A 144179-nucleotide genomic window follows, 5' to 3' on the forward strand; every position below is an offset into this window, starting at 1 on the left:
CTATACTATAATAAATAATGTGTTCCCTTACTGTAAAATAAAAAAAGCATATTGGAAGTCACCAGTTATGTGGCCAATATAAAAAACCCTCGGCCATCAGCCTTGTGCTTTTAAATGTCAAAGAAACTCCCTTGTGACATTTAACAGCTTTATATTTTGCATTAGGGGGTACATTATTAATAATTATCTTTGGTATCTACTATTATCACCAGTCAAAGATAATAATATCTATCACTATGTTGGCCATGTTAGGACATTCCCCTACCGCTTTTCTTCCATGCCAGAGAGTGACATAGGTAATATGTCTCTGAACAAGACTTACAGGTTCTCTCCTTCATGCCGTCTTTCTCCTGTAAATACCTTAGTCAGTCATTACAATGATATAACAAATATACCAGGCATCATCACAGACCTGGCCCCAGGTCCTCCCCTCATAGATAGAGTCTCACAACAAGACCTTTATCTCATAAAACAATAATAATGAAAAAAAAAACTGACAGTTCTATGCACTAATGTACATAAAACCATTGCTCCTTTTTGGATATGTAATATTTAAGTACCAGACGGCTGCCTTCGGTGGCACTTACTTGGCTGGGAGTAACAATCTGCTAAACAAATTATGCCATTAGCTAAATCTGTATTTAGTATGTGATATTTTGTATTTTTAAGCAATTTGTATAACTGTTGACTTGATGAATAATATCACCATGTATCCTAGTGTTTCTATATTCTGTTTTCTACTTTGTATCTAGCCTAATATAAAGCACTTTAAGGGGTCTACATACTAAGCCTTGGAGATTGGTTGGTACTTTACCTATCAGCTCCTGTCACTTTATAGGCTTTGTTTGAAAAATGAGTTAGGAGCCGATTGGTTGGTACTTTATATTCATCCACTTTCTCTCTCTTCAAGGCTTAGTACATAGACCCCTAAGTCTTTTTGGAAATAAGTTCCATTTAAAAAAAGGATTATTAATATTATATTACTTATAATAATATAAAATTATATTAAAAATTATGCTTAAAAATGGGGCAGAGCTGACCTTTGCCACATGCAAGGTCATGGTGTATTTTAGTGCATTGAGGATGGGAGGGAGTGTCCCAATAGTCTGCATTGTAATAATCACTACCCTTTCTCTGCTCCAATTCCTCCTCTTGCCATTCACACTGTCTGTAGGCAAATATTGGCAAGAGTAAATAAGACATATTTTCACAGTAGGGGTTGCATTTCCCCATATAACATGTACATTTTACTAGTACACACTTAAGTAATGACATCATAATTCACCATTTATAGAGATATTATTTACATGAGTTAATATACACATTAGCCTCACTTTTAACAACTACTTTTGAACTTTACCTAGTTTAACTCATGAAACTTCAGTTTTGTATTGTGCAACATTCAGCGGGTCCGCTCCCTGACTGAATGTTGGCTAGTAAGTTTGTATTCATCAAGGTTCAACAAAACAAATACAATGTCCTGAATCTCTAAAAGAAGCTAGTAAACTATAAATCTGTAAATTAGTAGGAAAAAAAATGGATAATAGTAATTATTTTTAATGAGTAAAATGCATGTCAAAATCGATGAGCAGTTATATTCGGTTAATAAAGAAAAAAAAATCTCAATAATATTACAGTACATTATAAATATTTATCTTATTATTTATTATATAAAATATATATTAAATAATATATTATAAAAAATAAAATAAAAAATATAAATATATAAGCTTTCTAATATTAATAAAATCTATCACAATTTATTACTCGTATAAGAAAAAAAAAGCAAATCAACATTAAGCATTAAAAATCCTATTGTGTTCTTCCTTTAAAATGTACAGCAACCATACATACAAATGCTGCAACCAATACTTTGATTATTTGATGTTAGTATATATCTATAGGTTAGTTGTGAAATTACGAAACTGATATGTTACTTGTATTCTATGGAAATGGAAATGATGCAATGTAACCATGAATGAATGAAGTTGATTTGTGATGTCTCAATAAAGAATTAAAAGAAAAAAATCCTACAGTTTACAGAAATTGGTGTGTATCCAAAAATTGTAACTTCGGTTTTGGATTTAAAAAAAAAAAAATCTATACATTTCTATCAAACAGTTAAAATAGATGAATTAGGGGGAGCACCAACTGCTACAGTTACCAATAAATAGTCTAACAAGCAAAAATTAAGAGCTTTGGAGGAAAATACACAAATATGCATATATGTTTTTTCCAAAGATATACAATCAGGTGCATAAATATTGGGACATTGACAGAATTTTCATATTTTGGCCTCTATTCACCACCACAATGGCTTTGAAATGAAACAAACAAGATGTGCTTTAACTGCAGACTTTCAGATTTAATTTGAGGGTAATTACATCCAAATCAGGTGAACAGTGTAGGAATTACAACGGTTTCTATATGTACCTCCCACTTTTTAAGGGGCCAAAAGTAATGGGACTATCAACTCAAAAGCTATTTCATGGACAGGTGTGGGCTATTCCCTCATTATTTCATTATCAATTAAGCAGGTAAAAGGTCTGGAGTTGATTCTAGGTGTGACATTTGCATTTGGAATCAGTTGCTGTCGACTCTCAATATGAGATCCAAAGAGCTGTCACTATCAGTGAAGCAAGCCATCATTAGGCTGAAAAATTAAAACAAACCCATCAGTGAGATAGCAAAAACATTAGGTGTGGCCAAATCAACTGTTTGGAACATTCTTAAAAAGAAAGAACGCACCGGAGAGCTCAGCAACACCAAAAGACCCGGAAGACCACGGAAAACAACTGTGGTGGATGACAGAAGAATTATTTCCCTGGTGAAGAAAAACCCCTTCACAACAGTTGGCCAAATCAAGAACACTCTCCAGGAGGTAGGTGTATATGTGTCAAAGTCAACAATCAAGAGAAGACTTCAAAAGAGTGCATATAGAGGGTTCACCACAAGATGTAAACCATTGGTGAGCCACAAAAACAGGAAGACCAGATTAGAGTTTGTCAAACAACATTTAAAAAAGCCATTACAGTTCTGGAACAAAATCCTATGGATAGATGAGACAAAGATCGACTTGTACCAGAGTGATGGGAAGAGAAGAGTATGTAGAAGGAAAGGAACTGCTCATGATCCAAAACATACCACCTCATCAGTGAAGCATGGTGGTGGTAGTGTCATGGTTGGGCATGTATGGCTGCCAATGGAACTGGTTCCCTTGTATTTATTGATGATGTGACTGCTGACAAAAGCAGCAGAATTAATTCTGAAGTGTTTCGGGCAATATATGCTCATATTCAGTCAAAAGCTTCAGAACTCATTGGACGGCGCTTCACAGTGCAGATGGACAATGACCCGAAGCATTCTGCAGAAGCAACCAAAGAGTTTTTTAAGGCTAAAAAGTGGAATGTTATCCAATGGCCAAGTCAATCCCCTGACCTGAATTCGATTGAGCATGCATTTCACTTGATGAAGACAAAACTGAAGGGAAAATGCCCCAAGAACAAGCAGGAACTGAAGACATTTGCAGTAGAGGCCTGGCAGAGCATCACCAGGGATGAAACCCAGCGTCTGGTGATGTCTATGCGTTCCAGACTTCAGGCTGTAATTGCCTGCAAAGGATTTGCAACAAAGTATTAAAAAGCGAAAGTTAGATTTAAGTTTGTTTAGTTTGTCCCATTTTGGCCCCTTAAAAAGTGGGAGGCACATATAGAAACCGTTGTAATTCCTACACCGTTCACCTGATTTGGATGTAATTACCCTCAAATTAAATCTGAAAGTCTGCAGTTAAAGCACATCTTGTTTATTTCATTTCAAAGCCATTGTGGTGGTGAATAGAGGCCAAAATATGAAAATTCTGTCAATGTCCCAATATTTATGCACCTGACTGTAAATAATTTATTTAAAATTTTTTTTTTTATTGAAACACTGCACATATTCACAATCAAAGATTTAAAAAACAACAGTACATTGTGTATGATAGCATTCGGTACATAATACATTTCTGTGATACTGGCAATGTGATCATATATAGTCAATATGTAGTATTAACTAAAAAGAATAAAAAGAACAAATTAAAAAAATATATATATATAATAAATAAATGAAAAACTTTCTCTCGCCCCTCCCCCCCACCCTCCGCCCAGAAGAAACAAGGCTCTTCTCGCTTTCAATTTTTTCAGGGACCAATAGAAGTGATATCCATTGGAGGGTTGTTTTCAATGGTCCGAAGTGTATACCATGTGGTATCCTTCACACTATTATAAATTTGGTGTCGCATATCTAGAGATAATGTAGATATAAATGACTCCCACATATTGAAAAATGTTTCTATTTTGGTTTCTTTTTCTAATACTACCTCTACCCAGTCCATTCGAAAAATGTTAAATAATTTTGCCTTAAATAACGCAAAAGATGGGGAAGTAGTCGAGATCCATTCCTGCAGTATTGTCTTACGTGCTGCCGCGCTGCTTGCTAAAAGCAGTCTTTTACTTCCCTTACTAGCCCTCGTGTCTGTAGGGATAATGCCATAAATTGCCCATTCTGCTATGAAAGGGAGATAGTTAAGTAGAGAAGATTCCGCATATCTCTTTACTTGTAGCCAAAATCCTCTAACTATTGGACACAACTAGAAACAATGGTATAAATCAGCACGGTTTTCTCCACACCTATAGCAGGAGTGAGAAGTTGTACTTCCCATCAGTAAGCTTCGGTGTGGTGATATATAAGCTCTGTGGAAAATGTTTAAAAACATCTCCACATAAATTGTTGATGTTAGAGATCTACAGGAGTAGTTAAGGGCCTTCAGTAGATCTTCTAACGTGTATGTAGGAAATTTCTGAACCCACTGTGAAAGTCCCCTAGTATTGGTTGCATGATCCATATTTGTTTTAAAATGCTGATAATAGTTAGAGATGGCTTTCCTCAAAATTGGCGGTTTAGAAAGAAAAATATCTATTGAATTATTCCAATCTTCCTCTGTAAATACCTGAATAACAGAATTAACGTAATGTTTTGGCTGCAGAAAGCCATGGGGTATCCCGACAAAGTATATTATAATAGTATAAATATTTTTCTATGGCTTCACTAAATGTCAGTGCTCTATGTGCCTCTCTGTCTACTAAACATCCTATTCTCTGAATACCTCCTACTTGCCACAGTGTAAATGGGTATGTCGCCTGTCCCGCTTGAAAATTAGAATTTCTTACAAACGAAAGAAATAATGTTTTATGTGAATTCAGGCCTGCTTCATGTCTCATTTGATGCCATAGTCGTTTTGTATTCCACAATAGTGGATTATCCTTTATAGAGGTAGAGAGTTCTTGATCATGCAGATGGAGAAATGTAATCAAATCCTTTTGTTCAAGAAACTCCTGCTCAAGTGACGTGTTGGCATACTTACCTGTTCAATCGGACAGATAACGAAACATGACTGTTTTATTATATAATTTTACATCTGGAAAGCTTATTCCCCCATTTAATTTAGATTGCTGTAATTTCAAGAGACTTATTTTAGGTCGTTTGCCATTCCAGATAAAAGATCTAAAATTCTTATTCAAGAGCTGCAGATCTTTTGTTGTAATGAACAGAGGGCCTGTTTCGAGCGGGTCGATGGTGGCCCAGTGCGCACGCGCGAGCCCCGAAGCGAGCGCAAAAAGCGCTCGCTCCGGGACTCACTACAAAAGGGGCGGCTGTCGATGTTGATCGACAGCTCGCCCCGTTTTGTAGGCATGGCCGGGGGGTGGCTTCACAAATGGAGGCGTTCCCAAGCGAATGCCTCCGTTTGTGGGCGGCCCCACTGACATCACCAGTGATGTCAGTGAGAGAGCTTCCGGGTCTATTAGAGCCAGAAGCTCTCTGGGGCTTGCGGCCACAAGACCCTACCACAAGGGTCTCGTCTTGACCATCGCGACCATCATCATGGCCGCTCACTATAGCTGTGGGTGGTCACCCACAGCTATGCGAGCGGCCAGAAGGCTGCTCCTAAAAAAATCAGCGCCCGCCCTGATTCAAAGTGAGCGCTCGTTTTTTGCGAGCGCCTCTGAATCAGGCCCAGAGGCAGGACTTGAAGCAAGTACATCAACCTTGGGAACGATATAATTTTAATTAGACTAGGACGCCCCATATATGATAAACATACATTTTTCCATCCCTCCAGCTCGTCTGAGATTTTTTTTATGATAGGTGTGTAGTTTAAGGAGTATATATAATACCCAAATATGTGATCCTGTCTCTAGCCCACTTAAGCGATATGTCTTCCGGTAAATGAGGTATTGAAGTACGTGGACCCAGATAAAGTGCCTCCGATTTGCTTATGTTCACTGCAAATCCCGAAATTTTTTCAACATTTTTTAGTAAATCAAATATATGAATCATACTTTCACGAGGATTGGCAATATAGAGCATTACGTCGTAAGCAAATGCTGTTAGTTTTATTGTTCTAGAACCTATTGTAATCCCTTTAAAAAGAGGATCTTTTTCTAGCTTTCTTATTAATGGATCTATGGCTAGATCAAATAAGAGGGGTGAAAGGGGGCATCCCTGCCGTGTACCTCTGAACATCTCTATTGGATTGCTATTACATCCATTACATCTTAATAAGAGCTTGATAAAGCTTCGTCATAGGAGATAAATATAAATATTTGATTAAGTCGATGAATGGAGAACCAAACCCACGAAGTTGTAATACTTTAAAATGGGTGAGGCCATAGCACCGTGTCAAATGCCCCTGAAGTATCCAGACTTATCAAAGTGTTAGTGGAGCTTGAGGATATTCCTGATGATACCGCAACTGCAGCTATCGCCGCTCTAACCACACAAACCGAATGGCGTCCTCTTACAAATCCCAGTTGATGAGGAGTTAATAGCTCGGATTAAAATAATCGATTTGCCATAATTTTGGCTAATAATGTGACATCTGTGTTTAACAGACTGACAGGTCTGTATGATTCTAATATTTGTGCATCTCTTTGGGGTTTGGGAATCAGCACTGTGGTAGTATTTCTAAAATAATTAAATGGGGATTTGTTGTCTATCATATCATTAAATAAGTGCTTTAGGATCGGAGCTACCTGTTGTTGCAATAATTTGTAGTATTCATTAGAGAATCCTTCTGGACCAGACGACTTCCCTAGCTTTAATTGTGTTATGACAGACAACACTTCCGTTAATGAGATATCAATTATTTATCAGATACGTTATCTGTGTTGCTAATGCTGAATAATGACACCATGTTGTACCAAAAGACAACATTAAACTTACATGATTTGGGGACATATCTATATAGAGTATTTGCTGGATATGCCCTGAATACGCCCATTTTCCTGGGAAGTACCTGAATGTATCAAGGAGGGACCTCAGCAGATACCTTCAATAACCGCCACAGTCCCTCCAATACTGACCGCAAAAGCAGCACATGGCCCCGGTCACAATTGCATTTGCCCATAGTAGCCTATGGGCTACTCTAAGTTTTTGTTTTGGAGAAGGATCCCTCTTAGACTGCTCACACTGATGCATACGCAGGCTCAACCTGCGTATGCATCAGTGTGAGCAGTCTAAGAGGGATCTGAACCAGGAAGCTGGGTGATATCATAACCTATAACTTTGCTTCCAGCTCTTCGCCAGGGTGGGCTCTTTATGGAGACCGTGTCCCGGCAAAATATATTTTTTTTGCTAAATTTGCATGAAAATGTTAATTTTCACTTTGGCATATTCAGTCGAGAATATAATATCCACATCACATTTAAAATGCGATATATGATAAATGAGTCCCCTTAGAGACAACAAGTATTGAACTATAATTTCTACTGGAACTAGTCAAGATAACCAGGTGCATAGAATGGATAATCCCATACATTATACGTCACATAGGGGCCCATTTATCATTGCATATTTGCAGCTTAATCCACAAAAACACCCATTTTCGGGGGTTTAACCTCAAATATTACGTTTCCCCCAAATGTATGATCTCTCCGTTCCCGCAGGCAGCCGCATCCCTCATAGGTTTCTATGGGGGATGCGATGCTGCCAGATTTACCAACATCTGGAATGCAATACATTCCGGATATTGGCCCCCGCAGCTAACGCCATACGAAGATGTCGTTAGCGTTCCATAGGAACCCTCTCCCGGCAATAGTTGCTGCGCATGTGCAGTCAGCAGGGCTACGCATGCCCAGTAGCCCTGACAGCTCTCTAGGCACATCGCAGGGATGGGCACCTTTTGGAGCCCCTGTCCCTGTGTGTGCCGGATGATACATCCCGGGGCTATGATCACATCTTGCAGCGCGATCATGGGCGGTAATGTCATGCCCAGATCGCATTGCAAATGTGATTATTCATAAATGGGCCCCTATAGCAGGGCCGTAAATTGGGTAGTGCGACCAGTGCCATGGCACAGGGCACCGCAGGGCAGGGGGCGCTGTTTGGGCCTGTCAATTTTCCTTTTTATTATCATTCTTACTCATAGCTTCCTCTTTTATCCCCAGCCTCTCCTGGCCTCCCCTATCTCTTCCCTGGCCCTTCCCCATGAGGCCATGGCCCTTTTTCAGGTGCACTATCTTATGTCCCTATTTAAAAAATGGGGGGAGGGGGCACCAATGCTCTCTCTGGCAAAGGGCAACAAAAACTCTAGTTACAGCTGTGCCCTATAGAGAGAAGACATATGAGAGACCCATGGCTTATTCAATACAGACTGAGAGCCTCCAGTATACCAGTATCACTTTTAGGGGTCTATTCATGATGTTAATTATCAGGGTCCGAACAGACCCCAATAATTAACATTCTAATTTGCCGCGGTCACCGGAGCAATTCAGCATTGCTCCGGCGCGGTGGCAGCTAATGTGAAATCAGCTGCCCCTTTTCAGTGACAGCGGTGCGCATGCGCGACCTACAGGTCACGCATGCGCACAAGGACCCCGACGTCCTCCGAAAGGATCCCTTCTCGCAACCCAGACCTACTTACCATAGGGAAGCGCGGGTTGCGGACCCCAAGCGGGGCTATTCACCATCTGAAGATTGCGAATGCCCCCGCAGTCAAGCTCCGAAAAAATTATATTTTCAGAGCTTGATGAATTCTGTCCCCATACTAGTGTATGGGGACAGCGGGCCATTCCGCAAACAGAAGGTGGGTAGGAGATATCTGTGATATCTCCTGCTTCACCTTCTTAATGAATGGCCCGAATACTTAATTGTCACAATTGCAGGTGAAAATGTGCTTTTTCATCTGCTTTTGTGACAATTAAGTGATGATGAATAGGTCCCTTAAAGTCACTGTCCCTTTAAACCTCCATATCTTTCTATTGCACAATATACAAAGACCACTGCTTGCTGCGTACACAGCTACTCTAAGTGAGGCAATGTACACGGCCAGGAAAGGGACAGAAAAGTCTATATATATTAGCTAAACTATTGCTAAAGCTCAAAAGGAACAAACATCAGGCAATGTAATTATAGCTTTCAATTTGATTGATTATGGAAATAGCCTTCTCTTGTGTAGACCACAAACTTCCCTCTACCTTGAAAACTTTAAATACAGTTATAGTTATTACAGTATCAAAGAGATCAATGTTCAACTCAAACACGTATTACCAACAAGTGTGCATGGATATTTGCCCCCACAGAATTGTGCCACCCAGCTGTCCTGTATTACCCAAAATAGGGGATTCATTTAAACTAAAGCGACCCAGAAACCTGTGTTGCATGCCATGAAGGACGGCTATGTGATGATGCCGTTTTTGCAAACTTCCTGTGTTCTTTGTTAATCCTAATGTTATAATAATATATAAAAATATACATTATTATGCAATAACTGTGCATAATTGATATAAAATAGCGTCATTTCTTAAAAACAATATATTTTATAAGTATAACAAAAAAGTAATTAGAAATACATTAGTCAAGACAAGAACTGATCTTATTAGTTGTGACGCAATTCATAGATATATTATAGGTCCTTCATGGAAAAAGAAAAAAAAAAAGGCTTAAAATAGATCAGGGGTAGGCAACCTATGGCACTATAGCTTCTGTGAAACTACATATCCCAGCATGCCCCGACAGTTTTAGCATGCCTTGAGACCAAAACTGTAGCCGGGCATGCTGGGAGGTGTAGTTCCACGGCAGTTGGAGTGCCACAGGTTGCATACCCCTGATTTATATAATTACGGAGAATCCACTTATACATTTTGGCTAATATCTTCAGTTTATCACTTTGTGAACTTTCATGCCCACTACCTTATCCTAATGACCCAACTGATTTAAAATACTGCGGGCCTCACTAGCCATCACAACCACCGCTGACAGCCAAAGGATCCGGGACAAGGCAGGGAATTGAGCGGACTCCTAATTAGACAGTTACAACGCTCTAGCAATCAAAAGCCTGCCTGCCTTTCTAGACCACTTTCAGAACCCAAACTTCTTTGGCACTCACAAACAGGTACTATGCTGACCTGAGGAGGCCGCTGTAATATGTAAGCACTCACTTCTATATTGAGTAAAACATCAGGATAAAGTTGTGGGGACTCACATCAAAGTACTACTAAGGAGAGTCATAAGAAATTCATATGGGAAACTCCCTTTAAAGAAATTCCATTTCTGCGAATGATTCCTTAGAGGAACGTATTCACTACCGACTCGCACAATAGTATTATCTTAAATCACAACACAGAGAAGCATAAGCGGGGAAGGGATGAGGGACGGGGATGGTGATGGGGGTATCACAGGTGCCTTTGTCCACCCAGTTTTACAGGTTCAAATATTAAGAGAAATACCGTTGACGCCATTTGTGTATCTCGTTTCCGCACAACAGTACGGTTTGTAGGCTCTTTCAGGTAGAGCAGAACATGCTATACATAACGTTAGCTATATGTGATGTATCTAATTAAAGTGACCCAAATCCTTGAACACGCCTCCCCCCTGCGCCAAATCATGCATTTGCCCCAGTACGTCATTTAGTAAAACACAAAAAAATTCTGCACGACTCCAAAAATACCCTGACAAATCCTTTACCATAGCGTCACAGCCTACAGAGCACGAGAAGTTGGCTCTTCCTTCCAATAGCCAACACCGCAGCCATGGAAAGACAATTGCCAACCTCTTGTACTGTTCTGGTGATGAACTGGAGTTTCAATACAATCCAAGACAGCATTCTTACCATTGTGGCCCAGAGCTATTGGTAGCAAGGAAGCCAGGAAAACTCCCCATAAGATCTGATTTCTGTGCGGCATGGTGGGGCTGGGGGGAAATGAGCTTTTGCAATGCAGCCCCACAGTTGTAACTCAATGACCAGAGATTTGGAACATCAGTCAGTGTCAGGAAAATAGAGACCTCCTATGTCCTTTCCCCCACCCACGTCTATCGGCCACTGGGGTCAGCAACAGTTACACATTGACCAGCAAACACAGAGGCCTCTTCCTTAACATAGTGTTACATGGCTTGTTTACATGCACAAAGTACCAGTCAACCCCTCTTGTAAAACTTACACCTACTACAATATCTTGTCAAAAGCAAGCACTGCTGCAGCCTGGGGTGGCATTGGCACTTTCTATCTTGCTAGCTAAACCCACCAACATAAGTATAATAGGTAAATAAACCTCATCACTTCCCTTATCTGTAATCTTTATTACCAACAGACAAACCACTTATTCACAGAACAACAGAAAAATAATTCACCTGTTTGAATGACTTCCCTATACATGGCTCCAAAGTTATAATCAAGACTGAGGATGCCATGAAAACCAAAAATGTTGGTGAACTCTAAAATTGGCGCACAAATAATGCAGTCTTTAAGGATGGCGTATGCAACAACAATTAGAGGACAGTGATTCCTAGATCTATTAATGCTGTGAACATAGAGGCAAAATAAATGTAAATACTAACAAAAAGAATGTAAGTTACAGCCACCTGCGCCCAAGGACTGCTGCTTAGTCTGCACTCAGGAGCACCAATCCTCTACAAATACACACAAATTATGAGTGGTCCAAAAATACTGTCTACACAAAATACTGCCTACAAACTACTACCTACACAAACTACTACCTATACAAACTACTACCTACACAAACTACTGCCTACTGTACAGAAAATGCTGTCTACACAAACTACTACCAACAAAAGACTGCCTACGCAAACTACTGCCTACAAAAACTGCCTACAAAAACGACTGTCTACACAAACTACTACCTACACAAAAGACTGTCTACACAATCTACTACCTACACAAACTACCACCTATACAAAAGACTGTCTACACAAACTACTGCCTACACAAAAGACGGTCTACACAAACTACTGCCTACACAAAAGACGGTCTACACAAACTACTACCTACACAAACTACTGCCTACACAAACTACTGCCTACACAAACTACTGCCTACACAAAAGACGGTCTACACAAACTACTACCTACACAAACTACTGCCTACACAAACTACTGCCTACACAAACTACTGCCTACACAAAAAAACTGTCTACACAAACTACTGCCTACTGTACAGAAAATACTGTCTACACAAACTACTGCACACAAACTACTGCCTACACAAACTACTACCTACACAAAAGACGGTCTACACAAACTACTACCTACACAAACTACTGCCTACACAAACTACTGCCTACACAAACTACTGCCTACACAAAAAAACTGTCTACACAAACTACTGCCTACACAAAAAAACTGTCTACACAAACTACTGCCTACTGTACAGAAAATACTGTCTACACAAACTACTGCACACAAACTACTGCCTACACAAACTACTGCCTACACAAACTACTACCTACACAAACTACTGCCTACACAAAAAAACTGTCTACACAAACTACTGCCTACTGTACAGAAAATACTGTCTACACAAACTACTGCACACAAACTACTGCCTACACAAACTACTACCTACACAAAAGACGGTCTACACAAACTACTGCCTACACAAACTACTGCCTACACAAACTACTACCTACACAAACTACTGCCTACACAAACTACTACCTACACAAAAGACGGTCTACACAAACTACTACCTACACAAACTACTGCCTACACAAACTACTGCCTACACAAACTACTGCCTACACAAAAAAACTGTCTACACAAACTACTGCCTACTGTACAGAAAATACTGTCTACACAAACTACTGCACACAAACTACTACCTACACAAACTACTACCTACACAAACTACTGCCTACACAAAAAAACTGTCTACACAAACTACTGCCTACTGTACAGAAAATACTGTCTACACAAACTACTGCACACAAACTACTGCCTACACAAACTACTGCACACAAACTACTACCTACACAAACTACTACCTACACAAAAGACGGTCTACACAAACTACTGCCTACACAAAAAAACTGTCTACACAAACTACTGCCTACAGAAAATACTGTCTACACAAACTACTGCCTACACAAACTACTACCTACACAAACTACTGCCTACACAAACTACTACCTACACAAAAGACGGTCTACACAAACTACTACCTACACAAACTACTGCCTACACAAACTACTGCCTACACAAACTACTGCCTACACAAAAAAACTGTCTACACAAACTACTGCCTACACAAAAAAACTGTCTACACAAACACAAACTACTGCCTACTGTACAGAAAATACTGTCTACACAAACTACTGCACACAAACTACTGCCTACACAAACTACTGCACACAAACTACTACCTACACAAACTACTACCTACACAAAAGACGGTCTACACAAACTACTGCCTACAGAAAATACTGTCTACACAAACTACTGCCTACTGTACAGAAAATACTGTCTACACAAACTACTGCCTACAGAAAATACTGTCTACACATACTGCCTACACAAACTACTACCTACACAAAAGACCTTTGAGCAGTAGCAGATTTTATCCTGGGGGCTGCAGGGCTACAGCCCCCTAGTAAAATCTGCCACCTCTAGTGAGGCAGAGGACCTGATTCAGAGATGTATGATAATACGATAGTTATGCACATCTTCGATGTTTTGGGGTCTGTGTATGCGCAAGACTCGTTTTGCGCATGTGCAGATTGGTGCCTGTGATCTCGCTTGCAGATCTCCTATGATTGACATGCTGTGGCGTTTGCGGGGCAGAACGGGGGCGTGGCAGGCCATTGTTACCGGAAACGATGTCAGTGTCTGCATTGGTGGACGCAGATTTCCTGGCCTCGCAAGCGACCAGGAACCGGCCAGGCTGCAGCAAAACTTCAGCTTCCACAGCCTGGCCAGAGGAGCAACCATCGCAACCAGTTGCAATGGTGATCCCAAGCTGCGACCTCGGTTGCAGCGCTGGGTTCGCAGAATAAGCAAGGAGGTGTCCATTTCTTACAAACACCTCCTGCTGCATTAGCATTTTAGATGGACAGAATTGCACATCTGCTTGTGTGCAACTCTGCCATTCCATCCATCTCTGAATAAGGCCCAGAGAGTCTTCTGGCAGTGGCTTCTTATTAGAAGCGCGATCTGCTAACAACAGCCAGTCGGGCTTCTTCCCCTGGGACTGCCAGGCCAGCCCACAATTAGCAGAGAGAGCGATTCCAATGGGAAGCTGCCCCCTATCTTCCCTTGAGTCCTATCCAGCTTCTAAGGGCAGCAGCTGATTCAGGGGGTCATTCAGACCCGCTCGCGAGCGGCAGTACGCTCGTAAGTGGGTCGATGTTCCCCACTGTGCATGCGCACAACGGAGGGAGCTCCGTCGTGTGCATGCGCGAGACCCGGGGAGCGACGGGCTTTCCATCGCTCCGGGTCTCGCACCAAAGGGGGCATGCTGTCGATGTTGATTGACAGCACGCCCCCTTTGGTGGGCGTGCCTGCCAGACGGAGGCGTTCCCATGGGAACGCCTACCGTCTGAAGCCGGCTCCACTGACATCACTAGTGATGTCAGTGGGAGTGATTTTGGCTCTGATAGAGCCAAAATCACTCCAGGGCTTGTGGCAGGGAGACCCTACTGCAGGGTCTCCGTCGCAAGTCCGATGGTCGCGATGGTCAAGACCATCGCGACAATCTTTTTGGCCGCTCGCATATGCTGTGGGTGGTCACCCACAGCTATGCGAGTGGCCAGGAGGCCGCTCCATTTTCATGGAGGAGGGCACTGATTCAGAGCGAGCGCTCTGGTCAGAGCGTCCGGCTCTGAATCAGGCTCTCGGTCCCTAGAAGTTGGTGTTTGTGTGCATGTGCCAGCCGCAGGCCCAGCTAGATGAATTGCACATTCACCTGGCAGGCACAGATAGAACAGGGGCCGGACCACTGCTTGGACTGCTAAGGTAGGACTGAAAGGTAGGAGCCGCCACTATCTGCGAGTCTCACATGAATAGTAGGGAAATAAATGGAATCGCCAGAGAGGGAACACTGCTGTGCATAATGCAGCTGATAAATTCTGGATCCCAGGCCCCTGAGATCACAGCTCTGCTGACACCCCCACGGCACGTGCCTCCACATCTCCACCTAGCTGCGCCCCTGGGATTGATACTCCATAAGTGATAAATCTAGCATATAAAGATTTAGAAATAATAGAGACATGGACAAAAATGTGTAATATTCTTATAGTAAATAAAAGTGAAATATAACGCATGTATACAGAGGAGGTTTAAGAGAGAACGGGGTCCATGTGCAGCCTCCGTGAGGGCCCTTCTCCTCTCTGGCAGCGCTGTAGACTCTGGTTTTGTGACAAAGGGGTCTATGTACTAAGCAGTGATAAGAGACAGAGTGAAAAGTGATAAGTAAGTGATAAGGTGCCAACCAATCAGCTCCCAACTGTCATTTTTCAAACACAGCCTGTGAGATGACAGTTGGGAGCTGATTGGCTGGCACCTTATCACTTTTCACTCTGTCTCTTATCACTACTTAGTACATAGACCCCAAAGTCTACTGCACAAACGCAGGTCTCCAGGAACATGGCGCCTGTGCCACATTCCTGGGGACATCTCTGTTGCGAATGTACAGATGCGCCATTTTCCCTGTGACTTTTGCTGTTCTGCAGTGTTGGCAGTATAATTATGGGTGCAGGGTATGCGGTGTGGGCCGCCCTGGTCCCTGGGGTACTGCACACCCTGCACCCATTATAGATATACGCCAATGCATGTAGGACATACTTACTGTCCTGGAAGGTGCGAAAAAAAAACAAATCACAATTTTTCAGGTATTACCCTAATCCCGCTCACTTCCTTGTGAAGTGGGCAGGATGGGGAGATAATACAGTGAACTGCGGTCCGTATGGAGGGTGGGGCTAAAATTATGTGAGAGCCCAACCCCGCCCCCTGAAGTAACCATCTCCATCTCCTCTCCTGGCACATATGCTGTCTTGGTCGGATCTGTCTCTCCAATCCTCACTGATGCTGGGAGGAGGCATGAGCCTGCTGAGACATCCCTGGGCCATTGCCACGCCTCCCAGCATCAAAGAGGAGAGACAGAGCCGGCCAGGATAGCAGACTGCACGCTGCATAGAAAGGAATCGTCGTCCATGGGGCTCAGGAGATGAGCGTCTGTCCTGCATTGAGTAACAGACTGTAGTGTGGTGAACTCTCTGCGCCTACTGTAGCTACGCCCTTGGATAGAAACTTTATAAACATTGTTGTACATGCAGCCATAATCCACACAAAACAGTGCAGAGAAACAGAGACACCTGGAGACACGAGTGTGGAGAGAGGCAGATCTGAGTGCCATCAGCATAGAGATATCGGAGGCCAAAACAGCTGATGAGCTGACCTAGGGAGGAAGAATAAAGGAAGAATTGAAGGGCACCAAGAACAGAATCTTGGGGGACACCAACGGGTAGCACACGAGGGAGAGAAGTGGAGTAATGAGAGGAAACAAAGAAAGAGTGGACGGAGGTAGGAGGACAGCCAGGAGAGGGTCTCGTGCCATGTAGACTAATGGAGTGAAGGATTTTCAGGTTGAGTCGGTGATCCAGAGTGTCAAAAATGGAGAGTCAGTGGCCCCTGGATTTGGCAATAAGAAGTTTATTCAGTGAGGGCCGTTTCAGTAGACTTGGTTGTATAGGAAGAACCAGGGCTTTTTTTCTGACATTAAGCAAACGTTACCCAGTACCAGTACCTCTTGCGGAGCGCTTAATCCTCACTCTACCATCGGCGCTGGTATTTTTTAACAATCCTGCCCCTAACATGTATCACCATGTTCCCTATGATGCAGGCCTGCAACTAAGGTGTTTAGTTAGCTCCAGGACTGCTCCTTTCCCCAGGAAACTGCTTATCAGACCTCTCCAATCCAGCTACTTTATATAACGGGGAAGACACAGACCTAGCCACTGGACCTTAAGCAAGCTGGAGAGTGTAAGTGAGAACAGGTACCTTTTTATAGAAGAAAAGCACTGGGAAGAGAAAATAGAACAGGGAAGAGGGAGGCTATAGTGGCACTTTATAAGTAACTGATAGAACATCACCTTGAGTACATTGTACGGTTCTGTAGGCTGCATCTCCCACAATAAATGAATAAAATAGAAATAACTTGATAATGGATGCAGGAGGCTAGAAAGATATTAAAATTAAGAAATATCCAGTGAATATTTCCATTTGTGTGTGTGCATATGTACAGTATGTATGTATGTGTGCATGGGGGGTGGGGGCTCTCATATAATTGCAGAATGAACAGGCGGAACATATTCTATTGCTACTACATAGTCTGTACGTATAAAGCACAGAAAAGCAAAACAAAAATGTCCCCTATATGACCCCAGAGAAGATTTGCATCGGCTCTCATAGAACGGAAAGCCCAGCATAATGGGGTTTCTCATTATGATCTATCAAATGTGTCCAAAATATATTTCAAAACCAGGGCCAGAGTTACAGTATATACCCCAAAGCCAGTGGTTCCAAATCTTTCATCAATGATGACGTCCTACATTTTTCATGGCACCCTTGGGAGAAAATTCTCTGCAGAAAAAAAATATTGGACTAAGTAAATTGTGCTTAACTGTCATCCTTAGGTTCAGTTAAGTGGAGTTTGTCCACATATTTTAGTATTGCCAGCTGCCAGCACTGGTTTTGTCTATCACAGACAAGAAGTAATTTGATTCAGCCCTGGACCACCAGCCCGTGGCACCCAATTTGGGAACAATTGCAAACTACTTTTGTGCGAACATCATCTGGCCCTACAGGCCTTGCCACAGTGCAGAATATAGTGACACAATGCCATCGTCATGTCACGCCTGAGGGTTAGTTTGGGTAGGAACAGGCATGGGAGGCTGAAGGAGAGATAGAGATACGGCAGTGGATGATGGGCCCGAATTTGAGGACAGAAATGGAATGTCTTTATTTAACAGCAAGTTGGAATGAGAACTGGAGGTGATAATACTGAATGAATGAGCAGAATCGGATTGGGACCAATGATGCTAAATTGAGAGCTGGATCGGTTTGAGACCGATGTTGACGATTTGAAGAACTTAATGGATCTGAACCTGATGTTGAAGAATTGATGAACTTGATCGGTTTAAGACTGATGTTGAAGAATTGGAAAACTTAATTGATATGAATCCGATGTTGAAGAATTGATTAACTTGATCGGTTTGAGACTGATGTTGAAGAATTGAAGAACTTAATTGATATGAGTCCAATGTTGATGAATTGATGAACTTGATCGGTAGGGACCGATGTTGATGGAATTGAATAACTTAATATGAGGTATCGGCTGGAACCGATGGTGGCTGTAAAAACAAGTCTCCGTGGTAAAAAGTAAAAACCACACTGGTGTGCAAGATGGTAAAGGAGACTTGTATTCCAGATATAGGATCTGGATATGACGGACTGGGACCGTTCAGATATAGAGTACCTGGGAACTCAGCACTGAGCTGTAACTTCAGCTAGAAGCGACGTTGTACTGGCAACAGAGGCCAGTCAGGAAATGGAATTTATAGGGGAGGATCCACAGGAATTGTATGCTGCGATCAGCTGGTCTGGGAGCAGCGCTCTGAGTGGAGGAAGAGCATCAGGTGACAGAGTACAACATGGCTGCGCCCATACTGTTGTTTAGGAGGGAACTCTGGTGTGCAGCCTGTGTGCCATCATGCTGGGAAGACACGCAGTGAGCAAGGAGCTGCGGAGAGCCATCTCCATGCTCAGTAACAGGCCTCAGTACCAGCTGGGAGCGATGTGCAGGATGAGCAAACCTCTGTGCTATCCCGGACAGGCATCCGAGAGGTAAGAAAGCGGTTTTAGTAGTCTGGAATGTGACACCTCAGATAAACTCACAAGATGATTTTTCTTATTTGCCTGCTGGCAAATAAATCTACAAGCATCACTGTTCACGAAAGCGTCTCCCTAGACACTGGCCTACATTGACCAATGCTAAATTGTGACCCCTTTTAGTATAACCGTTACAGCATTTCATGCGTATAACTGCTATACTGTGGCACTGTAAATCTGCAAAATGCACGATGGTGAAACCCTTTGGAAGTGCCATTTCAATGTGACATCACACTTTTACAATGTACAATCCCATGTTGGAGACCCAGTGATTTGCAGCCGCAATGTACAGCTGCGCGCATCACTGTATACAACGGTAGCCAAACACTGATCATCGTACTACGCACCGTTATGTGGTGCGAGGTGTTACAGTTCCCGAAGCGCCTTTACTCAACCATGGCCGGAGACACCTGGTCATCACCACACCAAAGTGACTCCCCCTCAATGTGTTATAAATAGAAATCTGGGATATTCATATACATGAAGTTTATCAAATTATAATACACAAATGGCGCTAATATATGTATAAACTCCTGTAAGGATCTGTATAAACAGTGAGTCATGATGTCATCATTTATTTAGTGTTTATTAGGAAAACTTGTGTATAATGAGGATTCAAGTGCCCCCTATTATAAATTGTTAAGGATTTTACAAGTAACCCCAATATTGGCGATCTATATAAAATACTCTTTCTGCAGCCTTGTACATTTTACATTATCACGGGATGACTGGGTGACTTATAGCATCTTTAGGGCCATATTCAATTAGGAGCGAAAAAAACCCGTTATCGTCGATGACGTAATTTTCGGTATTCTCACTTATCCCCGTATTCAATTTGGATGACTTTTCGCAGGTGCGGACAGTCAGAGGTTCGAACCAAGTTAAAAAGTATCCCCATTGGATAGGTGGCGAGAACAAGTGCAGAATTGGGGTTTCGGGGTGCAGACTTCTAAAAACCACCGTGCACCCCTTGGACAGGCCCCTAATGTTATTCTGTGTCAAATTTTTTTCTTTTAAAGTACCACAGGACATCCCAAAAAAAGGTATTTTCATTTTGGGGGCAAAAAAAGTTGGGGGACAAACTTTTAAACTAGCGAAATAGACTCCAGGGAGGTCCCCAAGTATGCCCCAGGTGTTTTTTTGGATTGCAGGTGCTTGCGGAAGGTGGATTTTTCACGATTTTTACAAGTTCACTTTAGCCACTGAAAAATATGCTTACACCCATTTTCAGGTACCCCAAATTTGATGGGACTAGTTATTTTTCCCACAAAAAGTTGCAAAATGCTATTCTTCACCACTGTCCCAAAGACGCTAAATAGCAGCTATTGAGACCATTTAAAAAACCCAAATACCTTCAGCAGGGCTATTCGGGGGTACCCATAGTGATCCCCCATGTCAGACCATCTTTTGTGGGGTGTCAGGCTGATTTCAGGACAGGACCTTTCGCAGATTAACTTTTTGCCGGGTCCCGTTTTCGCGGATTCCAAATTGAATACGGGGATACGCGGGGACATGTGCGCTAACTTTTCACTTGCAAAACCTCCGATGACAGTGAAAAGTCCGGCAACAGACTCTTCGCCTCAAATTGAGTTAGGCATCTGTATATTTGTTTGGGCTAATCTTGAGTACCACTGGATGGATTTTGATACAGTTTTCATGGGATGCGGTCATAATACTGACCGCGCAGATCCCGGCGCCGGCATTCTGAGTGCCGGAATCCCTGCGGTCAGGATGCCGGCACCTGTAAGAATCCCTTCTCCGGCATCCTGAAGGTAAGTAGCGGGGTTAGGGCGACAGTTGCCGTTAGGGTCAAGGTTTAGGGTGCGGGGAGCTGGAGGTTAGGTATAGGCACCCGGGAGTGAGGGGTAGAGAGAGGGGGAGAGTTAGGATACTGACCCTGTCGGGATGTCGGCCTCACGTACGCAACCCTTACGCTGCCTAAACCATTAAAGATATATCACAATGATGGACTTTATTTTATACCATGTAGAGATTGATACGTATTATCCGATTTCTCCTGAAAAATTAATGTAAGCCCTGTTTTTTATTTTTTCCCTTTTTTTTAACGTTCCTATGTCAGTTATGTAAAAAACGATTGTTTAATTTCAAATGAGTTTAATTCCCAGTAAGACCCTGCTTTGGCGTGACAGTAAATAAACAAAGCACAGGGACAGTAACATGGCTGGAGTTGACCTAATTGGAAGACTCTTTTGCTCATGGCCCTTTTGCGTGTCACCCCAAAACTAAATCTTGATGTCCGGAAAAAAATTACTAATGACGATCGTCTACAAGGGAATCTTATAAGACCTTGGTTAAAAAAAGACTATCACCGTAAATTAAAAATTCCTCCCGTGTGAAGCCGGGTGGGTAGTTTGTTTAAAATAAAGTATACTTTATTCCATATACAAATGTCACCATGCCGCCACTAGCTTCCATCCCTCAAACGCAGGCAGCTTTGCAATGCGATCTTTGCAATCATGCAAATGCAGCAGGAAGTGTGTGACACCCCCCCTGCTGCATTTGCGATCCCAGCACTGTGACCTCCGTGGTTCGCAAAGGTGGACGGCGCCTGGCGGCCGTCTAGATGAGTAAGCCTCAGCTTACTCAGGCTGGCCGGCTTGCAAGCATATTTCCACGTAGTCTCTGGGCTGGCCACTCCCAGAAAACGGGGCGGACACGCCCCCAGTTTCTGGGAACGCCGGCCGCCCCCGCACCATCAGGCAGAGGCATTCGTGCGGGTTAAGGCCCCCATACATCAGCAATTGATTGCACCAATCGTGCAATTTGCAATCGATAGTGTATAAAAATCTTTCCCTTTTTCAATCGATTGCAGATTGCAGAGATGCCACAATCGATTGAAAAAGGGGAAGATTTTTATACACAATCGATTGCAAATTGCACGATTGCTGCAATCAATTGCTGATGTATGGGGGCCTTTAGCAGGACCCATTCTGCACACTCTCAGAATGGGTCCTGCGCATACGCAGATTCCCGATAATCGGGAATCTGCGTTCTGCAATGCACTTGCGTGCGCTGCTGTATTAGCCTCTGATTCCCCGTAAGAAAAATTTGGAGTACAAACAACCCTTAGTACAAGGTGGCATCCATTGGAGTGTCATTGAAATGTTTAGCGAGCTTTCAATATTTTCTGGTAGGGACTCTCATCACCTGTTATCAAAGTAACTTTTCCACATCTTTGTACCGTGGATCTGGACTTCAGAAGCTCCGTAACGCATCATTACACCCTGATATGTGATTGTGAAGTGCTACAAAATGACCACAAGGTAACAGACTCCTGAAGTCGTAAAATATAGAGATTTTGGTCTCCTGAAAATGATTTAGATCCTCTGCTCTGCCAGGTCTGGCAGAATAAATATTTGTTTTAGGACAAGAGGGGACTGACAGATGGGACAGGGGTCCAAAGAGCAGGGTCAGACTAAGCCAGTGCGGAGAGCAGTGCTGGGAGGAGGGGGCGCACAAGGCCCCATTTTGCAGGAATATGCACATACTGAAGCATTGCAGGGCACTGCGCAATGTGTAAACAGGGAGGTCACCATAGGTCTTGCTTGTAATAAATACCTGTTGGATATAGAGAGATTGGACCTCAGTCGGTCGAAGCGGCCGCACGGTCGTACGGGAAAAGGGTCCGGATATGCAAATGATTCCCTCGCAAGTTGCGTCCCTAAGTTCGGATCGGCTGCTGGCCGACCAAGGGGAGGAAGCGGCCGGAAGACAAAAAATACGCCCCCTTCTCGTACGCATTACACGTCATCTCCGGGAATATAAGGATAAATCGAGACCATCGGGAACCATCGGAGCTGGTCATAGAGCTTAAGGTTGACCATACCCTCTCTTAAGCACTATGATCATGTCAGTGTAAAAACCTCCCATGTCACATGTGCCATGACGCTACTTTGTTAATTATGCACTCCCATAAACCGTATGCACTCCCATAAAACGCCGTTCGCATAATTAGGCACGCCTGCGTTCGGATCTCCACTCCCCCGTTTTCAAGCATCTTCCCCTGTTACCACCCACAAACGCCTCATCCTGTCACTCAAACTACCGACCTGGCTGTGTTCAAGGAGAGAGAAATTTCTGATTGTAGCGGCTAGTTTGCGCACTCGCATTGCGAACTTTACGCATGCGCAGTATAGCGAACATCGGTGGCGTACGACCGTGCGGCCGCTTCGACCGACTCTGAATGAGGTCCATTGTTTGTTCTAACTACAGTTTAACTGGAAGGCAGCCACAGGGCCTGTTTTTCATACACTTTACAAAGCATCTGAACAAGTTCTGCAGTTAGGCATCATGGACTGCTATAGCGACATTGGGACTGAGTGAGGTAAATGCTAACGCCACAGCTGCGAGGCGAAAATATGGAAATATTGCAGCCCCTGGGAGAGGTAATGAGACTGCGGCTTTGCAAATCCTAGAATCTGCGTACAGTGACTGCCGCCATTCCCCATTACCTCCCCAAACACTCCCTGATGGTCAATCACACTGCGAATAAATGGTGACTGCGAGCGACTATGGATAATGTACCGTGAGACATGCGCAGCTTACTGATTATCGCGCAACTGCTAAAACATCGGTATAGCATGCAACTCTGAATCATACCAATTATTAATAAAATCATAAGATGGGTATATGTGAGATAAATATGTCACAATTTAAGTAATTTGTCTATGAAATTGGGCTGCAAAAAAATTGATTCACTATATAAACTGAGAGTAGTTGTTTGTATTTGCCAATGCAGCGAATATCCTTATTTAATAATGGGCTCAAAATTAAAATTGAACATACATACATATACATATATATATATATATATATATATATACACACACATACATACACTCCCTCCTTAAGTGGCAGAGTGAGGAATGAGGTGGCCCTTCATTGACGGCCTTCTTGGAGAGAAATCACAGTTTTATCTATACATGTGTTATTCAGAAAGGCTGTTTATTATTGCTTGCCCTTGGATATGACACAGTACTGCTGTATGGCTACAAGTTTGACTAATGCACTGAGCAGAACTGATCTATGTTGTATGCAAGGGTATGTAAAATAAACTGTTCTAACTTGAAGATACAAAGGGCCTCATTCAGAGTCGGTCGAAGCGGCCGCACGGTCATACGGGAAAAGGGGCCGGATATGCAAATGATTCCCTCGCAAGTTGCGTCCCTAAGTTAGGTAGCTGGCCGACCAAGGGGAGGAAGCGGCCGGAGGACCAAAAAATACGCCCCCATCTCGTACGCATTACACGTCATCTCCGGGCATATAAGGATTAATCGAGACCATCGAGAACCATCGGAACTGGTCGTAGAGCTCAAGGTTGACCATACCCTCTCTTAAGCTCTACGATCATGTCAGTGTAAAAACCTCCCATGTCACATGTGCCATAAACTTTGTTAATTATGCACTCCCATAAACCGTATGCACTCCCATAAAACGCTGTTCGCATAATTAGGCACGCCTGCGTTCGGGTCTCCACTCCCCCGTTTTCAAGCACCTTCCCCTGTTACCACCCACAAACGCCTCCATCTGTCACTCAAACTACCGACCTGGCTGTGTTCAAGGAGAGAGAAATTTCTGATTGTAGCGGCTAGTTTGCGCACGCGCATTGCGACCTTTACGCATGCGCAGTATAGCGAACATCGGTGGCGTACGACCGTGCGGCCGCTTCGACCGACTCTGAATGAGGTCCAAAGTCCTTTAAGGATAACACCGAGAAATCTGGATAAAGTAATGCAAACGGTGTACAGAACAATAAATTAAGAGGAATTTGGACTTCCATTAAAACCTTTTCTTTAAGTAGTGGCACTGTAAATCTTTAGACCTCGTCCATGCTCCTCCTCCCCTAAACCTCATGCCTGTTTTTTTTTAGATTTATTTAACTAAGAGTCTGAATCAGAGATGGAAGCTAATGCAATCGCAGCTGCGATTTTGCACGGAATGCAACTGCGAATATATGCAAAAGCTTCCAAAGCTTACCCGAACATAGGGACGCCCACTGCTGCCTTCCCATATCCGTACTTCACCACGCACCAGAGTAAACATCGGTAGCATCAGCGCAGATCAGGCAGCCATGTGGCAAGTCTGACCTGTCTCAAACACAGCGGCTCTCCCAACACGCAAAGAGCTCTCATGCTGCAAAGGAAATTGCGATAGCTAATAATTTAAGCACGCCCTTAAAACGGCATTTTAACGTTCAGACACGACTGCGATTGCCTAGCCCCCTCAGATGCTGGCTACCTATCAATTACTTTGGGAATTAATCCTCTGTGTGATCATAATTTCAAAACAATCGCATGCGCAATAGCAGACCATCGTTCATTTGCATAAATGTCATGATTGCGTACATCTCTGAATTAGGCCCTGAGCCCACAGGTGAGGTCACAGTGGAAGTAATAAGCAGGTGGAAGGAACAACATCCTCCTAAATCATAAAGAAACCCCAAAAACATAACAATGAAAAAGAGCATAAAAGTATGTGCACAGGGCCTAATTCAGACCCGCTCGCAAGCGGGTCGATGTTGGCCCAGAGCGCACGAGGGAGCCGGCTCCGTCATGCGCATGCGCGAGACCCGCATAGCGACGGCCAAGCCGTCGCTATGGGTCTCGCTACAAAGGGGGCGTGCTGTCGATGGTGAGTGACAGCACGCCCCCTTTGGTGGGCGTGCCGGGGGCGTGGCTGCCCAGACAGAGGCATTCCCATGGGAACGCCTACTGTCTTGGGCCGGCCCCACTGATATCACAAGTGATGTCAGTGGGAGTGCTCTCGGCTCTGATAGAGCCGAAAGCACTCCAGGGCTTGCGGCAACGAGACCCTACCACAAGGGTCTCGTCGCAAGCCCGATGGTTGCGATGGTCTTGACCATCGTGACCATCTTTTTGGCCGCTCGCTATAGCTGTGGGTGGTAACCCACAGCTATGCGAGCGGCCAAAAGGCTGCACTATTAAAAAAAACGCCCTGATTCAGTGCGGGCGCTCGTTCACAGCGTCCGGCTCTGAATCAGGCCCACAGAGCGCTCCTGCTAATGTGCAGATCATTAAATACGTGCATACCTTATGTTCTATTACACATGAGCCCAGCTATTCTATGCTGCATCATCTAGGGATGACTTGTACACATTGTGGTTAATATGTAAATAAGTGAAGAGGGATTGTGTGATGTGGGAGGAAATTACAGCAAAAGTTAAAAATCTTTTACAAGAGTCAATTATATTTTGCTATATGTATTATATGTTTGTATATATATATATATATATATATAACTAACGATATACAAGAGTAAACTATTAAATTGGTCACGTGTGCCCCCCCCAAGTGCTTTACTCCTTTTTAAAACATAGATTAATAATAAGACACTTTACTAAAGTGTGAACCAGATTATATGAAGCGTTAGCATGTTTCTGACCGTTAAACCTTAAACATTCCTGCTAACATTCCGAGTGGCAGATGCGGGTGGTGTGGCGTTGTAAATGACATAATCATGGCCCCGTCCCTCACTGCCGCGATTGTACCATTGAGCAACAGAGGGCATCGTCAAAATGACGCAATTCAACCTAAATCATGTATTGAAGCCACGTAGTGCCCACTTCACTGGGCTTCAGGAGGCTCGTACTACTCGTCCGGGAGCCCAGGAGAGCACTGCAAAATGCCTTTCGCCTTCCAGGCGCTCCGGGATAGTAGGCAATTATGGCCTTATAGGAAAAGGAGTGTCCATATAATTTATTTTGCATGATTTAGTGCAAGGCCTCATCCGCAGTCAGTGCCTGCTTTGTGGTTGTAAATAGCACAAGTGGATTTGTCATGGTTGAGGGTGAGAGCTACCACGCTCTGACCAATCAGTGAGCTGCCATTAGTGTCAGGGCCTCATAAGAGGCAGCTGCGTCGTCCCATGTGGTTTCCTATTTTTCGCCTACTTTGCAACACAGAGGACCTTTCACTGTGGATCTGGGGAAGTAATCAAGTGATGAATGAGGGATGTGTGGAGAGTTGTATTTTAATAAATGTGGATGCCCGGTCTTTATTGTAATATATATATATATATATATATATATATCAGGGGTGTATCTACCCATTGGCCAGGATGGCACTCGCCAGGGGCGCTGACCAAAGGGGGGGCGCCGCCCGGCAGTGCCACCAGTAGCCAAAGGGTGGACAAGTCCCCGGCCCCACTGCGCCGTCCGTGGAGGGAGCCGGCTGGAGCTCACTAATGAGCTCCGTGTGCCGGCTCCCCCCACAGCATGTGATGGGAGAGACATCATACGTCATGACGTCTCTCCCATGCAGGAGAAGAGTGGCCAGGGCTCAGAGCAGACAGCGGCGGTCGCGTCAGGAGCGGGGATCAGGTAAGTTCAATTTTTTTTGTTCTTTGTGTGTGTGTTTGTATGTGTAAGCCTGGCACTACAGGGGGGGGGGCACTGAAATAGGGGGTGGCCGCTACTGGGGGGCACTGTATAGGAGTGTCACTACTGGGGGCAATTTATGGGTATGGCCACTACTGGGAACACTGTATGGGGGTGGCCACTACTGTGGGCAATTTAGGGGGTGGGTGGCCACTACTGGGGGCACTGTATCGGGGTGGCCAATACTGGGGACAATTTAGGAGGGGTGGCCACTACTGGGGGCACTGTATAGGGAGGGACTACTACTGGGGTCTACTACTGGGGGGCACTGTATGGTGGGACTACTACTGGGGGCACTGTATAGGGGGGCTACTACTGTGGGGCACTGTATAGGGGTGGCCAATACTGGGGGCAATTTATGGGGACCGCCACTACTGGGAGCACTGTATAGGGGTGGCCACTGTGGACAATTTAGGGGGTTGGTGGCCACTACTGGGGGCACTGTATAGGGGGGACTACTACTGGGGGCACTGTATTGGGAGGGACTACTACTGGGGTCTACTACTGGGGGGCACTGTATGGGGGGACTACTACTTCGGGCACTGTATAGGGGGGACTACTACTGGGGTCTACTACTGGGGGGCACTGTATGGTGGGACTACTACTGGGGGCAATGTATAGGGGGGCTACTACTGGGGGCACTGTATAGGGGGGGCTACTACTGGGGGCAATGCAGCATAGGGGGGATTACTATTGGGGGCACTGCATAGGGGGGCGCCAATACCAGCCGATAGGTGGCATGGTATGCTGGGGCTTGTAGCCTGCCCCAACAGCATTTAAATTAGGCATGACAGGGCTAGCTGGGACCTGTAGTGCACCAGGGGAAAAAAAAGAATGCTTTCTTTTATATATATATATATATATATATATATATATATATATATTGCATTTTTGGGTGGGTCCCACTTCCCTAGGGATACCCTCACTGTGCTGACCTGCCTAGTGCTCTAGTATTCCTAGACAATCACCTGTCTACATTACAAGATCTATAATTTATATCGGCATATACAGTGGGAAGCAGTCGGGAAGCTGACAGACGAAATCCCGACCGCCGGCTTCCCGACTGTCTAATCCCGGCAAGGGTTAAATGACAGGCGTCAAGATCCTGACGCCTGTCATTTTACCTATTCCGGAAGCCCGACACTCGGCTTACCAATCGAAGGTAAGCCGGGCATGGACAGCCGCAGGGGAGGGTTAGGTTAGGGGCTCCCAGGGGGGACTTAGGGTTAGGCACCCTCCGGGAGGGTTAGGTATAGGCTAGGGGAAGGGGAGGTTAGGGTTAGGCACCCCCGAGTAGAGGTTATGGTTAGGCACCCCCCAGGAGACTTGGGGTTAGGCAGCGGGGAAGGGGGGTGCAGATCAGGATTGCGATTGTTATAGGAGTTCCTGGGCAGTGAAGGGGGTGTGGCTGGTGTCTGTGGGTGTGTCGGGACATGCTACATACACCAGTGGCCAATTTCCCTTCTGAGTAACCATGGGGTTGCCCAGAGGACCAATGATGCGACTTTTTGCGCACCACGGCAGATTAGAGACGCAGCCTGTGGGCTGCTGCATTAGCATACATTTGCAGTACCTATTGCATATCCATAAACCCTATATACCTAACCACATGGCTACACTAGGGTCCATTCTTTTGTCAGCCAATTACCATACACACTCTACACAGATAGTGCCTTAGTCAAGAATTAAATTCAAGAGCGGTGGGGACCGCAGGCATCAGGGGAGGGGGATTGGGAAGCGACGTCACTTTTGCGTAAAATAAAAAAAGGTATGGAAAAAGGTGGGTGGCACTTTAAGTACCTATCCCCCCCCCCTACCCCCACCCTGGCACCTACAATAATGGAGGGACCCTCGTTTTAAGGAGCGGGGTCCCTTCTTTCAAACTAGGTGCCCCTATAGAAATGATTGCATGGTGATCAATGTGGGTAATAGGCAATATGAAACCCGTTAATCGTTAGTCACTTTGTGGGACTGCGCATAACTTGGAAACTGTGGACGATAGATGCACGCTATTCCTAATCAGCAACCTGTGCATTCACTTACAAGCCAGTTGAGGACCCAGTGGGCACCAACTTGCAAAGGATCATTTATTAAAGCCTGCACAGAGGTTCCCTTCTCTTCTGGTAATCCAACTCCCCACCTATTGCTGAACTAATGGATGGTAACATTAATAATTATTATATAAGTGAGCATAATAGGATTGTCCATTCATCTCCCACTGTCCATTGTAGGATGCCATCATTCTAAACGGCAAACTGGATAAGGATTGAACTTTATCATATTCTGAATATATAAATAGTCCCTTTTGCCATGTTGTGTGGGTTTTCTATCTGTTCAATTTTACATACAAACAGGCTACGGCCTCCCCAACACTGCCACCGGTGCAGCATTGCGGCAAATAGCGCACTGCGGCTCTGGCGCTGTATAAAAAACATATCGGACAGCTGCGACCGAATTGGCACAGCGTCCGAGGTTGAATCAGGCCTTGGGATCCCCTATATTCTACTCTCCTTGTCTTCCATCACCCTTTATCCAATCATCCTCATCCCATTTACTGTACACTTCTGCAGAGATAATTCATTATTTTTTAAATTCAAGAGATTGATTAGATCCATTGAAATAGTTGCATTAGTTTGTTAGCTCTGGTCCTATGACATTGTCTCACTTTTGGTGGAGGGGAAACCAGAGACACTTTAGGGCAGGCCTGGCCAACCTGTGGCTTCCCAGTTGTTGTAAAACTCCCAGCATGATTTACCAGCTGATAGGTGGGATGGTATGCTGGGACTTGTAGTTTCACACAGCTGGAGAGCCACGGGTTGGCCAGGCCTGCTTTAGGACTAATGTAGAGTTGAATGTAAGTCAGATTTGCAGTCAGCTTTCTTACTTTTGCTCTGCACAGGTTTCAGAGCCAGGCGCACACAACTACAGAGTCATACGGAGCTTCTGTGGCTGAAGGGGGTAACTAAGTAATAAAGCTGGTGTTCACACTAAGGACATGATTCAGAGCCGCTCGCTAGATGCATACTTTCGCATGATGTGTATGCAAATTGCACAGCAATGCATTAGCACGCCCAGTATATCTTAGAGAGCGATCACATAGTGTATGCAGACACCCACCAGCCTGTTTTAAGACGCCCACTTGTGCACGTCACGTCCAGGAAGTGTATGCAACCATCGGTACATCGGGTAACATCGGATGCTATCGCAGCGCTTGAGGTTGACCATACCCTGCCACAAGCACTGTGAGCACTTCAGTGCAAAAACAAGCCAGGTGACGCGTACTATGATGCTGTCTTATAATTATGCACACCTCTAAAGCGCCGGTGAGATGCTCAGGCACGCCTGCGTTTGCATCTCCGCTCCCCCGTTTATATTGGCCAGCCCCTGTTACCACCTACAAACGGCTTCTCCTGTCACTCACTCTGCTGGGCTGTCTATGTGCAGCGAGCGAATGCATTGTGGACTTTCGCTAAGGTATACACATGCGCACAATGCATACACACTGCATACCATCGGCAGCAGCGAGAGTATGCATCTTAGCGAGCGGGTCTGAATGAGGCACTAGATTTATGAATCCAAGCCTGGGATAGGGTTGATGCTGTCACCGGGATAAGTAAAACTCTGCATACGGACTATTATTATAAATATTAAGGAGTGAGACACTGCAGACACGACCATGAAGTTTGGACAAATTTAAGGATTTTGGAAAACAAAAACAAACAAAAATTGCGATACTTTACTTTTAAGATGATTGATAAACGGTCCTAAAGAGCACTGTCCTTGTGAAAAGATTGAAAACGATTCCACAGGTAAGTGTGCAGAACAGGCGTTTCCCATAGTAACACATTTGCTCTCATTTTCTAAACTGTACTTGACAAGTAACCGCTACACTACACACCTGTTTTACACTGTTACCTGAAGAACAGGCTACCTAAGCAACACCTAGGGGTAAATTTACTAAGATGGTTCTATTTAAGAAGTGATGTTGCCCATAGCAACCAATCACATTCCAGGTATTATCTTCTAGAAGGTGCTAGATAAATGAGTAGAATCTGATTGGTTGCTATGGGCAACATCAATTCTTAAATAGAACTCCCATCTTAGTAAATTTACCCCTCAGTCTATATAATTGAGAAGGCATTTAAAGGATAATAAAACATAACTTTCATTTTAAAACAGTGAGTAGCTATGTATACGACTGGATGAATATGGAGTGGAATAAACTAACCATAATAATCAACTTACATTACACAAACATCCAGTTAATAACATTCACCAGTGTATATATTTCAGGATCACTCCTAGACAAGGAAGAACAGTAATTGGGATATGAAGGAACCAATGGAAATTCCCAAATGTATCTGCTAGATTTAAAGTAGCAATACTTTAAATGGCAAAAACCAACCTGGTTTTGCCTTTTAAATGACTGTCGCTTTAAGTCTAACAGCTGAACTGCAGAAATTGCGTCAGTGCCTGCAACTCGCACTCGCAGGCTATTACATTTGGGTCACAGGCCCTCATTCAGAGGCGCTCGCAAGAAGCGAGTGCTCGTTCTGAATGAGGGCGGCCGCTTCTATTTTTAAGTGCGGCCTCCTGGTCGCTAGCTAAGCTGTGGGTTACCACCCACAGCTTTAGCGACCGACCAGGTTGATGGTCGTGATGGTCAAGACCCTTCGCGACCATCGGGGCTTGCGACGAGACCCTAAGGTTGGGTCTCGGCAGCTGCAAGCCCCAGGTAGCTTCCTGCTCTGATCGAGCAGGAAGCTCCCCACTGACATCACTGCTGATGTCAGTGCAGCTGCCCACAAAACGGCAAGCGTTCCGTCAAGAACGCCTCCATTTGTGTAGCCACCCCCCCGCCCCGCCTACAAAACGGGGCGAGTTGTTGATCAACATCGACAGCCGCCCCTTTTGTAGTGAGGTCCGGAGCGAGAGAGTTTCTCTCTCGCTCCGGGGCTTGCGCGTGCGCAGGGACTTAACATCGACCCGGTTGCGAGCGCTCAGTGCTCGCGACCGGGTCTGAATGAGACCCACAGTTTGAAGTCTCTGTAAAAGGGAAGTTTACATATATTCTTTTGCATGTTACAAAATGCATTTTCACTTTGGATTAATTCCTATTTAGATCATTTGTATATGAATTAGAATATTCAACAAATGTGAAATGATATATTGATTCAGTTGTGTTAGACAGATACTGACACAGTTAAGCAGAATTGAAAAATGTTTTTTTTTTTTCTTTAATGGAGACGATTACATTCCAGATTCCACTTCTATCACCTCAGCTACTGTGCTAAACCCAAGGGACTGGGGGACTAATAATAACCTGGGGCCATGTTCTTTCTGCAGGATGATCCCATTCTCGTGTTCATGTCCTGCTGGGACCGATAATGTCTCAGAGTCCAAGGGGAGCAGTAGGGTTGGGGGGCTCTGGGATCCACACAATTCTGAGCTCCCGGTGAAGTCGGCAAACACTATCCTCTCTGAGCCCTCTGCACCGTCGCTTGTATCCATCAACTGCACCAATACAAGTGTGTGCTCGGGTTCAGCGTCCGTCACCGGTCCCGCAGCGGGACCATCAGCCGCAGGTTCCTGCCCCTTGTGTCTGTGGCTGCGCAGATGGCGTTTCAGACTATGCTGCAGAGTGTAGCCCATCCCGCAAACATGGCAGCGGAACGGCTTCTCTTCCAGGTGGGATTTTAGGTGGCGCCGGAGCTTGGTGGCGACTGGGTAGGATTTCCCGCAGTACTGGCACAGGAACGGGCGTTCGCCGGTATGCAGCCGCTCATGGGCGCGCAGTGTATGAGGGTCCTTTAATGATTTTCCGCAGACCGTGCACAAATGCATTTCCCCCGTGTGCGCGATTAGGTGGCGCTTTAGCTCCGGCTGCTGTGGGAAGGCCTCGCCGCAGTACTGGCATTTATACGGCTTCTCGCCAGTGTGAAGACGCTGGTGGATGCGTAAATTCCCCTTGTGGCGGAAAGCGCTGCCGCAGTGCGAGCATGTGTACGGCTTCTCTCCCGTGTGCACCAGCATGTGGTTGCGCAGAGAACAACTGTTGGCCAGTTGCTTATTGCACACGCTGCAGTGGAGAGGAGTTCTTAATTCGCTAGTACCCGGAGTGCAGTAATTCTTGCGGTGAATGCGCAGGGTTGGCCGGCGAGCGAAGCTCTTGCCGCAGTCCTCACAGGCGTAGGGGCGTAGTCCTGTGTGCAGCACAGAGTGCTCTTTCAGGTCGCGCTGCGTGCCGTACGCCTTATCACAAAGCGAACATTTAAAGGGACGCAGGCCTTGGTGACCTAGCAGGTGGGCTTTGAAGCTCTCCTCCGAGCAATAGGCCTTCCCGCACTCCGTGCAAAGGAACGGCTTCAGCCCGCTATGGATAAAGCTGTGTCTCTTTAGGTGGCCCAGCTGGAAAAAGCTTTTGTTGCAATCTGGACAACTGAATCTGCGTTCCGATTGTCCTTTCAGCTTTGTTCCTTTATTCTCGGCCTCCTCCTTCACAGTTTTGTGGATATAATTTGGTTCCCCGATCTCCAGCCTGGAAACCTTAGCCTGGTTATCACCCTCTTTCCTAGGTGTGAGAGAGCGCCTCCTCTTGGCAGCTTTCTTTTGGCTTGTCCTCCTTTCATGGCCAGTTGATGTGTTTGTAACTACAGTACTGGTATTACTCTTCCCTCCCGGTAAATTATCGGTTCTCTCCTGATGTCCTGATTTCTGGGTTTTATCATTTATTCGAGAACCTCCACTGGGTCCATTTACGGGAACATTGGAGTCCTGACATTTCACCTGTAGCTTTTGGATACATTTTCCAGGAGAAGTATTTTGGGAGCTCTCAGTGGTTACCTCCTCGGTTACAGTGTTCTCATCGGTATCATCCGCAGACTCTACGAGAAATAACAGAGTAAAGGATTAGTTGTCATTATCGCTGCCACTCTGGGTTAATTCTTGCGCTCTGGCTGGCAGAGGATTTTGGGTATATAGCTCAACCACAGCTAAACTACAGATTGTCCATCTGAAACGAATCAATTATATTCTACTTCCACTTATTTGTATTTATAAAGTATCATTATTTGTAAATATTTGTATTTATAAAAGTATAATTAATCTTCCCTGCCCTACACAGGCACACTTTGAGTTCATTTTGTCTGTGACTTTTAATTGACCATTTTGATGCAGGATGTAAAGTCCATTTTCCAGATTTATACAGCAAAACAGAAGCTCTGTGCCCTTAAGCCGAGTACACACTGGAGCGATGTCGGGCCGATTTGTAATGGCAAATCGTCTACATCGCTCAGTGTGTACCGGCGATTGCGTGCTCCTGTGGTCGCTATTGACGGTTGCTAGGTTTAATGAGCTGCAAATCAAACCTAGTGATATCACTAGTGACCTGTAGTAAGTTAATGAAGGATGGAACAGTGGAGCTCATTCAAACCCGCTCGCTAGATGCTTTCGCTCGCTCCCAGCATATGCAAATCAAGCGCACGCCCAGCAGGGCAGGCGATTGCACGGCAAGGCATTAACACGCTCACTATGTATTGGCGTGCGATCACTTTGTGTATGCAGACGCCCACCAGCCATTCATATGACACCCACTTGCGCACGTCATCTCCTGGAAGTGCATGAAAACATTGGTACATCGGGTACCATCGGATGTGCTTGCAGCGCTTGAGGTTGACTATACCTTTCCGCAAGCACTGCGATCACTTCAGTGTGAAATACAACCAGGTGACGTGTACTATGACGCTGCCTGTTAATTATGCACGCCTGCTGAAACGGCGTTGAAATACTCAGGCACGCCTGCGTTCGTACCTTCACTCCCCCGTTTTTAGTGGCCTACCCCTGTTACCACCCACAGACGGCCTCTCCTGTCACTCATTCAACTGGGCTGTCTACGCTGGGAGAGCGAGCGATTCCCGATCTTTCACAGTGGTTCGCACACGCGCATTGCGATACATACGAATGCGCAGATTGCAAATATCGGCCAGCTACGAGCGATCTCATCCTAACAAGCGGGACTCAATCAGCTCCAGTGATCATTCCGTCGTTCATTAACTCGTTCCAGTGTGTACGGGCAATCTCAGTTCAAGGGCATTCATTCCGATGTCTGAACAAATGCCCATTGCTCAAGTGTGTACGCAGCCTACTTCTCCGCCCGTGGTGGTAGGTGTACCCCATGGGGTACATCATATATATTCAAGTGGAAACTGCACTCAGTTAAGTGTAACATTACTTATTTATTAATACACAAAAGAGGATCAGGTTTATTCTGGAAGAACTGAATGTTTTACATATATTTATTCATGATGTACTAGCACGATCAATGGCTTGGACTTTTAAACCATAAAATGATCTATGAATCATGTAATATTGTAAGAAATATAACAGAAAATTATATAATTAAGATGAACTAATAAATGGCAAAAGGGGCTTTCCCATGCACTGTAAGTCATTAATTTATTTGTGTCTATTTTTATTTGATTTATGAATCCTCTCTCTCTATAAATATTATTTTTCCAAATAGTGTCAAGCAATAAAAATAGTGTTTTAGGTTAGAGAAACCTTCTCTTATTATTTTAAATTACATATTATGATGAGAACCTTAATAATATAAATCTATACTAATACTATAAGACCGCTGTGTCTGTCTGTTTGTTTGTTCCAACTTTGCACAAAAAGTGGAAACTCCTAGAAATAACCTGCATTTTGTTTCATCTCCATCACTCACGTTAAAGCTGAGCAATAACAAAAACAACATTTATTGACATCATCAATGCAAGAGATAGGTGTGGCACCATGCACGCAGCTGGTAAGGGGTGGGGGGAGAGGTGATTTGTGCCCGCGGTCACTTGAACAGGATAGGCTACATAGCAGTCTGTGCACAGGGCACACAGTGACATTGGTGTGAGAGGTGGGTGAATAGAATAGGCTACATAGCAGTCTGTGCACAGGGCACACAGTGACATTGGTGTGAGAGGTGGGTGAATAGAATAGGCTACATAGCAGTCTGTGCACAGGGCACACAGTGACATTGGTGTGAGTGGTGGGTGAATAGGATAGGCTACATAGCAGTCTGTGTACAGGGCACACAGTGACATTGGTGTGAGTGGTGGGTGAGTAGGATAGGCTACATAGCAGTCTGTGCACAGGGCACACAGTGACATTGGTGTGAGTGGTGGGTGAGTAGGATAGGCTACATAGCAGTCTGTGCACAGGGCACACAGTGACATTGGTGTGACTGGTGGGTGAGTAGGATAGGTTACATAGCAGTCTGTGCACAGGGCACACAGTGACATTGGTGTGAGTGGTGGGTGAGTAGGATAGGTTACATAGCAGTCTGTGCACAGGGCACACAGTGACATTGGTGTGAGTGGTGGGTGAATAGGATAGGTTACATAGCAGTCTGTGCACAGGGCACACAGTGACATTGGTGTGAGTGGTGGGTGAATAGGATAGGCTACATAGCAGTCTGTGCACAGGGCACACAGTGACATTGGTGTGAGTGGTGGGTGAATAGGATAGGCTACATAGCAGCCTGTGCACAGGGCACACAGTGACATTGGTGTGAGAGGTGGGTGAATAGGATAGGCTACATAGCAGTCTGTGCACAGGGCACACAGTGACATTGGTGGGTGAATAGGATAGGCTACATAGCGGTCTGTGCACAGGGCACACAGTGACATTGGTGTGAGAGGTGGGTGAATAGGATAGGTTACATAGCAGTCTGTGCACAGGGCACACAGTGACATTGGTGTGAGTGGTGGGTGAATAGGAGAGGCTACATAGCAGTCTGTACACAGGGCACACAGTGACATTGGTATGAGTGGTGGGTGAATAGGATAGGCTACATAGCAGTCTGTACACAGGGCACACAGTGACATTGGTGGGGGAATAGGATAGGCTACATAGTAGTCTGTGCACAGGACACACATTGGTGTGAGAGGTGGGGGAATAGGATAGCTGCGTGCAACAGCTAGTAATAACATAAAAACTATCAAATAGAAAACACTGGCTGGGGCTTACTATGTCTAACATTTTCCAGTACATTTACGTTTCCTGTTCGTTACAAAGATGATCCATGATACAGGAAAAGCACAGGGTGACAAATAAACCTTATACAGTTCATATATCCCTCAATAACATATGCCAAGAAAACGACGCTTCCTAATTGAGTTATAATTGTCACAAAATAATTTTATACAAAGCCGGAAGTCTTGGAAACGGACCTGTAGCCTGGACTGTAATGGCAGGAATCCGGGTGGAGCTGGTCTGCTCTGTAGGTGTTTTTGGTGGGGCATTTTCTGAAAGATTAATGGAGAACTTTGCTCCCTCTGGTTCTGGAGAGAGCGGTGACACCTCTTCCTCTTGTTCTGCCGTCACTGCTGACACGGTCATCTCTAATTCAGGTGTCCCTGTAGCAGAAAGCACCTTCGGTTGTGGAGTCACAACTGATACTTCAGGCTGCCAGGATATATAAGGTGACTCTTTATCCCCTAAAATCTCTTTCGCGTGCTGCGGCTGTTGGTCATCGTTCGCCTCTGCTACGAACTGCAGTGGGGGTTTGGAAGTGGAGTCACTCACTGAATCCTGAACGGATGGAGCTGCTCCGTTCTGAGGCTTCTCTCCAGTATCCTCTGAGCCGGTTCTTTGTTCCTCTAGCGCAAACCGCAGTTCAGAACCGGGCTGGATAGGGGCGATGACCTGGAGTCTGAGACATTCACCCAGCCGGCATAATTTCACGTTCATCTGCTTTGCACTTCTTCTGATGAACCTGCAAAGCAGCACAGGGAGGGGTGAGACACCACACACCAGCGTGTCAGGAACAGGAACGATATCAGTATGAGGCGCTTGTTAACGTTTTATGCTTTTGAGTGTAAAAATTTTACCAATGTTTCAACAGTAAAATCTATGCAACAATTTTAGGTTGTCATTTTCTCAGTTCTAGAAGTAGAATCATGGCGTTTGCAAGTCCATTAGGTTTCCACAAGGGCAGCTTGGTCTCACTTCATGATAGGCAGCATAGCTGTGCAGTGGTTAGCATTACTGACTCACATCACTGAGGTCTTGGGTTCAATTCCCACCAAGGCCCTAGATGTGTGGAGTTTTATGTTCTAACCGTGTTTGCGTGGGATTTCTCCAACAATAGGAAAACATACTGTTAGTTTAACTGGCTTCTGATATAAAATAAAGTAACCCTAGTGTATATCTTGTGTGTCCAAGTGATAGGGAATATAGATTGTAAGCTCCACCGACTGGTGAGAATGAATTAAATAGTCTCTGTAAAATTGTTTATATATATATATATATATATATATATATATATACACACATACATACATATATATATATATATACACACACACACATACATACAGTATTTGTAATCAGGTGCAAAAAAAATTTTTTTTTTAATATAGATCTTAAAAAATATGTATATATAAATATATCTATAAATACTCTGATGATCACCCTACAAATAACATTAATAATAACTAATGCAACTCCCAATCGACAATTCTGTAATGTCGATATATACAATACAAATTACTTTTTTGATAAGAACAACATCAACGAGAGAGTGCGTAAAATTATTATGACAGTTTAATAAATTAACACGTAACCATAAAAGGATTGTTTGTTAAAAATGCGCATAATCAGGTAAATTGGGACTCACTCCAACGGCAGGCTTATACATTCAAATGCATTGTATCAGAATATTTCTGCTAAATAATAACTTCTCCAGACAAGTCTTTTGTCCTTAGTATAAATCACAGGAACAGCGGATATCAATTTAGCCTGTATATGTTAAAGTTCCACCGGAACAAGTACCCAGACTCCCTGTGATTATTAACTTGGTCAGCCGACCAATATTGGGCAATATAAATCCTGGAAATTGACAGTCTGCGCTAGTGATAAGGATCACCATATAACTCTCTCACCCATATTGGCTCCTGAGAATTGGCCTAATAATGCAGAGCCCCCACCGGGGGTCGGCAGTCAGATCGGAGCCTCCTGATATGACAACGGGGAGTCGGAGCACTGTAGCAATAGTCTGGCAGCCTGTTGCTACCCACTCAGGGACCGGCAACAACAAGCGGTGCTCCCTGATGCAGATAGAAGGGAGAAGTGTCGCTGCTCCGTAAAAGGCAATAGAAACTCTCTGTACAGCTGACTAGGGGAGTCCCGGGAGTATTAGGAGTGTCCAGCAATGTGCCCTAGGGTCGAGGCAGCCATCTTCGATGCATTACAAAGGTTACAGTGAGTGAGATAAGCCAAACAAGAATCTAAGAGGGGTATTCAATATGGGAGCGAAAAGTCCGTGCTGGACTTTTCGCTCCACATCGGAGATTTTTCTTGGATAAAGTATCGGGGGCGCGCGCCCGCTTTATACCCGTATTCAATATAAAATAAACAAAAACGGGACCTGGCCAAGTGGGATTTGCGATGAACTACGAATTTTTCCTGAAAAAAATTGTAGGACCCCCCTAAAGCTGTAAAAACATGGGGGATCACTATGGGTACCCCCATATTAGCCTGCAAATGAAAGTCGGGGATTTAAATAGCTGCGGCAGGTGCTTTTTTCCCGACATTGAAGAAGTGATGCAGAAGAGCACTTAGGTTATTTTTTTCGTTTTTTTAAGTGGTCCCATCAAATTTGGGGTACAGGAAAATGGGTACTAGCATATTTTGATGTCCCTAAAGTATTTTTTTTTTTAAATTCTGAAATTGTGCACCTGCCGCTATTAATCTATTCTAGAATACACCTGCCGAATACTTGCAGAATAGCCCTGAACCTATTTCCCTAGTTTTAAACAATTTTTTCCCAGTTTTTTTTTTTTCACCCCAACTTTTAAATTAATTTTTTGGGGTGTCCCTATTTTTTTTTTTTTACTTTTTTTGACACAGTTATTTTTTAAATGTCATTCCCAGGGGTGCAGGCTATTTTTTTTAAGCCTGCACCCCTAAACCCCAATTCTGCACTTTTTTTGACACCTATTCAATGGTGAAAAGTTATCCCCGTTTTTAATCAAAGACTTTTCGAACCTGCGAAAAGTCTTTGAAATTGAATACGGTGTAAAACTAAAACCTGCGATAATGACGTCATAGGTGCGAAATTAATGCAAAAACTGAGTTTTCGCTCCATATTGAATTCCCCTATATGACATATACAAATGATTGAAACGTGTGCAATACGATACGCACTGAATGAATAGTCACGCTGTTTATCCTGACCAACTTAACATGGATTGCTAACTGAATAACAAAAAGCTGCGGCCGTGGGTATTTAACCTGCCTTAAGCAATTTTCAGCCAAGTCACAGCTAATTGAATCGGCCTGTCTGCCAGCTGAGCATTAATTACTAAAAATGCTACACCAGAGGGCGCTGTCTTCATTATTTTCTCAGGCATCCTATTTCGGAAGCATGAATTGGGCATTACAGAAGACTGCTGCCACCCTTATACGAATAAGGGAGTGTTCCCACAGATTTGTACCAAACTAATACTTTAATGGCCTATCTTCTAGGACAAGTTTTTAGTTCATAGCGCTTTTACATCAGGTAAGCTCCGCAGACAGGCGTGCGCTCAACTTCAGCCCCATACTGTGCAATAAGATTCGGAGGGAATAAAAGAGCAGTAGGAGCAGAGGTAGCATTAATTTAGTCATACATACCTCAACCACCAAAGTTCAGTCTCCGGGGACAATAAGCTGAGACCTTGCTGTAAAGACATGAAGACAGAATGAACACAGAGGACTGATGAGCAGAAACTAACTAGTGTTCCACAAACAGCTTACCTCACTGATGGACAGTCCATCGTCACATCCAGGGCTGTAGGGTGGAAGGAATGAACCGCTGGGTAAATGCTCCCCAACACACCACAAGCCCAGACCCTCCTCCTGTGACAGAGAGGGACCCAAAGCCAGACCACGAGGGAGGCTGTGCAAAGCCAGACAGGCAGCATCCTGTGTGTCTTCCACAGGCTGGGGGGAGATTGGTGAATTCATACAACCTATAGAGAGACAAGGGTCTGTGAGGACACATAGTGAGACACATTTTACCTAACACTCAAAGTCTATAGCAAACATAAAACTTGACCCACTAAGAAAAAGCATAATGTAACATCCCCATACAATAAAAGTTTCCCAAACCATGACAGGAGTTAGATTACATGCAGCGTCAACATATCCTGACAGTGTGAGCTATCATCCTCTGTTATCAGCCATTTTAGGCAATGGAAGGCTACTTATGGACATTCGCATAGCTATCAGGGACTCGGTGGAACATTGGAGTTAGGCTCCCTAAAACCTGTAATTATGGTTCTACCGAAAAGCAAAATCAGTTTGAGGTGATATAACCATATAAAGGGCAGTAACTATTTACCATGTAAAGAGCTGTAGATAATGTCACAGGATATCACAAGATATGCAGTCAGGAAGCCGACGGTCAAAACACCAACCGCCGGCTTCCCGACTGTCAAATCCCGGCAAGGCACTAATGACAGGCGTCGAAATCCCGACGCCTGTCATTAGACCTAAGCCGGGAGCACGACGCCAAACATACCGAACGAAGGTAAGCCGGGCACTGGGCACGGACAGCCGCGCGGAGGGGGGTTAGGTTTTAGGGCCCCCGGGGGGGCTTAGGGTTAGGCACCCCCCCCGGAAGGGTTATGTTTAGGCTGCGGGAAAGGGGGGGATTAGGTTTAGGCACTTAGAGGGGGTTAGAGTTAGGCATTAGGGGGGGAGGTTAGGGCTAGGCACCCCTAAAGCAGGGTTAGGGTAGGGGGTAGGGTTAGGGGTACTTACCTAAATTAGCGATCGGGCTCTTTACCCCTGCCGGGCTTCCGCTGTTGGGATTAGAACCGCTGGCTATGCGGCCAGCGGTATTACATACTGATTCCATTATATGGTACCATAAAATAGTCAATAGTGGTAAAATACATGCTGACCCTGTATATGTTTTGGACAGTTCAGGGTATTGTGATTAGAAGCCCTAGGGGGTATATTTACTAAAGTGCAGGTTTTTTTTAGATGCATATTTTGCCCATAGCAACCAATCAGCATCTACCTATTATCTTCTAGAAGGTGCTAGATAAATGTTAAGTAGAATCTGATTGGTTGCTATGGGCAACATCTCCACTTGTTAAAACCCGCACCTTAGTAAATTTAATTTGCAGGAACGCTTGAAACATAGATGTATATTTTATGGGATGTAGTTGGGATACCTACAGCCGGAATGCCGGCTCTCGAAATCCCAGCCCCGGAATCCCCACTTCCAGCCAGAAGACCGGCGCCAGAATCCCGACAGTAGTGGAGATGATGATGCCACCGAAATCCTGACAACCGGCATCACGATCGTAAGTATAGCGGGGCAGGTAAGGTGTCAGCTGGGGGAAAGGTTAGGTCTAGGCACCACCTTGGGTGTTAGGGTTAGGCTACGGACAGGGGGGTTAGGTTTAGGCACTAAAGGGGAGGGTTAGGGTGCACTATAGGAGGGTTAGGGTTAGAGGGTTAGGAAACTTACCTAACCCGTCGGGATACCGAGCATCGGAATGCCGCTGTTGGTATTATGACAGCTGGCATCCCGAACTGCCGGTATTTCATACCCAACCCATATTTTATCTGTGACCAATATCGCTAAATAGGTCAGAATGTTCCACAGAATATCAAAGGCTAATTTCCTAAAGTTTGATACTGCTGAAACATCTACACACAAGCGCAGTCAGCCAGCAGCATTACACCAGTGTCCCCAACCTGCAGCCTCCAACATCATAGCTGCCTTATGTACAGTGTTTTTTTTTTGAGCTTTCAGTAGGGAGGGAGACATTATGGCGTGTGGCCTCCTTGCAGCTTAATACTCAGAGGCGCGCCCATTATGAAGACTCATTATGTTTTATATAAATATTATATCGGATTATATGAATGTAAGAAGTTGTTCATCTATGTAGGAAGGAGGTCAGCTGTATCTACACTAACGTGGGGGATTTACATGTACACATAAACAACATGAGCACAATACATGAGGCAGCTTTATATATATATATATATATATATATATACATACACACATGATGAATTATTCCTCATCACTGGATGTCTGCGGAGCTTGTGATCAGATGGACACTAACTACATGTGCTGTGGTTATGAGAGGTGTGATAAGAACATAGGGGAGCTCAACTGTTTTCACTGGGGAGTGGCCTAAGTTTTAGTTTAGGGGGGGAGGCTCAGCTGTATACATAGAAGGGAGCTCAGGTGTATGTATAATACAGGGGGGAGGCTCAGCTGTATACATAGAAGGGAGCTCAGGTGTATGTATAATACAGGGGGGGAGGCTCAGCTGTATACATAGAAGGGAGCTCAGGTGTACGTATAATACAGGGGGGGAGGCTCAGCTGTATACATCGGGGAGGAGGCTCAGCTGTATACATAGAAGGAAGCTCAGGTGTATGTATAATACATGGGGGTTGGCTCAGGTGTATACATAGAAGGGAGCTCAGGTGTATGCATAGAAGGGAGCTCAGGTGTATGCATAGAAGGGAGCTCAGGTGTATGCATAGAAGGGAGCTCAGGTGTATGCATAGAAGGGAGCTCAGGTGTATACATAGAAGGGAGCTCAGGTGTATGTATAATACAGGGGGGGAGGCTCAGCTGTATACATAGAAGGGAGCTCAGGTGTATGTATAATACAGGGGGGGAGGCTCAGCTGTATACATAGAAGGGAGCTCAGGTGTACGTATAATACAGGGGGGGAGGCTCAGCTGTATACATAGAAGGAAGCTCAGGTGTATGTATAATACATGGGGGTTGGCTCAGGTGTATACATAGAAGGGAGCTCAGGTGTATGCATAGAAGGGAGCTCAGGTGTATGCATAGAAGGGAGCTCAGGTGTATACATAGAAGGGAGCTCAGGTGTATGCATAGAAGGGAGCTCAGGTGTATGCATAGAAGGGAGCTCAGGTGTATGCATAGAAGGGAGCTCAGGTGTATGCATAGAAGGGAGCTCAGGTGTATGCATAGAAGGGAGCTCAGGTGTATGCATAGAAGGGAGCTCAGGTGTATACATAGAATGGAGCTCAGGTATATACAAAGAAGGGAGCTCAGGTGTATGTACAATACATGGGGGAACCCAGTTGCTTAGGGGGTGAAGGATCTATATACATAGGTTGTCACTCTCAGCTGTATATTATACACAGAACAGGCGCTCAAGCACTTTCCGAATCCCGAGCTGATGTGGGACTACATGTCCCAGCATGCCGTGCCGCGCAGATGATGTTAAGGACACGCTGCTCTATTTGAACCCATCCCCTCTGACAACACACCTGCCGCTCCCGGGTCCCGCACCTGCCCGCAGCCTCACACAGCAGGAAGTAAACATCCGGCTCCAGCAGTCACTCAGCGCCGGAAACGGTCCCCACATAAACTATGTCCCCCTACAGGAAACATGTGCAGGACAAGTTCGTTCCGCACAGAAACTCCCTGGATAACACGATAGTAGGGAACACGCCGGGCGGTGACACGCTGCTGAGGAGCGGCCGCCACCTGTAACTTGCTACGCCTGGTCTGTCCTCCCGGTGCTGCTAACTACAGAAAGTACTGTCGCTGGGGGAAACTACACTTCCCAGAAGACACTGTGTCCAGGCATGACGTCAGCAGGCCCCACCTCGGGTGGAGGCGGTGTCAGGGCGGGGTCCTGACAGTGGGGGGGGGCTGTGGTTGCTATGGCGACCTGATTTCCCTTTCCGCCCGAGACCCGGATGCCTGTCTGCTGCCAGTGAGGAGGAGACGGGAGAGAGGAGAGGGGGAGCGCTGCCACAGACACACTCCCGGGAACTGCGGCTGGAGGTGAGCTGACGTCACCGGTCACATGACAGTGGCTCCGCTGAGGGGCCCCCCATATACTTGTCCTGACAGCGGCTCCTCAGGTGTAGTCCCGCACTCTGTGATCACCTGGAGGACCCTTTGAGGCTGCCACATGAAGGGCAGGTCCCTGAGGGAGTGACAGCTGTGCCTCCTATCGGGGACTGTAGTTGGGGTGGGCTCTGACATCCTGTCCCTATTGCTGGCTGCTGAGCTGTTATCCTCCATATAGGAGGCAGGTACCAGAGCCCTCCCTGTGTACCTCAGGTGTGTGTGTCTGTACCTCAAGTGTGTGTGTACCTCCATGTGTACCTCAGGTGTGTGTATTATTATTATCATTTATTTATATGGCGCCACAAATGTTCCGCAGCGCCTTACAGCACATAAACAAGTTATAGACAAGCGACTTACAGAACAATACAATACAGGACCAGGACATGGATAATAAATATTGCTACATTAGTGACCATAACACCCAGATAAGCAACAGAGCATAAGTAACCAAGTGTTAGGTGCCCTAGTGGTGAGTAAGAAGTAGATGAAACTAAAGTAGGGAGAAGTACAAGAGGGTAGAGGGCCCTGCTCATAAGAGCTTACATTCTAAAAGGGGAGGGGAAGACAAACGGGTGACACAGATGGGGAGGAAGGTGTATGTATCAGGGAGTTAGAATGATAGCTGGAAGGCTTTGATGAAATAATGGGTCTTGAGAGCCCGTTTGAAGGATTGCAAAGAGGTGGAGAGTCTGATGGGGAGTGGGAGAGAGTTCCAGAGGTGGGGAACAGTGTGGGCAAAATCTTGGTGGCGGGAGTGGGAGGAAGTAATCAGCTGGCATGAAAGGTGGCGTGCTTTAGTTGAACGAAGAGAGCGGAGAGGAGAGTGAAGGGTGATGAGATCAGAGATGTAAATGGGGGAAGATTGGGTGAGGGCTTTGTAAGCGAGCGTGAGAACCTTAAATTGGGTTCTAAAAGGGAAGGGGAGCCAGTGGAGGGCTTGTAGGAGAGGGGAGGCAAATGTAGAGCGTTTGGAGAGGAAGATAAGCCGTGCAGCAGCATTAAGGATAGACTGGAGAGGAGAGAGATGGGATTTTGGGAGGCCAGATAGGAGGAGGTTACAGTAGTCCAATCTGGAGATGACCAGTGAGTGTATGAGGGTTTTTGTAGAATCCTGGGTGAGATAGGGTCTGATCTTAGAAATATTTTTGAGATGTTTTGTACCTCTGTGTGTGTACCTCCCTGTGTGTGCACCTCAGGGGTGTGTGTGTACCTCCCTGTGTGTGCACCTCAGGGGTGTGTCTGTACCTCCCTGTGTGTGCACCTCAGGGGTGTGTCTGTGCCTCCCTGTGCACCTCAGGGGTGTGTCTGTGCCTCCCTGTGCACCTCAGGGGTGTGTCTGTGCCTCCCTGTGCACCTCAGGGGTGTGTCTGTGCCTCCCTGTGCACCTCAGGGGTGTGTCTGTGCCTCCCTGTGCACCTCAGGGGTGTGTCTGTGCCTCCCTGTGCACCTCAGGGGTGTGTCTGTGCCTCCCTGTGCACCTCAGGGGTGTGTCTGTGCCTCCCTGTGCACCTCAGGGGTGTGTCTGTGCCTCCCTGTGCACCTCAGGGGTGTGTCTGTGCCTCCCTGTGCACCTCAGGGGTGTGTCTGTGCCTCCCTGTGCACCTCAGGAGTGTGTCTGTGCCTCCCTGTGCACCTCAGGGGTGTGTCTCTGTGGCTCCCTGTGCACCTCAGGGGTGTGTCTCTGTGGCTCCCTGTGCGCCTCCAGGGGTGTGTCTCTGTACCTCCAGAGATGTGTGTCTGTACCTCCCTGTGTACCTCAGGTGTGTGTACCTCCATGTGTGTGTGTGTGTCTCTGTACCTCCAGGTGTGTGTGTGTGCCTGTACCTCCCTGTGTACCTCAGTTGTGTGTACCTCCCTGTGTACCTCAGGTGTGTGTACCTCCATGTGTGTGTGTGTGTCTCTGTACCTCCAGGTGTGTGTGTGTGCCTGTACCTCCCTGTGTACCTCAGGTGTGTGTGTGTGACTGTACCCCCCTGTGTACCTCAGGTGTGTGTGTGTGAGACTGTACCCCCCTGTGTACCTCAGGTGTGTGTGTGTGAGACTGTACCCCCCTGTTTACCTCAGGTGTGTGTGTGTGTGTGTGTGAGTGAGACTGTACCCCCCTGTGTACCTCAGGTGTGTGTGTGTGTGAGAGAGACTGTACCCTCCTGTTTACCTCAGGTGTGTGTGTGTGACTGTACCCCCCTGTGTACCTCAGGTGTGTGTGTGTGTGTGTGTGTGTGTGACTGTACCCCCCTGTGTACCTCAGGTGTGTGTGTGTGTGTGTGTGTGACTGTACCTCCCTGTGTACCTCAGGTGTGTGTGTGTGTGACTGTACCTCCCTGTGTACCTCAGGTGTGTGTGACTGTACCTCCCTGTGTACCTCAGGTGTGTGTGTGTGACTGTACCCCCCTGTGTACCTCAGGTGTGTATCTCTGTACCTCCCTGTGTACCTCCAGGTGTGTGTCTCTGTACCTCAGGTGTGTCTCTACCTCCCTGTGTACTTCAGGTGTGTGTCTGTACCTCCCTGTGTACCTCAGGTGTGTGTGTGTCTGTACCTCCCTGTGTACCTCAGGTGTGTGTGTCTGTACCTCAGGTGTGTGTTTGTCTGTACCTCAGGTGTGTGTGTGTGTGTGTCTGTACCTCCCTGTGTACCTCAGGTGTGTGTGTGTGTACCTCCCTTTCTATCTCAGGGAGGGACTTCTATGCTACTGCAGACACCTGGAAGTGGTGTCGGCGGCTCAGCTTATGTGCGCATGCGTGAAGCTCAGACTGCTTCTGCGCACATGGTAACCACTGACTCAGACTAGGGAGGAGCGACATAATTGGAGTGGCCTTATACACTGCACAATGTGTGGCAGCGACATCCATCCAGAGAGTGGAATTGGCAGAACGACGGTTATGCCGGGTATACACTAGACGATATGTTGTCCGATCCGGCCGGTTCGGACGACATGTCGGCAACATCATCTAGTGTGTACCCTCTGTCACTGATGATGCACGCTTCCGTGCATCGTCAGCGACCTCACCCGTCGGACTTGCATGCGGGCAACATCATCAGCAAGGGCCATGCTGCCTCGCTGTCGCTCCCGACATCGGGTCACGTCGCACTATAGGTCGTTAACTGTGTACCCAGCTTTAGTAGGGTCAGACAGGTTTGATAGCCAGGTGATTCCGACCACTTCTCGGCCACATTCAGGTTGTGAACGATCATCGCTCAGGTCCATACGCTGAATGATAATCGCCCAGTACAGATCTGAGCGATTATCTCTCGGTGTGTGTGTGTGTGCAGCTTTAAGCTGGGTACATAATTGTAAGCTTTTGCCCAGCGGTGCACACGACTAGATCGATTCAGACTGACCAAAATCATCCCAAAAACGGCCGATATACACTGACCTATAATCGTTTAGTTCCAAACGATCCTTACAATTCCAAATTGTCTCATCTCCTTCGGAAAATGCTAAATAATTAGCAGATATCGGACCAAGGTCCATACACATTGCAGATTCTGAATGATACCAAAACGGCGGGACATAGTGTGTGCAGCACACGCTATATATCTGGAGCCGTTCCGTTGGGTTTTAGACCGACCGTCTGACCTTGGGGTAGCGTACACACTATACAACTATCGGCCCTATCGGAGAGATATATCCATGTCTGGTTGAGAATGGCATATTGTGTACCCAGATTTAGTCTTGTATTAACTTTGTAGCTTTACATACACCTGTATCTAAATTTAGGCAAGTCCCGGTATATATTTTTTGTGTGGATACAGTTACTTTCTTTTTTCCAATAGAAAAAATTGCACTATATATACGACCCGATATGAAAAAAAAAAAAAAATAAAATAAAATCTAAAAGTGGTTTGACAGTCTTTTATTGTATTTTTACAATGTATGGTATATTGGAACTTTTGCTCCTTATGGTATGCTCAATTTGTTATTGAAATTGTTGCATGTAGGTTTTCCACATTCATTAATAAAGACCTAACAAAATAAAGAAAAAATAGCACTATAAATGGCGAATAGCTGTGAGGTTCCGTTGAAATCTGAGGGCTAATAGCACAGGATTTCCGGCCAGGGAAATCTTGCTAGGCTTAGCATGCTCCCCATAGAGGTGCAAAAGAAAAACCCGCTGGGGGTTCTGTACTGTAATAGCTGGGGATTCTGGGGATCCCGTACTGTAATAGCTGGGGATTCTGGGGATTCTGTACTGTAATAGCTGGGGATTCTGGGGATTCTGTACTGTAATAGCTGGGGATTCTGTACTGTAATAGCTGGAAATCTGCACATGATTTGAAGGAACCTTACGCTAAATTGAATCTCCCCTGTAATCGGTGAGTTCTGTCATTATAGCTACATTGTTCAAGAAAAAGCTTGTGTGTATTATAAGGAATAGTGCAGCCAACCTCCTACTGTAAATTGTCGTGTGTGTGTGTATATATATATATATATATATATATATATAGCCATGGATTTCAGTAGCCTCTGAGATGTACAAAGGTACTGCATGGTATTTTAGTGATCTAACCAAGGTGAGTTTTTTGTTGGTGCTGATGGGCTTATATGCACCAGCCTAGAAGAAAACTGTTGCTGGATAGTTTTATTGAAATTTTGGAAGATTTTCATGATACCCCTTTTAGACAGAAATCCAAATTACCTAGTTAAACATTTCAACCTGGTATTTTGGTGATTTACACGGGATCTTTTTCTGTCTGAAAGGGTCCTCTCGGGTCTAAATTCCCGGGATTTCGACCCAGGAATTTACCAGGGTCGGAGACACAGGTATTTAGTCCCGGGTTGACCCTTTCAGACAGAAGATATACCTGTGTAAATCAGCAAATTACCGGGTTGAAAAGTTTGACCCGGTAGTTTGCTCTTCTGTCTGAAGGGGGGTACAGACAGAGACTGGCACAACAACCCGGTACGCAAAAGTCTGGGAAAAATCCGGGTTTCTTGCTATTTTCTCTCTGAAAGTGGTATGATTAAACTTTTTTTTTTTTTTACCCAGTGTAATGCTGTGTTATCACTGATCATCATTAGAAGACTGCTTTCTGTTGCTTAATACTGTATAATTATTTATCCTTTTATATAGTGCCAACTTATTATGTAGCTCTTTTGCAATTAATTTTTTTTTTTTTTTAATCATTCATGACAGTCTCTGCTGAGATGGGAAAGGGGTGGGTTAGGATATTGACACTTGTTGGTAGGTATCCTAACCCTCCCCCTCTCCTTACCCTAACCTTCCCTTCTCGGTGCCTGAATCTACCCCCCCTCCAGTGCCTAAACCTAACCCTAACCCTCCCTCTAGTGCCTAACCGCTAACGTTAACCATCCCCCTAACCCTGCTACTTACTTTCGGGGTTACCGACGGCCGGGATGCTAGCGTCAGGATTCTGACAAGTGTCGGGATTCCATCGCTGGCATTCTGACCGCTGGAGTCCTCGCGGTCGAGATATTTACCACATCTCCTACCTGCCCTAGTGCAGCTTTACACACTAACCTTAACACACCTGCGTTTTTTTTTTTCTGTCTGTGGATGAAAATAAACCCACGCACACTCAGCACAGACGGGCACAAATGTTGTGGCATGCGAGCTGCAGGCAGCGGCAGGATTTTAGTGATGTAGTCTTAAGTTGGAATGTTTGCGAAAACAAACAAAAATAACCTGGTTTTGCCTGTAAAACAAGTTGTTGCTTTAAACTTCTAAGCTACATTGCCGAAATCTCACTGTTGCAGGCTTTTACGTTTGGGCCAGGTTTGTAATCGAGCCTATGATCCTAGCACTGTGAGTCAGCAATGCTATCCATTGTACATGCTGTGCCGTTCTGTGTCTTTCATACATCGGTCTCCCTGGAATCGTAAGACTGCCTTTACTTGTGTAATACTGTGCTGTCTCTTTCTTAGATCAGTGTCCCTCTTATTAAGAGATTCTTTATCTGTTTATTACATAGAGAAGTATCATGGTCTAACTTTTCCTTGTAACACTCTGTTGAGTTGTCTTTCATAGATATGCCATCCTCTCATTACAGGATAATTCTGCTGTCTTTTAAAGTTATAGTTCTCTCCTAAAACATTCATTGGGGTGTTGGTTCCATTTATTTGTAAATTATAATATATGAGTAAAGCATAAAATGTTCTAATGTACTATAATTGCTATTAGTACAATTTCAGATTATTCATAAACTAATTCTTTTGAATAGGTGACTTTAGTTAACTATTACAAACTGGTGCTTATTTTGTATCAAACAGGAAGTATTGTGTGGTCACTAGTAAGTAAATGGATCTGGCTTCTCCGTACCCTCCCTGTCCTCTTACTTACACCATTCCTGGTCCTCTTCTGTCCTATTGCAGGGTGCAAACTGCTTGCCCATGCTCCCACTGAGCACATTAGTTGGTGTTGGGTCATCAGGTTAGCAAATCTGAGGACCTTTTTATTTTTAATCAGTTTCTAGTTTTCTAATGGATTCTGTGTAGTACTCTGAAATCAGTTTTACACACCTCCTCCTTCCATAGCAAAATTGAATGAGTGTATGTGACAGTGATGTGGGCGTATAGATTGGTGAAAGGATTAAGACACAAAGGGGGCGATTCAATTCAGCGCAATGCTGAATAGCCCCGGGAAGGAGTTCCCAGAGCTAATTCAATTGACCGAGCTGTTAAGTGCAACTACAGAATTTCTGTTTGCACCTCCTTAAGTGCGAGCAGAAATCCGACTTAAGTGCCGGCCACAATGCTGTTTTCCGCTATAATCAGACCATATTTCCTGCAACTTTATTTATTTTATTTTTATTATTAAGCTTACCACATGCTTGTTGGCATAGGGCCTGATTCAGACCCACTCGCGAGCGGCTGTCCGCTCGCAAGTGGGTCGATGTTCTGCACTGAGCATGCGCACGATGGAGGGAGCTCCGTCGTGCGCATGCGCGAGACGCGACGAGCGAAGGACTTTCCTTCGCTTGTTGTGTCTGATCAAAGGGGGCGTGCTGTCGATGTTGATTGACAGCACGCCCCCTTTGGTAGGCGTGCCGGGGGCGTGCCTCCCTGACGGGGGCTTTCCCACGGGAACGCCTCCCGTCAGAAGCCGGCCCACTGACATCACTAGTGATGTCAGTGGGAGTGATTTTGGCTCTGATAGAGCCAAAATCACTCCGGAGCTTGTGGTTGAAAACCTCAACCGCAGGCTCCGGCTCGCAGTTTCGATGGTCGCGATGGTCACGACCATCGCGGCCATCAAACTGCACGCTCGTATAGCCTGTGGGTGGTGACCCACAGCTATACGAGCGTCCAGGAGGACGCTCCATTTTCATGGAGGGCGGCCCTCATTCAGAGCGTGCGCTCTGCTCAGAGCGTACGGCTCTGAATGAGGGCCATAGTCTGTCTCATTCAGAGATGTTTTCATACATCTGCGATGGTGGCGGTCCTGCGTCATTGCACTCTTGGGAATGTTTCTGAGCGGGATAGGGGCGGTACCGACCTCCACTACGCCCCAATTTTCTGGGGGTGCTGAGGCCAAGGTCTGCGTCTTTTCGATGTGGACTTAATGGCCTCTGCTACGTAGCTGTGAGGGACGATCTGAGTAACCTCGGGGTTACTCAGATGGCCGATTGGTCTCGCATATAGGGCCTGATTCAGACCCGCTCGCTAAGATGCATACTCTCCCTGCTGCCGATGGTATGCAGTGTGTATGCATTGTGCGCATGTGTATACCTTAGCGAAAGATCACAATGCATTCGCTCGCTGCGCATAGACAGCCCAGCAGAGTGAGTGACAGGGGAAGCCGTTTGTAGGTGGTAACAGGGGCTGGTCATTAAAAACGCAGGCGTGCCTGAGCATCTCAACTGAGTTTTAGAGGTGTGCAAAATTATAAGACAGCATCATAGTACAGATCACATGGCTTGTTTTACACTGAAGTGCTGCGATAGCATCCGATGTACCGATGGTTGCATACACTTCCTGGACATGACGTGCACAAGTAGGCATCTTAAAACAGCCTGGTGGGTGTCTGCATACACTATGTGAGCGCTCTCTAAGAAATACTGGGCATGCTAATGCATTGCTGTGTGATAGTACTGCCTACGCAATTTGCATACACATCGTGCGAGCAGCTCTGAATCAGGCCCATAGTCCGATGCTGCCTCTTAGTATGCACCTACTCACAGGAGCATGGCAAAGCACCCAGCATCTGGGACTAAAGTAGTCACTACTGTATAAGGATGGCGGGACAGCCCCATAATAACTGCATTTTTATCTGGATGTATTTAGATGCTAAAATGTAACACTTTAATTATTGTGTTACAACTTCATTTTATACATCTCTCATGTACATAACACATAATCAAAATCTATTTTTTGACATAGAGATAGATGTATGAAGGACTTAATTTTGACATAACACCAGGTCATCTTATACACACACATTCCGCAGCACATATCCTAACCCACTGCTCCATGCTCCTTCCTCACTATCTACCCCATCTGTGTCACGCCTGTCTATCTACCCCTCCCCTTTAGAATGTAAGCTCTCACGAGCAGGGCCCTCGTCCCTCATGTGCTTCTCCTCCCCCTACTTATAGTATCATTTACTCCTAACTCCCCACAACGGCACCTAACACTTGGTTGCTTATGTCCTGCTGCTTGTGTTATGCAGCTATGTCTATAAACCATGTCCTTGTCCTGCATTGTATTGTACGGCTAATAACTGTTTTACTTGTGTGCTCATTTATGTACTGTGTAAGGCGCTGCGGAACCTTTGTGGCGCCATATAAATAAAGGATAATAATAATAGTAGTATGTGGCACTTTGTAACTGCGATGCTGTCAGGCGGCGTCCTCTCTCCTCAGACGCCTCCTGCGGCATTAGCCTATTTACAAAGACGCAGCAGCGGTATGAACTGCATCCATCACTGAATCGGGCCCGGTGTGTAGCCAGCTTTAATCTGTTAGGTTATGAGACTTTCTGCTGTAGGCTTAGTGAATAGCACTGCAATGAGAGTAATGGTTATGGAAATGTGTGTTATATCTTAATTTGAACTGTGAACTGGTGACGGAACTAAATCCAAATCTGCTGTAAATAAGAATCTCTTAATAGGATAGTTTATTTGCTCAGCCTAAGTCATTAACGTTATATGAGGGGCAGAAATATGCCACAGCCAATGATTTCCTGAGTAATCGGCTCCTGGCCAAGGCATCGTAATGATCTTTCTACTACAGCATATCTGAGCTATTTTGCTCTAGCTTTCTAAGTAGGAGTTCATATGTACTGTGGTGTTTGTCTCTTAGCCATCTTGTCGTCGTAGGTAATGTGAAATATACTCCAAGTATCTGTAGTTTAGTTGTTGTTGTGCAGGTTACACCGCAAGCCCAAATAAATGATTTCTATAAAACTCATCTGAATTTCGATATTATCTCCTGCGTGTGCTTAATAAATGAGGTCACCATAAAGTGACTACTAGGGAAAACATAGCGCCATATTCAATTAGGCTGCGAAAAGCGGTTATCGGCAATACTTTATCGTCGATGACGTCATTTTCGCATTTCTCACTTAACCCCGTATACAATTTTCTCGACTTTTCGCCGGTGCGGAAAGTCAGTTGTTTGAACCCAGCGATAAAGTATCACCTTTGAATAGGTGTTGAAAAAAAGTGCAGCATTGGGGTTTTGGGGTACAAACTTCCAAAAACCACCCTGCACCCCTTGGACAGTTCCCCAAAGGTAATCTGTGTCAAAATTTTTTTTTAAAGAGTTTTACAGGACACCCCAAAAACAGTACTTTCGTTTTGGGGGCGACAAAAAAAGTTGGGGGACAAACTTTAAAACTAGCGAAATAGACTCGGATGGTCCCCAAGTATGGCCCAGGTGTGTGTTTTTTTTTTTTGTTTGCAGGTGCTTGCGGAAGGTGGATTTTTGACTTTTTTTTAAATCTTCACATTAGCAAGTTTAAAATATGTTTGGTACCCATTTTCATGTACCCCCAAACTAGATGGGGCTACTTACTTTTCCATAAAAAGTTGCTAAATGCTATTCTTCACCACTTTCCCAAAGACGCTAAATAGCACCTATTGAGACAATTTAAAGTCCCCAAATACCTTTTGCAGGGCTGTTCGGGGGTACCCATAGTGAACCCCCATGTCAGAGCATCTTTTGGGGGGTGTCAGGCTGAATTCCCCAAAGATGACAGCACTTTTCGCTGATTACCTTTTCGTCAGGTCCATTTTTCGCCGATTTGCAGTTGAATGCGGGGATGAGCGCGATACTTTATTGCAGCCAAACCTCCGATGACGGCGAAAAGTCCGGGAACGGACTTTCTGCTTCTAATTGAATATGCCCCTTAGTCTGTTTGTGGATGTTCATCATTATATCTCCTCCCTTTTATCCTTTTCCCTTTTTGATTCTTCATTGACTCAGATGATTACAATCAGTTTATTTCTACTGCTGTGGATGTTAGGGCTACTGACAGATATAATGGGGTCTCTAGATTTGAATAGAAAATTAGGTGGAGACCTGATTTAGGATCCTCAAAAATGTAGGAGATTGCAAATGTGGGCCTGATTCAGCAGAGGAAGCTAATGCGATCGCAGCTGCGATTTTTGCACGGGACACAGCGGCGAAAATATGCTAATAGTTGAAAAGCTTACCAGGGCATAGAGACGCCCACTGCTGCCTTCTCGTCTGCATCCTACATCGTGTACCAGCGTAAACATCGGTAATACAGATGCAGATCGGATAGCCGCGCGGCCATTGCAGCAAGTGACCTGTCTCAAATACTGCAGCTCTCCTTGCACGCAGAGAGGTCTCGTGCTTCCAAACCAATCGCAATGGCTAATTTATGCAAGCCCACGGAACAACGTTTAAACGGACAGACACTCCTGCGTTCACCTTCCCAAAACACTGACCACCTGTTACCTTGCGAATGATTCTTATGTGCGTGCGTAATCGCAAAATTATCGTGACGCCTGCCCAGTGCGACTTGCACGCATGAGCAATGGCAAGTAATCACCCGATCTGCGTAAATTCCAGAATTGCATCCGCTGCTGATCAGGCCCTGTGACCGGTCCTCCCATATTACGTAATGGCTATTCAAGGCCTTTATTGTCATTCATAAAAGTCCTCCGTGAGATGGACATCTAGGTTGTAGTATGCTAGTTACATACAGATCAGCGTCTGCACTTCCTACTGGGCTAATTCATTGTTGTGGAGCAGGGGTTGGAAGTGACATTGGGGCAGATGTACAGTATGAAGCTCTGGTAAGTGATAAAGTGCGGAGGGATAAACGACCAGCCACTCAGCTCCCAACTGTCATGTTTCAGGCTGTTTGAAAAATGACAGTTGGGAGCTGATTGGTTGGTCGTTTATCACTCTGCACTTTATCACTTCCCAGAGCTTCATACATCTGCCCCAAAGATGTGCATGCTGGTCGGACTGTTTAGCATACTATCTGGGTTGATTAGCATGCCAATTAGGCTGTTCAGCATGGTGATTTGCCTGGGACATGGTGTCTCTGCTTTGTAAGAGAATGGGGTGGGAGGGATTTGCGTCAGCCTTTGAACTGCCGAGTCCTGACCACAAAGGCCGTCATCCGTGTCAGAATGAAACTTTCAGTTCCTGGTATTCGATCTATCAAAAGCATTCCATATATTTTTATAGCAGCTGTCTATGAGAAAACAGCAGGAAGGTTCTGCTTTTGTTCTCGTGCCCATTTCCAGTCTCTATGGAAACTGATGTGCGTTTTTTTAGTTTTTTTTATTATCCGTTGCTCTGTTCTCTCTTTTTGTGAAGCATAAAACATCCCTTGTTATGAAATGACTGGACGAGGACTGTTACCTTGTTCTTCTAACACATGATGCATTTTAAAGCTTGCCTTATCAGTTGAGGGTTGACTAATCCACCACCTCCTTTGTACACACGCCATCCCTGGGCATTGTGCCAATGCTCTTTTTAAAGGTACCTTGGCACTCCTGATGCGTGTGTGCTTGTCGTGTGTGTGTGGGTGGCAAAATACAAGTCTGGTTCATGTCCATATCACAGAGAGAGAGGAGTTGCAAATGATTAGTGTATTTATTGTCTGACTACGTGACAAGCACCTCTCTAAATTGCAGCATCAACCCCCCCGCCCTTCCACCCCACCCATCATAAGGGTTTTAGTGATTATTTGTGCAAACTGTAGATTTTCCATTTTCCATTAGGACGGTTTCTAAAGATTCACATTAACAGTGGCTTATGATTGCTAGACCGGAAAACGTTATCGCTTTTCAGATTTGTTCTGGTGGTGGAGAATGGGCCGGCGGTAGTCATGACAACTATTATTGTTTGATTTCATAGTACTGCATTCCCGCTGGCCATTTCCAGAATCTCCCTCTGCTGAAGATCTATGAGGATCTTACTTCTCTGCCTGTTTTCCCATTAAGGAACGCTACCTCTCCCTTGTACTTTTTTATATTTTTACACTGACTATACCCAATTCCGGATCTCAAAGTCCCATAAAGGGTATGCAGGTCTAGTGGGAAATGCAATTGTTCTCGCCGCCTGCAGCGTTATTCTGTGCCCGACAGCAGCCATTCAATTGTTCCTGCCAACGGGTGCGATAGCATGATTTCTGCCCGCACCCTCATAAGATGGGGAGCTGAAATCGATGAAACGTCTGGGCTTTGGGCGCCCCAAAAACTGCTGTTTGGGTGCACTAGCCAGGATCTTAGATGGATTTGGCCACTGCACATTGGTTTTAGACAATCTATGTGGTCGCGACATGCTTCGGGGCATAAGGCGCGATCGAATGCGCAAAAATAATTGAATCCACCCCCCCCTTAATGTCAACATCTGGAAAATGTTGACATGGTTAAAATGTTGACATCAGGGTGAGGCATTCCTGAAAACTGGATTATCAACATTTCATTAGTGTTGACATTCTTATGTCGACATCATCAATTTCGACATGGTTAATGTCGACCTAATATACCAATCCCATTGCAAGGTGTATACATACATAGATACGTGGAAATTAGAACATCGCCCGTCTTAAGGCTCCCATACACGATGCGATATAGCAGCCGATCCGACTGATTGGAACGATATCCCTGCAATATCGTTCCATGTGTGGCTATGATATCGGCCAGTGCGTTCTTCTCCAAATCTTACATGCCACACAAGAGATCTGATGATGCGATGTACCATTCCATGCAGCACTATGCGCGGGGGAGGGGGGTGTGCCGGCATATCGGGCAGCGGATTGCTCAGTGTGTGGGGAACGCCCGATATCTCGGCCATCGGATCGCAAGGTGCATATCGCGCCGTGTATGGGGCCCATTACACTGCTATTGCATCGCGCGAACAAGGGAACTTTACCCCTACTCTGATACTTTCTCTAACAGTTCTTTGTTACAGGACTTTTTTTTTGGGGGGGGGGGGGGCATACTCCCAATCTGGAGCACCCTTTCTTGTACAACAAGACTTGGCTGTAGCTACCAAACTTTCAGAAATTCACTGAAAATTCCCATGTTTAAATAAGCTTTAATTCCCAAAACTTCTCTCCTAACCACCCTGGGCTATTCTAATGGATTGCCGCCCAACTACACAGTTTATGTAAAACTTAAATGTATTATTTTTCTATACTAAAACAACCTAATGACCCCCCCCAACCATTGCTACGTCACTTAACCCCACTCTGCACGTTTTCCCATTGCAGTCTGAATGACGGATATACAGCACGTGGCACTTCATGTATCACACTCCTATTCTCCTATAGATTGTAAGCTTTTGAACACGGCCCTCATACCTCTATTAATGCTAGGGTGGATTCCGATTATTTACTCACGCCAGCTGCTCCCGTCTAAAGTGACAGGCGATATTCAATTGTTTTGTGCCGCTCGGCGCCCATTATTTCTGCTCGCAGCTTCCTGAGGTGGCGAGCAGAAATCTGCGGCAGAGTTTGGGCTTTTGGGCACACAGACTGCCGTTTGGGCAGTGCGACCAAGAATTTGCACAAGTTTAGCCGCTTGATGCTGCTAATCTCGGTGCATTTGGTAAGTAATGGACGCCCAGCAGCACAAACAATTGAATAGCGCCTGCCAATTCAGATGATAACTGCGGGCGTGAGTAAACAGTTGTGTTCCCCCAAAGTCTTGTTTTATTACTGTGTTTGTTATTAATTTAAAAGTACTGCTGATGACAATTCTGTTTTAATGGCCCATTTCTCATATTGTTATTTACGTGTATGTTATTGCTTTCTCTTACAAAAACTTTAAGAAAATCATATTACACAAAAAAAATAAAAATAAATAAATACTGAGAAGTATGCTGGCTTTATCTAAATTCCTTATATTTAAAAAAGATGCTAGAAAGTGTCTCTCTTTTGTGGAGCAATCTGAGATTCTCCGCAAAAAGCATGTGGGAGAAGGGCTTTGGTCCTGCACTTCTTTCAGAGGTCAAAATCAGGAGGGCCGTGATTCCAATGGTCCTGATTTTGCTAGAAGTGACAATCAGGGGACTCTTCCCTCAACCACTGTTTGATAGTCTGGTTGGGTTTTCATCCCAGTTTAATTCCAAAATCTTTTTCAAAGGAATGATCCAAATATTACCCTCATCCTAGCAGATGACCCCCTTTTCATAAAATAACTTCAAAGAAGCCCAATATTATAGGAAGGAATATTAATGTTACATAACTGGGTCCCCAAATATTATCCATTGCTAGGTTGTTTATCTTATAGTCAGGTGCATAAATATTGGGACATTGACAGAATTTTCTTATTTTGGCCTCTATTCACCACCACAATGGCTTTGAAATGAAACAAACAAGATGTGATTTAACTGCAGACTTTCAGATTTAATTTGAGGATAATTACTTCCAAATCAGGTGAACGGTGTAGGAATTACAACGGTTTCTATATGTGCCTCCCACTTTTTAAGGGGCCAAAAGTAATGGGACTATCAACTCAAAAGCTATTTCATGGACAGGTGTGTGCTATTCCCTCGTTATTTCATTATCAATTAAGCAGGTAAAAGGTCTGGAGTTGATTCTAGGTGTGACATTTGCATTTGGAATCAGTTACTGTCGACTCTTAATATGAGATCCAAAGAGCTGTCACTATCAGTGAAGCAAACCATCATTAGGCTGAAAAATCAAAACAAACCCATCAGCGAGATAGCAAAAACATTAGGTGTGGCCAAATTAACTGTTTGGAACATTTTTAAAAAGAAAGAAAGCATCGGAGAGCTCAGCAACACCGGAAGACCACGGAAAACAACTGTGGTGGATGACAGAAGAATTATTTCCCTGGTGAAGAAAAACCCCTTCACAACAGTTGGCCAAATCAAGAACACTCTCCAGGAGGTAGGTGTATATGTGTCAGAGTCAACAATCAAGAGAAGACTTCACAAGAGTGAATATAGAGGGTTCACCACAAGATGTAAACCATTGGTGAGCCACAAAAACAGGAAGACCAGATTACAGTTTGCCAAACAACATCTAAAAAAGCCATTACAGTTATGGAACAACATCCTATGGACAGATGAGACAAAGATCAACTTGTACCAGAGTGATGGGAAGAGAAGAGTATGGAGAAGGAAAGGAACTGCTCATGATCCAAAACATACCACCTCATCAGTGAAGCATGGTGGTGGTAGTGTCATGGCGTGGGCATGTATGACTGCCAATGGAACTGGTTCCCTTGTATTTATTGATGATGTGACTGCTGACAAAAGCAGCAGAATGAATTCTGAAGTGTTTTGGGCAATATTATATGCTCATATTCAGTCAAATGCTTCAGAACTCATTGGACAGCGCTTCACAGTGCAGATGGACAATGACCCGAAGCATACTGCAAAAGCAACCAAAGAGTTTTTTAAGGCTAAAAAGTGGAATGTTATGCAATGGCCAAGTCAATCCCCTGACCTGAATCCGATTGAGCATGCATTTCACTTGATGAAGACAAAACTGAAGGGAAAATGCACCAAGAACAAGCAGGAACTGAAGACATTTGCAGTAGAGGCCTGGCAGAGCATCACCAGGGATGAACCTCAGCGTCTGGTGATGTCTGTGCGTTCCAGACTTCAGGCTGTAATTGCCTGCAAAGGATTTGCAACAAAGTATTAAAAAGTGTAATCTAGATTTAGGATTGTTTAGTTTGTCCCATTACTTTTGACCCCTTAAAACGTGGGAGGCACATATAGAAACCGTTGTAATTCCTACACCGTTCACCTGATTTGGATGTAATTACCCTCAAATTAAATCTGAAAGTCTGCAGTTAAAGCACATCTTGTTTGTTTCATTTCAAAGCCATTGTGGTGGTGAATAGAGGCCAGAATATGAAACTTCTGTCAATGTCCCAATATTTATGCACCTGACTGTATTTATTTAGTATCTATTTATGTTCAGTTTTGTTCCTTTTTGTTGTACAGTAATTCAAAGCAGCTCCTTTTATATATTATTTTATTAAACCAGAGGTTCCCAAACTCTGTCCTCAAGGCACCCTAACAGTCCAGGATATCCATGGTTGAGCCCGGATGGTTAAATGTAAAGGCTGAGGTACTAATTAAGTCACCTGTGCCCAAGCATTGTTATCCTTAAAACTTGGACCGTTAGGCTGCCTTGAGGACAGAGGTTGGGAATCTCCTGTATTAAATTATCTTCCTTTTTCATCCATCTGGGAAATGCCATTACCTCTGGATTATGTATAGTGAGCTGTTTAGTCAGCACTAACTAATTAAGACTGGCTTTTACCCCCTATATAACCCCTTCCACTAGAACCTTAGTCTTGTTTTTAGTGCCTTGGAGTAAGGCACTGGATAGGTCCCAGCTTTTTTTTAGGTAGGTTTAATTTCTTTATTTTCCTTTTTTGGTTAGGGTGCTTAGTCCCTGGCAACAGGTGATGAGCACTAACAGTGGGAGTTAGATAGAAATAGGTTTTTTGTGAACCCGACCCGGTATCCCACTCTAAAGATGTTCTCAGGGAGAGTTACAAACTACATAGTCCCTGGGACTCTCTCTATACTAGATACACATCTGAGGGGGTTCGGTATGATTTACTGCCATGGCCGGCGGTTCAAACCCCGACAGTGGCTGCCCGGCAGGGGTGAAACTCCCATTCGTCCAAGGTAAGTATTTCCTAACCCTATCCTACACCCTTAACCCTCCCTTTGGGGTGCCTAACGCAACCCCCCCTCCCTTCCCCGCCGCCTAAACCTAAGTCCTCTGGGGGCGGGTGTCTAACCCTAACCTCCCCCTGGGGATGCCTAGCCCTAACACCCCCTAGCCTAACCCTAAGCCCCCCCCCCCCCCCGGAGCCCTAAACCTACCCCTCCCCACCCACCCACGTGGCTGTTCATGCCCAGCTTACCTTCGATCGGTAAGACGGGTGTCGTGCTCCCGGCATAGGTAGAATGACAGGCGTCTGGGTCTTGACGCCTGTCATTTAACCCTTGCCGGGATTAGACAGTCGGGAAGCCGGCAGTCTTCTTCTCGACTGCTTCCCATCTGAGGGCACCGCTGGCAAAAAGGTAAGCGGTCAGGCATGTTACTACTCACATGGCAGCAGCTGTAGGTGTTACAGAACAGAGCATGCTGCCGGCTTTTTGGAGAGGGCGGTTCGTTGGCCACGCTCCCATAACTCAGCGCTGTTGCACGTGCAGGCGTGTCACTGATGACGTACATTAGGCAAAGCCTGTGGGTCCCCAGAGTTGCCAAAAGGTTTTACGATCCCTGGGTCGCTCTGTGCTAGTTGTTCACAGGGAGATTCATTATCGGGAAGTTTGGCTGAACAGTCGGTGATGCCTGATTGAGCCAGGTCTATGGCTGAGGCCATAGGTGGACTACGTCACTCTCAGGCAAATTATAGGTTACCCTGTAGTCAAACTCCTAGTTTGTCTGATCCCTCAGTAGAGCCCAGATGGGCCCAGGATATGTGATGATGTCTCGCTGTGATGGCAATGTCCCTAAATAAAATAGTAACATCCACAGGGGCCACAGCTACTAGGTGATGTTCAGACCAGTCCAGGATTTTCCTGGAGATGAGGCTTCAGCCACCTCTTCCCAGGAAGACGGGGAATTGGATTATGACTGGGAAGACACCTCAAACTGGGAGGATGACTCCCATTATGCAGGGTTGTCTACGCTGGTAAATACGGTCCAGGAGACCCTACATCTACAGTAAAACAGCTATTCTGCTGACTAGTTCAGTTTCTTTCTTTAAACGTAATAAGAAAGGTGTATCTGTTTTCCCAGAATTTTCACATTTAACAAGAATTTCATATTCCGAAGAAATGTAAATATCTTTATCCTTTTTCGGAAGAGGATACCAAGCTTTGTAAAATTCCACTCACGGTTGGTTAGGGATACTGTTATCCCCCACAACACAGTCTGTAACACCTAAGGATCCTATGAATAGGAAGAATGAGGCTGCTCTATATTCACTTTGACAGAAGTCTCACTGCGGTCTGTTCTGGCCAGCGCCTGGGTGAGAGAGGCTATCCATTCCTGGATGGCCCAGATGATTGCTGGATTTTAATCAGAGGGTTTGTCTGAAGCTATTCCTTCAGCTGATCACATTTCAGAGGCTCTGACCTATATAGGTGATGCTTTAATAGACACTATTCACGTACAGTCTAATATTTCTGCTTCGGCCATTTCCGCCAGACGTTCTATATGGCTTAGAACATGGAAGGCAGACAAAGGGCGGAATTAAATTGTTTCCGCCCCCTTCGTGCCTGACGGAGCTATTCAATTGTTGCTCCTGTCGGGTGCGATCAGCTGCCAGCGCTCCATTTCAGCTCGCAGCCCCAGGGGGGTGCAAGCTGAAATGGGTGAAAAGTGACCTGCGGCACTTTGGCCGATTTACGCGGCTAAACCCGACCACTTTGGGCGCGATCAGCGCGAAACTCTGCAACAATTGAATAGCGCCACGTGATCTCCCGTCACCTTAGACGGGAGATCCGGACTGCGAAAACAATTGAATACCGCCCATAGAGTCCAAGCATGCTTTAGAGGCACTGCCTTTTGCAGAAGGTTTTCTTTTTGGTCCAGAATTAATTAAAATGATTTCTTAGGTCACAGAAGGTAAAAGTCCTTACCTTCCTGTATCAACACCAAAACCAAAATCTCCAAGGTTTCGGACCCTAGGCAGGGGACGCTGTCAGGCATTCCGGGGTCCCCATAGATGTGCCTTCAGGATGCGTGGTGTCCCCGGCACTAAATCGGCAGGTCACGGGACTGGGATCCGGCCTCTGGTGGGAGGCCGCTTACTCAGATTCCTGGAAACTTTGATTCAATCCAGCCCGGATTTTTCGATAAGTGGACTGGTAACCAGAGGACACATTTTGGATTTGGAGGGTCCTGTTCCAGAAAAAAATTTTCCACTCCTCTCCCTGTGGATGGTTGCAGAAGGGCGGCTCTCCTAAAGGCAATTTCTGCGTACTCCGATTCCGGAGTAATTATTCCGGTTCCGGTACTGCAGAAGGCTTGGGGTTTTACTTCAGTCTTTTCTTAGTAGACAAACCAGACATGTCGTTTTGTCCCATTCTCGACCTCAAGGGGTTAAATCCTTATCTCCACTTAATGTCAAGATGGAGTCGGTAAGGTCAGTCATTTGTTCCATGGAGGAAGGGGAATTTCTGGCCTCCATAGATATAATGGATGCCTACCTCCATATTCCTATATGGAGGGGTCATCAACATCTTCTGGGGTTTGCAGTGGGGCACCGGCATTTTCAGTTCCAGGCGCTGCCATTCAGTTTGTCCACCGCTCCCAGAGTCTTTACATTACTTTACGGCACACATTCTCACTACTCAGTGCGGGGGGGTCAATGTGTTGGCTTATCTGGACAATTTGTTACTAATGGCACCTTCAATAGACCTATTGCAACAACATCTTCCGATTACCATAGGCATGCTCCAGAAATTCGGCTGGATCATCAATTTTCCCAAGTCAAATTTAATTCCATCTCAGAGGATGGTATTTTTAGGTCTTCTCTTTGACACCCAGTGTCACAGAGTTTCTTCCGCAGGCAAAGATTCAGGATATTCAATCCAAAATAAAGATAATTTTACAGATGCCTCATATCTCAGTCCCCAGGGCTATGTTACTGGAAAAAAAATGACGGCTTCATTCGAAGCCGTTCCTTTCGCCAGTTTCCATGGCCGACCACTGCAAAACCAATTATCGATGGGTAAAGTCAGACCATTGATTAAGGAGGCAGGTCCTCCTACGGTGGCTGCAGGATACAAATCTGAACAGGGGCTGTCCGTAATGAATTGGATCATTGTCATCACAAATGCCAGCTTAACAGGTTGGGGGGTGGTGGTCCTAGACATGCACCTAAAGGGTCTTTGGTCCGTTCAGGAAGCTTCTCTTTCCAGCAATCTACTGGAATTAAGGGCGGTTTGGCATGCATTGGTTCAGGCTCAATCCCTTTTAAGGAGCCTACCAGTGCAAATCCAATCAGACATTACCACGACCGTTGCATATATATGAACAACCATGCCGTCACCCCGATTTTGCCTCGTTTGGCTTTGACGGCATGGTTCTTGAATCCAACATCTTGAGGGCCGAAGGGTTTTCAGAATCTGTTAGAAAAACCATGATACAGGCTCGCAAACCAGTCACTTCCCAGATTTATCATCGGGTATGGAAGATATATATTTTTCTTGGTGTGAACGACGCAAGTTTAAACCTGAAAGGTTCTGAGTGTGTCATCTTTTCTGCAGGATGGTTTGGTTAAGGGACTTAGGTTGTCCTCCCTTAAGGGATAAATTTCGGCCGAAAATTGGCCAACATTCCTAAAGTTCAAACCTTCTTGCAGGGGGTTCTTCGCATACAGCCTCCTTATGTTTTGCCGGTTCCTCCTTGTTACTTGAATTTAGGAGCTGATTCAGACTCTTACGCTATGATGCGAATGCTCGTAGCTGGCCGATAGTCGCTTTCTGCGCATGCATACGCTTTGCAATGCACGTGCGCGAACCAGTGCGAGAGATCGGGATGCGTTTGCTCACTGCACATAGACTGCCCAGCAGAGTGAGTGACAGGAGAGGCCGTTTGTAGGTGTTGACAGGGGTTGACGTGCGCAAGTGGGCGTCTTAAGAATGGCTGGGGGGCATGTGCATACACTTAGCGAATGCACGACAAGACATAGTGGGCGTGCTAATGCCTTGCCGTGCGATCGCCTGTCTTGCTGGGTGTGCACTGGATTTGCATACGCAGGGAGCGAGCGAATGCATCTAGCGAGCGGGTCTGAATGAGCTCCTTAGTTTTGTAGGCACTTCAAAAGGCACCTTTTGAGCCATTGGAATCTGTATAATTCAGTTACCTCACTTTGAAGGTTGTTTTTCTTTTGGTCATTGCCTCGGCCAGAAGAATAACTGAGTTAGCGGCTCTTTCTTGTAAAGCTCCGCTTCTCATTTTTCTTGAGGATAGGTGGGTGTTACGCACTAAACCTTCTTTTCTCCCAAAACTGGTATCGACTTTCCACATTAACCAGGATATCGTCCTTCCAGCCTTTTCGCCAGGCTTCAGTGACTAGTGAAGGATCTTCCTCAGCACTGTAAGATGTGGTACGTGCGTTACGCATTTACTTGGTACTCTGTTTACACTGCGTCTTTGAGGCGTACGGATTCTTTGATGGTGTTGATTGATGCACCAAAAAAAGGCTGGCCAGCGTCGAAAGGATCCACCAATAGATGGGTCATATCTGCCATCCGGCAGGCATATTTGTCTTCATATGTGACGGTTCCGGCTTCAATTTGGGCTCATTCGACTCGTGTTTTCGGGGGTACTTGGGCTGCGCGGCATGGTGCCTCAGTAGAGCAATTGTGCAGAGCAGCTACCTGGTCATCCGTACACACTTTTACAAAATGTTACCACTTTCATACATTTGGAGCAAGAGACGCCAGTGTTCCGAAGCTCCGCCCCTTAAATTGGCTTGCTTTGGTAGATCCCAGAGGTAATGGCATCCCCCATATGGATGATAAAGGAAATACGAAATTTACTCACTGTAAAATCTCTTCCTTGGAGTCCATTTGGGGGATACCGGGATCCCTCCCTTGTTTGGTTTCTTACTAGATACCTGTTGGTTCTCTGTTATTTTGTGGGTCTTTCTCCGACTTTGTTAAACATAGACTGAGGTTCTAGTGGAAGAGGAGGGACCACATAAGGGGTGAGAGACAGTTTTAATTAGTTTGTGCCCGACTCCACACCTCCCTATGCATAACCCAGAGGTAACAGCATCCCCCAGATGGACTCCAAGGAAGAGATTTTTTTACGGTGACTAAAACTATTTTTTTTTTTTTTTCAGCAATTGTTTTCAGCTTTAAAGCAAAAGTGCATGGCAAATGAACCATCCAGCACAGTGGTAATATGGGTGAGTCTCATAATACATTATAGAGCCATCTTAACTGGCTGGAAATAATTATATATTTCAGTTAATGTTTTAACTAATAATTCCAGGCTTGTAAATGTGTATAAATGCTACAAAGAATATACTTGAACTTTATGGTACGGGGAGTGGGTGACTGAGGGACACCAAGGATGAATGGGGGATGTGACTACAAAGAGCCTGCGGTTGGGGCTCGGATGGCGTTAGTAATAAAGTGCTGTTTATAGGAGAATAATCTGTATGAGAATACCTGGGACTACACCATGTTCCCCTGTTAGTGTTAAAACAAAACTCCAGAAAGTTCTTGGGTTAAATAATTCTGGGTCATTATACTAAATATCTTCATGCATAACCTCATATTCTCTATTTCCAAGAAGTTGTGCCAATATAAAACGGTTGTTGTGTTTTTTGTTTTTTGTGAGCCATAGTAAAAAGTCTAAAGGGAAAAAAAAAATATTAAACTTTTGCACATGGCATATTCTCTTATATTAGTAATTGTAGATTTAAAATGTCATTTTAAAGTTTGAACCCTGGAGAGGTTATATTGGCTTCTTCACACTCGAGGGCAGTTTCAATAAGCTGCGAGTTTGCCGAAATTGGTTAACACGCAGACAGGGTTTTGCTATTCAATTAGAAATCTGCATTAACATTGGTCTCAATGGGAATTAAAGCGCATTTTAGCTCTAACTCCAGCGTAGGTGAAAAGTAGGGTGAAGTCCCTAATTTAAGGGAATGTATAATGTATTAAGTGGTTTATAAATATGGGCTATTAAAGGCTTGTCATTTTTTCTAAAAAGCAGAAAGATGTGTTTTAATTATGTGGGATGTATGTAGAGGTGTAAATGATGTGGGGCATGTATGTTGGGTGTTATATTGATAGGAAAGGGGGGTTTTGAGCTTCCAGATGGGAGTTGCAAGTTTTTCAACTTTTTACAAACTTGTGTGCACACACTTAAATATCACTACAGACTTTAATGTACCCCAAAATACTCCATAGACTTGTCCATAATTGCATCTGCCCCTTACAATCGGTGTAGCATGCAGTCTGAGCAAACTTTTGCATACAATTATGTATTCTAAATAATATCATCCTCTATTTGTATAGCATTGGTCTATTTCCCACCACTGTATTATGGTTATGTTGGATGTCTGGAGAGGATGTAGTTTACCGGCGCCAGCATCCCAACGGTAAGGATAGGGAGAGGGTTAGGTTTAGGTTCCGAGGAGGAAGGTTTATGGGTAGGGTTAGGATACTTACCAACAGGTGATCCTAACGGGATGCCGGCATCCGTATTTTGTCCGCCAGGATTCCGAGTGCCAGCATCCCGTACCCAACCTGTCTGGAGGTATGTAAATCAGAAATAACCTAGAGATCACAGCAGGTTATTTTGTAGAGTTGTACCTGTAAGTAGGTATACACAACATATGTGATCTACATAAAGCTAGACAATGCGATAAACCGTACGATGGTCTGAGTGATGTCAATGATTCATGAAGTGACTCCCTTCATTGAGCAAATTCTCGTCATGATTTAAACAATTTTACAAGACCAGCGATCCGTAGTGAGAAATTGTTTTTTCTTCCTACATTTCGTGAAATGTGACATTTCATCTTCATCATTAAACTATCGGGTAGAAATGCCCACAAACCATCGGTAATTACCACACACTGGTCTGAGTTAAAGATGGTGATTGTTTTTGGCGTGTTTTGAGCGTTTGTCAGTTATTGTTCATGTGTGATGTGTAAATTGTCCAGATTATGTTTCATTGTATGGTCAGTTTTAATACTGCTGAATAATGTAACAAGGAGACGAACACTAGGGGCAATGTGTGTTTTAGCAGATTGTAGACATTGGGCTCCGGGTCACTTGGAAAACACCCTATCCAGAAAAGTCCAGAATCTCATAGCCGTGTGTATGTGTAATATCATGGATGTATTAAAAACTCTTCTAAACTTGCTGATTTTGCCCATTTCTTGCAGAAAACAAAATGAATTCCGAAGCATTATCGGACCTGCAGGATGACCTGGAAAAGGATAATACCACACAATCCCTGGAGCAGCTGAAACTGGCCTCTCTAGACGACCGGAACTGGCCCTCAGATGATGTACAGGACTACTCCCCGTCAGGTGATAGTGGGGACTAGTGATTTGCCATGTCAGAATCTAAGTGGTTGAGCGCTACCTTGATGCAATCGGGGGGAAAGCTGCATAACTGGCAGCCTTATCTAATATTTAAATGAATCCTGTTTTGCCTAGAATTTATACAACTCTCTCCCAGAAACACTATGGGAGGGGGGGAGATGCAATTCTAAGCCATGGCCACGAAGTGATTGCCAGAACAGTCAGGTGAAGTCACTTCGTGGCCAGTAACATCAACTTTTTTCCTGCACCTTTTGTACTTGTGCATGATAGTTACTGATTCTGTATTCTTTCATGGTGTGCACAGCCGAACATCCGGCAACACATCCCGGGAGAATTGTGTGTGTGTGTGTGTTTTTTATATTTTTTATATAAAGATGTATTTTACACTAGCTGAATACCTGCGATGCCCCTGGGTTTAAATCTTAGTAAAGTTTTTTTTATTATGGGATGTCGTCCAAATTCATCCAGTGGAAGACACAGTACAGGTTCCCTGGGTCAAAGTATTGCCTGACACACTCCGCCGTGTGGTCCGAACGGGACCCCAACTACTCCATTAAGCATCCCAGACCAGTGCCACCCCTCTGAAGTTTTCATCCAAATCCATCCAATGGAAGGCCCAGGACAGGCTCCCTGGATCAAAGTTCTGGCCAGCGTAAACCATTGGGAGATCCAATCAGAACCTCAACCCCCTAGTATGTCTTCTGGGATCCAATGTTACCACTCTGAAGTTTTCGTCCAAATTATGATGTCGTCCAAATCCATCCAGTGGAAGCCCCTGAACAAGCTACCTGGGTCAAAGTTGTGCCCAGCGTACAGCAACGGGAGGTCTGACAATGACCTCAACCCCTTAGTATGTCTTCAGGGATCCAATGTTACCACCCTGAAGTTTTCGTCCAAATCCATCCAGTGGAAGGCTCAGAACAGACTCTTTGGGTCAAAGTTCTGCCGAGCCTACACCAACGATAGGTCCCTAACCCCCCTAAAACCTGGCCATGATCCAACTGGACCACCTCGCATTGGTTTCATTCCAAACGGTGCAGGGGTGTCCGGCTGCTTGACCGGACAGACAACAAACAAGTAAACAAACAGACCAACTTCTGTTTACCCAGATATTTACACTACATTGACCATAAATTATTTGATTTGGTGCTGAAACACCAACCTGAGGCACCCCTGCAAGTGTCCCCAGGTGTCCCAGGGTGTCACGGCACACAGTCTGCGAACCACTGGTTTATACTATTTATGGAGCTCTAATAGTCCTTAAAGCGGCAATCTTCCATTATTTTCTTTTTCCTGTAAGGTGAGTTAAGTACCTTTTGTAAGCATGTATCTGATGCCAGTCAATTATATAACCGTCCTCCTGCAAATCCATCTCCTTTCATCACCCCTGGATTGCTACCACAGGGTCAAAACTCTCAGCATGTCAGGTGGGGGAAGTGGGAGGATGTCATTAGGAAAGCAAAACTCAGAGCGGAATTACAAAGTCTCTCTGCTCAGTACATCACCACATCTGCCATGTGACTGACTGCCATGATAGTCGCTTAATATTGTGAAAACGGCAGCATTATAAATAATTAAAAGCAGTCTGAAGAAACAAACCAAAGAGAAGTGGAAACTGTCAGCCTCGTGTCGTGCTCTCCTGCAAATATTACATTACATGGGATCAAGTCAAGATGCCAGCAGATGGCATGCCAGACGTCAGGATAACGATGCCGGAATCCCGACACCTGTCAGGATGCCGACGACTGCTTCCCGAAGGGATCAAGATACAGGGTTCAGGGTCAGCCTGTATTTTCATTGGAGCGCCTTTGCACTCTCGGGGTGCACTTTCAATGTGCTGTGCATGTTCAATAAGTTACCGGCAGCGTCTTTAACATCACCTGGGGTTGCAGGCACCCAGCTGTCAAGCAATGCCTGTCTAGATCCACAGTCTCTTGTTAATCATTGACTGCACTGCTGAGGTTCTATTGTGCAGATGACAGATACTTTGTAAATCAGTAAGTGCCTTATGGACATGGCTAGTTCCTTCACATTCTGCCTTTTTGCTTTTATTTAGTGGGAGGGGTCTCTGCCCTCCAGCCTGACGTCACCCTGCACTATGATGCAACCAAAAGTTGAGCTGCACCAACGTCACAGTGCCATCTTCCATCCCCTTTATTCGGCGTCCATACTGTGCGTTGGTAATAGTAGCTGGCAACAAGGACGCTTTGGTGAGGGTCCCGCTGGGTGAGTGAGAATGCCGGGCGGCAGGTGATGCATTATTGAGAGTGCCGTGTGACAGGGAGGCTCTTTCCGGGCGGAAAACAAAACAGCCTGGGGAGAACACTGCATTTAATATATAACATACATGGAAATACTCATGGAGGAAGAGAAAAAGAGAAAAAAAAAGGAATATAAATTTTTTGTGTGTATATGTGTGTGTATATATATATATATATATATATATATATATATATATATATATATATATCTATCTCTATCTCTCTGTATGGCCCCAAAAAATATTTCCATATGCCTCTGATATAACTTGTAAGTGAGATATTGGGAGGCTATCTGTATAATGCCTGTATTATGTTTTCCATGCAGCTGATGACTCAAAGGCCTCTCCTGACCCCGCCACTCACCTGCGCTGGAATGACCCTTACTACGACATTGCCCGGCATCAGATTGTGGAAGTTGCTGGTAAGACTTTACACATGTTCTAATACGCCATTGTACCCCAGGCTGGGACTGATACCTCATTACTCTAAGCATTCTTTCACAGAGGCCTCAGAGGTGGTGCAGAGTTTCCTCTGGAATAGGGCTGCTAGGTTTCCTTTTAGAAGTTATAACATTTGGCTCAAGATATTGATGACGACTTTTCCCTCAACAGCTTTGGGTGCTGAGAACTTTGCCCAATTTATCATTGTGCTCTGTTTATAGCAGGGCAAGTTTGAAGTAGTTCTGTTATCTGTACATTACAGTATATCACAATGGCTCTTTTATGGCCTTTTCTATGTCACAGACCCTTTTAAAATGTAAGGATTTAAAGGCCCCCACAGAATGTTGTATTCAGTATATTGTACTGACAAATGTTTCCCTTTACAAACACACATGCCTCTCTCATGGGTGCCCATGGCTCCTAAATTTGAAGCTTATGAAGAAATGAAAGAACACGAGGACCATCCAAGCCCATTGGGATCATACTCGTACTCTGTATGAAGTTGCAGCAGCAACGTTGTGCTTTTCTGGGACCATAGTCTGCATTTTCTCTCCTGTGTTTATTAAGAATTATTTACATTGCAAATAGCTAAAAGGAAGGCTTGCAGCTTATGTTTGCAGAAGCACGCTATTCCTGTTAGATGTGTTCTGTTTCGGCGTTCCGTGTTTACGTATCCTAGCTGGCCGTAGCAGATGATCTCTGTAATACTTCTTGGGAAACTTTAAATACAGCTAGGCTTTAAAAGGTCACTTTGTTTTGTTTCGTCATAGCAAAATTTTTATAGGCAGAATGGGCATATTCTTACATTCCTAACTGAAACCTTTGTAGGGATCTTACTGTGACAACTGAGATTGTTTTGTACATTGCATTTGCATGACAGGACACCTATATTTGATAGGAGTAATACACAGACCTCTTTGGACCTAGTGTTAGCAGAAAGGACAGGCAGCATTTGCAGAAGTAATAACCTTGAGTTTAGCGAGGATATTACTGTATCAGTAACTGTCTTCACCATAATCCTGAAACCCATCACTCTGCATTTCCACTCTGTTCAGTGCATCTCTGGGGGCCCGAGGGCTTGTTACAACATGTTTTCCTGAGCAGCCCATTGGAATGTCAACTTTTTTTGGTATCTTGAAGCTTCTGGGGGAGCCTTTGTCTAACCAGCCCCTTACTCGGGCATGAGCTGACTCTTCGTGTTGGCCTGCAGCGCTAGATAAGACATTTCTGACGTGCCTTGCATAGCATGCCATGGTTGTTGTGCTCAGCCTATCTGTGTCTACAAGTACTCCTTTATAAGAGGCCTGATAAAAGGATACTGCAGTGCTTCGCTTCCTAGTTCTGCATTTTCCTAGGCTTGCGGTGGACAAAGTATTGCAAAGTGTCTTCCACCATGTGCAATACATTTAAAGGCGTCTTTGCAACTGTTGTTTACCAACAAGTGTTTGACTTTTGGCTTTGTTTCCTGTTTAATTCATAGACAGAGGGGGGTATTCAATTAGGCTGCGAAAAGTCGAAATCGGCGATAAATTATCACCGATGACGTCATTTTCGCATGTTTCAATTATCCCCGTATTCAATTTCAAAGACTTTTCGCCGGGTCGAAAAGTCTTTGAAAAAAACGGGGATAAGTTTTCACCATGTTTTACATGGCGAAAAAAAGTGCAGAATTGGGGTTTAGGGGTGTAGGCTTAAAAAAAAAATAGCCTGCACCCTTGGGAATGTCATTTAAAAATAAATTGTGTAAAAAATAAAAAAAAAACGGGACAGCCCATATATTTTTTATTTTTTTGGGAAGTGGAAAAAAAACAACCCGAAAAACCACTTCTAAAATAGACAAATTAAATCCGCAGGTGTTTTTCTTCATTGCGCAGAGTAGCGGCAGGTACATTTTGCATCATTTAAAAAAATAACTTTAGGGACTTAAAAATATGCTTACCCCCATTTTCATGTACCCCAAATTTGATGGATTTTTTTTTTTTTTTTTAAATAACTATTCTTCAGCCCTTCTTCATAGCCGCAAGTATGCACCTGCCGCGGCTATTACAAACCCTGACTTCCATCAGCAGGCAAAAATGGGGGTACCCATAGTGATCCCCTATGTCTGGACATCTTTTAGGGGGGTCCCAGGCATATTTCCCGATGATTCCCGTTTTTTTCGTAGATGGTGTGAAAAGTCAATTTTAAAAAACGGGGATAATTTTTCACTTGCCTTTAGCAGGTGAAAAAAAGTGCAGAATTGGGGTTTAGGGGTGCAGGCTTAAAAAATTGCCTGCACCCTTGGGAATGGCTCCTTAAAACGACATGTGGGAAAAAAAAAATTAAATCTGGACACCCCAAAAAAAAACATTTTTTAAATTTTGGGGTGAAAAAAATAAAAAATAGGGGAACAGTGTTTAAATATAGCGATATAGGTACAGGGGTATTCTGTAAGTATGCGGCAGGTGTTTTCTAGAATAGGCTATTAGTGACCGGTGTTTTTTTGCAGAATTAAAAAAATTTACTTTAGGGACTTAAAAAATATGCTAGTACCCATTTTCATGTACCCAAAATTTGATGGGACCACTTTTAAAAACGAAAAAAAAAATCACTACTTCAATGTCTGGAAAAAAACACCTGCCGCGGCTATATAAAAATTCGACTTTCTTTTGCAGGTAAAAACGGGGGTACCCATAGTGATCCCCCAGGTTTGGATATCTTTAGAGGGGTCCTACAATTATTTCCCGAAAATTCCCGTATTTTTTTCGCTGATCAAAGTTTCGCCTGTTCCCGATTTTGCCTACTTTGGAATTGAATACGGGGAATAGCGGGCACGCGCACGATACTTTTCCGCCTGGAAAACAGGCGAATGAGGCGAAAAGTCCAGCATTCGAAAAGTCTGTACTTTTCGCCTTAAATGGAATACGGGCCTATGAGTAGTGCATAGAAGCATACAGATGTGTCCTCATCTAGCCTCAATGCGCCACGCGGCGCGAGACACCTGGCATGAGTGAGCCGCCAAATACTGTGCGTCTCTGCTTGCGCTGAGTGTCTTTTCACTTGAAAAGCAATTTGGACGCAATGTGATGTGACCATTCACTTCACTGATTAATTTGACTTGTGACACTTTTGTGTGTGTCACATATCAAATTAATCGGTGAAGCAGTTTGTCGCATCCATTTGCTACTAAGATTCATTTTTTTCTGCCGAAAAAGTTGCTCTGCGTAAACTGAGTCAGACAGGACCTGGCGTGACGAGAAGGGCTGTTTGGCCCGACTGCAGCAATAGTGTATGAAGGCACCTCTGTATGTATGTGTAGGGTGGTTAAGTATATAAGGTAACAAGTCCTCTCGCGTGTGTAATGTTCTCCATTTCATTCTAATTTCCCGCCAGGCCAGAGCAGGTAGCCCACTGCTGCCCCTCATGGCCATTACACTGCGCCTCATATCGGTCATACTGTCCCAACATCAGTTGTAAGCTGGCGCGGCTGGAGGAAACCTGATCAGACATTGGGGTGTGATGTGTGATCAGATGTCTGCATCTAAAAGGCACATCAGCAGCTGAAATTCATCACCCACTTGTTGAGGTTTACAGTGAGAACGTGATGTCACAGAAACAGGCTTGGGTTTGGCGCACTGAATTTGATAACAGCAGGACAGACGTCCAAGATGAGCAGCGATCCGGCCGGCTAAGCACGTCCACCACGGTTGACTATTAGTGCCGCACTGAAAGTCTGATTCTGGAGGACAAATGCATTTGAGTTAGTGGATATTGCTGACTGACTGCTAACTGAACATATCAGTGGATACTGTGCACAATATCATTCATGAGCAACTGGGGTATAGGGAAAAGTGTTCATGCTGGGTACCGATGCAACTCACATACGTTCACAAAAACCAAACTGCTGATGCACAAATCTGATCACCCTACGCACCTCAATGTCTGACCATGTTACCGCCATCCTACAGCTGATGTTGGGGACAGTGTGACTGATATGAAGCGCAGTCTAATAGACATGAGGGGCAGCAGTGGGCTACCTGGCCTGACGGGAAATTAGAATGAAATAGAGAACATTACCCCCGTGAGAGGTCTTGTTACCTTACTTACTGAACCAACCTCATATAAATAGGCCTGGTATTCATGGTGTAGGACAGTACATTTCCCTCCCCTTTTCATGTTGGCTCTGACGTATCTGTGTGCCAATTGGGAGAGGAGAACGATTCTGCTGCACTAAAATGTTGTACAGTCCATCGGTCATTAATTACAGGACCACTAGATTTAAATGATCCTATACATGTGTACTATTATTTACCTTTATCCTTCCATCCCGTCCTGTTGTGCAGAGTTTGCATTGGAGTGCAGTCTCATGTAGCACTACCATGTGACCCATAGCATTATGGAGACCACCTTCCGTCAGCTGAGTGTGTGAATAGCTGACCAGATTTTAATGCCATACCTATTTTCAAATCAGACGAGGAGTGGGAGGGCTGGCACCCACGGGAACCTGCAATGGTGCTGCCGGTTGCAGAAGCCAAACTGAATTGCACTGCATCATTCTGATATCTTTCCATTGATTGCTGGCACAAGCTGCTGTCATCTGCACATTCTAAGGGTACACACCTAGCAGATATATCTGCAGAATAAAGTGCTTTGCAAAAGTATTCACCTTCTTTGCAGTTTTCATGTTTTGTTGCCTCACAACCTGGAATTAAAATGGATTGTGCGAAGGTGTGCATCATTTCATTCACAGAACATGCCTACAACCGTGAAGTTGTGTTTTTTTTTTTTTAATATATATATAAATATATATATATATAGTGAATCAAACAACATTTAGGACAACATAACAGAAAACTTCAGCGTGCATAACTATTCACCCCCCTAAAGTCAGTACTGTGTCGAGCCACCCTTTGCGGCAATTACAGCTGCAAGTCGCATTGGATAAGTCTCTATGAGCTTGCCACATCTTGCCCATGGGATTTTTGCCCATTCCTCAAGGCAAAACTGCTCCAGCTCCTTCATGTTGGAAGGTTTCCGCTTGTGAATAGCAATCTTCAAGTCTGACCACAGTTCTCAATTGAATTGAGATCTGGGCTTTGACTAGGCCATTCCAACACATTTAAATGTTTCCCCTTAAACCACTGGAGTGTTGCTTTAGCAGTATGCATCGGGTTATTGTCCTGCTGGAAGGTGAACCTCAATCCCAGTCTCAAAACACAGGCAGGCTGAAACAGGTTTTGCTCAAGAATATCCCTGTATTTTGCACCATCCATCTTTCCCTCGACTCTAATCAGTTTCCCAGTCCCTGCTGCTGAAAAACATCCCCACAGCATGATGCTGCCACCACCATGTCTCACTGTGGGGATGGTGTTCTTGAGGTGATGGGATGTGTTGGGTTTGCGCCAGACATGGCGTTTTCCTTGGTGGCCGAAAAGTTAAATTTTAGTCTCATCTGACCAGAGCACCTTCCTGCATACATTTGGGGAGTCGTCCAAATGCCTTTGGGCAAACTCAAATCATGTCGTCTTATTTTTATCACTAAGTAATGGCTTTTTTCTGGCCAATCTTCCATAAAGCCCAGCTCTATGGAGTGTACAGCTTATTGTGGTCACATGCACAGATACACCAGTCTCTGCTGTGGAACTCTGCAGCTACTTCAGGGCTACCTTTGGTCTCTGTGCTGCCTCTCTGATGCCCTCCTTGCCGGTCTGTGAGTTTTGGAGGGCGGCCTTCTCTTGGCAGGTCTGTTGTGGTACCATGTTCTTTCCATTTGATGATGATGGATTTGATGGTGCTCCGGGGGATCATCAAAGATTTGGATATTTTTTTTATATCCCAACCCAGAATTGTACTTCTCAACAACTTTGTCCCTGACTTGTTTGGAGAGCTCCTTGGTCTTCATGGTGTGATGCCTCTTGCTTAGTGGTGTAGCAGCCTCTGGGGCCTTTCAGAAAAGGTGCGTTTATACTGACAGATCAAGTGACACTTAGATGTCACACAGGTGGACTTCATTTCACTAATTATGTGACTTCTGAAGGTAATTGGTTGCACCAGAACTTTTGAGGGGCTTCATAGCAAAGGTGGTGAATAGCTGGACATGTGCACATGCCAATTTTCTGAATTTTATTTTCCATTTTCAGTTAAGTTTTTTTTTTAAGTTTGGGAGAGCTATATTTCTATCCTCCCTTCTCAGACTCAACAATTACTGGTTCAATGTTTTTCATTGACTTCATGGTATTTAATGAGGTTAATTGATTATGATCCCCCTATTGTTTGAAAGAGTTTATTTTGCTCGCACGATGTGTCCTCTATTCTTTTATACAAATTTACTGTAATTATATTTGTTTGCAGTATATTTAATTGAGTGACTTATTGTATTTTACGTCCAACCTGTATTTTATTGTATATTTGTGTATTGTTTCAAATATGCTGCAGATCCATCACATGAAATTCAGATAAAATAAATAAATTACAGGTTGTAATGTAACAAAAAAGGTAAAAAGCCAAGGGGGGTGAATACTTTTGAAAGGCACTGTATATCTGTAGATGGTCGTTCATATACGCTGAACGACCATCATCTTCTGCCGCTGCAGACCGCCCATGCTCACTTGCCGATGGACAGATATGTCAGCAGATATATCTGTCCGTTGGCTGTGCGGCACAGCCGATGCGATATGTATGTGAAAATTGATCGGCCAGTATATGTCAGTGTGTATCCAAACTCTCTATAATCGCAGCCCCAGCAATATGAGCACCGCAATCAAATCATTCCAAAAACCATAAATGGCTGTCTCTCTATTTAAATGCACTGCAAAGTCCAATCATGTGATAGATGTAAACAAGAATTTGCAGCCTTCTAAAAGGAAACCTAGAAGAAGAATATGATATACAGTGCATCTGGAAAGTATTCACTTTTTCCGCATTTTGTTATGTTACAGCCTTACTCCAAATGGAATAAATTCATTTTTGTCCTCAAATTTTACACTCAATACCCCATAATGACAACTTGTAAAAAGTTTTTTTTGAGATTTTTGCAAATTTAATTTAAAAAAATAAACCTAAGAATTCACATGTACCATCCATTCACAGCCTTTGCTCAATACTTTGTTGAGGCTGTAATTGCTGCCAAAGGTGCATCAAGTCTTTTTGTATATGATGCCACAAGCTTGGCACACCTATCTTTGGGCAGTTTCGCCCATTCCTCTTTGCAGCACCTCTCAAGCTCCATCAGGTTGGATGGGAAGCGTCGGTGCACAGCCATTTTCAGATATCTCCAAAGATGTTCAATCAGCTTCAAGTCCGGGCCACTTAAGGACATTCAGAGTTGCCCTGAAGCCACTCCTTTGATATCTTGGCTGTGTGCTTAGGGTCGTTGTCCTGCTGAAAGATGAACAGTCGCCCCAGTCTGAGGTCAAGAGCGCTCTGGAGCAGGTTTTCATCCAGGATGTCTCTGTACATTGCTGCATTCATCTTTCCCTCTATCCTGACTAGTCTCCCAGTTCCTGCCGCTGAAAAACATCCCCACAACATGATGTTGCCACCACCATGCTTCACTGTAGGTGTGGTATTGGCCTGGTGATGAGCGTGTTTCCTCCAAACATAACGCCTGGCATTGACGCCAAAGAGTTCAATCATTGTCTCATCAGAGAATTTTGTTTCTCATGGTCTGAGAGTCCTTCAGGTGCATTTTGGCAAACTCCAAGCGGGCTGCAATGTGCTTTTTCTAAGGAGTGGCTTCCGTCTGGCCACTCTACCATACAAGCCTGATTGGTGGATTGCTGCAGAGATGGTTGTCCTTCTGGAAGGTTCTCCTCTCTCCACAGAGGAGAGTGACGATCGGGTTCTTGGTCACCTCCCCTGACTAGGACCCTTCTCCCCCGATCGCTCAGTTTAGACGTCCGGCCCATTCTAGGAAGTCCTGGTGGTTCCGAACTTCTTTCATTTACAGGTGATGGAGGCCACTGTGCTCATTGAGACCTTCAAACAGCAGATATTTTTCTGTACCCTTCCCCAGATTTGTGCCTCGAGAGAATCCTGTCTCGGAGGTCTACAGACAATTCCTTGGACTTCATGTTTGGTTTGTGCTCTGACGTGCACTATCAAGTGTGGGACCTTTATATAGACAGGTGTTTGCCTTTCAAAATCATGTCCAAACAACTGAATTTACCACAGGTAGACTCCAATTAAGCTGTAGAAACATCTCAAGGATGATCAGTGGAAACAGGATGCACCTGAGCTCAATTTTGAGCTTCATGGCATAGGCTGTGAATACTTATGTACATGAAATTTCTTAGGGGGTTTTTTTTTTTAATAAAGATTTTTCTTTATTGACAGACATTCAAAAACTTACATATTACAAAGTTCTTTTTGTACATTATAAGGTTGTTTCATCATTTTTGTGTTAAAGAAACATAAGACACTGTGATATAGTATAATTAAATCCACCTATCAACTGGAGTAAGAGTGTTATTTGACAATTCTAACTAACCATCTAGGTTTTTTATTTAATTAAATTTGCAAAAATCTAAAAAAAAAAAAAATAACTTTTTACACAATGTCATTATGGGGTATTGTGTGTAGAATTTTGAGGACAAAATTAATTTATTCCATTTTGGAATAAGGCTGTAACATAACATAAAATGTGGAAAAAGTGAAGCTCTGTGAATACTTTCCGGATGCACTGTAGATTGGAACTGTCTGTGCGCTTGTTTATGACTCTTCTGGTGAAATTGTCAGCAGAATGTGCTGTGATGTTAGCGGTAATGATGGGTGGTAGACAGAAGAAGGCTTTCCCTGCTTCTCCCTTGTTATAAATAGCTGCCTGTTTTCTTTTTCTAGCTCTCCAGGGAGCACAGATAAGAGTCTGCAGATAGGACTCCAGCCTTCCCTATAAGGGAAGTATAGACCCGTCCTTATGAAGTGTTTCCTTTAGTTGCTGTATCGTTCATTAGTGCTGGCGTCAGTGATTGCTAAACAGAAATACTGTCACTAGCTGGGGCCGCATTGGGAAACTCCCGCTGCTAGTAACTAAGAGATTTATGATGGAATATATAGTTTGGCGGCTTCTGTATTGTTAACGGCTGTGCAATTCCGTCTATCTAAAATGTTAATGTAGCGGGAGATCTCTGTAGGAAACTAACACCTCCTTGCTGCATGTGCGATCCCATCGCTGGGTCCGGCCTGGGATCCCCATCGCAACCATTAGCCTGACCTGGGCCTCGTCCGTCCTTGAAAGCGACACGCCCCCATTTCCCGGGGACAGTGGCCAGCCACACCCTCGCTCCACCCCACAGATGCCCGCTGCGGCTTAGGGTGGCGGGGCTTGTGAGCGAGATCACAGGACCCAAAACATCGGAGAGGTGCTCTAACCATCGGGTTAGCGTACATCTCTGAATCAGGCCTTATGTTCCCTGTGTTTTTTTAAGTAAGTGGAACAGGGATTCATGTCCCAGTTTCTTTCAGTTCTGAATGTATTGCTTGCTAATGCTTGGTTTGTTATTCCTCATGCTATTTTATTGGAAGCTATTCATATTACTTTTACCAGCAGCTGGTAATATGTGCACATAAGGGGAGGTTCTCTGTGTTGCATGCCATGGTTGTCTGTAACTTCACATTCTCCAGCGGTTCTGTCTAGCTGCTGGCCAATGTACCAGACCGGGCCCTCTGACTTTTTCTTTGGCCCCCGGATCACCTTATCGAAGCATTTCATATTAATGTAAACTAGGTCAGCTAGAGCACAGGCTTTATTATAATCTTGGGAAGTGTAGTTGGTGCAGTGGTTAGCATGTCTGACTCACTGTCTATTTGTGTGGAGTTTGTATGTTCTCACCATGTTTAAGTTGGTTTCCCTGGGGTGCTCTATTTTCCTCCCACACTCCAAAAATCATACAGGTGTGTGTGTGTATGTGTGTGTGTGTATTGTAAACTCCACTGGGGCAGGGGCTGTTGTGAATGACTGATATATTCTCTGTAAAGTGCTGCAGAATGTGTGCGCACTATATAAATAACTTAATAATTATCATTTTGGGTTGTTGCAGGCTATATGTAAGTACATATTCATGCTGTTTCAATTTAAAGATACAATTGTCACACAGGTGGTTTGTCCAATTTGTATGGAAATCCAAACCTCCCCGTCTCAGTTTTCTCTATCTCCTTCTCCCTACTACCAATGGCGACAAATGACTACTCTACCCATCTAATTGTGCGTACACACGGTACGACGGCGGGGCGATGGGATAACGAACGTTATCTGATCGTCCTGCATGTGTTGGATGATCGGAATTGATCATCCAACACATGCTGCAAGCCCCTTACAACGACCCGTGATTAACGATCACGGGTCCCTATAGTAAACAGGCTAACCTGGTCGATATCGGCCAGGTATGCTTGCTTGCACGGACTACCGATGATGGTCAATGGCAATTATAAGTGGCTGCGCATCTATAGGATCATTATTGTACAAATCTGACCGTGTGTACGCTAATTCGTGCGATATCCCCTTTATCTCCTCTATTGTAGGAATGGTTGCACCTGATAGGCCTCCGTCTGCTCGCTCACACCCAGTTATTTCCTTTACATGCTCCCGCTTGGGATCACTGTAACTCTCACTACAACATTACCTCCTATTCATCCCCCATTACTCCTATGTGGTTTAATCCAGAGTTTTCCCCGGGTTTCAATCTCATTCGCTTTTCTTCATGGATCAAGGGTGGTGTCTGATCTCCTCAATACGGGTGTGTGCGCCTCTCTGGGTTCCTTACGGAATAAATTCGACATGACTCCTATCAATACTTTTGCTTACATTGAAGACTGACACTTCATTAACTCCCTCCCCCTTAACTCAATCGATAGATCTCTAACCTCATATGAGTCTTTGTGTCTCCACAATCCTCTCATGAAAGGTATATCCTACTGTTATTTTTAACCTTTTTGCTCTATGTTAATCTACCGGACACACCAGGTCATGAACTCCAGTGGGAAAAAGATCTAGAGAGTCCACCTGTGTCGTGCATGAGAGGGTATCTAAATCCTCTATTTCCTCCTTAATAAAGGAGAATGCCCATAAGGTTTCCTATTTATACGGTACCTGGTAACTGCCCGTTTGCACAGAATGTATCATTCAGCATCTGACCGGTGTTGGAGAGGTTGTGGCAAGATGGGTGCTTACCTACATATATGGTGGTCATGCCCTAAAATAGCACAATTCTGGGATGGGCTTGCTAGTCTCATATCAGAAATTCTTAAAGTACCACTGACTAAGGCCCTCATTCAGAGCCGTACGCTCTGAATGAGGGCCGCCCTCCATAATTATGGAGCGTCCTCCTGGACGCTTGTATAGCTGTGGGTCACCACCCACAGCCTATACGAGCGTGCAGTTTGATGGCCACGATGGTCTTGACCATCGCGACCATCGCCACTGCGAGCCGGAGCCTGCGGTTGAGTTTTTCAACCGCAAGGCCCGGAGTGATTTTGGCTCTATCAGAGCCAAAATCACTCCCTCTGACATCACTAGTGATGTCAGTGGGCCGGCTTCTGACGGTAGGCGTTCCCTTGGGAACGCCCCCGTCAGGGAGGCACGCCCCCGGCACGCCCACCAAAGGGGGCGTGCTGTCAATCAACATCGACAGCACGCCCCCTTTGATCAGACACAACGAGCGAAGGAAAGTCCTTCGCTCGTCGCGTCTGGCGCATGCGCACGACGGAGCTCCCGCCGTCGTGCGCATGCTCAGTGCACAACATCGACCCACTTGCGAGCGGACAGCCGCTTGCGAGTGGGTCTGAATCAGGCCCTAAGTCTCTCCCTGGTTTTTCCTCCTTGGCTGTCCACTCGCGGGCCTTAATAAACATGCTGATAAGTTCTCTTCACATATTTTAAATGCAGCTCGATGTCTAATTGCTTGACAATGGAAGGTTACTGACCCACCTTCTCGCCAACAATTTTATAAATAAAATTTGGCACGTGGCGGTCATGGAGAAGAAATCCGCTTATGTCCACAATACCTCTCATAGGTTTCTCGTGGTTTGGTGTGACTGGTTCTTATATAATAGCATCGCTGCACATGGGACCCTGCCCTCAGGCTTTTCGGATCTCCTACTCTAACGATTGCAATTCATTTATATTATTTTATTTATTGTCTCCATTATGCCATGGCGATTTTTGTTCAGGTTTCCTCAACGTATAACATAGACCCGGATTAGGCCTCCCCCCTACTTACCCAACTCCCCCTCTTCTTCTCTTCCTTTTCTTCTTCCTCTCTCTCTATTTTCTCCTCTCTTTTCCATGCTCTTACGATTCCCATTGACCTCTTCTTATGCTTTGCACTGTTATTTACAGTCTATTTCAATGTGTTTTGATATCTAGCCGTTCTCATTACTCTACATATTTTTTTTGTTTCAGATCAATATATTTCTATATCTGCCTATACGTTACACAATTGCATATTATCATTTTGTTTACCCCCTGATATCTTTTTTGCCTATGCACATATTGTTGTACTATATTATTTTTTGTACAATACAAATAAATTTGTTAAAAAAATGAATAAAAATAAATAAAATTGTCGTTCAGGGAAATTGATTTAACAGTGGTTAGTAAAAAAAAAAAATATATATATATATGCCGCAGATGCCACAGGCTCTGTGTAAATCCGAGATTCACAAGTAATGCACCGCACTGAAGAATTCACAGGTGCATAAATGTTTCAAACCAGCAGTAGGTCTCTATAGCTATGAAACCGCAGCTCCTCTCTTCATATAAACTCTCTATCCCACGAGTGGAAAAATCTGTCCGCAAGAAGATAAGTGGCGCCACATAGTGCATAAACACTATTAAGATACAGTGGTGTGCATAATCAGATAGTGCCCATACCTAAAATAAAAACTCTGTGCCGTCACCTGCTGGAGACAGGCCACGCCTCTGTGACGCTCCGGACGGCGTTTGTCTACAATAAAATGCCTACACACGATTTATTTTTTAGGGTAATGCTGTGGTTAGAGTTTAAGGATCCATACCTCATCAGTGCAAAGCCACACGGTCGACATTGAATATGGACATCCTGAATGTCGACATTTTGTATCACACCCATTTTAGATTGGGGAATAAAGTAACAAAAATAAAGCAAAATAATATTTTACGGGAGCTTTTAAATAAATGAGATTGTTTTGACCGATGCACGACCCACATCTACTCGACACTAATGGTGCTTGTGTGTGACTGTAAAGGGGCCTATCCATTAGCAGATAAATTTGAACGATGAACGATATATAATTCAGTCGTTCAATTTATCCGTCATGGATAGGCCCTGAGCGATGACAGATGCGCACTCCCGCGGCCGACAAATTGTTTTTCGTCTCTCCAACATGTTGGTCAATTATCGCTTATCCCTGACAGATATTAGAAATATCTGTCCGTTTATAAGCGGTGAATGATGAACGATATTTTTAATGAAAATTAATAGAAACATAAAAAAAATCCACTCCCTGAATGATGTCATGCAATATCTTTCGCCGTTAGCAAAAATCTGTCGTGTACATGATGGATATCTGAATTTTCAAGGGATAAATCGTTTTTCATCTTTTGAAAAAGATCTGCTAATGGATAGGCCCCTTTACTCTGTGTTTTAATGTCTGTTTTCTGTATGCAGCTTGTAATGCTGCCTCTGTGAATGTTGGTTCGATATAACCATTGTGTACAGTAAATTTTAAGAATGCTAAATGTCACTGGAGAGCTCGGTGATCGTATTATAGGGACATGGCCGCAGGCTAGCGCTTCTCATACATTACACTGTTGTCTAAGGGGCTGCTATCCTCACAGGGGAGTATAACACCACAACAGTATTTACAGCGTCACTTAATGGACTGTATACTAACACGTGTGGTAGGTAATATTGTTTATAACGTTCTCTGTTTTCATTTTTGTTAATGTTCAAGTAGCAAGTTCTTCTTTTGAAGCCTTTGAATTGTGAAGCTTTACAGAAGCCAGTTATGAGATCTCTGTGTAGTGCTGCACAATAATGTAAAGATCGGTCCCCTCCAGTATGGAGTGCTTCTCTAGGAGGGTTGTAGTCCTAGTCCCGGCTGTTGGGATGCTGGCACCGTAATCTCTGCACCAGTCAGAATCCAGGCACGGCGGCGTCCTTATGGTTAGCGGGGTTAGGGTTATGTACTAGGGGGTGGGTTAGGGTTAGGCACTTAGGTTTAGGCAGCGGGGAGGGTTAGGGGCAGGGAGAGGGGGAGGTCTAGGATAGTTAACAGGTGTCTGTATCCTAACCTTTTCGGGATGCCGGCGTCTGGATTCTGACCAACATCCGGTACCAAACCCGTCTAGGATATATCCCCCTGTCCCAGCAATTTGTAATTTTCACTGGAAGTTGCCTGAACCTTTAGACTGAAATTCCATGATTATCGCTAAAGCTGCATGCATACACACAAACAAACGATGTTAGTTACCAACGATTAAAGTGAACGATTTTCGTTCAGATTTTCTCTTTGAAAATCGTTCACTAAAAAATCGTTGGTTACTAAATTACTGAACGGTTTTCATGAACGATTTTTTAAATCATGGATACAGTGAATGGAAATCGTTCATTGTTCATTCTGTACAACATGAATGATTTTCTGAACGAAAATTGTTTGTTGGACAGTCAGAATGGACGATGAACTACAAACGTGAACGATTATCGTTCATCTTAAAAAGATGAACGATTTTACAAACGATTTAACGATGTTGTTATAGTTAAATCGTTCAAAAAATCGTTGTGTGTACACACCGTAACATAATATGTATTGCAGACGGGTAAGTTTAGTTATTGTAATAAAGCTTCTGTATCCCCTGGAACCTAAGAAAGAACAATTGGTAACTGTTCTATAATTTGAATGTTTGTCTTCCAGTAATGTTGAAATGTGAGTTTGGATCTATATAATTATTTAGAAGAAATGTCACAAAGCCTTCGTGCAGTTCCTGATGAGCGTCTTGTAATACAGATGTCCTCTTGTTGGTTTCCTGATCCTGTGTGATGCAATAGCTGAAATACTGCTTACTATTATATTCTGTACTGTTCAGTGTTAGCTTAGTTGCAGAGTTTAAAGAAAATTGGGCGCATGAAGACAAAGCTTAATATAAACAGAGTTGTACACGAATCTCGGGCCGATACCATCTGAGTCATCTTCAGCTGGCAACTGCGCCTTTTACTATACTAGGTGTAAAAGATATAGCACGTTGGCTCCAGCTCTGCAGAGCCCGATTTGTGAGAACACGCTGCACTCCCTGAATTCTGCCTACGTGAAAATGCCCCATTATAACCCGGTTCCGCCTCTCTAGTTGTAACCGTAGATACCGTCAAACTGCGTATGTATGTCTCTGCATTCGTTCGTCTATTTCCAGAGCAGGTACAGTGCGAATTCACAAAAAATAACTGTGGGCCTGATTCAGACTCGCTCGCAAGCGGGTCGATGGTGTGCTCTGCGCATATGCAGCGGCCGCACTGCGCGTGCGCAAGCCCCGGAGCAAGAGAGATTCTCTTGCTCCGTGGCTCACTACAAAAGGGGCGGCTGTAAATGTTGATCGACAGCTCACCCCATTTTGTAGGCGTGGCGGGGGTGGTGGCTTCACAAACGGAGGCGTTCTCATGCGAACGCCTGCTGTTTGTGGGCGGCCCCACTGACATCACCAGTGATGTCAGTGGGAGAGCTTCCGGCTCTATTAGAGCCAGAAGCTCTCTGGGGCTTGCGGCCACGAGACCCTACCACAAGGGTCTCATCGCAAGCGCGATGGTCTTGACCATCGCGACCATTATCCTGGCCGCTCGCAATAGCTGTGGGTGGTCACCCACAGCTATGCGAGTGGCCAGAAGGCCTCACAAAAAACGCCCTGATTAAGAGTGAGCGCTCGTTCTGAGCGTCCGTCTCTGAATCAGGCCCTGTGTACGTTACAAATAGCCCCTAAATGTTGTGCTGAGGCATTGGAAATGAGGGGATATCTTATTGTTGTGTTTTTGTTTAAAGTCTTCCCTGGGTTCCATTCATTAATATTCATGAGCAGGCAGCCAATCCATTCTTTTTTTTTTTTTTCAAATATGTTTTTATTTGGGTTTTCAAACATTTTAGTTATACATGTTATAACATTGGAACATTGATACAATAACATATTTATTGATATGAAAAATACATCATTTATTACGTATATGAGACATATTACATATTTATATTATTTATTGTTGATCAAAAATAATAAAGTTAAATAATATAGAAAATTGAACAAAAAAAAAAAAAAAGGGGGGGGGGGAAGGGGAGGGGGAAAGATCGTCTGCAGTCCTCATCCACAATTCGCAATCAAGTATTTCAATTAAGTTGAATAGGAGGTTCTAACTGAAACACTCTAGTTTCATACCATAAAGTTCTTCGGAAGCATTTATGAATTTGTTGTTTGATCGTTATACTCAGATTGTCAATAAAGGATTCCCAAATCTCAAAGAATTTTTCTATTCTTTGTTCTTTGTGTAATGATGTTTCCATCCAATCCATTTTAAAAGTGTTAAGTTTTTCTTTGAACATTTGTATGGTTGGGGGGGGAAGAATGTATCCTTTGCTGGAGTATGCATTTCCTCGCCACGGCCGAGAGAATCAAGAGTAGTTTTCGACATCCCGATGTAATTCTAGAATCTGTTGTTAATATTCCAAAAATAGCCCATTCAGGGGTCAATGGTAGATAATTTATTAACTCTGAGATTGCAAATTGTTTTATTTGGTACCAGAATCTTTTAATAGAAATACAATCCCATAGACAGTGATAGAGAGAAGTTTCAGTGCTAGTGCATTTTGCGCAGTTGGAGGAAGAAGAGAGACCAATTAAATGGCTACGAGATGGAGATACATAACCCCTGTAAAATAATTTGAAAAACATCTCTTGTTTTTGTGATTGCATTAAGAATTCTGTTAGAATATAGAAGTGCCTTTAGAATTTTTGATTCACTAAGATCCGGGAAGTGTTTCTGCCAGCGAGTTATACCGGTTTCATAATAACCGCAGTAATAAGGAGTTTTCAGTATTTTATAGAATAAGGATATGGCTCCTTTAGAAATTTCTGGGGTTTGAAGAGCCGTGTCTAACCGATTTGTCCGCCAATCCATTCTTAAGGAATTGGTGACATCACTTAGGTACAGAATTGTTGCCTCCATGTAAGCTATGGTTCCATTTAAACTAAACACACTTTTTTTTTTTTTGTTTGTTTGTATAAGATTATAATGTAGTATCTTGAATTCCTTTACAGGCGATGACAAATATGGACGTAAAATCGTCGTGTTCAGCGCCTGCCGCCTGCCTCCCTGTCACCAGCTCGATCACGTTAAGCTCCTGGAGTAAGTAGCTCTAGCAATCCCAGCGCATTGTGTGGCCAGCATGCCTGCCGTGTTACCAGCTAGCGTTGTTAATCAGTCTCCGGTTATTACACTTGACAGCATACAAAGACAGCTGGGTAACGCAGTCAGATGTTTTCCTCCCTGTGGTAAGAGCTCACACCATATTTGGTGCTGGACCCTGCATTCCATGTAGTTTTATTGCTATTTCTGACTGTTAACCCCCCCCCCCCTTATGTGTTCCAGCCTAATCCAAATTGTAGCTTCGTATGACCGCTAATAGCTTCTTTTCTTTTTGATCATGAGGCTTTTGCTCTCCCTGCCCCCCACGACATTTCACACATAAAAGCCATTAAGTGCACAAGACTGTATAACTTACATACACTCCAGCGTTTCTCTGCTGTCCATATAAACCTACTCTAACCCATATACAGTACATGAGACCTGTTTGTATGTAGTCTGTGTTAACAACAGAGAGTTAAACAAAGGAGCAGAGTAGGTTGAATGTCCAAGTGTAGGAAGGGTTAAAGCATGTGCAGTTAATGCCAACATGTGGGCAATACGAGAACCTGAACATTCGCAGCAGCACAGTAGGAGGCTCCTGTCAGACTTGTGCGGGGAGATTTTGACACCCTAAACAACGTTCAATACATCCAAATTCTGGGGAGAGGGAGGGGGTTTGTTTACTTTTTTTTTTTTATGATAAAAACTTATTTGGTCATAATCCAATAATAAGAATGAACTGTTAATCTAAAGCGGCACGGTCAGTGGAGACAGCAGTTGTCTTGTGGCCATCCCTGTATATAACTGGGTATGGAATGACAGACTCCAGCTCTCTTCCTGTCCTGTGAGCGAGGCTTCCCTGCTTGTGCGCCCTGGGGTGAGCAGAGAGGAAATAGGAAATTGCAGGTCAGAAAGCCACTCGCTAAGGACTCTTCCATTGCACATACTGAGCACGGGTTGGAGGTAACTTGTCAGGATAAACTTGTCATTCAGCAAAACACATGTGCTAATCATTCCCTTTTTTTAAAAATAAAAAAAATAAAAAATCAAAACCAAATATACTGAATGTGTCCTACATATTACATGGCATACCAAACATTTCTGCTCAGCTGCATGGCAATGCCATGCCTCCTCCGGCTCTGCACTTCTGGGCCACAAGATTACGATTATTACTACTTACATTCCTCACTTAACGACCAAGTTCCGTTCCTACGACTCAGTCGTTAAGTGAGGACATATAGTAACCGGGAAGCAGCAGGACCCAGGCTGGGAGTGACACATATCTGTGTGTACGCCCCGCCTCCTCCAAGAGCGCGGCGTATCCCCCGTCTGTGCTTTCCCTCATGGGAGACCATTTCTCCTGTGTGTCCCGCGCTACAGCCATGGGCCCCTCTCTGACAGAGTTGTGTGTTTTTGTTTTTTAATCAGTGCAAGCCACAGTTAGCTGGTCGGAGCGCCGGACGTAAGTCCGAACAGACGCTAAACAGGCAGGTCGTTAAGTGAGGAATGTCTGTATTGTGATTTATTTATATGGTGCCACAAGTGTTCTGCAGCGCCTTGCAAAGTACAGCACATAAACAAGTGAACAAGAAAACAGTGACTTACAGGACAAGAACATGGTTTACACACATTGCTGCATAAGCGATCAGAACACTCAAATTAAGCAGCTGGGCGTACGTAACAAAGTGTTAGGAGCCTTTAAGGGGAGTAATGAGTAGATGAAAGTATAAGAAAGGAGAAGCACATGAGGGTAGAGGACCCTGCTTGTGAGAGCTTACATTGTAAAGGGGAGGAGCAGACTAACAGGCGTAACACAGGTGGGGAAGGCAGGGAGGAAGGAGCAAGTAGCAGTAGGTTAGGATGAGGGCTGGATGGCTTTGATGAAGTAGTGGGTCTTGAGAACCCGTTTAAAGATTTGTAGAGAGGTGAGAGATTGTTAGGAAGAGGGGGAGAGTTCCAGAGGAAGGGAGCAACACGGACAAAATCTTGGACTGGAGTAGGAGGATGTAGTCAGTGGGCTGGAGAGGCGACGTGCTTTTGTTGAGCAAAGAAGGTGGACGGGAGTGTGAAGGGAGATGAGATCACAGATGTAAATGGGAGAGGAATGGGTGAGAGCTTTGTAAGTGAGTGTAAGAACCTTGAATTGCGCTCTGAAGGGGAGCCAGTGTAGGGCTTGTAGGAGAGGGGAGGCAGATGTAGAACGTTTGGAGAGGAAGATGAGCTGAACAGCAGCATTGAGAACAGATTGGAGTGGAGAGAGGTGGAAGTCAGGGAGGCCAGATAGGAAGAGGTTACAGTAGTCCAGTCAGGAGATGACCAGTGTGTGGATAAGGGTATTAGTAGCATTCTGGGTGTGAGAGGGTCTGATCCTGGAAATATTTTTGAGATGGAATTGTCAGGACTGCGAGAGGTGCTGAATGTGACGTTTATGGAGTCAGGAGAGCCTTACTCTGTATTGGGGCGGTTACAGGACCCCCATGGTTTCAAATGTGTGGGTGGCTGAGGTGGGCCATCCCCTAAACCTGGCACTTCTTGTTAGTGCCATCTTTTAAATTCACTTTAGATTGTCCATTCTACCACTACAGATGCAGAGCACAGGCCTGCTGTACATTCTACCACTACAGATGCAGAGCACAGGCCTGCTGTACATTTTACTGCTACAAGATGCAGAGCACAGGCCTGCTGTACATTCTACCACTACAGATGCAGAGCACAGGCCTGCTGTACATTCTACCACTACAGATGCAGAGCACAGGCCTGCTGTACATTCTACTGCTACAGATGCAGAGCACAGGCCTGCTGTACATTTTACTGCTACAAGATGTAGAGCACAGGCCTGCTGTACATTCTACTGCTACAAGATGCAGAGCACAGGCCTGCTGTACATTCTACTGCTACAAGATGCAGAGCACAGGCCTGCTGTACATTCTACTGCTACAAGATGCAGAGCACAGGCCTGCTGTACATTCTACTGCTACAAGATGCAGAGCACAGGCCTGCTGTACATTCTACTGCTGCAAGATTTCCCTTTCATGCTGCTCCGTGGCTCTGCTTTCCCCGACATCAGTAGGAGTATTTTAGGACAAAAAAATAGCATTAATATCTTAACCGGGTTAATGCCCAAGATTGAAAATGAGATTTTTTTTTGGGATGGACATTCCCACCTCTACAGCATCATACACAAACACCAGCTACTGTATATGCTTAGCCGTCTTCCTAAGCCATTATATTGGCAGTATGCTGTGTTGTAGAGTGACTAGTTCAAGGAGACTGTTTCCCCCGGACTATACAAAATCACAACATTAATGTAGGTGCAATTGTGCACATGAAGGCCACAGTTAAAAAATATTATTATAAGCATTTGTCAGTGATGCGTCTAAATTCTGCACACGTCTGGCCACCACTGGAATGCGAACTATTAGCTTGGAGTAAATGATGTACAGAGTAGAAAAGAAAGTCCTGCATTGCGGAATAAATGTTTGATTCAGCGTCTGAGCATTTGTAGTGCAACCCTGATGAGACACGCGTGGCTGCTCTGTGGCGTGACCTCTGCTTTTTTTTCCCCCGCAGGTACCTGAAGCACACATTGGACCAGTACGTCGAGAGCGATTACACATTGGTGTACCTGCACCATGGCCTGACCAGTGATAACAAGCCGTCTTTGGGCTGGCTTAGAGATGCCTATCGAGAGTTTGACCGCAAGTAAGACTATGAGCTATATCTTTAACGTAAGGTCACAGGATGTATCTGTACACTGTCCTCCTATCAATGCTCTGACTTACTGTCACATGTTCTATGGCACCGGAAGCCATAGTGTGCCTATCTTTATGCCAAATTGAAAGTATATAAAGTACATTACAGATTACAATAGTTGTATTCTAAAGTGCACAGAACTCCTGTTTGAGTAGTTGTACAGTGAGATCACAGACAGCTGACAAAATCCGGGTATTTACCATTTTGTGTTTGTTTTTTTTTTTTATATATATGACTTATGCTGGGCATACACTGCCAGATAAAATGTCTGTCAGACCGACAGACATTTTATCTGGCTGGCTGCCAGCCGCAGATGTCCGCGGCATACACTGTGAGAGAAATCTCACAGTGTATAGCCCGACATCCGCGCTCCGCCCCCAGGGGAGGAGACATTTCCCTGTTCCTTGGAACACAGGAAATGTCTGTCTGTCGGCCGCGCTGGGCATACACTGCCCGATGCGGCCGACAGTTTCCCGGGTAAATATCGCATCGGACGGGCATGCTGGACAATCCAGCATGCCCGACCGAGCAATATTTAACCCTTGGTCGCCCGCATACACGCTGCAATTATCGCGGCGATCCGCCGATATCGGGCGGATCGTCCCGATAATTGCAGAGTGTATGGCCAGCATAAGTGCACCGTGACTGTTCATTTGTAATGTTTGTTTGCTCTTATGCTTTCACTAAAGAAAGAGATAACAGTATCTATGGGGGAGATGTACTAAGCTCTGCAAAGTGATACATGGCAGAGTGATGAACTAAAGGCCACTCAGCTCTTAACTGTCATGTTACAGGCTGCGTTTAATAAATGACAGTTAGGAGCTGATTGGTTGGCAGTTTGTCAGTCTCCAAATTATCACTTTCCAAAGCTTAGTACATCTGCCCCTATATCTGCTAAAACCAGGCCTTTATTTCAAATACAGTTTTTAATAGTTTTAAGAATTACATGTTAAAATTGAAAAGCCATTTTAGGCCACATACAAAACTTGAAGTGTTTTTAAATATATTAAAACATTGTAGAATTAATAAGATTTAAGAGTAATAATAATAAAATATTTGTTAATAATAAAATTTGTGCACTGTGTGAAAGGCGCTGTAACCTAGCATCTGACCGGTCATTATATCTGTAACTTTCCAAAAGTGACTTGAAGATAAGACCACAGCACAATCCACCTTGTTATTCAATGTGTCCCGTAATGTGTAAAGCAATGATCATTGTGCTCCCATAAGCTTGGCACAGAACTTCTCTCTGCGGAGAGGACACAGAATTATTATCTTAAGTGTGAAGCAGACAACATCTTACGTGGTGTTTAGCCCTCAGCTTAAGCAGGAAACACATTTACAAGTGGCATTCCCCTGAGTGATCCGGATATGCCACTTGTCAGCAGGGAGAATGTAGCAGTGTTTGATCTGGGCAGTATGGATCTGAGAGGCAGCCCCGCTGGTATCCGGGATCTATTCTCTGTGCCCATGCATAAGGTGTCATAGCCTGGGAAACAATACTACTCAACACCAGGCTGGGTTATATGCCGGGGACATCTGGAGAAGGGAAACCATATCAGGGGGGGCCTGGAGTGTTTTGGTTCTCAACACCCCTCATCACAGCTCTGTTCTTGTGAAACTGCTGGCCGAGTTAGGAACTTTGACCAAATTGTTCCTTTTATTAGATTTAACAGAAATTGCTGGACATTTTGTTTTAATTGTAAAAGAGAAACTCCGCCCCCCCAAAAATTCCCTGGTTGTCTAATCCACAGGTTCTCAAAATCTGTCCTCAGGACGCCAAACAGTGCATGATTTCAAGATCTCCTCACAGAATCACAAGAGAAATAATTAGCTCCACCTGTGGATCTCTTAAAATGTGTCAGTGAGTAATTAATACACCTGTGGACCTGTCAGGAGACCTAGAAAAAGTGAACTGTGTGGGGTCCTGAGGACCGAGTTTGAGAACCACTGGTCTAATCCAAGCGGTGCCTAATATATACAGGACTGCAGTAATATAGTATGATCCCAACCAGACTTTGCTATTCACCTGGCAACTATTACATTGTTTAAGAAAGTGATCCGTACCCTCACACTGGGAAAACTGTATATATGAATATACCAATTGGTAGTGTCCGCTGCCTTTTAAAGGGAATAGCAGGATCCAGAACCACTTCATGAGGTTTCGCAGGTTCTACAAATTGAAAAGTCAGTAACATTTCTTTTGAAATAGGCTTTTTGAAAATGAATGGTAAATGGCGATGTATAGATCCAATTTCAGAAACAATGTACAGGAAACCACCAATTAATCTGTGGTACCTAAGGCATTCACATAAACTTGTAATGTGTTTCACGGGTAGGCTGCCCACTCCCTGTATAAGCTAGTATTTTATTTTTAGATGAATAATTGAATCTTTTTGCTGCGACCAATATGCGGTACCTTACAGTCAGGGTGTCGGCGTTGCGTCCTCCTGCTTTGCAGATTAAAGGCAAAAATCGTAGTGCTTTGTTCTCTCTATGGGGGAAATGTTTTATACCTTCTAAAGCAGGGGTATTCAGCATGCGGCTGTCTAGCTGCTGTGGAACTACACTTCCCAGCACGCCCAGCCAGTTTTGCTATTCGGGCATGCTAATACTGTGGCAGGGCATGCTGGGATGTGTAGTTCCACAGCAGCTGGAGGACGGCATGTTGAATACCTCTGCTCTAAAGAGCAGAGAAGAAATCAAGTGGAGACGCTGCCATTCTATAAAATGATAGGTAGAAGTTGGTTGCTATGGGCAACTTCGCCGCGCTTTAGAAGTTTTGATAAATTTCCCTCAATGGCTCATATGGTGCTTGAGAACTGGTTGTGTGAAGATTCTGCTGGGTATAGGCAAAATGGGGCAAAGACGAGCCCCCAACTATCTACAGCCTGGGAGGGGGATTATTCTCCCTAGTTTATTGTTTTTTCCCCTAATAATAATATGAGGGATTACACACCCTACTATGGATTGCTTATTTGTTAGGGTTAGCATTTCTGTTTTACCCTATGCGTTGTGGTTGGACTTATTCTTGAATAACTGTTTGCTGACAATTATTTATTTGATGATGTATTGACCCTACATCTCTCCCCTTGCTCCTTTTTTAGGTACAAAAAGAACATCAAGGCTTTGTACATTGTCCACCCTACGATGTTTATAAAGACATTGCTGATCTTGTTTAAACCTATTATCAGGTACAGTCCTCTAGTGGGCAGTGTGTGGCATTACACGTGTTTTGTGTGGAGGGTTTCCTAGTTTCATTCTGTTTCCTCCCTACTTGTAATCTGCATTATTGTATGTGTATTTATTGCCAATATTCATGATAATGCAACCTTCCGATTCCCCCAAAGCCAGTTGTTTTAGTGAGACATGGCATGAATCAGTCTTATGCTACAGAAATACTCTGGTTGTCATTGTCTGTGTAAGATATGACAGGCAGGTGTTATTATTATTATAATTATACTTTATATGGTGCCACAAGTGTTCCGTAGCGCCTTACAAAGTACATAAACAAATTATGTGAAAAAGAAACAAGTGACTTACAGTACAATACATAAGGACATGGTTTATATACATTGTTGCATTAGCGATCATAACACTCAAAATAAGCAGCAGTCAAGTGTTAGATGCCTTTGTGGGGAGTAAGGAGTAGAAGAAAGTAAAAGAAGAGGGCCCTGCTCGTGAGAACTTACATTCTAAAGCGTCTCATCTTTTGTAGCTTCAAGTTTGGCCGGAAGATTTTCTACGCAAATTACCTGAGCGAATTGGAGGAAATTGTGAAGCTGGACCAACTGGGGATCCCAAAACCAGTACTCAAGTAATAAATATGGAGATTTCCTGTCTGGCGGGTGTTCTTCTTTTCTCTTTATCTCCTGTGCCACCAGTAACAGTCACTAGAGAGTACACGCTGAAAGTGACACCTGATTAGATGGGTTACTCTTTCAGTGCACAATTACAGCTGACAGCCAGTGGCATTTCTTTCATCCACCTTGGGTGACACACTCACCGTGGTGTATAGAGGGCGCTGGTGAGTAGACGTTAATGTCAAACCTAAAACTTGTTTGTACTGTAATGTTCCTAAACTACACCCCTGCATCGGGATGTAGTCCGCATCCCGGGAAATGGGATGCCGACGGTCTTAATACCGGCGCCAGAATCCTGACAGGTCGGGTTCCCGGCACCAGTATCCCCAAGGTAAGTATTGGGGTGCTACGGGGAGGGAAGCGTTAGGCACTAGGGAGAGGGTTAGGGTTAGGCACTGGGGAGGGAGGGTTCGGGTGTGGGGAGGGTGAGCTTAAGTTTAGGCATTAGGGGAGAGGTTATGTTTAGGCAGAGGGGAGGGGATGTTAGGTTTAGGGTGTGGGGAGGTGGAGGTTAGCTTTAGGCACTAGAGTGGGGGAGGTTAGGGTTAGGCACTGCTGAGGGTGGGTTAGGATAGGGGTTAGAAAAGTACTTACCATAGCGTCCTATCGGTGTCTTTTATTACGACCAGCGGCATCACAACAGCTGGGATATCATACCCACCCCCCCTGCATCATAGCAGCTTAGTTTCTTTGTTAGTGTCCCAAATACTCTCTACTGCCAACAAGCTTCTTCCTCATAATCCCCTTTGCTCACCAGCTCTTCCTATAAATGCCACCCTTGCCCATTAACATTGCTTTCACATCCCACCTTCTGCCCAATAGATTTTCTCCCATCTGTCAACCAGCTATTTCCCGAGGTGCCCCTCTGTCTGCCAGTTTATTCCCACATTAGCCCTTCTACTTACCTGACTCTCAATCACCATGGCTGGTTGCACAGGAGGACCGTGCATCTGTCCTCTTCACTGTAGCTGTCAGCCCAGGCTAGAATTAGGTCTGTAGGTGCTGACCCGATCAATTCACTCTAGGCACCCAGCATGATTTTCAGGGTTGGGGGAAGGGGGAGGGGGTGTAGATGTACTGTGGCACTCCCCAGGTCAGTGTATAGGTGGCGGCATCAAGTATTAAGCTATTAGCTGACGTGGCCACGGCATCTTTAACTACTCGATACAGTGTTTATCCGACAGGACTTCTGAAGGTTATGGGAGCCCTGAAGGACTAAAACTGTTGTAGCCAATGATGCGGCCACATAAGGTGGCCCGTGGTTGCATCTAGGAGTGATACTAGCTAACTAGGGAGGACAGCCCAAAACGTTACTAGTGTTCGGTCCCCTGATCTTGGCCCACTCTATTAGATAGAAGAGTTCCTCTTGAGCGGGACATTGTGCCTCAGTCGACAAGTTGTTGTTCCTCCATGTAGACTCACCCACACTTTTCATCTCTTGGACGGCAAACTGTTTATGTAACGCACTGTCTGAGCGTACCCTCCCCTAGGAGAATTTTGGGAACGTCCTCAGGGTTAGCAGTGTTCACCAAAGTGCACGAACTTGCTGTTCTATCCATCTATGGGAATCCGATTTGGGATACAGAAGTAACCAAACTCAAACCTAAAGCAAAAGCAGTGGTAGCAACAGTTATCTCCTATGGGCTTGGTGATTTATGAAGCTGAGCAGCTATGGTGGAGGAGTGTAGAGTACAAACAAGTGTTAGATTGACATTTAGTGGGTTCAAGTATAAAAGTCCTCTTTACTCTGTGGCCCCACAGATCTATCCTTGCACTGATCAGATTATGTTGCCTGTTCAATGGGCCTTTGTAATAATAAGGTATAGACCTGGGGGAGATGGACTAAAGGTGCGTATCCACTACCCGATTACACAGAGCAATTGAACAATAACAACATAGTTATCGGTCATTCGGGCAGCAAAATGTCGGCAACATCCAGCGATGCACGTTCACGCTGGTCGTTGCTGGCATCGCTCATTGCCCGAACATGCTGGTCAACGTGACGATGTTCGGGAATGAGGGAGGGTGCCTACACTGAACGATATATCGTTCACTGTGGGCACTGTGCAGTGTAGTTAACGATATCGTTATCGTTCAGTCTTTTCACTGTCGGGTAGTGGATACCCGCCTTAAGCCTTGAACAGTGATAAAGTACCAACCAATCAGCTCCCAACTGTCACTTTACAGGCGGTGTTTGAAAAATAGCAGTTAGGTGCTGATTGATACTTTCACTCTCCACTTTATCAGTTTTCAAGGCTCAGTACATCTTTCCCAGGGAAATCACTCTCTCGCTAGAGGTCTAGCCAGGGGAGGCCGGGCATCTTCAGTTACCAAGTCCTTAATATTCCTTAATAATATTCCAGACACTAAGCAATAGAGTCCCAATAGTGTAATCCTGATCTCTATTCTGTAGATATGACGAGGTTATCCGCTCTTCATTGAAGCCCACACCGGCCAGCCAGAAGCCCACTCCACCGCGGCCGCCCCTGCCCAATCAGCAGTTCGGGATCTCTCTGCAGCAGTGAGTGTCTGGTACCACGTTCAGTATTTGTTATATTGTCCCTGCTCCTATTCCCCTGTCATTCTTTCCTATTCTCTCTGCAGGCTTAAAGACAAGCGCTCAGGCAATGAGAAGATCCCCCAAGTTGTGCAGGAGACAGTGTCTTACCTGCAGCAGAATGGTGAGTAGTACAGCTTCTTGGATCACAGATGTAATCCATTCCCACTTTTCCTATATATATGGGAGTGTCTCCCTTTTTTGCTCCGATTCTGTGGGATCTTTGCACCCCACATAGAAGAATCATTGTTGCATATATATATTTATTTTATTGTTTTAAAAAATATATTTTTTTATTAAAATGTTCAATAATAGGTAATGGCAGTATATTCATCGTATAATTGGACTTTCCAAGGTAGAGTGGCTTTGGTGAAAAAGGTTGTAATTTATTGTGTGCAGTTTCAAAAAGAAAACTATCTTTGGCCATTGTATATGTCAAGCAAGTGTATTGAACTTGTTTGATTAATTAAGCCTTTCAGTAAATGGCCATTGGGGACAGCCTGGTGATTCCTGGAAGGAAGAACAGCAAAGTGTGTATTGGGTGCATCGTACGTCGTACTAGGGGCCTGGTTCAGAGCCGGAAGCTCTGACCAGAGCGCTCGCTCTGAATCAGTGCCCTCCTACCTTAAAATGGAGTGGCCTCCTGGCCGCTCGCATAGCTGTGGGTGACCACCCACAGCTATAGCGAGCGTCCATGATGATGGTCGCGATGGTCAAGTACATCGCGACCATCGGGCTTGCGACGAGACCCTGCGGTAGGGTTCCCATGGCAACGCCTCCGTCTGGCAACCACGCCCACTAAAGGGGGCGTGCTGTCACTCACCATCGACAGCACGCCCCTTTAGTGCGAGACCCATAACAACGGCTTGGCCGTCGTTATTTGGGTCTCGCGCATGCGCACGATGGAGCTCCCTCCGTCGTGCGCATTGGGGGAACATCGACCCGCTTGCGAGCGTCCTGCGCTCGCGAGCGGGTCTGAATGACCCCCTAGGTTCCCTGGCACTACAGTGTGTAACAGCTGTGTGTAATCACTGCATCTGCAACAGGAACCATGTCAGAGAACAATTCCCAAATATATCATTACTCCTATTAGCAGCAGATAAAGGGGGCTGTTCAGATGTCTTAAAAAATTACTGTTCTGCCCAATATAGAACTGAGTGGTTAATTGATAGTTTGGTGATCAACATAAACAATAACTACATACGTTCTAACTGGGTTTGAGCAAGGTTGCATTCACCGGTGAGTTAACTCCGTGAGTGCTGTGTATGGTAGAAGTGCACTAGCAGAGAGCAGAGCTATATTTTCAGTCTGCTATCCGTTCATGAATAAGCTAGATCGATGACTGCCCTCATAATGCACTTTGTATGGGAGTCATTTCTATACAACTCTAGCACATTAGGGGCCTGATTCAGAGCCGAACGCTCTGACCAGAGCGCTCGCTCTGAATCAGGGCCCTCCTCCATGAAAATGGAGCGGCCTCCTGGCCGCTCGCATAGCTGTGGGTGACCACCCACAGCATATGCGAGCGTCCATGATGATGGTCGCGATGGTCTTGACCATCGCGACCATCGGGCTTGCGACGGAGACCCTGCGGTAGGGTCTCGCTGCCGCAAGCCCTGGAGTGATTTTGGCTCTGTCAGTGGGGCCGGCTTCAGACGGTAGGCGTTCCCATGGGGGCGTGCTGTCAATCAACATCGACAGCACGCCCCCTATGGTGCGAGACCCGGAGCGATGGAGAGCCCGTCGCTCGCCGGGTCTCGCGCATGCGCACGACGGAGCTCCCTCCGTCGTGCGCATGCGCAGTGGGGGAACATCGACCCGCTCGCGAGTGTCCTGCACTCGCGAGTGGGTCTGAATGACCCCCTAGGTTTTTCTTTAGCAACGGTGGCTCCTTATTTGTATAATTTAGGGAATTCTGCTACAGACGGGGGGGGGAATCACTTATGCTCAGCAATTAGTCCATGAGATGAACAAAGATTGAATCTCATGGGATGAATCCATCATCCTAATGCTGGGTAACACACCAGACAATCTATTGTTTAATCGAGCGATGAACGATATTATCGATGGTGCATCGGGGGATCGGTACACCCAATGGCATCGGCCCTGCGGCACAGCCACTGACTATATATCTAGCAGATATTGTTACATCTGGATGGTTGTAAGGTCTACCGCCTGATATGTCGCCCGCAGAATCCATTGAATATAACGTCACAAGTGGGCAGACGTATTAAATTGGCTCTGCTGGCAGACATATCGGGCAGGCGATTGGTAAGTGTATATGCACTTACCAATCGTTGGATAGATTGGCGACCAGGTGTGTACAGTGGTTATTATCAAGCAAGAGCAATATTGTTGCAAAAACAGAGAATGTGTCATTATAACAGATACAGCTGTGAGATACCAGAAACCTTATATTGGGGTAGATGTAGGAAGCCGTGAAGAGTGGTGAAGTGGCCCAGTGGAGATATTGCCCGTAGCAACCAATCGGCTTTGTGGGGAGCATTTATCAAGTACATTCTATAAAATGATAGATTCTCATTGGTTGCTATGAGTAACTTTTCTACTGGTCCACTTCTCAAATCTTTTCACTGCTTAATACATCAGCCCCTTAATGTTTCCAATTACTTGATGAATTAAACATTATAAGACCAGTGCATATAGCCAATTAAAAGACATTAACTACCAGGACCTTTATACCCCTTTTCCACTGCTGCAATAACCCGGGTTATTGCTGGGTCTACCCGGGTCGCGGCTGAGTGGAGAAGGGTCCCTGATAAAATAACCCAGGTAGCTACCAGGGTCAGGCCTAGGATGGACCCGGGTAATGGTGCAGCGTAAACTGTGCAACCCGGGTTATCTGACCTGGGTCATGCCTAAAATTAGCTGATTGGTGGTTGTGGAGCAGTCACCTTTCCACTTTTAATGACCTCACAAGTTTAGCAGGGCAGACCCGGGAGCTGGCCTGGGAATAACTCAGATTGACGGTGCAGTGTAGACTGGGTCTGACCCGCGTTGGAATCATGTCCGAAAACCCAGGTAAGAACTGGGTTTTTGGTGGAAAAGGGTTATTAGAGGGACAGCCCTGCAATCAGGAATGTGACTGAAGGAACAGATTCCAAAGTTAGGGCCTGATTCAGACCCGCTTGCAAGCGGGTCGATGGTGCCCTAGTGCGCATGCGCACGACGGAAGGAGACCCGTCGTGCGCATGCGCAAGACCCGAATAGCGACGGCCAAGCCGTCGCTATGGGTCTCGCACCAAAGGGGGCGTGCTGTCGATGGTGAGTGACAGCACGCCCCCTTTGGTGGGCGTGCCGGGGACGTTGCTGCCCAGACGGAGGCGTTCCCATGGGAACGCCTACCGTCTGGGGCCGGCCCCACTGACATCACTAGTGATGTCAGTGGGAGTGCTTTTGGCTCTGATAGCCAAAAGCACTTCTGGGCTTGCGGCAGCGAGACCCTACCGCAGGGTCTTGTCGCAAGCCCGATGGTCTTGACCATCGCAACCATCTTTTTGGCCACTCGCATAAGCTGTGGGTGGTCACCCACAGCTATGCGAGTGGCCAGGAGGCCGCTCCAATAATAGGTAGGAGGGCACTGATTCAGAGCGAGCGCTCTTGTCAGAGCGTCCGGCTCTGAATCAGGGCCTTAGTGCAATGTGCATGATAGTTACTAAAGCTTCCAGGGTAGATGGTTACTAAAGCTTCCAGGGTGGAAAGGGAGGAGCCTGAACTTTTATAGGGAAGCTCTATATAGCGGCACTCTTTACCCAGCGTATTACCCAGCATACACCACTGTCCCCCGTTGGGTATGTATTGCTCTGCTTAGTTGACAGTGGCTAGATGATGCACTAGTAAGGACCATCATAAACTGGGGATTACATGGGCCCACCTCCCCTGAAGGCAGAGAAGCTGCAAGTACTGGATACCCCAACCGGTATTGTATTTGGTAAACCGTTCTATCTGGGACAGTGGTTATAGTTGCAAAATAGACTTTCTGGATCTGTTTTGCACATTAAACTGTGAAAATAAATAAAAATAAAAAGACCGCATTCAAGTTGTCTCTCCCCATTAAGTGTTAGTCTACAGACTCTTGATGCAAGTGATCTTTTCATTTGCTGTTTGATCTGCATTGTTCTGTTTCTTTTTTCCTGTGTTGTGAAGTGTTGGAGGATATGTGCCCTTATCCTCCCGCAGATTGCCAGCGTGCGATTTCCTAAGAAATAAAGGATGAGCAATGCAGGACACACACGTAAACTGTGGCTTCCGTAATAATAATCTGCAAGCAGTAGATTTTATTTAATGCCGTTCCTAACGTACTCTCAGAACACAGAGCAGGCTAAGCCTCAACCTGTTGTGTAAATGATATGTAGGAATAGCTTTATTGAGGCCGTTCTAGGAATTATTCTCATTGTTCAGTGAGATGGGTTAGGAAAAGACAAAGAACTGTCCACTACTAATGATGTACTATGAGCCTTCTTATAACAGAAGAATCCTGTCTAGTTTATAAAACCCTGTATTATCCCACCGAGACAAAGATTACCTCAAGCATGGGATTCTGGGTAGAGAGGTGTAAATAGCTCCTTAGGCTGTCCAAGCCCAAAATCTGCCATGCCTTTTGCTTTGACTGTATCGGTACTAAAATGGCGTTAATATAAAGACTTTGGTTGTCCAGTAGAGGAGAATTAGGATTGTTCTCTCCTTAATTCTTATGGGTGAATTCCTATGAAGGGGCTGATTATACTGCTAGCATGTTCCCCATGTCACAGCTGCTGCTGCATCTGACAATGTAAGGTGTGTGTGATAAGACATAGGTGCTAACGTGTTCCCCATGTCACAGCTGCTGCTACATCTAACCATGTAAGGTGTGTGTGTGTGTGTTAGGACATAGGTGCTAACAAGTTCCCAGTGGGACAGCTGCTGCTACATCTGACCATGTAAGCCCTCTATGTATGATAGGACATAGATGCTAACATGTTCCCGATGTCACAGCTTCTGCTACATCTAACCATGTAAGGTGTATGTGTGTAAGAGGACAGAGCAAATGGTATGTTCACACATCTTGACCCTTGCTCTCCATGACCTTGCAGCTCTAAGCACAGAGGGGATATTTCGGAGGTCGGCCAGCACTCAGGTGGTTCGGGAAGTGCAACAGAAATACAACATGGGTGAGTTTAAGTGTGATCAGTATGTATGTCCTAATGCACATAATCCAAAACTTTATAACCTGTCAAGGAAGAATGCCACAATCTATGTTGAGCACGATATGTGACTAATGCTGGTACACACCTATACAATTCGCGGCCCGATTACCCGATATTAGGTGATCGGGCCGATGATTGTATAGGTGTGTATGCGGTACCGTCGTAGGATCATTAGCCAATTAAAGGCTTCTAACACAACAGTTGGGATCGGGAGGTGACATCTTATGTGCGGTTTAATATTTGTCTGCACAGTGTTTACGAGGCTCACAGGCAGATGACAGGGTGGGGACACAGCACTCGGCTGATCGGAGAGTTTAACCCGATCAGTCGCTGATGGAAAAGGTGTGTATCCAGCTTATAAAATCTGACACCAGCAACTACCTCATCGGAATTCTAATACTTGGCAATTTCTTCTTCAGGGTCCATGGGGATCCACAGGTATACTATGGGGTTAATGTAGTTGGAGAGATTCAAGCACCAAACAGTTAAAGCTTTCAGCTCCCAAGATACCTCGGGTCCGCCTCAATATATACCCCAGCCACAGGCAGTTGTTCGTTTGGTGCGGCAGGATCAAGACGCATCTTTGTAACGAGACTGCTTAGGCTGTCCAAAGCTTTTATTTTATGTTTTATTTTTATATTTTTGGGTTGGCAGTACTAAGTGTCTCAATTAAGATGCATATACTGCGACTCTCATCTATCTCCGCCTGGCCGCAACACCAGTAACAGGGCTGGTGATTCTGGTGGGTCTTTGAGCATGCTAGCAGCGATGCACGGATATGTCAGGTAAGGCAATTCCTCGCTTACGCAGCAGTCCTTGCTTCCGGCGCTGGAGACGCACCGGAAGCCACTGCAGTCATGGCTCAGGAGCGTCCGCGTCCTTACTAGACCGCCGGGGCCATATCGTCCGACGTCAGGCATCGGCAACAGACGCATCTGCTGCCTTGAGGCCAGCGTACCTGGCTGGTTAATGCTGCTTAGGGGAGGTAGGCGCTCCCATGGCAGCTCCTCCCCCGGCGCAGAACCGTCAAAGGTTTTCGCGCTTCTGGGTTGCTCCGCCTACCCTCCACGTTGTTGGTCTCGGGAGGGTTTGGGTCAGTCTCCCTGTATACCTCTCCCTTGGTTAAGGTATATACAGCTATGGCCAAAAGTTTTGAGAATGACACAAGTATTTGTTTTCACAAAGTTTGCTGCTTCAGTGTTTAGACCTTTTTGTCAGATGTTACTATGGTATACTGAAGTAAAATTACAAGCATTTCATAAGTGTCGAAGGCTTTTATTGACTATTACATTAAGTGCTGAGGGCAGTTAAATCAATCCTAGATATTCAGGATGATGAACCATCTCATAGTAAGAAGGCTCCAGTGTTTAAACACCACCAGGAGGTGGCCAAAACTGAGTTTCCTATATCTCAACAGCTCACTGAGCTTATGGAAGAGGCATGGGGTGACCCAGACAAACGGTTTTATGTGAATAAAAGAATAACATCGTTGTGTCCTTCCCCAGCTTCTGTGTGTACTAGGTGGGAGGTACCTCCTTCTGTGGATGGTCATGTGACTCATTTAATCAGAAATGCTACATTCCCTGTTCGGTCAGCATCCTCTCTGAAGGATTCCACAGATAGAATAATTGAAGCATGTCAAATGATATAATATTTTCATCATCTGGAGCTATTACTCGTCCAGCTATGGCTGGAGTCCTGGGTAGCCAAAGCTGGTGAAGAATGGATGGAGGTATTGGAAAATTCTCTACCAGATGCTACCAGAGTACAGATGATGTATATCTCCCATATACAGGAAGCTGCTTCCTATCTGGGAGGAGCTGCAGTAGATGCTGGAATATTTACTTCTAAGGCATCAGCAGCTTCAATAGTGGCACGTAGGGCCCTTTGGTTAAGATCCTGGAAAGCTGATACAGGTTCTAATGGGGGGCATCCACTAGACGATTTTATCCCTGTCCAACCTCTTAACGATTTTCCCTTGAAGTTTCCCTTGAAATATGATCTTCCACTCTGAACAATTTGCAAAAGATTTGCAAAAGATCTAACAATAAACTATGTTGTTTTAATCTGTGATTGAGAGCTTTCAGCTATAGTTGGCAGATAGTGGTTCATCTTTTGATCGTTCAGCGTGAACGATGTGTAAACGATTTGTAAGCAATCAAGTGAAATTGACCTGCATGTTCAATCAATGGAGGAGACGATCAAACGACCAGCGGGAGCGCACATCGTACATCGTTAGAAACAATTACTGCACGATTTGCAAACTATGTTCAAACGATGTTTGAACGATTATCGAATGATTTTATCATTATCGTTCAACTTTATCGTCTAGTGGATACCCCCCGTAAGAAGGCTCTGGAAGTCTCTTACCTTTCTATGGAAATGTACTTTTTGGAGTAGAGTTAGTTAAGATAATAGCTACTCTGGCGGCTTCAAAGTCAGCAGGTCTGTCATCTATGACTACAATTAAGTCTAGGCAGGTTTCTTTTCGGTCTTTCCATCCTCAGGGACAAGCAAGGGAACAGTCTTCCTCTATACCGTCTAGTTTTTGCAAGACAGCAAGGTGACAAACTAAGAAGTCTGGGCCGGCAAGGCGTCCAGCTTCTAAACCGGACGACAAACCCTCGGCCTGATGGGACGGGCCTCCTCTTGGAGGATCCCAGGGTGGAAAGGCTGACTTCTTCAGTTTGCGGATTACTGGCGTCAGTCGACAACAGATGCCTGGGTCCAAGAAGTGTTCTCACGGGTATGCTCTCATTTTCAGGAGGCATCCTCCCCAGAAGTTTTTTTTGCATAGATTCTCCATAAGATGTGGTCATGGCCTTGGCCCTTCAAGAAGCCATTCACTCCCTGCTCCAGGCAGGGGTAATAATCCTGGTTCCTGTGTCGCAACAAGGAAAGGGTTGTTATTCCAATCTATTCTTGGTTCAGAAACCGAATGAGGCTCATTGCCCTATTCTAAATCTAAAAACACTCAAGCGGTTTATTAATGCACTCAAGTTTCGTATGGATACTCTCCGGTCAATTATTTTGGCAATGGAGCTTGGGGATTATATGGTTTCCCTGGACATTCAGGATGCATATTTGCATGTTCCTATTATGCCATCCCACCAACAATTTTTACAGTTTGCTGTTCTTCAACAACATTACCATTTTCAGGCACTACCCTTTGGCCTATCTACCGCTCCCCGAGTATTTACCAAAATGGCGGTCATGACGGCCTATCTCAGGCGCCAGGGAGTCAGAATACTACCATATCTAGATAACTTTCTGATATTGACGCAGACTCCGATTGTTTTACAAAACCATCTTCAACTGACCATAGTTGGCCTACAAAAGCACGGCTGGATCATCAATTGGAAGAAATCATCGCTTTCTCCAACACAGCAGATGGTACAGTGCCTTGCAAAAGTGTTCACCCCCCCTTGGCGTTTTACCTTTTTTGTTACATTACAACCTGTAATATATTTAATTTTTTTTCTATCTGAATTTTATGTGATGGATCTGCACAAAATAGTGTAATTTGGTGAAGTGAAATGTGAAAAATATATCTAAAATATAATCTTTATAAATAAAATTCTGAAAATTGGCATGTGCATATGTAATCACCCCCTTTGCTATGAAGCCCCTTAAAAGTTCTGGTGCAACCCATTACCTTCAGAAGTCACATAATTAGTGAAATGAAGTCCACCTGTGTGACATCTAAGTGTCACTTGATCTGTCAGTATAAACGCACCTTTTCTGAAAGGCCCCAGAGGCTGCATCACTACTAAGCAAGAGGTATCACACCATGAAGACCAAGGAGCTCTCCAAACAAGTCAGGGTCAAAGTTGTTGAGAAGTCAATTCTGGGTTGGGTTATAAAAAAAAAAATATCCAAATCTTTGATGATCCCCCGGAGCACCATCAAATCCATCATCCACAAATGGAAAGAACATGGTACCACAACAAACCTGCCAAGAGAGAGACGCCCACCAAAACTCATAGACCGGGCAAGGAGGGCATTAATCAGAGAGGCAGCACAGAGACCAAAAGTAACCCTGAAGGAGCTGCAGAGACTGGTGTATCTGTGCATGTGTCCACAATAAGCCGTACCCTCCATAGAGCTGGGCTTTATGGAAGAGTGGCCAGAAAAAAGCCATTACTTAGTGATAAAATAAGAAGACACGATTTGAGTTTGCCCAAAGGCATGTGGGCGACTCCCCAAATGTATGGAGGAAGGTGCTCTGGTCAGATGAGAATAAAATGTAACTTTTCGGCCGCCAAGGAAAATGCTATGTCTGGCGCAAACCCAACACATCCCATCACCCCAAAAACACCATCCCCACAGCTGTAATTGCCGCAAAAGGTGGCTCTACAAAGTACTGACTTTAGGGGGGAGTGAATAGTTATGCACGCTGAAGTTTTCTGTTCTGTTGTCCTAAATGTTGTTTGATTCACAATATAAATAAAAAAACAAAAACTTCACAGTTGTAGGCATGTTCTGTGAATTAAATGATGCACACCTTCAAACAATCCATTTTAATTCCATGTTGTGAGGCAACAAAACATGAAAAATGCAAAAGGGGGTGAATACTTTTGCAAGGCACTGTACATCTGGGAGCTCTTCTGAATTCTCGGGCACAAAGTGTGTTTCTGCCAGGGGACAAGATTGCGGCCCTATCATTGCGAGTATGCAAGCTGCTACACAAGCAAAGGGTATCCATTCTGTTAGCGATTCCGTCTGGGATCAATGGTATCCACACTCGACATGGTGGGGGTATGCTCCATTCCATTTCAGGCCTCTGCAAAGTTTGATTCTATCCAGGTGGAACGGACCGTATCATCTAATAAGGTCCCAGAGGATCCTTCTCACTCCAGAGGTTCGTTGCTCCCTCCTGTGGTGGCTGAAAAAAGACCATCTGAACTAAGGGCACCCTTTCTGGATTCCACATTGGATACTTCTCACCACGGACGCCAGTCTTTGCGGATGGGGGCATTAACAGGTCATCACACCTTTCGGGGAAGATGCACATCAGGAAAGTTATCTGCCAATAAACATTCTGGAACTGCGAGCAGTATACAAAGGACTTATCATGGCACAGGACCTGCTCCAGGACAGGCCGGTCCAGATCCAGTACGACAACGCGACTACAGTGGCCTATCTCAACCATCGGGGAGGCACAGGAAGTTATGCAGCCCTGAAAGAAGTGACAAAGGTTTTGATTTAGGCAGAACGTCATCTTCCGGCCATCTCTGCAATATTCATACCAGGAGTACTCAATTGGGAAGTAGACTTCCTAAGTCGCCAGGACACACCGGAGAGTGGTCTCTCCATCTGGGAGTGTTTCAGCTCCCGGTAAACAAATGGGGTCTACCAGAAATAGATCTCATGGCCTCACGTCACAACCACAAGGTTCCCAGTTATGGGTCCAGGTCTAGAGACCCATCAGTAGCCTTTGTGGACGCACTGGCAGTATGATGGGACTTCAAGCTGGCAAATCTCATTCCTCCGATTTCCCTACTCCCAAGAGTTCTCAGGAAATTCAAGCAGGAAGGCGGAACAGTAATACTGGTGGCTCCGGCTTGGCCCAGACGTCATTGGTTCACCGAGATTCGGAATCTATTCATAGACAGTCCATATCCTTTTCCTCTATGGCAGGATCTGCTAACGCAGGGTTCCTGCTGGTATCCGGACTTGCCTCGTCTGGCTTTGACGCTGTAGCTCTTGAATCTTCCATCTTAATAGCAATGGATATTTCCAGTTCTGTAATCCAGATGATGCTTAGGGCATTGAAGCATGCCTTGGCCCACATCTATTACAGGGTTTGGCAATCTTTTGGTCAATGGTGTTCCCACAGAAAATATTATCCTAAGGTGTTTAGGATTTCCAGGGTAATGGCTTTTCTCCAGCCAGGTTTAGACCGGGGTCTACGCCAGGCCACTTTGAGAGTGCAGGTTTCTGCACAGTCAGTCTGGTTCCGGAGTAAGATTGCCTCATTGCCAGATGTTAGAATTTTTTTCAAGGAGTTCTGAGTTCAGCCTCCTTTTGTTTCACCAGTAGCACCGTGGGATTTGTCTTTGGTTCTTAAGGGGCTACAAGCTTCTCCATTTGAACCTCTGGACTCTGTAGACTTGAAATGGTTAACAGTGAAGACACTTTTTCTCCTCTCTATCTCTTCTGCACGCAGAGTCTCTGATTTGGCAGCGCTCTCGTCGCTCCCCATTTTTGATTTTTCACAAGGATAGAGCTGTTTTTCGTACAAGGGAGGGTTACCTTCCTAAGGTAGTGTCCCATTTTCATTTAAATGAAGAAATTGTAGTTCAAGCTTTTCAGGCTCCAGATCTTTCTGTAGGTGAAGCCTCCCTGGATGTAGTTCGTGCCCTCCGTATCTATGTGGAGCTTACAAACTTTGGTAGAAAATAAGATGCTCTGTTTGTATTATATGGTTTTCACAAACGAGGATGGCCAGCTAACAAGCAGACTCTGGCGAGATGGCTACGCATGACTATCTCTCAGGTCTATACACAGGCTGATCTCCCTGTCCAAACACGGTGACAGCACATTCTACTCTGTCTGTAGGGCCATCGTGGGCATTTAATCAGTTGTGTAAGGCAGCCACGTGGTCTTCTGTCCACACTTTTCTTAGGTTCTATGCCTTTGATACTTTTTTGCATCTCAGGATGCTTCCTTTGGGCGACAAGTTATTCTTTCTGCTCAGGAGCGTCCCCCACCCTAGGGGTACTGCTTTAGGACAGCCCTGTGAATCCCTATGGACCCTGAAGAAGAAAATCAGAGTTTTGGTAGACCTACCTTTTCTTCGAGGTCCATAGGGCCGACAGGGCACCCACCCTGTTTTTTTTTTTCTTTCGGTAACGGATTCCCTCATCTAGTCTAAGAGTGTTTCTGGTGTACGATTGCTCTTCCTTCTCCTCTTTCCTTCTCCTGCCTTGAGGTTTGTTAACAAAACTGAAGGCCTGTGGCTGGGGGTGTGGTATATATGGAGGAGGACCCAAGGCATCCTGGGAGTTGAAAACTTTAATTGTTTGGTGCTTGGATCTCTCCAACCACATCATCCCCATGGTATCCCTGTGGACCTCCAAAGAAAAAGAGTTAAGAGTTATGGTATAACATACCATAGTTATTTTTGTATGTACATTACTAATTTTTTAAAAAATTATTATTATTTTTTTTAATGGCATTCATGGCAAACCAAAAAAAAAAATGTATATTTTGCTGAAATGTATAACTTTTTCATTGTATACATACTATATTTGTGCATATTCACATCCTTCCATACAAAGATATCTGCCAAGACCTTTTTTTTTTTTTTTTCTTTTTGTTACTAGCTACAGTTTTTTTCATTGCAGTTCTAGCAGCACACACTTGGCATTTAGTGTCTGCTAGGTTTTATTTCAAAGTGGGTTTTTTTTCTAAGTGGGACTACATGTACAGCATAACTTAGAGTTAGTCAGGAGTTAAGCAGGAGGAAGACAGGAGGACTACATTTTAAAAGAATCTCTATAACGAAAAAAAAAAAAAAAAAGGATCTTCTGAGCTTCTGGAAACCCTGCTACTCAGCCACCAGCTTTCATTATAACCTGGACACACCATTTGCCAACACCCTGCTTCAGCATTGCAAGCAACTACCTGCTTACTGAACATTTAATTCTTGTATGTTTGTTTCTTCTCTACATTGTTTAAATCATTCCAATACCACTGTCAATTTATCTTTATACCACTGTAGTCTCTACCATTGTTTCACACCTATACCTTTTATTTGTTTTATATAAACATACTTTATACTAATTCTCAAGTCTTGCTACTTTAACAGCTCTATACTCCTTTTTTGGTTATAATATACTATTGTAGTTGTGCCTTTACATCTTCCAGCACTGTTCTTCCTTTTATCTGATTTTGTCCTTTGACCTGTACTGTTCCTGTATCTCACACTCATTACTACTACTGACTTTTCCCCCCCAACTACCTCATGTACACGATGTCTCTTTTCTTCTACTCCTCCCTCACTCAGCTGATACATTATTTTCTCCTCTACCACCAGTTTTCACCTCTTTTCTCCATCCATGGTCCCCTCTACGTTCTTCCCCTCCTCTGTCTCTCTTCATCACATATAAGTCTCTCCCCTGCATCTCCCACAACTCCAGTATTATTCACTTCTCTTCCACCATGGTCCTGCTGCACCACCACTAAACCCTGCACCCTCTCTTTTCTCCAAGTTACCTATCCTTTCCCTCCACCTAACCCACCACCTGCTGTCACCCTTCCTCATTCAGAAGCCAGCCACATAACCCCACACTCCTTATCCCCCTTCTCTAGATCAATATTACCTCCACACTACATCAACCCTAATAATCTCATTCTCCTCTCGCCTCTTAACTCTATCCCTCTCTCCTGTTCCCTCTGGAAAGCCAGTTTTGTCTATAATAAACTGGTCCCCATTCATGAGCACTTCATCTACAACGCCTTGATTCTCCTTGTCATCACCAAACCCTGGATTTACCCCTCTGACACCACTGCTCCTGCAAAATTCCTCCATCACTTGGCTTCTTGGCTCTTAATCTTCAAATGGGCCCTCAAGACCCATTTCTTCCTCAATGCTTTCCAGCGCTCATCCTAACCCACTGCTCTATGCTCCTTCTTCACTATCTACCCCATCTGTGTCACCCCTGTCTGTCTGACCCTCCCCTCAGAATGTAAGCTCTCGCGAGCAGGGCCCTCTCCCCTCACGTGCTTCTTCTTGCCTTACTTTTACTTTCATTTACAATGGCACCTAAAACTTGGTTACTGACACCCTGCTGCTTATTTAGGTGTTATGCAGCATTGTTTATAAATCATGTACTTTGTCCTGCATTGTCTGTACTGTTAATAACTGTTGTCTTGTGTGCTAATTTCTTTCTGTACTTTGTAAGGCGCTGCGGAACCCTTTTGGCGCCATATAAATAAAGGATGATAATAATAATAGTGTCTATTTATAGGCAGACTAATCTCCAATAGCAGTGTTTTGTTTTTTTTTCTTCTCTTGTGACTCTTTCCATGGTTACTTTAAAGCTGCGCTATAACCCAGGAAAGTGTGGCATGGTCCTTGAGCTGCGTGTATCACCCCTTGTGTGAAGGGTTCTAGCACCAGCTGGGGCTCTATGTACACACACACAACACGTCAGCAAAGCGTATCCAAGCTTTGGTAACCCAGAGAAGGAATGCTGTCGTCACAGGGGTCATTGTTCTGTAATGCAGTTTCCTATTTACATTGCAATGCCCCATTAAAATTAATTGCTCCTTCAATTCTGCATGTTGTATATCCCGGGTATTGGAACATAGTGAAATAGAGTAAGGGACTCCATAGCAATTAACCTTCTTGGTCCTCTTTACCGATGTTCTGAATGCAGTGCGCTATGATTGGACTGTAATTGTGATATGCACATTGTGAACAATTAAACAAATTTAATTGAAAAAAAAAAAAAAAAAAAACATTTTTGTGCTTTTCTTTAACACAATTGGTCTCCAATGTTCTGTGTCCAGGGGTCCTGGTCAGTTTCCAGCAGTACGACGACGTTCACCTGACTGCAGTCATCCTCAAGACTTTCCTGCGGGAGCTGCCCGAGCCGCTGCTGACCTTTAGCTTCCACAACTATGTCGTCAATTTCTCCAGTAGGTTGAGGTTTTCTTTAAAATACCAAAACTTGACACGTACCCATGTGTGACTCTCTCCTTCATGCACTGTTACCTGTGATTCAGCCACACCCTTGAGGAGCCCACACAGGGCAGGGCCTAACCATATGTCGCCATTCGCAGTCGGGTTATGAAATCAGAGGAGCTTGCAATCACACAAACGCACACACCAGTTTAGATGACCTAAACACCTGGAGGAGAACCACGTGGAAGGGGAGAACCATCAAACCCAAGACCCCAGTTGGCTGGGTTCTCCTGTGCTTTGGACCCATACATGTTGTTCTGCATGGCAGATGGGGCGATGCAATGAACGACGTGGTTCCGGTACATGCAGCATAGAACGACACATTGCGCCAGCGTACACCGGACGGCAGTGTGTAAGGCGCATGTGATGTATCATTACATTGCATTGCGTCGTTGTTGGGTCACACCATCAAATGGTGCGCGCCCAGCTTTACTTTGCTGTATTTGGCTTATTCTCTGAAGTGTTTTTCCTTTGTAAACCAATGTCTTGCAGCTATAGAGCCAGACAAGCAAGTGGAAACCACCCGACAAGTTCTGAAGACTTTGCCTGAGGAGAATTATGAGGTTCTACGATTCCTCACCGCTTTCCTAGTGGAGGTAAGAAGCTGGGTTGAATGAGGGATGTTTACAGCTGTGACCCTACCATTACCTGATTTCTGAATAGTCTTCATTTTGTTTAAGGTGTCGGCCCGGAGTGCTGAGAACAAGATGACCAATACTAACCTGGCCGTGGTGTTCGGCCCAAACCTTCTGTGGGCGAAAGATGTGGCCATGACTCTAAGAGCCATCAATCCCATCAACACCTTCACAAAGTTTTTGTTAGACCACCAGAAGGAGCTGTTCGAGGAACTTGAGTTGTAAAGCAGAAAGTCCTCACTGCACCACTGCCAGCCCAAGGCCACGCCGCCAGCCCAACTACAGCACTGCCCCGTCCTATTGTCTGTATGTACGTGTAAGTGTGGACACTGATCTGTGTGACACGTTGGAGCTGGGATCTCCACCGATTACGGCACAAGTACCCTTTTTATGAGAGCTAACCGTGTGTCTAACCGATGTGTGCTGCTGGGTGAAGGCTGGTGCCTCTGGCAGGCAGCAGCGCTTGCTTTTGAGAAGGTTGTGATAAAGCAGTGTTGGGTGTGAGGTGGCGTGTTGTGGTGTACAGTCCTCTTATGATGGCTTCAGGGGAGCTCTTCTGTCCCCTCTGTGTGCGCTTTCTTCCTCGCATTTTAGCACTTCCCTCCTTACGCACGGCATGTACACACCTTATATCCTAGAAGCAGCGCGATACCAAGTCCAGTTTTTATTCAAGATGTTTTTATGTCAAAGTTGAGAACTTTGCTGGTCAAGCATAGCGGCCCTTTGATGTGGGATTTTAGAGAGATCACTTTTTTTTAAATTCTTTTGTCACCCATTCACACAGCAAGACACAGTGGGGCCGATTTCACATTGTGTTTTGCCCGGTTGCTGCCGAGCGATCGGTATTGCTCTGCAAGTGGTGCAAATGCAGAAAGATAATTGCATAGACTGGCGGCTCAATTTCTTCATGGCATTTCTGCATCCTGCTAGGCCGTGACTCCCTTGCAGCTCTACCATTCCTACCACCCCCTGCATAGCTTACAATATTATACCAATTGTGCAAATTGTGCACCCTGTAGCAGACTTTGGACCTAATTCTCAATTGGCCCCATTGTGTCTTTAAAGTGCACTTGCCACCTCTAAACTGTGCCAACTCCGTGTAAACCTTTGTTGCAGCAGTACCAGTGATAGTGCTATTTTTGTGTGCCATATGTGTACGTATCAATCGTGGTGCTTAAACTTGGTAACCTCTGTGATCACAGTGTAAATTTGGGTGGCTTTTTGCCACCAGTGGAATTATACAATCCTCTAAGTTCGGATACTTCCAAATCCAGTGACTATTTTATGGGCCGCCGATCCAGTCGCACATTCCCGGCCCTAAAAAGTGCATTTATGCTAATTATTTTTGTTACTTTGCAATATAATATTTTGCTGCCAAAGCTTTGCGTTGCGCTTTTTAATAGTTTTACATAATGCATGTGCTTATATGTGTTTACCTGTTACTGAATGACCTATTCTAGTTCTCCCAGTGTCCTAATATGAGACCAGGCTTACAGACTGACTTGCAGTTATATGTGGGACTATTTTTTTTTTTTTTTTAAACATTTTTTAATGTCAGACCAGTGCCAGTTTATCCTAACCTCACGCCTTCTGACAGCAAGTGACGATATGCCCGGTGTCAAGTGGTGCGCAGATGTGTGCCAATTTAGACCAAGTGACGGCACATTGCTGGTCAAAGATAAAGTCAGGGCTTGACCTCTGTCACTGTATAGGCAGAACCAATGATCGTGTTCCTCAGCGTTTGGCCTGAACGGTTTGTTTACCAGTCATTGTATGTTTGATAGGGCTCTTGAGTTTGGCGGCCATTTTTAAGTCTACCTCCCACAGTCAGAAGGGACTTTGTCATTAATTAGTGATCAGAGAGGTGCGTTTTAGTCAGCATATGAGGTGTGTGTGTGTGTTGGTGAAATTGCTTTGTGTGGGTGTGTTGGTTTGCAGATCATTGCATGAGTATTTGTAATCTAACCGTGTGCTATATCCCCCCCCCCTCAGACACCCTGCTGGGCACCCGCTCCTCAAACACTTGTATGACCTCTACCGACAGGATGTAAGCTGCCGGTGTGACTGGCTATATCACGGGACATTGACATGCTAATGATTTCACAGCTTGCAATTCTATTTTAAAATTGTCATACAGGCAGCTGGGAGATTTTACACTCAAAACATCATATATTTTTTTTTTTCTATGTTTTATTTTATAGAGATCTCGTCTGTACTGGTTTTGATGTTCTGTTATTATCGACACTCCACCCTCTCGTCACGTTTTTATTCCGCTTGTGATTTCACATTTTGTACAATTTAAGGAGAAAAAAATGTCAACCTATAAATTACAAATTGTCTGTTTTTGTTTTTTTGTTTTTTTTAAAGTTTTTGATCCATTTTGATGAATTTATTACAGAACCGTAAGGGTGGATTTACATCTCAGCACTGTTAGTGTTTTCTGTGAGCAAACTTATGCTGCCCATCCATTACATGATGCGGGGACAACGGCACGTTTAGGACGCCGTCGTCTCTCGCGGGGTGAAGTGCATACACCAGACGTTCAGTGTATGCAGATCAATCATCCCCAAACATGGCAACCTGACGGCGGTCGTCAGGTTGACCGTCATGCTCGGGCGATGATTGATGTTAAAAATGACCAGCGGGCGCGCGCATCATTGGTCATTTTTAACCTTTTACTGCCCAGTTTGCGGGCGATTACCGAGCGATAACTACCATCGTTATGGCTCCATCTCTAGGTTTAATCGCCTAGTGGATGGGCAGTATTACTGAAACGCTGTTAAACTCCTAATAAGGATCATTGATCCTTCCTACTACTTCTTCTGTCCATTTACATCATGTAGTAGTATTACGATCGCTGCAAACTTGTTGTTTTCTCTGCAGCTTTCAAGCAATTTACCAAACTGCAGCAAATGTTTAGTTGTTTAATGGACCCCCAAGGCTTACTTAATAGGCCGTGCTGTAACACTTTGCAATAATACCGGATGTTCGCTTTTATCCTGCATGGTAGACCTGTTTGTGAATGGCTGAAGAAGGTTGTTTTGCCATGAGATATTCGCACGGACGGTAAGAAAAGTAAAACTGAGCCTGTTTTGGATACAGAGGGAGGTGTAAGTTAATTAGCAGTAATGGCCGAGAAGTGCAGGAGACCGTCGTAAGGCTGGCATTTCGTGACCTTCAGCATCACCCCATTGAGGTGTGAAGGAAAATGTGCACTATTGGGGTACCGTAATTCTGTGTGATGTGTGCAGACACTCATTGTCAAAAATTCAATCCCCCCTCCTTCCCACTTTCTCTGTATTGTTACTGGGAGCCCTACATTTGTGACCTGCGGCACATACAATGTGAGAAGGATTGACCACAGTGCAGAGAGCGCCCCCTAGCACTTCACTTGCTATGGATGGTGTTCTACATTTCCATCTTTTATCCGCTATAAATTCTCATTTACAAAATCAAGTTTGGCTTTAGAGTCTACTAGCCTTTCACAAGTGCATCTAGTTATACAGCAAGACGTACAGGCTTATAGAGTAATATAGCAGCTTATGGTGTTGGGAGGAGATGGGGGTGACAAGAGGGCGTTCCTTGCAGAATACCAAGCAGGCATCTTAATGAGCCAAAGTGCAACAAATGTGTTATTTTGTGGAGCAAGATTATTGAAATAAGCTATAGGGGCACAGAGAGTGCACCTGTATGGGAACGCTCCTCGCTTTGTGGAGGCACGTCTTTTTCTTCTCTCCAAAACGACTTTTTGTTTTTGCACCAGTTCTAATATTGTGTCCCGGCTTGCTCTTTTAATGGGACGCACTTTTCCACTTTCGGTAGCACTTTGGCGGAGAAACACAGACTTGGTTTGCCCAACATACAGACATGTCCTCGTACACTCAGGCCCGTATTCAATTTGGAGCGAAAAGTTGCAATCGCCAATAATTTATCACAGATGACGTCATTTTCGCCTATTTCAATTATCCCCCGTATTCAATTTCAAAGACTTTTTGCTTGTGCGAAAGTCTTTGTTAAAAAACGGGGATAAGTTTTCACCATGTAATACATGGCGAAAAAAAGTGCAGAATTGGGGTTTAGGGGTGCAGGCTTAAAAAAAAAATAAAAAAAATAGCTTGCACCCCTGGGAATGTCCCCTAAAAGTAATGTGTGTCAAAAGAAGTAAAAAAAAAAAAATCGTGGCACCCCGAAAAATTTACTTTTAATTTTAAACTTTTAATTAATTTTGGGGGTGAAAACAAAAAATATAGGATAAACTTCTAAAGTAGCGAAATTAATTTCAGAGGGTTTTCCAAATATGCTGCAAATGTTTTCTCCATTTTCGGGTGGTAGCCGCAGGTGCATTTCTGCCGAATTTTTTAAAATCAATTTAGGGACTTAAAAATATGCATGCACCCATTTTCATGTACCCCAAATTTGATGGCAATAGTTTTTTTTTTTCCCCGAAAAAATTGGTAAATGCTATTCTTCACCACCTTCTTCAAAGCCCCGGCTATTTAAAAACCCGACTTTCCTTCAGCAGGGAAAAACGGGGGTACCCATAGTGATCCCCCATTTCAGGACATCTTTAGGGGGGTGCAAGGATGGTTTCCTGAAAATTGACAGGACTTTTCGCCTGTTCCAGTTTTGCCGGGTCCCGTTTTCGTGTCCTTAGGATTTGAATACCGGGATAAGCGGGCACACGCGCAATACTTTTCCACCTGCAAAACAGGCGAAGGAAGCTAAAAGTCCAGCAGGCGAAGTGTCTGGACTTTTGCCTCAAATTGAATACGGGCTTGTGAAATACTTATTTTAAGTAAATAGCTAAGATTTTAATTGGTGTCTAGCATTTCTAAAGGTGGTGACACTGCATATTCTTTCAATTTGCCCGGGGTACCAATCCTCATCACTGCCTAGATCACCCATGTGTGTGTTTGGCTTAACAGGACATGATCCAGGCCAAGAGGACAAGCAGCTGCTTCACATTTATCTGTTTGGGAGATGTCTCTACACCCAAACTTATAAGCGTCATTTTCTGCCTTTTCCATTATTATTATCATTTATATGGCGCCACAAGTGTTCCGCAGCGCCTTACACAGTACATAAACAAATTGTTGACAAGCGTCTTACAGAACAATACAATACAGGACCAGGACATGGATAATATATATTGCTACATTAGCGACCATAACACCCATTATGCCCAATAACCATCCTATGGCACACGGAACGTTTGTTCATCAGAAACCACAAATGCTGGTGAACTGAGAAGAATGCACAAAACAATTGTGATGTTGGGAAACACCCCAGAAAGTCCTAGTTCTGGGATTTCTGTAAAGCCGTTCCTCTGGCTCGTTCATCTACTTAACGTTCGTACTATAGATTCGCTTCAGGAAAATTCTGCAATTCCTCGTGTAAACATTGAGCATCAAACAGTCCAGAATCCTAATTCTGAACCAACTAATCCCTTGAGAGTCACTCGCCCCACCCAGCACATCTCATGGACAAGTGACGTTCTCATGTATCTGTGTGGATAGATGCATCATGCAGAGAGAGAGCAATAAGCGTATGCACCGCTGTATGTTATGCCAATTAGGGGTCTATTTACTAAGCAGTGTAGTAGACAGCGTGAAAAATGACAGTTAGGAGCTGATTGGCTGGCACCTTATCACTTTTCACTCCTAACACTGCTTAGTAACTAGACCCCTGAGGCTCTAGACTTACATTTTTATTACTTGGAAATTGCCAAACTAGCAAATTGATAAATATATATTTATTTTTTTAAATCTGAACATTGTGAGGCCCCCTGCCAGTCGGAGATCTGGGAAGATGTCCCCAATAGCGCAACCTCCCCCCATACCCTCTGGTAGGGCTTGTGTACCAATATGTCTGTTTTAGCCACTGCCCACTTTCAACACCGCCTCAAACCTTGTCTTCATGCCTTTTCTTGCTCCTTTCCTGCTCGATGTGATTGGCAAATCCACTGCTGGTGGCTGCCGTGTGGAAGCATCAGGACAAGCAGAAGCGTAACCATGTCCAACACCACTTAACTGAGCCTACAGAAGGCAGGTGAGCACCATTTAATCATTTTAATATTTTTTAATGAGTTTTTCAATAGGAATCTTGCCCGCAGTACACTAGTGAGACAGGCTCTGACGGGACCTCACTGCTAACTGGCATCCTGAGACACTATAGGTGCAGAGACCTTTAGGTCTTAGTACCACTGTTCGATGCCCTGTGGTCCCCAAACCAACATTTCTGCGTGGCTGGGTCTCAGCACTTTCTCCCATGTGCTATCTGGCTGGACCAATATGCAATATGTAGCCCTTATCCTCATGTATCAAGGACGCTGCCTCATATGTGCTTTGTTACCCTGTTAATACCCAGTCTTGTTTTATTACCCTATTTCCAATTGTATAGCGCTGTGGAGTCTGTTAGGCTTACATGAATATTAATAAATAAAATAGTTGGGCATCTATGTATATGAGCACTTACTTGTTTATTAAACTGGACCATTGCGCAATGGTTTTCGGGAACTGCTGATTAATGATGGCTCAGAGAAGCAACGAGTGACTGACCTGTAATCTAAATTGCGTAAAGGTAAATATTTATCTCTCTACATTCATTTACTCAGCTAAGACACTGAGGAACAAGGCTTGCTCGCTGAAACTAAAGGCTGTCGCTCACCTATGCTTGTGGGGATGCCGGATATCCCTCTCTGCCTCTTGTACTATGCACTCTGGGGCCACAAACGTTTGTCGTCGTTGCGTATGGCTACAGGTGATAAGGTGAAGAACCAGGTGCAAAGTTCACATGAAGAAGCAAAACAAAATGTTCTTTCTAATAGTTGTTGGGCTGAGTGGGAGTCACTGTCCAATGATTACAGGTCTCAGACATTCCAGCTACTAATAGTGATAACATGTTTGTGTGCTCTCTGCCCAGTCTCCCAGCCACCTGTTTTCTTGTACGGGTTGTTCCCTCTCTGTACATCAGTTTAATTATCCATAAGTGGAACTAAACCCAGGAAAACATTGTAATACTAGTATTTTGGAACCTTTTATTAGATAGGCCGCTAGCTATTGTGCCTAGCGTTCAGGGGTGGCTCAAGGTGCTGGCTGGCCGGGCTATTGCCCACGGTACTGCGGCCTGGGGACGCATCCACAGTCACCCAGCCAGTGCCGCTCTGCGCTGCCATATATTGCCAGCCAACAGCTCCGGGTACTAGCACCCAGCGGCTCTCCATGGAGGCGCAACCTCTGTCAGGCTCCCTGGGTCAAATTCCTTTCCGGCGCACTTCGCCGTGCGGTCTGACTGGAACCTCAACCACTCCATTTGTCATCCCAGGCCAAATGCCGCCACTCTGAAGTTTTCAGCCAAATCCATCCATTGGAAGGCCCAGAACAGGCGGAGGTCCAAGCGGGACCCTAACCCCCCGAAAACCTGGCTAGGATCCAACTTGGCCACGGCGCATTTGGTTCATCCCAATCGATGCAGGGGTGTCCGGATGCATAACAAATAGATTAATTTTATATATAAGAATAAGATACAGCCACTGCCACCAATATGCATATAACCCATACAGTGAGTACATACCGGGTGCACCACAGAGCCCAGCATAATTAGGAAGATGATGTACGTTCGCTTTAATGTCTAAACTGTTAAAACTATATCAGATCACTGCTTTTTCCAATGTATTAGAATCCTCTCCCATGATCCAGAGTGTGATGAGTTTGACTTAATTGTGTATATTGGAAAAAAAAACTGTAAATCAGCTGTAGGGTGCGTGTGTGCAGGGGCGGTTTTAAGAGAGGAGTGGACCATGTTCAGTGCGGTCCCCCTCTCTCCGGCGGTCCCCGTGGTGCAGTACATTCTGGCTTAGTGCTTAAAATCTACTGTGCATGCACGGGACTCCGTGAAAATGTCGCCTGGGCCATTTTTTCAGGGACAGCAGTACTGCATATGTGTGAGTCACCGGTAAAATGGCTGCCGCCATTTTTCCAATGATTTTTGCTGCTGTGTGTGTGTTAGAGGGGAGTGGCAAAGGAAACTCTCGCCCTGGATGTTGCAGGGATATTCACTTGGCAATTCACTCAATGGGAGGTAATGCTGTGTACAGATTTAGACAACAGACCCATCCGCCGTCAGAGTAGCCAATTGGTAAGCTATACACACTTACCAATCTGCCGCTCGATATGTCTGGGCTGACATCACAACTGGGCGGGTAATTAAATTCGCCCGCTCACTTGAAACATCCGTGTCAGGGTCCGTGCGGTTGGCTGGTCACCAGTACACACAACCAGATGCACTGATATAACTTTGAGATATATCGGCATCGGCAGTGCCGCAGGGCCAACCTGATATATCTGCGAACAACATAGTTCACAGGCATATCGGGTGTACTGTACACCTCTGCCGAAGCACTCTCAGTATATTGTTCGTCGATTGCACAAACTATCGACAGGTGTGTACCCAGCATAAGAGTGGGGTGTTGGTGCGTTCTCCGGCTTCCACTGTACATGCGAAAGACAGACACCTTAGACCAGAGGTTCCCAAACTCCGCCATTACAGTCCTCCTTTTAAGGGTATCCATGCGTGAACATGGATAGCCTTAAAACCTGGACTGTAATGTAATGTCATTTGGGAACCTCTGCCTTAGGAAATTATATATAAGATGTGCAGGACCAGTGCTGGGTTCTCCTTTACCACCTGTCTCAAGTTAGGCGCATGTGGCACAAACACCCCTGGTTCACTATACATGCGCAGAAGAGATGTCATAGCCTATACCAGAGCTTCCCAAACTCTGTCCTCTTAACAGTCCAGGTTTTAAGGATGTCCATGCTTGACCACGGGTTACCTAATTAGTACCTCAGTCAATTTGATTTAAGCACCTGTGCTCAACCATGGATATCTCTAAAACCTGAAATGTAGGGAAGCCTTGAGGACCGCGTTTGGGAACCTCTGGCTTATACGATAATATATCTGGTACCAGGAATACTTAATTTATAAATCCAATCATAGGGGTTTCACTGTAATAACGGGGTTTGACCATTGATGCAGAAAAGCTTGCTACAGCCACATCACATCTAAATTATTACTCTGTATATGGGGAATCATATAACACTTTATATCAAATATGCTAAGTTTTGTACAAGCTCAAAAGCTATTTTACATGACTAACAACTCCAAGATGGCTTGTCTTCTTCTAATGGTCTCCATTAGCACTTCACTTGTTTTATTTCATTTGTTCCCAATTGTAAAATGCTGCGGGACATGCTTGCGCTATGTATATAAATGGTAATAATAATGACTAGTGATACCGGCATTTATACCATACTTGTATTGGAGGCCGTTAAATGGTGGAATATTAGTTGATTATTTCAACTTTTATAAATGATGAAAAATGCCAGCCAGCCAGCAGGTGTATATCAGCAAATAAGTGTCCAGGTTATTTTGGGGTACATTCAAGTGTGTCTATGGTGATATGGAAGTGTGTAATATAGAATGTTAGCTGAATAGGAACATAAAGGGGAGATTTATCCACCTGTTCTCCTTAAAAAAATTGATATGTTACCCATAGCAACCAATCAGCTTCTGTCTTGTCAAGTACATTCTATAAAATGATAGAAGCTGATTGGTTCCTATTTTTCAAGTGTCCTCTTTATAAGGTTTGATTCCCCCCCCCCCATTGTTTATACAAAAATGCTCAGTGCATTTAGAATATAGAACAAGGGTAGCCAGCATTCTGTGCTCCAGCTTCTGTAAAACTGTGGCAGGGCATGCTGGGATGTATAGTTCCACAGCAGCTGGAGTACCACACATTGCTTACACCTGGCATAGAATTACTGCAAAATAAGAACACAGCAACATCTTATTAAAAGTCCCGTTTAATGTAGATATGCATACGTGATTGTACAGTAATAATACATAGCATATCACTTATTACAAAAACTGCTCAATCTCTGTCCTAACACAGCGAGGGGCATCTTTGAGAGTGCCAGCCATTTCCCCACAGAAGTACTTATGCCATGAGATAAATGTTAAGGGTTAGCCAAGATAGTTAAAATTGTATATCACGGTTTATCGCAGCAATATGATGTTAATACATGGCAAGGATGTATTACAAACCACTCACAGGGGCTCCCTGTGGTGTGAAAGAAGGTATGTGATTGCTAATGTAATCACTTCTGTACTTCAGGACCCCATGGCATGCGCAGATGGTCACTATCGGAGAGGGATCCTAAGGATCCCTCTCCTGGTACATTCTGCGGAGTGTAGCCTATAGGCTACAATGGCTGTCTCCATCTAAAGTTGGTATTAGCTACTGGGGCTGAACTCTGAAATGCGTTGCAGGCCGGAGCTTAGTAAAACGGGTAGCAGTCGGGAAGCCGACGGACGTAATCCCGACCGCCGGCTTCCCGACTGTCTAATCCCAGCAGGGGTCTAATGACAGGCGTCGAAATCCCGACGCTTGTCATCAGACTTATGCTGGGAGCCGGACACCTAGCTTACCAATCGATGATAGGACGGGTGCGGACAGCTGTGCTGTTTTGGGGGTTAGGTTAGGGGCTCCCGGGCGGGACTTGGGGTTAGGGAGGCTAGGCTAGGGGAAGGGGGTAAATCATACCGATTCCTGGTAAAAACCTATGGAAGCTGCTTTTGTGATGATGCAAAATGGGAAACGGCAGTAGATATCCTCGGACATACGTTCTGGAGAAACTTACTATATGCATGTTCACCCTGATAAAAAAAAAAAAAATTTTGGGGGGGGAAATCCAGCAAATGTTGATTGATAAATAGGCCCCCAACTGAGAATGATATTTTGTAACATGTTGCATCCTGAGCTAGACAGATAGTGGTGAATAAATGCACCTGGTTATGCACTGACATGCAACAACGAGATTTCATTTTGAGACAAAATTGCTTCAATGAGCATGAAGTGGACTTTCCCTGTCTGTCATGAATTTTATAATCCAGGTGCGGCCTCTGGGCCTTACTCAGCAATGCACTGCTGTACGCAGATTCTCGATGATCGTGAATCTGCACAGGCGTCTGACCCGTTCTCCGCATGTGCAGAACGGGCCTGCGATCCCACATACAGACTGTCATTGATTGACAGTCTGCTGCAGTTTGTGGGCGGGGAGGGGGCGGCGATTGGTTCCGTTTCCTGAAAAAGCAAGGAGGGTCGCTGCCGTGGGGTGGGGTGTGGTGTGGTGTGTTTAAGGGAAGAGACCAAGATCTACGTCGGCTGACTGAGATTTCCTGGCCTCTTCCTAATCTGCGGCGGCCGGCTTGCGTGGCCCCATGGGTCACCTTAGCCAGACGATGTCCCGCAGTACGATGCTGCGTTGGACAGCGCAGCTCAGATGAGTAAAACAGCAGGAGACGTGATGCCTCCTGTGTATTACCATATCTGCAAGGATCGCAACTGCAAAGCTGCCTGCGTGCATACATCATATATCTATAGCCAGGGCCGTAGCTAAGGTAGTGCGGCCGGTGCCATCGCACAGGGCACCACAGGTCAGGGGGCGCTGTTTGGGCCTGTCAAATTTCTGTTTATTATCATTCTTGCTTGTAGATTCCTCTTATTTCATCCCCAGGATCTCCTGGCCTCTCCTATCTCTTCCCTAGCCCTTCCCGGGTGCATTTTGTCCCTTTGAAAAATGAGGGGGGCGCCAATGCTCTTTCTGGCACAGGGCACCAAAAAAGTCTAGCTACGGCTCTGTCTATAGCCTGCGTGAATACATCATATATCTAAAGCCTGCATGCAGCTTAGCAATTGCAAACCTTGCTGAATCAAGCCCTAAGCTCACAATGGCCTTTTCAGCCATCCGGGCATATGTTCTATAGCATCTGCATAGTGAGACTAAAGACAGCCCCGATGTCTGCTCTCATGATAATGACTGAGGCTGATCCAAGCAATATTATTATAAGTGGAAAAATTAAACTTAAGGGGGAGGGCAGGGTTAGGCAGCGGGGAGGGAAGGGCAGGGTTAGGCATCGGGGAGGGAAGGGCAGGGTTAGGCATCGGGGAGGGAAGGGCAGGGTTAGGCAGCGGGGAGGGGCAGGGAGGGAAGGGTAGGACTAGGCAGCGGGGAGGGGCAGGGTATGGTTAGGCAGCGGGGAGGGAGAGGTAGGGCTAAGCAGCGGGGAGGGGCAGGGTTAGGCAGCGGGGTGAAAAGGGTAGGGTTAGGCAGCGGGGAGAGAGGGACAGGGAGGAGGAGGGTTATTTTTCTGGAAAAATAAGTTCAGGAACTGTGGGTGGAGCTATAGAAAAAACAAAATATATATATATATATATTAATTATTTAGGAAAGAAGGCACTCAAAGGGGACTTTCAAATGAAACTTATCTTATGGAAAACACATTTTGGCTCAAGACATTATGTCCTAGTTAATGAGAGAGTTCCTGCTTGCTCCTGCTGAAAAATAGGGATGACGGTATCCTAACCCTGTCGGGATGCCGACGTCAGGATTCTGACCGCCAGCAGCCAGAGCGCCAGCCTCCCGCTCCCAACCTAACACACTGACTAGTCCCCTTTAGAAGGTTTGGTCCATCTCCCCAAAATCCCACAGCAGTGAGAGCAGCACAACCAGACATTGGGCATTCATCTATTTGTGTGAGGTGGACAACGCCTCTAAAACAAAATGCTCTGCGGTTCCCTGCATCGCAGTTCTGTATGTAACCTGTAGAAAATCTCAAGTACAAAGCAGAAAATAAAGATTCTCTGGTTACGGGAGAGTTTTCCTTTCATTTCTGTTTGGAGGTTCCTGGGGAATCCTCTTTTCTTCATAGAGTAGTGCAGGGCCTTCACCCCCTTATAGATCGTTCCCTCCACATAGAGGAGTTGTAGAAAATCTGAATTACAAAGTATAAAAGGTTCTCGGCTTAGGAGGCATTTTCCCTTAGTCATGTTCCTGAGGTGCAAACTTGTCTTCATACAATAGTCTAGGGCAGGTCTAGCCAATCTGCGGCTCTCCGGTGGTTGTGAAACTACACAACCCAGAATGCCCTGCCACAGTTTTCGCATTCCCAAAAAGCAAAATTGTTGCAGAGCATGCTGGGACTTGTAGTTTCATAGCAGGTGGAGATCTGCAGGTTGGCCAGGCCTGGTCTAAGGAATTAACCCTTTTATAGATCGCTTCCTTGCTCCGTACATCACATTGTTATATACCAGACGTCATTTCAAGGAGTGGTGGAACGAGGAGATGCCTCTGCCTGGCTTCAGGGCATTGTTTCTGTGTTACTGACGACAAAGTCTGCGACAGCTGCACCTTTGGTTACAGCTCATGCCCCGGGACATCCCAGGTTTTCCAGCTCTTCAGCTTCCACCTGACTGTAGCGGGTAGTGGTAGCATATCCGCCAAGTCCTTCTGGGTCAAGGTACGAGCCAGCGTTCTGAGACACCGCTCCTCCAGAGTGAGCAAACTACAACACCGTAGTCCCAGTGCCAGCTCCGTGCCCGGGCTGGTGGAAGAAACCATAGGATATAATGGTGTCTGGACCTGAGAAGAAAGGACAGTGATCAGATAACTTGATGTATAGCACAATATAGTTCTGCCTGCTGTATTGTGATGCTGAAACCAACAGACACCAATGGACGTTCCTTTATAGAGTTTTTGTTTTCTAACCAAAAAAATATGGTGACCTAACAGAATACCTTATTCCAGGGTTCTCAAACTCCGTCCTCAGGACCATACACATGTCACTTTTTCCAGGTCACCCATCCAGAGCTGGATTTTAGACCTCATGGGGCCCTAGGCAAGATACCAGTTTTGGGGCCCCCCTCCCTCAAACAAGCCATAGCACTATATTTTAATTTCTGATTCATGCCCCTGTACAGCATTCTGAAGAAAAGGTCCGCTGTGGCCTTGAAACGTCGGCTATGTATGTATGTATGGGTTGGGTACGGGATGCCAGTGCTCAGAATCCAGACGCCGGTATCCCAACAAAATTAGGATACAGATACCTGTTGTATCCTAACCCTCCCATCCTCCCCACAGCCTAACCCTAACCTTACCCCCCAGCAGCCTAACCCCTCACAGCACAAACCCCCTCTTTCCTCACATTACTGACCTCTCTCAGGACAGACCCTCCCCTCCTCCCCTCACAGCACAGACCCGCTCCTTCACAGAACCCCTCCTCCCCCTCATAGCACAGGCCCGCTCTTTCCTCACATCACTGACCCCTCTTCTCAGCACAGACTCCCCCCTCCTCTCATGCAATGCCCCCTGTAGTGGTGCCCCTTATGCAATGCCCCCTGTAGCAGCACCCCTTAGGCAGGACCCCCTGTAGTAGTGCCCATATGCAGTGCCCCCTGTAGTGGTGACCCTTAAAGTAGTGCCCCCCACCTCCCAGTACTTACCTGACTCCACGCGGCCATCGTCCAGGCTGACGCTCCCGCTCACATACCTATGGATCTAACGATTCGGTAGGCTCGGCCGCGCAAGTTCCTCATGTCGCGGGTGACGTCATGACATCACCCACGCAGTTCATCACTGGGAACGCTGGCCTCTGAAGCGATCGGAGGCTTCCTTATCCTCCGATCACTTTAGAGGCCAGCGTTCGCTGGCCCTGTCCTGAAACACTACCTCCTCCTCCTCCTCCCAGCTGGTAGGAGCAGGACTCTGGACATGGTGCTGCTGCTGCTGGCACCGGCTGGCAAGAGGAGACACAGCAGCAGCACGTCTAGAGCACTGCTCCTGCCAGGTGAGGGGAGGAGGAGTTGGAGTTAAAATGCAGGCTCTCTCCAGGGCCGGATTCCGGGGGGCCTGGCCACGGGCCCCTTGGAACCCGCCAGGCCCTAGGCGTCCGCCTAGGTTGCCTAGGGGTAAATCCGGCCCTGCACCCAGCAAGTGCGCAGATGCATTCACTGACACATTTTAAAAGATCCACAGGTGGAGCTAATTATTTCACTTGTGATTATGTGAGGAGACCTGGAAAACATGCACTGTTTCGGGTGCTGAGGACTGAGTTTGAGAACCTGTGCTTCATTCAAATGGCGACTTCTTTATAGAGCAGAGGTCCGCCATTACAGTCCAGGTTTTAAGGATATCCATGCTTGAATCCAGTTGGTTAAATCAAATTGACTAAGGTACTAATTAAGTCACCTGTGCTCAAGCATTGGATATCCTTAAAACGGGGACTGTAATGGCAGAGTTGGGATCCTCTGTTATAGGGAATATTGTTTGGGCACTACCATGCCGGATAAGGGATGGGGAAAATAAACTAGCTGAAGTTACTGATATTTGAACTGAATCTGTCTAACTTTCTTTACAAGGGGCTATTCAATAAAATGACATTATTATTACTTTTATTTTATTTTTTTAAACATGTCAATAAAAAAATACTTTAAAGTTTTAAAAATAAAGATATAGGGGTAGACATGTTACATTTTATTTACTATCCCCACAACCCCTCCAAATATAAAAAAATTATAATTTCTTAAGGTGCATACAGACACGATTTTTTAAACTATTATCGTTCAATCGTTGAAAAAATCGTTCACTTTCTGAGTTAAAACGATGAACGATTATCGTTCAGGCGCGTTCACGTTTGTAGTTCAGTCAGACTGACAAACTCAACAATTTTCAGTAAGGGAATATGCAAAAATCGTTTGTAGTTCAAAAAAATCGTTCATTACATTTAGTAAATGAATGATTTTAGTAAACTATTTTCGTTCATTTTTCCCTTGAAAAATAAATGAAAATCGTTTAATAAAATCGTTCATTTACAAAATCGTTGTGTGTGTGTATGCACCTTAACAAGGAGACCTGGAAAGCCAAATATATTTTATTTTGTTTTCAATGTTTTCTTCAGGCTTGCCTACCCTCCCGATTTGGCCGGGAGCCTCCCGATTTTCGAGTGCCGCTCCCGGCCCCCCGCAAAGGCAGGCAAGCCTCCCGGAAGTCTCTGACCCTCCCTACCTCCCCCTGAAACAACTAGAAACCCCCGCAGCGGGGGGAGGGGGGGGGCAGTGACGCGATTCGCGCTGAATCGCGTCATCGTGGCCCCGCCCCCTGCTTCACAACACCGAAAATAATGGCATTGTGAAGATGGGGCGGAGCCATTATGACGCGATCGTGCGGCCCCGCCCCCGGCTCCACCCCCAATGAGAAACAACCTGACCGCCCCGGCTCTGCCCCCAATGGCCGGCCCCGCCCCCGCTGTTAGCCGACAATCAGCTCCCTCCCGGAAGGCTGGAGCTGACTGTCGGCAAGTATGGTTTTTCTTTACCTGTTACTCCATTCTAAGATATTGATAACAGCAATTAGTACCTACTTAGTACCACATCCTCTGTTCTCCATGTGATACTCAGAATCTGTTCTTATTCTAGATCAGTGGTTCTCAAACTCTGTCCTCAAGACCCCACACAGTTCATGTTTTCCAGGTCACCAGCACACATTTGCCTAGCGGTAAATCTGGCCCTGCACCCAGCAAGTGCGCAGATGCATTCATTACTCACTGACACATTTTATAAGATCCACAGGTGGAGCTAATTATCTCACTTGTGGTTCTGTGAGGAGACCTGGAAAACATGCACTGTTTAGGGTCCTGAGAACTGGGTTTGAGAACCTGTGTTCTAGAGCAGTGGTTCTCAAATTCAGTCCTCAGGACCACACACAGGTCACGTTTTTCAGGTCACCCAGCAGGTGCACAGGTGTATTCATTACTCAGTGACACATTTTTAAAGATCCACGGCTGGCCATACACACTACAATTATCTGGGCAATCCGCCCGATATCCGCAGATCGCCCCGATAATTGCAGCATGTGTGCGGGCGACCGAGGGTTAAATATTGCTCGGCCGGGGATTCCGGATTGTCCAGCATGCCCGTCCGATGCAATATTTATGGGGTAATCTGTCGGCCGCATCGGGCAGTCTATGCCCAGCCGTGGCCGACAGACAGACATTTCCTGTGTTCCTTCCCATGGAAGGAACAGGGAAATGTCTCCTCCCACGGGGCGAAGCGCAGATGTTGGGGCTAATACACTGAGATTTCTCACAGTGTATGTCGCGGACATCTGCGGCTGGCATGCTGCCCTGTATGCCCAGCTTTATTCTGTGAGGAGACCTGGAAAACATGTACTGTTTGGGGTCCTGAGGACTGAGTTTGAGAACCTGTGTTCTAGAGCAGTGGTTCTCAAACTCGGTCCTCAGGACCCCACACAGATAACGTTTTCCAGGTCACCCAGCAGGGGCACAGGTGTATTCATTACTCACTGAAAATCCACAGGTGGAGCTAATTATTTCACTGATTCTGTGAGGAGATATGGAAAACATGCACTGTTTGGGGTCCTGAGGACCGAGTTTGAGAACCTGTGTTCTAGAGTATATGCTTAGTAAAGACTTCATTATATTAATTGGTGTATGTCCAAGCAGAAGACTTTGTGGATGATGTCCATAAAAGTCTAATCCAAATGTTGTGAATAACTATTTTTGCTGGCTCTCTTGTCACCTATGACCGTACCTTGTGTAGTCCTGTGAAAGCCAAACCCAGACTCTGTCTGTCCTTATAGAAGGTCAGTGTACCCTCCTCCATATTCAAGTGCACGCCAATAACTGTCCCCTCCTCGTAGAATGGGTCTGTGTATAGTCTGCCGCTGCTGCTGCCGCCATGCCAGATTGTGCCTCGATAGGACAAGCCCCAGCTCTCATTGTCTACACCTGGTGATGAGGAAAATCACTACATGAAAATGTTAGACCTGGAAAATGGAGTATGGATTCCAGTATCTTCAGGATGATCCCATTTGGGATCATAAGAAATTCTGTGGCCATGACAAAAAAAAAAAAAAAATGTTTTATTTTCTATGGACGGCTAAACAACTTCCCGTTGTTTAGCCGTCCAAACAACGCCAAATCACCTGTATATGGTGTGACCTGTTGACCATTCAAACAGAGGAGGTCCAGATGCTACCACTGACCATACATCCCAGTAGGTGCTAGGGGGTCTATTTACTAAGCAGTGTTAGGAGACAGAGTGAAAAGTGATAAGAAAGTGATACGGTGCCAGCCAATCAGCTCCCAATTGTCATCTCACAGGCTGTGTTTGAAAAAATATGAGATATGGTAAGAACTTACCCTTGTTATCTCTATTTCTACGAAGTCCATAGGGTTCCACAGGATACCTTGGGGTATAGGTGTGACGTCAGTCATTGGGCACCAAAGAGTTAAGCTTTCAGCCTCCCAGGATGCACTAGGTCCCCCTCCTATACCCCGCCCCCGAGCCAAGGCATCACAGTTAGTTACCAAGCCATAGGCCGGAGGAGAAGGAAGAGAGAGAACAAAGATCTGGACACATACAAGAATCACATTCTCACCAGAGGGAGACGGAATACCGGTGACCAGAGCGAAGCCCATCTGCAGCACAGGTGCGACAGGGCGGGAGTCCTGTGGAACCCTATGGACTTCGTAGAAATAGAGATAACAAGGGTAAGTTCTTACCATATCTTATATTTTCTACTTCAGGGTCCATAGGGTATCCACAGGATACCTTGGGGATGTCCCAAAGCAGTATCCTTTAAGGGTGGGGACGCTCCTGTGCAGAAAGGAGAATCCGCCGCCCGAAGGAAGCATCCTGAGAGGCGAAGGTGTCAAACCTGTAATACCTCACGAAGGTATGGACAGAGGACCACGTAGCAGCCTTGCAGATCTGGACTGCAGAGGCACCACGTCGAGCTGCCCACGAAGGACCCACAGACCTAGTGGAATGAGCCTTCACAGAAGGAGGAACCGGCAGGCCTTCATGAAGATAAGCTTCAGAAATAGCCATACGGATCCAGGCTGCCAAAGTTTGCTTTGAAGCAGGCCAACCCTTTTTACGGAAGCCATAGAGGACAAACAAAGCGTCCGACTTCCTAAACGAAGAAGTGCGGTCAACATAAGTCCTTAAGGCCCGCACAACATCCAAAGAGGCCTCACCCACGGAAAGACCCGGTGAGTTAAAGGCCGGAACAACGATTTCCTCGTTAACATGAAACTGGGAAACAACTTTGGGAAGAAACTCGGGCCGAGTGCGGAGCACTGCCCTGTTCCCATGAAAAACCAAGAAAGGGGGTCTACAAGAAAGAGCCCCTAACTCAGAAACACGTCTGGCCGAAGCAATAGCCAGAAGGAAAACAGTCTTAGCTGTTAGCCATTTAAGATCCACTGAACCCAGTGGTTCAAACGGCGGTCCTTGGAGAGCCCTCAGGACCACAGCCAAATCCCAAGGCGCCACAGGTGGAACAAAGGGCGGCTGAATGCGGACAACACCTTGCATAAAGGTGCGCACATCCGGGATTGTAGCAATCCTACGGTGAAACCAGACAGACAGGGCCGAAACCTGTACCTTCAAAGAAGCAAGGCAAAGCCCATGATCTAGTCCCGCTTGTAGGAAGGCGAGAATCCGAGACAGACGAAACTCCCGCGGTGCATAACCTCTCGGTCAACACCACTGGAAAAACGTATGCCACACGCGATGGTATATCCTCGCGGAAGACTGTTTCCGAGCTCGCAACATGGTACGCACCACAGAGCTGGAAAACCCCCGGGACCTCAGCATGGCCGTCTCAACAGCCACGCCGTCAAAGACAGCCGAGTCAGGTCCGGGTGAAGACAAGGACCCTGAGACAGAAGGTCCGGTCGTAGCGGCAACCGCAGAGGACTGACCACTGACAGACCCTGAAGGTCTGAGAACCAGTGCCGTCTGGGCCACGCGGGAGCTATCAACAGGAGCGTCCCTCCTTCCTGTTTGAATTTCCGGATTACCCGTGGAAGAAGGGAGACCGGAGGGAACAGGTATGCGAACCGGAATGTCCACCGGACGGACAGAGCATCCACCAGAGACGCCCCTTCGTCTCTTGTGCGAGACCCGTACACCGGCAACTTGTTGTTGTGCCGGGACGCCATGAGGTCGATCTCTGGAAGACCCCACCTGTCCACCAGCAGTTGAAAAACGTCCGGGTGCAGGGACCATTCCCCCGGATGAACGTCCTGGCGACTTAGAAAGTCCGCCTCCCAATTTAGCACTCCCGGGATGAAGACCGCTGATATGGCCGGAAGATTGCGCTCCGCCCAAACCAGGATCCGAGAGACCTCTACGAGAGCCGCCCGACTGCGGGTTCCTCCTTGCCTGTTTATGTAGGCCACGGTGGTAGCGTTGTCCGACTGGACCTGTACCGGGTGATCCTGGAGAAACCGATGTGCCTGCTGGAGAGCATTGAAGACCGCACGGATTTCCAAGATATTTATGGGAAGCTCCGCTTCTGTCGGCGTCCACCTGCCCTGGAACAAGTGTGGACCCAAAACCGCTCCCCAGCCCCGAAGACTGGCGTCCGTTGTCAACAGGACCCAATTTGGAACCCAGAACGGATGTCCCTTGTTGAGGTGGGTCGTCTGTAACCACCAAGCAAGGGACAGGCGAACTTCCGGGGTGAGCACAATCGTCTGGGACTTCAGAGACTGAGGCAGCCCGTTCCACTTGGACAGGATCAGGTGCTGCAGAGGTCTGGAGTGAAACTGGGTGTATTCCACCATTTCGAACACCGACACCATGGAGCGAAGTAACCTCATCGCCGAGTGTAGGGACACCCGGCGGCTGTGCAGACAACTGCGCACCCTTGACTGTAAAGCAGAGATCTTGTCCTCCGTCACGAAGATCCTTTGCTGTCCCGAGTCCAATAAGGCTCCAAGATGCAGAATCCTCCGAGACGGGATTAGAGTGGACTTCTGCCAGTTGATTAGCCAGCCGTGCCGTTGCAGCAGTGCAATGGTCGGGTCCAAGTGGCGTAACAGGAGCTCTGGAGAACCTGCCACCAATAACAGGTCGTCCAAGTACGGCAACAGGCGGACTCCCTGCAGCCGCAGAGAAGCCGCCATGACCGCCATCACCTTGGTGAAAACCCGTGGTGCTGTCGCCAGGCCAAAAGGTCACGCCCGAAACTGGAAGTGGTCGCTGCGGATTGCAAACCTGAGGAACTGTTGATGGCGCAAAAGAATAGGGACATGCAGGTAAGCGTCCTCTATGTCCAATGACACCATGTAGTCCCCAGGTTCCAGCGCCAGGATGATGGACCGTAGGGTCTCCATCCGAAACTTCGGTACCCGCAAAGACCTGTTGAGTGCTTTGAGGTTGAGAATCGGATGATACGACCCATTGGGTTTCTGTACCAAAAAAAGATTTGAATAGAAACCCTGGCCCCTCTGGGAGAATGGAACAAGCACTATAACTCCAGCCTGGAGCATAGTGTGCAATACCTTCCGCAGCTCCGTAGCCTTGTTCCGGTCTGATGGTAGACCCATGGTGAAGAAGCGAGCCGGGGGTCTGTGCCGGAAGGAGAGGGCGTACCCGTGGGAGACCACCTCCAGAACCCAAGTGTCTGTCGTAGTGGTCGACCAACACTGGGCGAACTGCAGCAGGCAGCCTCCCACCCTGGGATCCCCCAAAGGGAGGCCCGGACCGTCAGGCCGCAGGCTTGTCATCTGGCTTGGGGGCCGGACGTCTGGTACTCCATGTCTGCTTCCGGGGCTTGACCGATTTCTTAGGGCCAGCCTGTCGAGGAAACGACTGTGGTTTGGGCCTGCCCTGGGCCCTAGATGACCGAAAGGACGATGGTCCAGAACCAGAAGGAGACAAGCCGATTTGGCTGCCGCCAGCGTGGCCACAATCTTACCCAGATCCGGACCGAAGAGAACTTCTCCGGTAAACGGCAACGCCTCCAGACCCTTTTTGGAATCTGCGTCCGCCATCCAGGATCGCAGCCACAAGGTGCGACGAGCAGCTACCGCTGCTGAAGAAATCCTAGACACCAGAGTACTAATGTCTAGGGCCGCCTCGTTGATGTAGGTGGCCGAATCACGGAGATTGCCAATCAACTCCGCCTGTTCGGCCGGACAGTCGGAATCAAAAGAAGCCTCTAATGAATCCGCCCAGCGCTCCATCGCTCTGGCAACCCAGCAAATGGCCATAGCCGGCCGTGCTGCCCCCCCGCAAGGGAATAAGCGGACTTCAGGCAGATCTCCACCTTGCGGTCCGTAGCATCCTTAAGGGAGGACATGGATGGCATCGGCAATGTGGCACTACGGACAAGACGGGTCACGTGAGAATCCACCTGTGGAGGGGATTCCCACTTTGCAAAATAATTATCCGCGAACGGATAAGCCACCGCCAGGCGTCTATGTGGCTGGTATCTTTTGCCTGGCTGTTTCCACGCCTCCTCTAAATGGTCCACCAACTGACCCGAAAGAGGAAAGACTGTGGCATCGCCCTTCACATCTTTGAAAAAGGCATACTTAGATTTAGCCGCTGGGGGAACTTCGTCCTCAATCACCAAGGCTGTGCGGACCGCCCGAATAAGTCCAGGAATATATACTTTGGACTTAGCATCAGCGTCCTTAGCATGGAGAGGTTCCTGATCGTAAGGATCCAGAATCTCCCCATCATCAGACGTCCCCTCGTCATCCTCATAAGGAGCCGACAGAGACGCCACCGGCCGTTTATGCGGCCGCATCACAGACTCCCCTTGCAACACATCCGACAAGTGCTGTACAGAACTCGTCAGGGAGTTAACCCACGCTGGCTCCTGAGAAACCGGGAGCGGGGAAATAGGGAGACTGTGGGGTACCACCAATTGTCGTGGGAAACCCTGCATGGGTGACGACACCACTGACTGCTGGGACAAACCCATCGGTGTAAACGCGGGCTGCGGAGCTAACTGGCCCACTAAGGCTGTAAGCGCTTGAGCGAAACAAGCCCAGGGCGGCTCCTGTACTGGTGCAGTAACCGTAAGAGGCCGCGCCATAGACAAACACTGCCGGCAGAGGCCCTCCGCGCTACCCTCCCCCTCCGCTAACGGTACTTTACATGTAGTACACTGTAGCCGGAGGGGAAAATCACTTTCAGACATGATGGCACCACATATGTGACCCCTCTCACCAATTATATATTTAAGAGGCGAGAGACCACCCTGCAGCACCGCACCGCAAGGGCTTAGCAGAAAAAACAGGGACAGTATAAAGCTGACAGTTTAGAAAAAAAGTTACAGGCAGCAACGCTAGCACAGTCACATACAATGCAGAGAAATAACAATTCCTGCACTAACAGCGCTGATCACTCAACTACACAGACACAGGGCCTGGTAGGACACAGCGCTGCATACACAGACCTGACCACAGCGGAGGAGAGGTATGCGGGGGGACCCAGACCACGATGCTTCCAATGCAGGTTTCCAGCAGCGTTCACCATGCTTCAGAAAAGATGGCCACCGAGGAGCAGAGAGAAGGCTGTCCTGGGGGAGGAGCGCTGACACAGGGCCAGTCAGCACAGTGCAGAGAGGGCTGTGTGCAGCGGGGGAGGCGCCGGCTGTGAGACAGGGAAGGCGCGCTCCCCTGGCATGCATTTAACCCCTGGGACGCCGCAGCGCTACCGCTCTGCTGCGGTCCGCTGTCCCAGGGGGTAGTGGAAGCGCAGGTTGGTCGCCTGGCTCCACGCTGTAGCCAGTCCCCAGGCAGCCCCCTGCCTGGGGACTTAGGACCATGTGATCAGCGGGGACCCCCCGCGGGACCCCGCTGCTTACCTCTGTCCCCCTTGAATCCGGCCATGGTCCGGAACATCTGGGGTCACCGCTAGCTGTAACCCCAGATGTCCACCAGCATCCCCGGATCAGTACCGGCGTTCTGGTACCGGCGGGGTGTAGGGAAGACAGCATGGACGTCAGGACTGACTGTCCATGCTGTTCATCCAGATGTGCAGCCACAGCTGCATGAAGAAAATGCTTCAGGGGCTCTTCTAAGCCCCCCTCTAGCAGGTGCCTCCGACTACGGCCGGGCACCAAACGAAACTGAGATGCCTTGGCTCGGGGGCGGGGTATAGGAGGGGGACCTAGTGCATCCTGGGAGGCTGAAAGCTTAACTCTTTGGTGCCCGATGACTGACGTCACACCTATACCCCAAGGTATCCTGTGGATACCCTATGGACCCTGAAGTAGAAATTACAGTTGGGAGCTGATTGGCTGGCACCTTATCACTTTTCACTGCTTAGTAAATAAACCTCTAGGTCTATAGTTCCATCCGTAAATGTCTAGTATAGAACTCACCTAGCAAGTTGACGTACTGAAAGCTCCCAGCATGCAATGCAGCTCTGCTGGTCCCAATACCGACCATGACGGACATTCCCGATGGGGGTTCCAGGAACTGGATCTCCCAGTAATGCTCCCCTTGTATGAATCCTGTAAGGGGAAACCAGGCATCAATAAATAATAAGGAGCTGGGAACCCGTAAGGGGGAGTTGTTAGGAATTCATTAAAATTGTAAAGGCAACAGTAGTCAATGTCAATGTGTACGAGACCTCCCTGCTGTTATCTTTTTCTCGGGGACAAGTCTTGCAGATGGTCTGCAAATGGGTGAGATTTATGAAGGTGATGAGAGGGGACAGAAGGGAATCTCTGTAAGCCCTGTATACCGCAGCTGATGCTAAACAGGTCCTGTACGCAGCAATTGACTTAATAGCAGGTAATAAGATAGCCGATACATCCTGAACCCCTGAGAGATAATGTCGACAAGAATCTCGCCCCCCATTTGTTCCTCTTTCATTGGCTGAGATAAAATGTTGTGAAAATTTTGGGCTATCTGGGCTATAGAATACCCTTCTGCAGCCTAAGGAGAGAAGTAGGGTTTCCCAACCAAACCCTGCACACAAATCTGAGCATAGAACGGATTTATCTTCTGCACTGAAGAAGTATATAAGTACGACCTCAGTTGTAACCGGTAGTAAGATGCATCTGAGACACTAATGCTGGGACTAGATTGTCCCTTAGTCAACTGAAGGGAGAGCTAGTCATTATTCTGGAACTGTCCTAACGAATGTCACAGCTTCAATCAGTGTAATGATCAAACCCTTTTACTCACTGCAGTGAGCTATAATGTCAACTAGTAATGATCAAAAGAGAATGTAAATAATAACTTACATTTTATTTACCGATAGCATGAAAAACATCAGACTACTGTCCTGGATAAACACAAAGTGTAAAAAAAAAAATGTCTCCAGTACAGGAAGTTGGACTTGGCGTGACACTTTTACACAGTGCAACTCCAGATTTTCTGGCTACCCCAAAACTTAGGCGCACTTCCAGTTTGAGGAGGCATCTCCTGACACCTTAACATGTGCGCTGGGCAGGCCATCAAGGCGGACCCCTGCCAAACCAAAGCTATTTGTGGTGGGCATGGGTGTAACTACCATAGGCACAAGGGGTGCAGCTACTATGGGGCCCAGACCTGAGGGGACTCATCTTCCTTGTCAAAGTTACATGTGTCATATACATTTTTCACCATTCAGCATAGGGGCCCTTACAAACTTTTACTGTGTAGGGCCTTCAAATCCCTAGTTAGTTGGTGCACTGTATGAATTATGGTGCATTACAGTACCAGGCTCTGCAAAGATGTTTACACAACCTATTTCATCTGGGTGAATTTTGTCTGCTTCCAAACCTGGCATCTACTCTCTTTTTCTACATTTTTCTGGGCTCAATTCATTAATTAATTGATTTTAAAATAATGGGGTCTATGTACAAAGCCTAAAGTGGATGGAGACAAAGGCCCTGATTCAGAGCCGGACGAATCAGGGCCCACCTCCATAATTATGGAGCGTCCTCCTGGACGCTCGTATAGCTGTGGGTCACCACCCACAGCCTATACGAGCGTGCAGGTTGATGGTCGCGATGGTCTTGACCATCGCGACCATCGCCACTGCGAACCGAAGCCTGCGGTTGAGTTTCTCAACCGCAAGGCCCGGAGTGATTTTGGCTCTATCAGAGCCAAAATCACTCCCACTGACATCACTAGTGATGTCAGTGGGGCCGGCTTCTGACGTTAGGCGTTCCCTTGGGAACGCCCCTGTCTGGGTGGCACGCCCCCGGCACGCCCACCAAAGGGGGCGTGCTGTCAATCAACATCGACAGCACGCCCCCTTTGATTAGACACAACGAGCGAAGGAAAGTCCTTCGCTCGTCGCGTCTCGCGCATGCGCACGACGGAGCTCCCTCCGTCATGCGCATGCGCAGTGCACACCATCGACCCACTTGCGAGCGGACAGCCGCTCGCGAGTGGGTCTGAATCAGGCCCAAAGTACCAACCAATCAGCTCCTAACTGTCTTTTTTCAAACAATGGGGCAGATGTACTAAGTGATAAATTGGAGAGTGATAAACGACCAGCCACTCAGCTGTTGTGTTACAGGCTGTGTTTGAAAAAAATGACAGTTAGGAGCTGATTGGTTGGTAGTTTATCACTCTCCAAGTTATCACTTTCCAGGGCTTAGTACATCTGCCCCACAGCCTGTAAAGTGACAATTAAGAGCTGATTGGTTGGTACTTTATCTCTCTACAAGGTTTAGTACACGGACCCCAAACTTTGATATAACTTACCTAACGGAGTTGAAACGAGTCAGGTTGTCGCCTCTAGTATTACTACAGTTGGGAAGAAAATTGCAATGGGGGACCAGTATTTTCTCGTTTCACCCGAAGATGAAGGCCAGGGTCCATTACCTGTGTCCCCTCGCACTGCAGCGGTGCCGCAGCTCTCCAAGGCAGGGTCTGTGTGAAAGTAAACCTCGCGCTGACACTGGGACAGCTGCGCCCTCGGCGACTGGTCATTCAGCTCCCACACCCATCTTTCCTCCACGTACCCACAAGGCATGGGGGGCTTCAGGGGCTCCGCACTGAGATCAGAGAGAAAAAGAGGCATACATGGGGTAAGCACATGGGGGGGTACGAATATTCGACTAACTGGCATCAGAGACACTGGAAATCTAAGGTGACAAATGAGCAAGAGATCCCCTTCTACTAGTGGTCTAGTGTATAACATATGCTGCAAAAGCCGCACTGGGGCCACATGAATGGTCAGGTCAGAAGTTTCCTCAGCTGGGGCTCTGTAGTTATTGTGTGTTTATATAGCACCTCAATATTATGCAGCGCTGATATTTGTCATTCACCCTAGTCCCATTGGAGCTTAGAGTCTAGGGGGTCTAGTTACTAAGCAGTGTTAGGAGACAGAGTGAAAAGTGATAAGGTGCCAGCCAATCAGCTCCCAACTGTCATTTTTCAAACACAGCCTGCAAGATGGTAGTTGGGATCTGATTGGCTGGCACCTTATCACTTTTCACTCTGGTCTCCTAACACTGCTTAGTACATAGACCCCTAGATTGTGTACTGCGCACACACAAGGGCCGTTCTGTCAGCAGCCATTTAACTTACCATCATGTTTCTAGGGTGTGGGAGGAAACACAGATAAACTGAGGAGTCCACAGATAGGCCCATGGCCAGAATTGGACCCATGGCCTCAGTACCACAGGGCATTAATAAGAATCATTGAGCCAGTGTAGTGCCCATGGTATGGGAGCTGCAGGGCAGCAGGTTTTCACATCCCGGAACTATTGCTATACATGTCACTTACGAATAAAAAAAATACATTTTGGCCTATGTAGTAACCTGATTTACCCCGACATCATGCGGAATTGGTATAGTAGTCTGTACATTAAGTAACCTGCCCATTTAATGAAGCCTGAATGCAGTCGGTATCAGGGAGATCTCCTGCATGCAGAGCGCAATCCCCATCCTTTTTCATTGAGGAGGACTGTAGTCTGGGGCAATGGAACAAAGCTTAGCTTTCCCTAGCTCGGCCCCAGGAGCTAACAGCATAGTCAGATGACAATAGCCATTGTAGAACTTTGACTACACTACAGTATCGCTGGAAAGGGATCTTCTGATCCTTCTACAGATACTGGACATCTAGATAGTGGAGTCTCCCACTGAGAGACTGTGCGGGGATTGCCTCTTATCATAGTAAGCCAGCATTGCTACATAGCTAAACAATGCAATATATTGTTATTTATCTGAGAAAAACACAGATAAATAAATGTGTTGCAGGTGATGCATTACCTAAAGCCCACAAGCCACTGTGTATTTATAAAATATGTCCAGTCTAAAGGTGCCTACACACTAGACAATATTTTACACAATTTGCCCGATTTCAAAGCATCGTGACGTCAAACCGTGTGAAATATGCCCAAATCGTGAGTGTCCACTCACGATCACGATGTCGATGCGCGCCCCTGTGGGTCATACATCGCATCTTCAGATCTGCCTGCTGCAGGTAAGATTTGCCAATCTCATACACGATTTTGTGCAATAGATAGATTTTGTGCAAGATAGATCTTTGGTCAGATTGGACACTTTTTAGCACCATATCGTGTCCTGGAGAGCCTGGGAGCTGCCGGGGAGAGTTCAAGGGAAATCGCTCACATGAGCACATCGTGTGCAGGCAGCTTAGCTGGGCATCCACTATACAATTATCTGTCAGATATCTGTCCAATCTGGCTGGTTGGAATGAAAACCTGGTAATGTACGGGAGCCAATGAGAGTCGATGATACGGTTTTAAACACTGGAAAAAGGACAAAAAAATTGTTCAAATTGGTTACATTTGTG

At 45.5% G+C, this 144179-nt stretch overlaps 3 protein-coding genes across 5 annotated transcripts in view; 1 reads left to right on the forward strand and 2 right to left on the reverse strand.

Annotated features, from left to right (window-relative positions):
* Positions 1 to 32834: 32834 nt before the first annotated feature.
* On the reverse strand, positions 32835 to 45185 carry ZNF408 (zinc finger protein 408). Of its 2 annotated transcripts, none has more exons than XM_088461485.1 (5): positions 43686 to 44333; positions 41420 to 41634; positions 41297 to 41343; positions 37852 to 38396; positions 32835 to 34512 (listed from the first exon to the last, which is right to left on the reverse strand). In XM_088461485.1, the coding sequence occupies exons 2-5, from the start codon at positions 41627 to 41629 to the stop codon at positions 32879 to 32881; spliced, it is 2436 nt and encodes an 811-aa protein (XP_088317611.1). In that variant the 5' UTR covers positions 41630 to 41634; positions 43686 to 44333; the 3' UTR covers positions 32835 to 32878. The 2 variants fall into 2 exon arrangements, with proteins under 2 accessions (XP_088317611.1, XP_088317610.1); XM_088461484.1 differs by lacking the exon at positions 43686 to 44333 and adding an exon at positions 44942 to 45185 and having other exon boundaries at positions 32836 to 34512.
* Positions 45186 to 45370: 185 nt separating this feature from the next.
* ARHGAP1 (Rho GTPase activating protein 1) lies at positions 45371 to 118086 on the forward strand. 2 transcript variants are annotated; one of them, XM_088461475.1, is made up of 14 exons: positions 45371 to 45464; positions 67785 to 67850; positions 69846 to 69992; positions 72594 to 72689; positions 89954 to 90041; positions 93612 to 93743; positions 96902 to 96988; positions 97513 to 97611; positions 100071 to 100178; positions 100262 to 100338; positions 105305 to 105382; positions 114938 to 115066; positions 115605 to 115708; positions 115793 to 118086. In XM_088461475.1, the coding sequence occupies exons 2-14, from the start codon at positions 67847 to 67849 to the stop codon at positions 115970 to 115972; spliced, it is 1329 nt and encodes a 442-aa protein (XP_088317601.1). In that variant the 5' UTR covers positions 45371 to 45464; positions 67785 to 67846; the 3' UTR covers positions 115973 to 118086. The 2 variants fall into 2 exon arrangements, with proteins under 2 accessions (XP_088317601.1, XP_088317602.1); XM_088461476.1 differs by lacking the exon at positions 67785 to 67850.
* Positions 118087 to 125592: 7506 nt separating this feature from the next.
* The window catches only part of LOC148453923 (SPRY domain-containing SOCS box protein 3-like), a 20279-nt gene continuing 1692 nt past the window's right edge, over positions 125593 to 144179 (reverse strand). The window contains exons 2-5 of the mRNA XM_088461488.1: positions 142241 to 142413; positions 139798 to 139929; positions 133194 to 133390; positions 125593 to 129228 (exon numbers count right to left, since the gene is read on the reverse strand). Coding sequence (XP_088317614.1) covers positions 129004 to 129228; positions 133194 to 133390; positions 139798 to 139929; positions 142241 to 142413 — 727 coding nt within the window. The 3' untranslated portion in view covers positions 125593 to 129003. The remainder of the gene's footprint in view (positions 129229 to 133193; positions 133391 to 139797; positions 139930 to 142240; positions 142414 to 144179) is intronic.

This window comes from Taudactylus pleione, unplaced genomic scaffold (genome assembly GCF_031769625.1).
Source record: "Taudactylus pleione unplaced genomic scaffold, aTauple2 ptg001060l, whole genome shotgun sequence".
NCBI classification, from domain to species: Eukaryota; Metazoa; Chordata; class Amphibia; order Anura; family Myobatrachidae; genus Taudactylus; species Taudactylus pleione.

Coding starts and splice junctions, on each gene's coding strand:
- ZNF408 (XM_088461485.1), bottom strand. CDS start 41,629: ATGAATTCACCAATCTCCCCCCAGCCTGTGGAAGACACACAGGATGCT. Junction 38,397..41,296: donor ACTGAACTTTGGTGGTTGAG/GTATGTATGACT, acceptor GCTGCTTTGCAG/GTTCATCAGAAGAAGTGCAA. Junction 34,513..37,851: donor CATTACAGTCCAGGCTACAG/GTCCGTTTCCAA, acceptor TATTTCTCGTAG/AGTCTGCGGATGATACCGAT.
- ARHGAP1 (XM_088461475.1), top strand. Junction 90,042..93,611: donor GATCACGTTAAGCTCCTGGA/GTAAGTAGCTCT, acceptor TTTCCCCCGCAG/GTACCTGAAGCACACATTGG. Junction 105,383..114,937: donor GCAACAGAAATACAACATGG/GTGAGTTTAAGT, acceptor TTCTGTGTCCAG/GGGTCCTGGTCAGTTTCCAG.